At 40.7% G+C, this 144,179-nt stretch overlaps 3 protein-coding genes and 1 long non-coding RNA gene across 8 annotated transcripts in view; 1 reads left to right on the top strand and 3 right to left on the bottom strand.

The window, feature by feature from the left end:
- Positions 1 to 28,486: 28,486 nt before the first annotated feature.
- Positions 28,487 to 29,638, bottom strand: LOC125291788. Its single transcript, XR_007193068.1, has 3 exons — positions 29,446 to 29,638; positions 28,926 to 29,038; positions 28,487 to 28,762 (listed from the first exon to the last, which is right to left on the bottom strand). It is a non-coding gene; the product is annotated as an uncharacterized LOC125291788 (long non-coding RNA).
- Positions 29,639 to 37,564: 7,926 nt separating this feature from the next.
- Positions 37,565 to 50,000, bottom strand: LOC125291783 (MFS-type transporter clz9-like). The gene is made up of 3 exons (XM_048238634.1): positions 49,883 to 50,000; positions 37,945 to 38,610; positions 37,565 to 37,850 (listed from the first exon to the last, which is right to left on the bottom strand). Exons 2-3 carry the CDS (start codon positions 38,266 to 38,268, stop codon positions 37,611 to 37,613), a joined length of 564 nt encoding a protein of 187 aa, XP_048094591.1. The 5' UTR covers positions 38,269 to 38,610; positions 49,883 to 50,000; the 3' UTR covers positions 37,565 to 37,610.
- Positions 48,637 to 89,681, top strand: mzt2b (mitotic spindle organizing protein 2B). 3 transcript variants are annotated; one of them, XM_048238636.1, is made up of 4 exons: positions 48,645 to 48,804; positions 63,736 to 63,928; positions 75,319 to 75,467; positions 89,362 to 89,681. In XM_048238636.1, the coding sequence occupies exons 2-4, from the start codon at positions 63,744 to 63,746 to the stop codon at positions 89,493 to 89,495; spliced, it is 468 nt and encodes a 155-aa protein (XP_048094593.1). In that variant the 5' UTR covers positions 48,645 to 48,804; positions 63,736 to 63,743; the 3' UTR covers positions 89,496 to 89,681. The 3 variants fall into 3 exon arrangements, with proteins under 3 accessions (XP_048094594.1, XP_048094593.1, XP_048094592.1); XM_048238635.1 differs by having other exon boundaries at positions 48,646 to 48,798; XM_048238637.1 differs by lacking the exon at positions 63,736 to 63,928 and having other exon boundaries at positions 48,637 to 48,798.
- Positions 89,682 to 132,820: 43,139 nt separating this feature from the next.
- Positions 132,821 to 144,179, bottom strand: part of tnfrsfa (tumor necrosis factor receptor superfamily, member a) — a 71,917-nt gene continuing 60,558 nt past the window's right edge. For 2 of the 3 annotated variants that reach the window (XM_048238627.1, XM_048238625.1), the window contains exon 10: positions 132,821 to 133,357. In XM_048238627.1, the coding sequence (XP_048094584.1) occupies positions 133,065 to 133,357 (293 nt within the window). In that variant the 3' untranslated portion in view covers positions 132,821 to 133,064. The remainder of the gene's footprint in view (positions 133,358 to 144,179) is intronic. The other variant, XM_048238628.1, reaches the window with a different exon arrangement.

The following is a 144,179-nucleotide window of genomic DNA, read 5'->3' as shown; positions in this document are numbered from 1 at the left end:
ATCTCTCAGCACCTTTTCTGTAGGTAGGGAGGCCCAGAGATGACAAAGCGTTTTCTGTGCCCATCAGAGTGGTGATGAGAGTTTTGTAGTTTTCCTGCAGTGCTACTGACTGCTTATCTCTGATGTCGTTCGTGCTCCACGGTAACGATGATGTTGTTGACCTTGGTGTGGCGGGCCAGGATGCTTGGGAGTTTCTGCTGGATGTCAAGGACCTTGGCACCAGGGAAGCAGTAGACCTTGGAGGGACCGCTACATGATGGGGGAATGCAGAGGTCTCTAACCATGGAACTGCCGATGACCAGGGTGGAGGTTGATGAGGTCCGAGGAGGAGGGGGTCGGGGGGGCGCCGACTTTGAGGAGGGACCAGGATGGTCGTCTCGGGGCTGGAGGGGCTCCTCATCCTCGGTCAGAATGGCATAGCGATTTTCCAGTCGTATAGGTTGGGCTGGGCCTGAGTGCCGTCCAGACCGTCTGCGTGCTTGTGATGCTTGCTTCACGCCATGGCTCAGGCTGGTGTGGAGTGGAGCTGGCCAGCAGAGCAGGCTTGGTTCTCAGCAGAGGCCGGGGAGAGGCAACAGGGACAGAAGTTGCATTAGTGCATGGCATGGTTAAAGTATTGGAGGACAGAGTGAAATCAGGGCATCTGGCATTTGTGTGTGTAAGAGAGGTGCGTTACTTCACGGAGAGAATGGTGTCGAGGAACTGTTCATCCTTCTCAATCTGATGGAGGGTCGCTATTCTGGCTTCGAGTTCCACTATCTTTTCGCTGAGAAGGACGCATGAGTCGCAGCCTGGTGCACAGCTGAGGGGAGGCATCGTGTCGCGGCGAGGGCTCGCCGGTGTCAACTGTTTTTTAAACGTTTGTTTGCTAGTTGGCTAGCAACAGCGATATCGTGCAGTTCCTTGATAACTCGAACACAGGTAGCGGGTAAGTAATCTGAGAAGATCTCACTTTTATATTGAGTCACTAGTTTTGAGAGACGTTAGAAGGAATTTGATGCTTTCTTCTTCCAGATATCGTTTCCTTGGCCCGGTATTATTTGCAGCCCTTGATACTGGCTTAACGTTTAACGTTAACGTTTGACAGAAAAGTTTGGCGATCAAGGTTATAGAGTCCGATAATCCAAAGCCTCGAGCAACAACAGTTTATGCAAGAGTTTGTTCACGAGATATAATCGGTAGCCAGTAAATCCCAAATAGAACGTTCAAGCATTGTTTTTGTTTTTATTGTTGAAAGGGTCTATAAGAGACCGGGTTATTCTGCTTCTTACTCTGTTTTACTCTGACTTACTGAGTGTGTCACTAAACCACGTACTCGGAATACCACCCTGGGCAGGATTTGTTTTTGTGGATATTGCCGTTGTAAGGGTCTTGCCTCAGTGGGGTATACTACGAAGCACGTTAGACATATCTAGGCTATGTAGACATATCAAGGCTTGACAAAGCCTTGACTCAGGGGTATACGTTAAGTGATAATACGATTGCAGTTATGTGATATATTTGTCAAACTAGGCCAGTAGGCATCATTTGCTTTTATACAAATAAATGGTTTATTCTTATAGACCAAATAAATCTAAACCATTGTGTGAGCTGCAGCACAGCACTCTTTGTGGGTATATCTCCAGACCAGACTTCATTATTAGTTTTTATGCATACGTTTATGTTGTTGGTGAGAAAGAGAATGTGAATTCTGTCAACATTCTAAATCCTGTTTCCTTTTTTACACTTTTTTACACTGATCACTAAATGTATCAAACCTTTTGAAAGATATTCCAATTCAGTTGTTTTGTTAAATAACCCACAACTTGCTGAACATGTCATACACTCTATTTTCTTTTCTTGTAGAGAAATATGATGAAAATTCATATTGTGAAAATTCATAAAATTCATTATGTGAAGGAAATTAAATTTTGAGAAATGTTGGATACATTTGGACAGGATTTTCAAAGACTGTTCATTACTATATCAACATTACCATATTTATTTTACATAATTTCATAGAACAAATCCTTCGGATTACAATGGTATGTATATCCCATTGATGCTATGTAATATAATAATGAAAAAAGTTTTTTTGGGTGAGGACGTCATCCAGCACCAAAAATTGAATGTTCGGCACGGGCACGAAAGGGTTAAGGGGAAAGGGTTGCAGGCCAAAATGTATCAGCTGTTCACTTGATTTGCCTACAGTATACAGAATAGAGGAGTATTATGTATGGTATGGATGAATATGGGACATAAGTTGATTGATTATATTAGCTATATGTCATGTACAGGGTATGCTTCTATAATATGTATAGTTTTGGCTGTTCTATGATTTTGGTAAAACCATGACCCATACATAGGCATCCATAGTTAATTATTAATCTTTATATATTTATCAGTATAGCATGCACCTTTGAGCCAGATGTCACAACAATAGAGTCATCTCTTTGGAGGCTAGCTGCATTTATGCATTTACCCTTTCGAATTTGGACATTATCATGTCCATCAATCTTCGACTTTGCCCTGAAAGAGATTTTCACTAAAGGACACATTCATTCTTGAATGAGCTCTTTCAATTGGGAAGGTGTGGGAAAGAATGGACTTACTGTATAGAGTGAAAATTAGAAGAATGAAAATATCTCTCTCTCCTTTGAGTAGAATAGCTGATTGAAAACGCAGCATGGTTTGATATTTAATGGAAATAATGGAGTGATAACAATTCAACAGAAAGTATATTATCAGAGAATGAGAAAGAGAATGAGATGTTAGACATCTTCCAGTCTGGATTCCGACCTAAACACAGCACGGAATCTGCTTTAATTAAAGTCACTAACGACTTTTACTATCTGTGGATGCAAAGAACTGTGCATTACTTATGCTGCTAGATCTTAGCGCCGCCTTTGACACTGTAGATCACTGCATTCTTTTAGAGCGCCTTGAGCACTGGGTTGGAATTTCAGGTACTGCACTGAAATGGTTTGCCTCCTTCTTAGAGGGAAGAACCTTTTCAGTTTCTTTCAATGATTTATCTGCCCCCTTATCTTATGGTGTTCCACAGGGATCAGTGCTTAGTTGTATTCTATTCTCACTGTACATGTTGCCACTCAGTCAAATTATGAAAAAGCATGGTATATCCTATCATTGCTATGCGGATGATACACAACTGTATCTCCCGTTTAAATGTGGTTCCTCTGGTGCTATAACCCCATTGCTTGATTGCCTAAAAGAGATTAAACAATGGATGTCGACCAATTTTTTAAAACTGAATGAAAAAATTCTTATTTTTGTCTTTAAAGCTTTAAATGGACAAGCTCCCCAATACCTAAGTTAGCTTGTACACTTTCACTGCCCTCCCAGAACTCTGAGGTCATCAGATAAACTACTGCTCTCAGTACCTCAGAGTCGTCTAAAAAATAAAGGTGACCGTGCTTTTTCAGTAGCTGGGCCCAAGTTGTGGAACAACCTGCCTTTTCACATTAGATCTACACCAACTATTGGTGCTTTTAAAGCCAAGTTAAAGAACATATACTATTAATGGCTTTTAAATTAATTGTGGAATGTAATTATATAGGCTATATATATGAACATATTATTTTAGTTTTATTTTCCTGTTGTGCTTTTTTTTGTGTTTTTATTCATTTTGTATTCTATTATCTATTTTTTTTCAGCACTTTGGTCAACCACAGGTTGTTTCAAATTGTGCGATATAAATAAACTTGACTATGACTATGACTATATTTGATTTCATGATCTCTGAATAAGGTCAATCACCCACACCATCTTTTTAGGATGAAAATTTGTAAAATGTCTTTCCCTATGCTGTCAGTTCAGTTGCATACTGTACTTGAATCACAGTTAGAAAGTTGTGAAGGAAAAAGGATAGGTTGAAAACTAGTAGAATGAAATTATGTCCATTACACTCCATATGCTTTGAGTAGACTGAATTGGCAGCATGGTCGGGAAGTTGTGGAAAAGGATGACCTAATTACAATTCCAACAGATTATAAATAATTTCATGACCTCCTGTTACGCCAAAACCGTCTTTTTAGGGTGGTATTATTTAAAGAATGATGTACTTCATTCAAGATTGAAAATCCCAGTTTGTCAGAAATTAGCTAGCAAGCTAACTATCTTGCGTACAAGAATATATTTGTAATATCAGATATAGCCCACATTGCCTTCACAATTTTCCTGCATTCACTTACATTAACATATTGTGCTGTCTGATTACTGTTTTAACCATAATTGTGCAAAATAAAGGGGCATCATACGGGCCCCTCTGACTGGACAGACAGGCTATCAGTCAGATTCAGTGAGCTCTAAATCAGATTAAACACCAAAAACACTTTCCAAGGCTAAATAATGATAAAAAATTAGCTTCTGGTGGCCATCTTGAAAATGACCCCTTTACTGAGGTCAGATTTTACTTGATTTTTAATATGTTGTATCTAAATGTATCATAATCAGTTGAAAAAAACCAGTTGAGGTAAGTTATTTTTTTTCAAACATTAACCCGCCTACTAGGCAGTTCCAAACAAGTTTGGTCTAAAACAATGACGGTGCATTCAAATTCAGCAAACAGTGGCAAACATATTTTCTCTGAACAGTTAAATTTGAACAATTCGGTGTAAACATTCCATTGTAACGTAACACTTTGTCCAACTCCACTGTATGTTCACGGAGAACCTCCCCAGACTGTTTGCGAGTGTTTGCCAAAAACTCAAGACAAACAGAAACTGTTTGCAAACGTATTGCACTTTAGGCCAAGCCAGGGTTGTGTTCAACAAATTCCTCCTTGGATTAATGTGAGAGAATCGGATAAATTAACGTACGTTATCAACACATTAGTCATAAAATCACGGAAAACATTACTTCACTAAGGGAATGTATCAATCAAGTCAAGTCAATTTTTATTTCTATAGCACATTTACAGATGGCTGAGCTGCACCAAAGTGCTTCACAATAAAGTGCTTAAGCGCAATATCAATGCACTATATATCAATGACAGCTGACATTATTCTACTGCTATCCAAGGCTTCTTAATATATACAGTAAATGTTCTTGCCTTGTCTTCTGGCTGCTGAATATTTTTTCTTGTCGTACAATGTCACTTTCTCCACCACATAATTAATGTGCGCTGTGACACACTCTAGAATCCTTGCATAGTTCTTAGTTAGTTAGTTAGTTAGTTTATTTGTCCTTACATAGGAAATTTGTTTTCACATACCATACAATACAAGCCTCACAGACATTAAATACATAGATACACACAGTTACGGTTCTTCACCCACCACCCTGTTACCACATACCCCACCCACATAGATGTTAACTGCACATATACAGCACATATATCACAACAGCACATATACAGCACAAATACATCACATTACACCGATACAAACAGGAAAACCATCACCAGTTGGCATTACAGAGGAATGAGGGCGGCACAGTGATCCATCACCGCTGTGTGTTGTTCAGTGCTGCTATTGCAGAGGGCACAAAGCTTTTCCCAAAGCGTACTCGCTTCCACCCCATAGCCCTGTATCTGCGTCTTGATGGAAGCAGAATGAAGAAGGGATTGAGGGGGTGGGTGGGGTCATGAGCGATGGTCTGTGCTCTGTTCTTGGTGAATTTACTGTTGAGATCTGATAGATTAGGGGTGGGGAGGCCTATTGCTTTGGCTGCGGTATGAGTGATGTGTGTGAGTCTGTTTCTGTTGGCAGCAGTTAGCATGTTGAAAAAGCAGGGAAGGCAGTAGAGGAGGATGGGCTGGACTATGCTTTTGTACAGAAGAAGCAGGTGACAGGGGGCAACAGAAAGTGATCTGAGCTTACGGAGGGCACAGAGTCTCTGTTGACTGCGTTTTTGTATGTCAGTGGTGTGTTGATCAAAGCTGAGTTTATTGTCCAGGGTGAGTCCAAGGTATTTGAAACAGTCCACTATTTCTACGGTGTCGTTGTTGATAGGTGGGGTTGTGGATTGTGTCAGATGGTGTTCTGGTGTTGGTGATTACAAGTTCCTTGGTTTTACTGATGTTAAGCTGAAGGTAGTCAGTGCACCATTGTGTTCTGATGATTATTTGAATAGGACATACAGTAGGCTACAAATTAAAATGGCTGCATCTGTCAGATACTAAGCAGAATATGGAAATAAGTGGGAAGCAGTCAGGGCAAACTCCTTTTAGGCAAGTCCTTCCACTCACGGCCATATTGCAATGCTTTTTGGGCACTTATCGGGCATCTATTTCGTCAGAAATGCGCGTGCGCAAGGTTTCACGACACCAAACTTGCTCCAGCGGCGAGATCACAACACATGATTGGCACGATGTCTTCACAACACACCACATGATTGGCACAATGTATTCACATGTCGACTTTTTTTGCAACGGAAGGGTTGGGATATGTGTAGACAACTGCCATATTGGCACTACAAACTAACCCCATGCATTTCTATGGAGGATTTTTTGAGTGCTGTGTCTCCTCATTAGAAAGTCTCTGGTCAGTGCACCAAGGCCACAGTGGCCTGTGAACTTCCTATTTTTAAAAGGGCATCAAGGCCAATGCCAGGGGAAATGCCCGCAGTGAAATTCCAGCCCTGGCAGACACCACTGAAATTATATATATATATATATATATATATATATATTTCCCTTTTTAGGAGTTCTTAAAAAAGTATTAGAAGTAATTAAAATTATACTTGCACTCATAGGGCCTCTCACGCACTACACTCTGCTGCTTCAGCAGTCTCTCTTGAAACTGTATGACTTGATGGCATGCGGCTGACTTCATCCTCTGGCTTAGCTAAACAAAGCAAACAACGCATTTCAAAGAAATTTCAAAGTTATTAATAAATCAAATCAGATTATTCTCTGTTTTGTCCTTTATTAAGATTTGATGTTCATGTCCTTCGGGTTCAGTGGTTGGTTAGATTGGTTTGAATAAACTAGAGAAGGACACACTGCCCTTGGGAGCTTTTTCTTGTTTCTTTGTTTCTAGAAGCCTTTTTGTCCTTCTCTCTTCTCCTCTTCCTGCACTCTGCCTTACATTCATGTGATCTGAAAAGTTTAAACTGGTTGCATGTCACCCAGCACCTCTCTGCTGCACCACAGACTTTACAGAAAAGCCTGTCATCCTTGGAAACTAAACCTCTTCCAAAGCACTGGCATTTCAAACCTGCATGTGAGCAGGCACATACATATTGGCCATCATTCTCATATATGTCAGGGCTGTGAGGCACTGAGTTTGATGCCTCTGGAGACCCACATGGTTTTTGGTAGTCTGACATGTATGGCTCAATCTCATCAGGAGAGTGTTTCATAGCTGGAGAAGTCTTCACTGATTCTGACAGAAGCTCTGTCATAGGATGGGAAGTCTGTTCATTTGAAGTTCTCTTTGTAAAGGTCTTCATCTGCATCACCACCCCTCTCTGTTTTTCATTGCTATTTGTTTGTTGTCTTTTATCTGTTTGGACTGATGGTGGATTCTTCCTTGAATTGGCATTAATTAAAGCTCTAGCCATTCTGCATCTCGAGGGGACCTCTTCATATAGTTCTGTCATAAGGTCATGCCTTCTCTTGAGATGTGCTTGTCTTTCTGCATCCATACGCTTTGCCTTTCTCATTTGGCGCACCCGGAATCGCACCAACTTTCTAGCACTGCCCTGGGATATTCCTGACAGCTGCACCAGCTGCCGCATTGTGCACCGGTTCAGGTCAAATGCTCCCCTCTTCTTGTGAACCATACCTCCACAAAGTAGAGGGAAGCTGGTGAACCAGCAAGACTAGGAAAACAATTCTCAAAGCTACCAGAAAGCTAATAGTGGCAGCCAGACAACAGAGCATTGTGACGTCATTGCCTATATCTTATAAATGTTCCATTTTGCATCATAAAATTTTACACAACAATTGGGTTCTATGGAACTAATTATTTGTTTCTGATTGGCCGAGAGACGTTCCATGAGTTGGAATATCCCTGGACATTATTTTCAACTCAGACTTTGCACAGCTTATAATAGGCCTAAATCACTCTGCGATACAATGCTAAGATTCAATGTAGCAATAACCGTTAAATTAAAATGAAATTAAAGTTCTCATAATTTTAAAAAGCAAGTAGCCCTGGCAATTGCAATTGGAGAAAAAAATGGAGATCGATTTTCCTGAGATAACTTTTGAGTTAATATAATATATGTGACCCTGCAAGGCGAAACCAGTCGCTTTGCGTACGGTGCTATTCTGAGAAAATCCACGATAAACAAACGTACGGGTTAAAATGTTGAATTTCACGTTTTCGCATAATTCGACAGTATACAGCCTACACTTTCATATTGTGAACAAATTTCACGGAAAAACATACGTTTTGACTGTTAAACCCTGACTTTATTTAGGTGAAGATTCAACACATTAGCGTGACAATTTATTTAAAAAGATGATTTTCTCCTCTTCTGGCGTATCGTGACGGAAGAACCATGCCAACTTTGGATGCGGTTATCTTAGCAATACTTTTTGCTATAGCCTCGATATAGATACTGTTGGAAAGCTTAGTTTATGACCATTCATGTGAGTACAATATCTTAATTTGGTAAATTTTACCAAAGCGACATGAAATGATGAAATATGAAATGTTGGATGACGAGGAGGAACAGATAGTCAAGCGGGAGGAGAGCACATATCCATCCAGTAACTGGACTGTATCGAAAAGAAGAAGAGCAAAAAAAGCAAAGCACAAAAGCAACACCATTAAGCAAACGTCATGGGCCGTTAACTGTTTTAACACCTGGCTATCTGAAACCAAGAGAGACATTACGGTAATTTGAAAACCATTGCCAAATCCGTATCCAGTAACCAGGATTATTTTATAGGGGTGGTCAGCTGGGTCCAGACTTTTTATTGGGGTGGCACCAAAACTACTGTATGAAAACCACTTAATGGGCCCTACCGTGCACTCAAGTGCAATTGACTTTATACACTGGCGCTTGTATCATTCCTATTTTGCATTGAACGCACAGCGGAATTTTCCCTCCACAAACTCAGGTCGTTAAATTAGGAAATTAACTTGCGCTCCTGGGGGCAGTTCAGTGAAAAGAAGAGGCGTGTTCCGGTGCAAATGTTCCCTGGTGCTATTTTGCAAATTCAGAAAACAATTCCGCCACTGACCAGGAAAAACCTAGTCTAAAGTCAGTGGTGGTTATTCAGATGCTATTTTAAGGGCGCATGCATGGCCACAGGGGCGCTTGCAGGAATGAATGACACCACTGTGCACGCACTGAAACATTCAAAGCATTGATAATATTTGTCCGTTTCCCGGTTTCGTTTGTGTGTTGGTCACCTAAAAAGTAGCCTATATACAACATCCACATGCAATATCTTTACAACAACGCCTTATAACTACCTATTCATTTTGACAACTCTGCTTGTTAGAAGCGGTTATGTTGACAAGTTTAATGAGTATGATTTAGCAAATACACACGGGTGAAAATGAATAAGTATACACACTGGTTTTAAAAACTATTAATTTGCCAACTTTAATGAGAATGAATAAGTACACACTGGTTTTAGAAACGGTTATTTTGCCAACTTGAACAAGTATGAATTAGTCCACACACACAGGGTTTACAAATGGTTTTGTAAATGGTCATTGCTGTTTAGTTTAAGTGATTTAAAGTGATTCTTATGTCTTGTAGCCTTTGTCAGTAATCAAATGCAGTTTAAATGTTTTAGTCCAGTATTCGCTAGGCAGCTATATGCAGCTACAACTTTAATTACAATGTAGCCATGTTAAAGTACTCTATGAAGTCACAGTGGCCTTGGATAACTGATATGTTGGAATGTGAATATAGAGTATATTATGATATGTGATATTCTGTAATTTTGGGAGATGGCAATGTTTTGTATGAATTGTTAATGTATGCATTGGGGATAAGATTGCTATCTACTATTATGTATTTATATTATATGCTTTATGTATTGTACACCACACTGGAACTTGAACAAAACAATTAATGCACAGATATTTTGTTTATTTCACCTGTCTTTCAGGATATCTTTATCTTTGTTACTACAGTCCCATATTTGGGACCTGTAACAAATTTTGGGGGCTCGAGTCCGGGATTGGCGCCACCGCTGACAGCTGTTGGAGGACGCCAGTCCAGTGATCCATGAACCTCTGGACCAGACGGTGATGTGTCATCAGAGTGAAGAGGGTCTGTCCGAATCCAGGGCGTCCTGCTGCCAAAGCGAGGGAGTTCGAGGACCACAGGCATCTGACAACTGTCCACCATGAGCCACGAGAGAAAGAAGCTGGTGTGGTCCATCAAGAAGGGACTGTTCCATATTTCTGTTGATGAACTGTTCCAGCTTGCAACTGACACCACTCCGATACCCGACCAGGACCCAGCTAAGTTGCACCAACATGATGACGAGAGTGGTATTGAGTATTTGTGCTCATACATGGACAGTGTAACTTTACTGGAATTGGAGCATGAGGGCATGTCACAGTTACTTCTGCTAAAAGACAAGGTTGATGAAATGATTAACAGCCATAATCAGAGTGTGGGTCATACAGGGGGTAGTGGAGATTCTACTGTGTCTGATATGAAGGTGGTATCTGATGTGAAAGTGTCACCGGTGACATCTGAGGTTGCACACATGAACACCCAGGGTACCAGTACACACGCTGAGACAACAGATTTAGCTTCTCAGACCAAAGATCTTGAAACACAGATTAGTAAATTGTTGAGGTCTACAATGAACTCAAGCTAAAACAGAGTAGTGCTCCATCCACCACGCACATGGTTGACAATCTACCCACTGCTCGGGACTGTAGCCAGTCTCGCAGTCCACATGACACACTGCAACTGCACTCAACACCTCACACACCACCCATAGCACAGATAGCATGATGATTGCCCTTAAAGACCTTCCCCTCCTACAAAGGAAAGAGTTCAAGATACATGGTGGGCAAATTGGCGATAACACTTCAGAGATCAGTTACAACATCACTAGGCAGATTGATGAAGGCCTCAGAGAAAATCACACTAAAGGTGAGATCACCCGCGTCGTGCTACGTGTCATAAAGCCTGGCAACTTCAAAGACATGCTTGCTAGTAAAGAGGACATGACGGTAGGTGAACTCAAGAGAGAAAAGCAGCACTGAGCTCTTCCAGGAACTCATGATGGCCAAACAGCACGAGCATGAAACACCGCAGCAGTTCCTGTACAGATTGATGGGGCTGAAACAGAGAGTGATATTCACATCCAAGTAGGCGGGTGCAGACATCAAGTATGAGGCACTAACAGCACAGAATGTGTTCCTCCACACCATCTATCAGGGCTTAAGCGAAAAGCATGACGACGTCCGTCGTGAGTTAAAACTCCTCCTCTCCGACCTTGCAGTCACTGATGAGGCACTCTTGAGGCAGGTCACTAAAACAACAAGTGAGGAGAGTGAGAGAAAGCGACGCTTGGGGCGCAGCACCCGTCCAAGAACCGCTCATGCTCAAAGTACTGAAGCCAGCAGCAGGGGCGAGAGTGCAGGGAAGTGTACCGCTGACCCCAAGGACGAGCAGATTCATGAGTTGAGTGCTCAAGTACAGGCCCTGACCCAGGTACTGAACACCCTTCGGTCCAGTGCCTCAGCAGCGAAGCCAGCAACCCCCGAGCTTCAGCCACAGTGTAACACCCAGGACCAAGCACTGGTGAGAGTTGGCCGGTGGGATTTTGTCATCCACCCTGGCTGAGCTGCTCGCATCAGATGCAAGGTGCCTGTTGAGTTCATCTCACCAGTGGCGCTGTTTGAGGTCAGCCAGGCAGACCCAAGACTGGAACAGCTAGACCTGGGCGATGGCCTGGTTGAGGTCCACCACACCAGACGGCCTTTTGTCGAGATCCCTATATTCAACCATACTCAGCACAGCATTTCGCTCAACCACTTTACAGTACTAGGCTAGGGATGTTCCGATTCAGCTTTTTGCACTTCTGATCCGATACCGATATTGTAGCTTTTAGCATCGGCCGATACCAAATACCGGCCGATCCAAGCATGTATTAAAGATTAAAGATATTCACTTATTTTGTTGTTATACTCATGTTGAAAAGGGTTTTACTCTTAAGAACAACTAGCCAACTTAATTAGGGTAGTTTGAATAATCCACAATGGTTGGTAATGAGAAGCTGACCTGTTTATTCTTAACAGGGTTAAATAAACACAAAATATACAAAATAATAAATAGTTAATTATCCACACAAACTGAATTGGCATCAGTGCTCTGCTCTTGAATAACAAGAGTGTAAACCAAGGCTTAAAAAGCCATCAGTGCAAACAATATTGTAAACTGTATGCAAAACACACAGAAAAGCTGAGTAGAAAATAGTCAATTAACCACACAAACTGAATTGGCATCAGTGCTCTGCTCAAGAGTGTAAACCAAGGCTTAAAAACGCCATCAGTGTAAACAATATAAAAATATATATAAAAGCAACACACACAAAACCTGAGTAGAAAATAGCCACAACTGGTCTGGGTTTGCTGAAGTAACCTATGCTACAGGCTGCATTTATAACAGAAAATCAAGCAACATAGCAAGTAGGCCTATCTACACTATTTAGAGACAGGAGCTTACGTTTACCGCGACAACAGCTGTCACTAATTCGCATCGTCGTAGGCTGCGCTGATGCACAGACTAAACAGTAAAAAAAGTTAAGATAGCCTACTGGAAGCTTTGTTGGATTCTCTGGTTGTTGCGTTGTGTATTAGTTCTAATGTCTGTATTGAAGATGGTCAATAAAGCTTGACAGCGGGATCAGGATCGGCGATTAGATGATGATTTATTGTAGATGGTACAACAATGAATAACAGAACACAGGCTAAGTCTCACAGTACAGTAAAACTGTGCAGAGTCTAACAGTTGTGGTTGTTATTAGAAGCGGCTGCTGAGCCTTCCGACAGAAGACGCTCCTTGGGTTGCTTCCTCGATCCGTCTCCAAGTCAAAACCTAAGACAAAGCCTGTTATACTAAAACATACAAACGTCAATTATGCCAACGTGGCAGGTGACAACCAGTGTACAAAACCCGGCCCTGGCCAGATGGAGATACTAGCCCGAATAGACAGACATGCTGTCTCCCTCGGCCCATGTTATCACTGATGTTCCTCGGATGTTCCTAAACATCGGGCTGTATGACCTTCCTGCTGGTACACAGGCCTAAGGCACAGTTTTGTACAATAATATGAACCTCTCCCCGTTGTATACTACACACAGATGTAACATATGAACACATCAGAATACAATGAGAATACCCCAGAATTCTACAGCTTCTACCCTTTTGGATGTGTAGAGTTGTAGGCCTAGGTGCACTTAGTTGTTGACCAGGTTGCTTTGTAAAATGAAATGCTTTTGTTAGGCTAGCCGATTGTAAAAATAGGGACATTAAAGTGTGTGCTGTGCCTATACATTACACAAACAATCTTAAATCACAAAGATAACATTCGTTAGACAAGCAAAGCTGTCAGCAGCAACATGTATAAGAGCCTTAATAATGTAAAAGGGTCTCGCGGAAACTCGCGGTTAACATTAGGCTATATTAATTCAACTGACATGAAGTGTTTGCTCGATAACTTTAAATTCTTAGTGGGACATGCACAGACAAGTGGGATGCTGGACAGGTCGCTAGGTGTGCTGAAAAACGCGGTCCGGATTTGGGGGGAAAAGCTGAAAAAAAACTGGAATGGATTACTTACATCGGTACGCTGGAAAACACGGACCGGAGTTTTTAAAAACAAACTGGATCGGGAGTCCGGATCGGGATTTTCCCGTGCAGGCCGATCCATATTGATATGCATTTTTTTGCTAATATCGGCGGCCGATCCGGACATCCCTATACTAGGCAGTATCCAGTCAATTGACAAGGTTGTAGAGACAGACCAGAGGCACAGCTTCGAGGTCAACAGTATCAACTCACCTGAGCTTGTTCCTGTTGGGGAGGATGACAAAGACCGAGCAGAGCCTATGTCCCAGCTGTGGCACCCTCCTGTTGATATAAGCCGATGAACAAACAGATAACATAACAGATAAACAACAAGCAACAGTGAGAGGAATGCTGTATGAGGAGTCCAGCGCCTTTGCACGAGATGACAACAACATTGGATGTGTCCCAAGTCTCCAGATGAGCTTAACACTGAAGGATGACATCCCAGTGCAGCGATCCTATGCGGCTGTCCCCAAACCCCTCTACAAAGAAGTCAAGGAGTATATCCAGGACTTGCTGGCTAAGAAGTGGATCATAAAATCAAAATCCCCTTATGCCACTCCTGTCGTTTGTGTCTGCAAGAAGGATGGAACCTTGAGGCTTTGCATTGATTATCAGCTGCTAAACCAAAAGACCGTTCCAGACAGACAACTCTTGGCCCGTATCCAAGATCTTATCGCCACACTGGGTGGGTACAGCTGGTTCTCAATCCTGGATCAAGGAAAAGCCTACCATCAAGGTTTCATTGCAGAGGGGTCATGGCACATGACTGCATTCATCACCCCATGGGGCTTGTATGAGTGGGTACGTATCTCTTTTGGCCTTTCCAATGAATGCCCCAGCAGCATTCCAGAGGAGTATGGAGGAGAGCTCAGCTCCTTGCGGGACGAATGCTGCATCCCCTACTTAGATGATGTCCTCTTCTATGCCAAGACGTTTGAAGCTCATGTGGAGGCGCTGAGACATGTTTTGAAGGCCCTCCAGCGCCACGGTGTGAAGCTCAGACCAACAAAGTGCAAGCTCTTCAAGAAGGAAGTCCGCTATGTGGGAAGGCTGGTGTCTGCTGAGGGAGTAAGACTTGACCCCAAGGATCTGGAAGCCATCCAGGCGTTGAGAACCAAGACCCCGACCACCGTGGGAGAAGTCCTTAAGCTGCTAGGGTTCCTCAGCTATTACCGGACATATTTCCAAGACTTCTCAAGAATTGCCAAGCCAATGTATGAGCTCTTGCAAGCAAAACACCCTGCCACTGGTACGCCTCCACCCAGAACAAACAAGGGGAAAGGAGCACAGCTGTCATCCAGGACTCCTGTCCAGTGGAGGGAGGAACATCAAAGGGCCTTGGACCAGCTCATCCATTTCCTGTCAAACCCACCAGTGCTTGCCTATCCTGACTTTAACCTCCCTTTTGTCTTACACACAGATGCGTCAGAAAAAGTACTTGGTGCTGTGCTGTACCAACGGCAGGGAGGGAAACTCAGAGTAATCGCCTATGGGTCCAGAACACTCACGCCTGCTGAGCGAAATTACCACCTTCACTCAGGCAAGCTTGAATTTCTGGCACTGAAGTGGGCAATATGTGAAAAATTCAGGGACTACCTCTTCTATGCACCCCACTTCACTGTGTACACGGATAACAACCCATTGACATACGTGATGAGCACTGCTAAGCTGAATGCTGTCGGTCACCGTTGGGTGGGGGAGCTCGCTGACTTCAGATTCGAGGTGAGATATCGACCGGGAAAAGCAAATGTGGATGCAGACACACTGTCAAGGTTGCCGGTGGACATCAACAGCTATGTCGACTCCTGCACAGAAGAGCTGTCAAGAGACACCATTCTGGCAATGTGGGAGGGCAGTAGGGCTGCCAAGCAACAAGACGTTGCTTATGTGGCTGTTCTGAACCTCTCACAAAGCCCAGCATCTCAGTCACCAGAATTGCTCCCTACCATAAGCCGTGCCGAACTCATGAAGTCTCAGCAAGATGATCCTGTGATCAGTCAAATCATCAGACTGAAAGAGAACAGCAACATACTGACCAGTGACATGAGAAGAGGAGTAAGTGGCCTGGCGAGGAAACTACTGCATGAGTGGGGGAGACTGCAGCTGAAGGATGGTCTGCTGTACAGGGAAACCAGTCAGAGGAGTCAACTTGTCCTGCCTTCTCAGTACCGATCCTTGGTCCTTAAACACCTCCATGACGACATGGGTCACATGGGTATGGAAAGAGTCCTGGGCCTCGCTAGAGACCGGTTTTACTGGCCCTACATGAAACAGGATGTTGAAGCTTATGTGACGAGGAAGTGCCCCTGTATCAAGCAGAAGAAACCGGTCTCCCACATCAGAGCACCAATGGGGAGCATTACCACCAGCTCACCCCTAGATCTTGTGTCCATTGATTACCTGCATCTAGAACCTAGCAGGGGAGGCTTTGAGTATATCCTGGTTGTTGTAGACCACTTTACCAGATTTGCCCAAGCCTATGCCACCAGAAACAAGTCCGGGAAGGTAGCTGCAGAGAAACTCTTCGATGATTTCATTCCACGGTTCGGCTACCCATGGTAACTACATCATGACCAAGGGAGGGAATTTGAGAATGACCTTTTCAAGACCCTACAACAGTTGAGTGGACTGGGTCACTCAAGGACCACTCCCTACCACCCCCAAGGAAATCCTGCAGAAAGATTTAACACACATTGCTTCAGATGCTCAGGACCCTGGAGGAGAAGGAAAAGGAAAGATGGAGAGAACACCTACCCAAAATCCTTCATGCTTATAACTGTACCCGGCATGAGGCAACTGGATTTCCACCCTTTTACCTGATGTATGGTCATCACCCACGTCTGCCTGTGGATATAATCTTTGGCTTGCTGTCTGAGGAAGAAGCCACTTCTCCAAGAGGCTATGCAGAGAAATTGGCCTCTCGGATGCAGGAAGCATACAGACTCGCCTCAGAGAACAGTCAACAATCCAGCTCTCGGGGAAAGAGGTAGTATGACCAACATTTGAAGGGTGTTGTCCTTGAGCAGGGTGACCGCGTCTTGGTGCGGAACATGAAGGAAAGAGGGGGCCCTGGAAAGCTAAAGCCGTACTGGGAAGGTACAGTTCATGTTGTGAGGGAGAGGAGATGGGCCGGTGTATAAAGTGTCTCCAGAAACAGGTGGAGGTCGAGTACTAACTCTACACCGCAACCTGCTTCACTTGGTCAACGACTTACCTGTGGATTTACCCCAGTCATCACGGAGACCACCTGTTAGAGACAGAGGCTCACCAAGACGCCTACCTGCTCCATCAACAGACCAGCCCCGACAGAGAGCAAGAAACAGCTCTTCACGCCACACAGAGAGACAGAGTGAGTGGCGCCCGAGTACTGACTCCTCCGACAATGAGGATGAGCCTCGATACTCGATACTGGTTGAGGATACCATCAAGAATGGAGTATGAGAACAACCAAACCCAGCCTCTTCAAGAGTTTCAGAGGACCTACAGTCCAGTAATCTCCCCTCAGACACTCAATTTACCTGAGCAAATCCTGCCTGAAAGGGAAGACCAGTGGACTGAAAGTGTACTGAGTGGAGAGAGAGCATGCCTGTAGTGGAAAGCAGACAGAGTGAGCACAGAGCACACCAAGAGGAATACCTACTCGTCAATCCAATGCCTGCAGTATATGGACAGGAAGGTGCCATGCAGGAGAGGCCAGTAACCCCTGAAGCAGTGAGTGAACAGTCCAAAAATGAACAGTCCAGCCCACTACAGATGCGGAGGTCCACACGTGAAAGGAGGCCTGCCCAGATGCTCACATACCGCTCCTTAGGACAGCCCTCTTCCCAACCCCCAGCCAGCTGCAATACAGTAGGGGCCTATGGGCCACTGCCAATGCCACCATGGGGAGTGCATACATACCTCAGTTACTTCCAGACACCATTTCCATACCCTATTCCCGTTCATAGTATACCCTATGTGTAGGGTACTGGTGTACTGATTGACCCGCATACATACACACATGCACACACACCCACATGCACACACACACACATACTTACCTTGAGTTACACAGACATTCTCACTAGTTATTCTTAAGTTCAGTTGCTGATAGTAGCAAGTGTCGGGAGCCACTTTTGAAGTTGGGGAGCATGTGGCGCACCCAAAACAGGTGACCACATTGGTCATATGTTTATTAGTAAATAAATATGATCTCTATGTATATATATATATATTTACACTGTCGCTTTAAGGAGTGGCACAAGCAGTTGCGTTTGGGTTGCTATGGGAACGGACCTCCACTCGCTATCAGATCCAATTTGGGAGAAAACGTGGAAAGCTGCTGTGTCTAAATCTCCTTATATTTCACCTGCCTTTCAGGTCAGTAATGGGTAAACTGTACATCTTTACTTGTTGGGGTATCACCCTTTTTCTTAATGTCTGAAAGTGTAAATAGAAAGTTTGCCGTTGATCAAGGCAGCTAGCTGAGGTACGCTACTGTAAACAGTTAGCTAGCAGCTACCGTCTCGCGAACAAGCTGTGGCGGCAAACTGGAAAAACGGTACTGCAGACGGCTAGCTGCCATCTCTTGGTCCATGTTCATGTAGCATAGATCTGACACTCTGCTTGTTAGAAGCGGTTACTGTATGTTGACAAGTTTAATGAGTATGATTTAGCAAATACACACGGGTAAAAATGAATAAGTATACACACTGGTTTTAGAAACGATTATTTTGCCAACTTTAATGAGAATGAATAAGTACACACTGGTTTTAGAAACGGTTATTTTGCCAACTTGAACAAGTATGAATTAGTCCACACACACAGGGTTTACAAATGGTTTTGTAAATGGTCATTGCTGTTTAGTTTAAGCGATTTAAAGTGATTCTTATGTCTTGTAGCCTTTGTCAGTAATCAAATGCAGTTTGAATGTTTTAGTCCAGTATTCGCTAGGCAGCTATATGCAGTTGATAGATAGATAGATAGATAGATAGATACTTTATTGATCCTCAAGGGGAAATTCAAGTTACAACTTTAATTACAATGTACTGTAGCCATGTTAAAGTACTTTATGAAGCCACAGTGGCCTTGGATAACTGATATGTTGGAATGTGAATATACAGTAGAGTATATGATATGTGATATTCTGTTATTTTGGGAGATGGCAATGTTTTGTATGAATTGTTTATGTATGCATTGGGGATAAGCTATCTACTATTATATATTATATTCTTTATATATTGTACACCACACTGGAACTTGAACAAAACAATTAATGCACAGATATTTTGTGATTTATTCTGAATAAATAAATCAGATGCAATTTGGGAGAAAACATGGAAAGCTGCTGTGTCTAAATCTCCTTTTATTTCACCTGTCTTTCAGGATATTTTTTATCTTTGTTACTACAGTCCCATATTTGGGACCTGTAACACATAGATGGTAAAAGAAAGTAGCAAGCCTACAATTTCTGTAATTGCTGCGTCCGTGCATTGTTATTCTCTCTCCTGCTCAAACAAAAGTTGTGCGTGCATTAAGTTGATTTTGACAACGTGTTTACAAACTTTACTCTACAGAAAATATTGTAAATAGCCTACTGTCATGCAGTTAATGGGATACTGTGCAGAGTTGGGAAGTTATAGTAGGTCAACTTGGTGTGAAGACACATAGGAAATTGTCTATCGTTGTTGAGTTGTCTGATGGTAAGCACAGTGCGTACGGCCGTACACCTGCTTGGGCATAATGTAGCGTGTGCACAAAGCACATACACGTTGCTCCTCTCATATACACGGATGCAGCAGTTCCCATTTCTGCAAATAATACATAATTACAAGGAAAAATACGAGGGATCATTGTGGTGTCCATTAAGATGTGGGAAAATAAGCATAAATCTAGCGTACATGCCATTTCCATGAATCATGGATGTGTTGATGACATAAATGAAGAAATATTAGAGGACTTGAGGAGACGTGATGTTGAACTGCATATGCCGATGCCATTTAACCCAAATGCCCAAGCAGCAGTACGGGAGAGGAGAGCTTATCTGACAGAAGAACATTGCAAAAATATCACCATAGTCATAGTGATTCAGTTAGAGTGTGCCAAAAACATCGGAAAGTATGTCTTTGTGACATTTCTGTATTTACATTTTGTCAAAAAGAAAAATCAATAGCAAACTGTTCCTAACTGAACAGTCCTTGCTGTGAACAGCTACTGGCTGCGACAAATCCGCTATCATAATAGCAATCCGCCATGGAACAAGCGCACCTGTTGTTAAAGGGAATGTGAGATGACGCTCTGATTGGTTTATTGCACGTTACGCCCAAACCACACCCATGAGTAATGTAGCTACTTCAGACCAACCCATTTTAGATTTATCCCGCCGGTAAAATAGCAAATGCACCCAAGATCCGCCCACAAAGCTATTTGCACTTTGCGCAAGGACACTTCCGTTTCAGATCATAAAAATAGAGCCCTTTTCTTATGTTTCTTTCTTTTTTTTAACTTTTCAATGAACGAGGCTGGGGGGGCAAGCAGGGTGTTTTTACCAGTGGTGGCCCCCCGACCACCACGTAGCTCCGCCCCTGCCCGTTGGAGAGGGATCTAGAATGTTGGTTACGTGGCAACCAAGACGATGTCTATTGAAAATGGAACTATTTTTTTATGCATAAAAACAAAGATAATTTAGTTTGTGGCATTGAATCAAACGTCAAAACGTGGGGACATGAGGTGGTATAGATGTGTTAGTGGTTCAGTGGAAGGACACACGTGTAGTCTCGTGCCTGCCCAATTTCCAAAATGCTAATGCTTACACAGAGGTCAAAGTTGCATGTGTTACAAAAAATTTAAGATAGAGAGGAAAACTAAAATAGGTTGCAAGGCCCCAGAGTGTAATGGTAAAAGGTTCTGTTTTCTTAGCAAGCGGAATTGTTTTCTGGAGTATTATTCGGCTGAAGGCGACAAGTTTCAATATTAGGTCTCTTGTGTCTACTGTCATAGCACACCCAACCCCCTCTGTGTGTCTGTATATCTCTCTGTGTCTATTCAGGCTACTGGCCTGTTCCTGTTGTACATAGTTCTTTGTGATTCATTCTTTCTCCACAGCTTTGTTGTTCTCTGTTCATGGGCATATAAATATAATATAATCTTACATATTTTGTATACAAGTGTTGTCAAATGTATTCAATTACCTGTACAGTTTTAAATATTAATATATATATATATAATATAAAAATATTAACTCCGCCGTTTTGTCCACATACGCATGCAACGTTCTGACCGGATAGAGCGCATTCAGCTGCTCCTGCTCCAGGGCGGCAAAAGGTAGTGGGTTGAAAGCAAACAGTTCAATGGGATGGCAAGACAGTAATGGATTGAAAACCTTCAGAATGTGGATTTGGTGGATTGGGTTTTAATTATAACCCTTGTGTCACCCGGTAAAAATTGCATAAAGGCTGGATTCACGGATAAGACGTGAATATCGCTTATGCGTTTAGCCGTAGATAAGGCCACCAACAATGCCGTCTTAAGTGAGAGCACTTTAAGATCAAACTGCTGTAATGGCTCGAAGGGAGGGTGAGACAGAACATCCAAAACCATAGGTAGATCCTATTAAGGGGCCAGTGGTTTAGAAACCGTTGCGGCTCTTTCATAAATTGACGTATGAGAGGATGCTGGCCCACTGTTTTGTCCCCAAAGTTTGACAGTGGAGAAGGACTTGTTTTTATCCAGTAAGTCTTGCAGAAACATAAGGATAACGTCCACAGAGCACTGGAAGGCTATCATCCCTGTTTTAATACACCAATTATTTTATAAATACACGCCATTTGCCATCATACAACATTCTAGTTGATGTCCTAGCGCTCTGAATGGTCGCTATGACATTGCAGGACAGACCTGCAGCTGTCAGATTCAGCCTTTCATGGGTCAAACCCAGAGGGCCAGGCACTCTGGATGAGGGTGAAATATCTCCCTGTTTGCTTGGGACAGCTGGTCCCTGCGGAGAGCCAGCGGCCACCGTGGGGAGAGGAGCAACGGGATTCCCTAGCCAGCGCGGGGCTATGAGGATGACAGAGAGGCCCCGTTCCTGCACCCTGGCGAGTGTTGGAGTGATCAGTTCCAATGGATGGAAGGCATAGAGCAGGACGTGTGGCCACTGGTGTGCCAACGCATCTATCTCTAATGTTCCGTTCGCGTAGGGAGAAAAACATCGGACATTGCGCATTCTCCCCGGAGGCGAATAAGTCCACTTTTGCCCGACCCAGATTTTTTTTTTTTTGTCAAAAATACTACACAAAAAAGTGTCGAAACAAATTGGTACCTTCTTGCATATGAATAAAATCTAAGAATTACATCAGTCTGGTTTCAGAACTCACCACAGTACTGAATCAGCCTTAGTTAAAGTTTTTAATGACCTCCTCATCGCTGCCGATAATGGACATATATCAATATTGGTCCTCCTTAGTGCTGCCTTTGACACCATTGACCACAATATACTACTCCACAGGCTTCAACATTCGAAAGGCATTAAAGACTCAGCACTCGCTTGGTTTAGATCATACCTTTCTAACCGCAGACAATTTGTACAGGTTCACAATAAACCGTCTACCCAGACTATGGTAAAATATGGAGTGCCTCAAGGCTCAGTACTAGGGCCCCTGTTATTTTCTCTCTATATGCTTCCTCTAGGCTCAGAAATTAGGAAACATGGTATTAAATTTCATTCTTATGCAGACGATACACAACTATACCTTTCCATAAAACCTGACGAATTGACTACTTGACACATGTATAAGAGACATAAAGACATGGATGGCAAATAATTTCCTGCTTTTGAACTCCGATAAAACAGAAGTCATGGTTTTAGGTCCTAAAAAGATGAGGGATATCCTATCCTCATCACAGATCTTCAACTATCCTCATCCACAAGTGTTAAAAATCTAGGAGTTACAATTGACCAAGACCTATCACTAAGTAATCACATAAAACAGATTACCAAAACTTTATTTTATCATTTAAGGAACATTTCAAAGATAAGGAAGTCTTTATCCCTACCAGGCGCTGAGAAATTAATCCATGCTTTTGTCACCTCTGATGGCGATTTTGTCGCGCGATGGTGGTCACTGACCATACCTGCGCTGGTGCCGACTACCCCTCACCATGCCTTAGTTATGCTGCTATAGCATAGTGCTGTCATGGACTTTTCATGTGTCATGCCGTCCAACCCCTCTCCCCTTCTCTCTCTCTCCACTCTCCCTCTCTTGCCTATTCTCACTATGATATACTGTAACAATATATAGTACCACTGATTACTTATTGACATTAACCATTTTGATTTTCAGTAATACTAACCCACTCTACATCTCTCTTTCTTTCCCTTTACTGTACCTCACTTGTGAGGTATATCATCACCAGTCATCAACCATCCATGTGTTGGCCCTCCTCTCACCCATTTCACCTGAAGTCCCATCCTCGACTGCCCTATTACTGTCACCCTATCTGGATTCCTGGCCCGTACAGCCTAGTAACCCATCACCTGCCTACGACAATTCTGCCCGGATTCCTGGCCCGTCTGCCGACCCACCACATGCCCCTTGACAACTCCCTTCCCCTGGACAAATCCAATGCTGGACTATTTGAACTTTCTGTCACTAAATCAGGATTAATGAAGTATCAAACTAGATACGTAATCACCCCACCTCTTGTAACTTTCAGCTCAAGTGCTTTTTAACACCATATCTTATTCTCTACACCTGACTATCATATGCATTTGTCATGTATACAGACCTTACTGTCCTGTATTGACCCTAGGCAGATGGGTTAGGCCCTTGAGTCGTGGATCTGCTCAAGGTTTCTTCCTATATGTATCTCCAATTCTAGGGAGTTTTTCCTCGCCCCTGTTACCCATGGGTCTCTCTCTTTCTTTTCTTTTCTTCCTTTCTTTCCTTTTTCTCTGATTGCCTACATTCTGTAAAGCGCCATGATACATGTGTAATGTTTTGGCGCTCTATAAGCACAATAAATTGAAATTGAAATTGAAATTTGAGCCACCACATCGCTGTGGAGTTGCACATTTCTCTCCAACGCCAGGTCCTTGGTCAACAAAATGGATGAGATGGAACCAGTGTTGCAAACTATTTCGAATGAAAAGTAGCTAAAGCCAGCTCCAAAACTCGCTAAATGTAGCTAGATGACGTCACGCACTAATTTGCATATTAATTACGTCAGCACGTCGTACCCCCCCCCCCCAAAAAAAAAACGACAAAAAAAACGGTGATGGCCCTTTAATTCCCTTTTACTCCTGTTTGCTTTTCTCCAACTCATATAGGCAACTTTATGAGCCTAGTTTAAATATATTTGATTTAATATACTTGTATATTTATTGATAGGCTACACTTTACTTTCTGTAGCTTATCATCTAGACTACACTAGCATCAGGTGGCTGAAAAGCAGTCATTTCCAACCTATTCACTGCTGCATCTGCTTTGCACTGCTTGAAGTCTGATTATAATGTGACCATAGGGTAGGCTAGCCTACACGCAATGCCCCCTTACGGCTATATTTTGGACATATTTAGGCTACATAATATAGGCTTAAATGTCACTCGGACAGACAATTTTTTATTTTTTTTACTCAGCCGACAGTCCTGCATCAACTTGCATTGACAACATTGAAGCTAGGCCTACATAGCCTAAACGAATGCTATAGGTTTTTCTAACATGTATGTTTGATTAACTATCTGCTTTGCTTGTGAATGAAGTTGTAGCCTATTTCCTTTCTTCAATTGTTGAACGATGCTGGCAAGCGTGTCCCTGCTGTCATCATGTCATTGCTCTCGTCTCGTTGACTCTCTTGTTGTAATTTCATATTAATTTATATGTAAAAACATATTAATTTCATATTAGTTGCTGCACCTTCCAATGAGCATTGTCTGAGCTTAGATAGAACATCTACTTCCTTGTAATAAAATGGCCAGTCATTCCTTTTAAAATCATGGGGCAACGCTTTGGGCAAATTCGCGATGTAATTCACTAACGAAACAGGCATGAGAGGGGAGATTTTCTGACGTTTCAACAACGAAACAGAGTTTGCCATCTTTGCGAGAAGATCTCACTCTTTGAGCTGCTGCTGCAGTCAGCCTGGGCAAACCGAAGGATAACGCAAAGAGAAAACAAAAGTCACCAGACACACGAAAAAGTCGCCAGATTTGTTGTCACTAGATCTAGGTCACTAGAAGTCGCTAAATTGGCAACACTGGATGGAACTGCAGCTGGCGAAAAACAACTTTATGCGGGACTGCTGTATGCTAGTGATAACGGAAACCTGGCTCCACCTGGCTCTCCCCGATGCTGTGGTACAGCTAGCAAGCCGCACCACCCGACAGGACCGTAGCAAAGACTCCGGTAAGACAAGTAGGCCGTGGGCCGAGGGGCGATTTCGTGTTTCTGAACTTTTTTTCACAGTGGAGGCGCCAAGATTTTATGGATACATTCGTGTATATTCCGTTAGATAAAATTGTTGCCACTTCCAGCTAATGAACATATTTTTTTTATCGATAACTTTATTCCACATTATTTTCCAGGCAAATAGACAAGACCGCTATATTTTGGGTCCTAAATGCATGACGTTTGTTCCTTGTCATCCAATCGCGTTCTTGGAATTACGCCGGTGTGGCTTGACCCGCCCAAAACTGTAAACAAACCCCTGTGTCCAACGTGAAACGTGAAATATTTGGCCTTTTTATTTGGATAATTTTTAGGCTTTTGAACTCTTTACTCAACTTGATATAAAATGAAACGAGTATGCAACTTAAACGAAAGTATGGGTGTAGAAGTGCGTTTACAGCATAATGTATGATGGTTGTTCTGTTTCTTTGCAAACACTAATAAAAGTTTTTCATACATCTTGGAATTTGTATTTCATGCGAGTTGTATACATCTATCACGTCATGAAAAAGCCAGGAAATAGCCTCTTCGGGCACATGGTACCTGCATCACCTGCAGCCATGAACTGCTGCATGCATGTAGTGGACGTTGATGGACCAATAAGCCCATTTACAGCTATAAGTTGGGACAAATTCATTCAGTCAGTGTTTCTTTGGAAAGACCTTGCCTGTAGAGAGAGTGTTGTTGCAGAAGAGGCAGTGCAGAGGTTTAATTTGAACAGCCAGGAATCAACTGCTATACCAGACAACGGTGGCTACCACAGAGATTGCTACTGCCATTTCACAAATAAAACTAAGATACAAAGAGCACAAAAGAGGAGAGAGAAGGAAGCTTTATTGCAAGAAAATGCAACAAAAGGTTGGTATCAAAAGATGAAACATTAAAATGAATGTAGTGTTAACTTCAATGTTGAATTCAACTTGCCCTGTAAATGAGAAAATAAATGACAATTAGTGGCAAGTCTATTAGGGGACATTTTAAGGAACCAGTTTGTGTTCAATTTGAATGATAGGGAGGACTACAAATACAGTACCTACATTCACACCTGCCTGCAGCCTTTGTGTTAATATGACAGGGACGCACATTTATTCTGCAGTGGATTATGTTAAAATGAAGAGGAACACTATTTTAGTTTCCCATAAGCACTGCCCACACAATTTGATCCAACAGCTAGTATCTGTCAATTAATGCACTATTGTTGAGAGTAGGCTACACAACCTAAATCTGTTGTCTTCTGTTTAATGTGTAGGGATAGAGGTAGAGGCAGAGCTAGAGGATGGTGAGGAAGGTCCATCAAAACTTCGGGCTCTAAGGTCACACACCAGTGGTATTTCTACATCACAACGAGCACCACACCTACTACCTGTGCAGTGCATTATCTGCAGAAGTAACAAATACAAACAGGAAAAACACAGCAAGAAAAGGTTAAAGGAGAAACTTTCGTTGTGTGAAACACTGCATGCTGGGAAACTGGTTCTGCCGCTGAAGGCAGAAAAGATGAGGCTCTCCTCCTTCATATTAGAGACAGGGACTTGGTTGCCAGCGAAGCACGTTACCACTTCACTTGTTTCAGGGATTACACTAGGTACCTGTACTTAAAAACAAAGAATACAGAGAGCAGGCTCTATGAAATTGGCAACAAAACATTTTGTGAGACAGTCATTGAGGAGAGGCTTATAAAAGGCTTAGAGGTGTTTCGCTTGACAAGGCTCAATACCCTTTTCAAAGACACTGTGAAAGAAACAGAGGGAGAAGACATAGGAGCGTATAAGGATCACCTGTTGAAACAGAGGCTTCATAAGTCCCATCCTTTCTAAAATTCCACAAAGCCTCCAAAACATACCTTGTTTATGTAGACAATATATCTCCTGAGGAGATTCTCCAGGATGTCGCCATGTCCTCTTCATCCTCATCTGAGGATAGTGATGGAGATATGAACCTGGAGATGGGAGAGAGGAGCCTGACAATGCCACCACAGAGATCACAGATGATTATCGCCTTTTATATCATGCTGCACTTACCCTCAAAGAGATCCTCCAAAACGCTGCCAAATCGCCTGAAAAACTTCCATGGCCTCCCACTGCAAGTGACCTCACCCTGGAGAGGGCCTTTGAGGTAGTGCCTCACCAGCTGTTCAATTTCATTGCATGGGCATCTGGAATTACATCAGAACCAGCATCTGAGCATGTTAGGGGTCAGTTTTGAGGATAGCAGGAAAATATTGTCTTCCTGTCAGGACATCATTACCTTGGCAACAAAAGCACGCGATGGCTCATGCGAAGCAATGTGCACTTGCCATGGCAGTTAGACATATGTCTGGCTCAGCACAACTCATTGGAATGTTGAATGGTCTTGGCCACTGTTCATCCAATTCCCTGGTCCTTGAGCATGATACTGCCCTGGCTAATCTGCAAATGGAGAAAGGAGAAACTTACATCTCAGAATCCATCTGTGCTGAAGTGCCTGTGACTTTGGTCTGGGACAACAATGATTTTTGGAGAAGAGACCCTGTCTGGTAAAGGGACAACGACAACACCAATGGTATCGCAATTCAGCGAGCCACGGGTAATGATGCAGCACCTGTTCCAAACACATCCAGACAAAGAACAAGAGAGCGGTCAGTCAATCCTCCACCACTTAACCTACTATATTACAGAAGAGGAAAGCGGTCTGGTCCTCATAGTTCAGGGTTGGAGATTGATTTTCAGCAGGACCAAAACAGGGGTGCCCAAACAATTGGTCGGAGAACTGATGCAGCATACTTCTTAATGAAAGTCCCTGAGGCCCAGGGTAAAGTTCTTCCTGGGTGGACAGGTTTTAATATTATGTTGAAGGAAGATGCAGTCTTACCTCTTACAAATGTGACCTACTTACCTGTGATTGATGCCAGCCCAACTGACCTGAACACGGTTCACACGATCCTGAGCCGCTCCATTGCAATTGCTGACAGCCTAAAACAAACAGAAATTGTATTGGTTATGGACCAAGCCATCTATGCCAAGGCACAGGAAATCCGTTGGCAGACAAGCTTATAATCAGAAAGACTTGTTTTAAGGATGGGAGAATTCCATACGGCCATGGCATTTCTTTCCTGCATTGGGAAGCTCTATGCAGACGCAGGCCTTCAGGACATCTTAATTGAGTCCGAACTGGTGGCTGTAGGCTCTATTGATGGGGTGATTACAGGCCACCATTACAACAGGAGCATGCGGGCCCACAAGCTCTTCACAGAGGCATTGCAAAGACTGCGCTGGCAGGCCTACTTAGACACATTGCCATGCACAGGCAATTCTGCAGCGATGGAAATTGCAACAGACCTGCAAGACCGGTTCCCCATTGAGTTCAATGAGGCACTTAACTCTGAAACATTCCTGGATTTACTGAAAGGCTATGATGAATTTGTGGAAAGAAATCACTCAAATCTGACCTTTGCATTTTGGAGCCAGTACATTGAAATGATGGAGACCCTGCTTCTTTTCATCCGGGCTACTCGGGAGGGAAACTGGGCTCTCCATTTGTCTACTGTTCAATGCATGCTGCCCTGGTTCTTTGCTTGTGATAAAGTCAACTATTCCCGTTATCTGACAGCATATTGGGCCGAGATGAACAATCTGGAAAACACACATCCAGCAGCACACCAGCAGTTAACTTCAGGTGACTTTGTAGCACAAAGGCACCAAACACATGGCTTTGCTGGCACAGCATGCGATCAGGTAATTGAACAGACAGCCAATCGAGATTCTAAGACAAAGGGAGGCATTAGTGGGTTCTCACTGAATAAGGGTGCAGTTCACCGATGGACCTTGACCCAGCATGAAAGGGCAGCAATCACTGTGGAGTGCAAAAACATGGCAGGGCAGGGACCAGTGGCACATCTGAATTCAGAGCTAGAACAAAGCAGAATGCAGAGAGATCAGACTGATGTTGTAAACATTCTGAGCACTATTGAAAACATGGTGAATCCTTTTGACCTATCCCTGGATGGAGACACTCTCTATCAAGTCTCCTCTGGCCAGCTGGCATCAGAAAACATTGCCACAGACTTAATACAGGCTAAACAGAGAGGTGAAGTGGCACTCACAGAATTCTTTGACAGACGGATCAGCACAGGAGAAAGGTCTTACCATGACCCAATTAAAAAAATAAAACTTAAAACATTTAAAGACTCATGCCAAAGCACTACAACAAAAGTCAAAGGAAGAGAAATCACCCTGACAACTCACATAACTTGTTTGCAAGATTAATTATTGTGGGCAGTGTTAGGCAAATTAATATTGAAGAAATGCTCACTTACTGTTTGGGTCCTTTTCCACAGGCTCTCGCAAACACTGACGGCTCCCTGGCAAAAACCAATAAAGCCAAGCTGATGCATGTCTTGCAGGAGGAGATCGGCCCGCCTGCTACTGTGAAAGACAGCCCCGATGGCTCAGTCTACATTTGGGATGCTATGGCTCTTGTGCAACAGCTAAAGCCTTTGCCAACATTTGGGCAATATGCTGAGGACACTAGTTCACTCAGCAAAGAGATGAAGTCAACAGAGCTCCATTTTGTATGTGACACATATAACAACCAAAGTATCAAAAAATGCTGAGCCGAAGTAGCCGGGGCGAAAGCAGGGCTACCAAAAAAATAAAAATCTATGGTGACGAAAGCAGAGAACACCCAAGCAATGGAAAAAATTCCTGCAATGTGGGGAGAACAAAACAACTCTGTTTGAGTACTTCTTCCAACGCTGGACCACATCTGCAAAAATATAATTGAAAATGTTACCATCATCACGACACATGGCCACAAGTGTCATGCAATCAAGCTAAATGACACTGTCCTTGATGTAACTGAAATCAAAGACCTTGAGACTACTCAAGAAGAGGCAGATACACAATTCTGCTGCACGCTTATGCATCCAAGTCCTGCAGTGACCTGGTGATTAGGAGTCCAGACACAGATGTTTTTGTGCTGGCTCTAGCATTTTGCCCACAAATAGACGTCATCTGTACTTCCACACAGCCAAGGGAAGAGAAACACACATTACAGATATAAGCAAACTACACAGCCATCTTGGTGAGGACAAATGTCATGCCCTTGTAGGTCTGCATGCCTTTTCTGGATGTGATACTGTGAGTGCTCTGTATAAAGTTGGGAAAGCAAAAGCCTACAAAAATTATGCTCAAAACCAGAGTACTTGCGTCTGTTCCAAGACCTAGGAGCTAGCTTCACCCCATCTTCAGACCTTTGTGAAGCACTGGAGGTCTTCACATGTCACCTGTATGAACAAGAAAACTGTAAAGAAGTGAATGTTGCAAGGGCCAAACTTTTTAAGGCAGGAAAATGTTCAGAAAGGGACTTACCTCCAAATAAAGACTGCTTGCACAAACATATTCAGTGTGCAAGTTATCAGGCTGCAGTACACCGCCGAAGCCTTGAGTGTATGCCGGATATTCCACCTCCAGTGAACCATGGGTGGAAAATGGCTGGAGATGGCTACGAAGTGGAGTGGATGTCACTGCCACCAGCTCCAGAGGCTGTACTTGTACACTGTGGATGCCAAAAAACACAGTGTACTAAGGGCAGATGTACATGCAAACAGCATGATCTACCATGTACAGACCTATGCCAGTGCTTAATGTGTGAGAACAGGCCAAGCACTGACTAGAGTGGTATTCTCTGGATGACGTTCACCTCTTGAGCTATTAGCTCTGTTTGTTTGAATAATGTTCCCCTCTTGAGCTATTAGCTCTGTTTAGTTAGTTATCAAACATATGTTAATTAAATGTTTTAATTCAATATTTTTTGCAATGTCTTTTTTCATGCATGCAACACTGACATAAGATTTACTTAACAACTGTCACTTACGTCAACAGTTCTACCACACATACCGCACATGTGCCAATTAAATAGCTATCTTGTCAATACAGCCTGCCAATTTTAAGTAAGTTAACAGGTACTGTAGAAAAAATGATTCGTTCCGTGTTAACAACAACTGGATTTTAACTTTATCACAGCCGTTTTGTACAAGAAGTTGTTCAAATAAAATGTAGTGCTACCTAAAGACAGTTTTAGCTCGACAAAAGCTAGTGACAAGCATTAGCCTATAGCGTCTACCAAGAATATAACGGCAATTGACAATTAACTAAGATTGCTGTTACATTGACAAAACATTTGACCATCGCTGACTACGAAATCAACATGCTATATAGCAAGATACATATATAACATATTAAAGATACTTACCTCCACAAAATCAATCCTCTTCGGCGATGTCCATACTCTGGTAGCCATGTCGGTGGCTAAAAATGTTTGTGTGTTGTTGTCCAACAGCTGATTCGTATAGCCAAATCTGATTGGCTTGTAATATTCGTATGTCAGTATTGTACTATGCTATTGGTAGATTGACATTGGCGACCACAGCGTTCGCCTGTACCACCAAGAGTTATTAAAACTAATATTTCACGTTTCTGTGCCACGAACGTCAGTGGCAACAAGTGGCATATTGCTAATAACAAATGTATCCTACTGAATAGTAAAAAAACAAGTAATCCATCTCTCATTTTTCAAAATTGAACAGATACGCGGCTTCGGCCCACCGCCTAAAGGGGAGGAGAACTGTGTGTATATGTGCACAACACTTGGGGTTAGACCGTTTTGCCTACCTAGGGAAATGACTGTTGTGATTGTCACGTCTGTATACATCCCGACAAACTCGGGACGTCCCCCGGACTTTAAAGATGAACTGAACTGAAAGAATCAACATTGATAATGTGTTGATTATGACAATTAAAAATAAATGACACTAAAAAAAATAATTTAAAAAATCAATACGTAGCCTTTTTTAAGCAACACCAAAATTGCGTTTGTTAGTATTAGAACGCTGCCAGTTTCAATGACGTCACTGGCATGGTAGGACCTGAGAAGTTCTATAGACAACAGCATATTATGTATACACGAAAATTTGTAATTTTAATGGAATGGGTTACAAATTTGAGCCTGTGAGGGACAGGCCTGTAGTGTCTTGACTACCACTAGATGGGTTTCAGGCTCCAGCTCAACCTTCAGTAGGATCATTTGGGTGAAAATGACTGTGTGGGCGCTGCCGGAGCATGGACACTGGAATCTATCTGTTGCAAAGCAGTGGCGAAACGTAGGGAAAATGTTCAAGGAAGCCAAAGTGACGGGAAAAATATGTTTATTTATGTATGTGTTTATTTCGGGGGTATACATTTTGTGCAATGTACAACATAGATACATTTTGTGCGGCACAACATAGGCTACTGTAGACCTAGCCTACAGGTCATGTAGAAAACTGGACGACCCAGCTAACACACAACTAAACAGCCACGTTGCCTATAAGTTGCCAGTTGGTCACGGCCAACTAACATTCTGGCAACCTTCCTGCAACGTGGCCACAACGTTGCCACTATGAAGTGGCCATTTGGTCATTTGGTAATGTTGCCGTTTGGTGGTGTAAATAACGTGGCCATAACGTGGCCCTATGGTCATTTGGTAACGTTGCCATTTGGTGACTTGAGCAACGTGGCTATAACGTGGCCCTATGGTAATTTGGTAACATTGCCATTTGGTGGTGTAAATAACGTGGCCGCAACGTGGCGCTTTGGTCATTTGGTAACGTTGCCATTTGGTGATTTGAGCAACGTGGCCATAACGTGGCCCTACGGTCATTTGGTAACGTTGCCATTTGGTGGTGTAAATAACGTGGCCGCAACGTGGCGCTATGGTCATTTGGTAACGTTGCCATTTGGTGACTTGAGCAACGTGGCCATAACGTGGCCCTATGGTCATTTGGCAACGTTGCCATTTAGTGGTCTAAATAACGTGGCCGCAACGTGGCGCTATGGTCATTTGGTAACGTTGCCATTTGGTGACTTGAGCAACGTGGCCATAACGTGGCCCTATGGTCATTTAGCAATGTTACCGTTTCCCAACACCAATTGTTAGCTGAGGTTATATCAAATGCAATAATAATCAGAGATATTATTTATTTATTTATTTTTTAAGTCAAACTATCTTCCAGCCAGAAAAATGGACCACTGGTTTGTACTGTTTATTTACTACCTGATGACTCATCCCCACAAAAATAATGCTAAACTGAGATTAATGTTTACCATCCAGAACTACAATTTTCTAATTTCCACAAACTCTGACCCAGTTGAAAAATAGCAATCAAATATATTCAGATACTGAATTGATGAATCATTTATTTTAAATGCATGTAGGGAACACATTAATAAATCACACTGACAATACTTTCTATTAACATTTGAAGTAAAATTCATGTGTTTCATGAATTCAAGTGATGTGTACAAACAAACCACGTTGCAGGGTAGGCATTGGTCAACCAGGAGAGAGCATAAAGACCTTGGAGAGGCTGAGGTGGAGAGTAGCTAAACCACTGACTGCTAATCAGAATCCAATCCAAACTATGCTTTATATTAAGTTATAAGAAAATAACAGCAGTGCACATGACCCATAGGATAAGACTGATAACTGACAATCAACCTAAGTTTAATTTTAGTATTCAGTTACCAAGGCTGAAAAGAGGTTAAGCAATTGGAAATTGTGTGAGTAGGAGTGTTGGGTAATGATATAATCACAGGTGTTTTGTTTGGCTGTAACCTCGAGGTTCTGAGGCAGAGTGGCGAAGGTAACAACCCTGCGATCACAAATGCTGTGTTGATTCAATACATTAATTCTGCCGCCACCGCAGATTATTCTATTGACCTGGGATATTCCCACTTTTGGGAATAGCTGTCTCCTGTCCAATAAGAAAACAAATAATTCCATAGAACCCAAATGTTGTATGAAATCATAGCATGAGAAAATAATCCACAACACCAGCTTAATTATAATTAAATTATTATTGTATTCACCAAATTATTCGATCAGCAAGTAGGCTAAGTGGTGCCAATCCAACATCAGTTCATATGTCAATTAAGTGTTGCAAGTTTTCTATCAAGCTGAAGTTGTCCTTAAGCCGTAGAGATGCTGGTTCTGCTGTCGCAACTGAGTCAGGGTTATCAATGTTGCCTCCGGTTGTCTCCAAAATGGTGGATCAATCCCTCTTCAGTTCGGTCCCTGGTAAAGAAAAAAAGGTAAGAATGTCTTAATACTTTCTGTTCACACACTCACAGTTTAATAAAATATCAAGCAAAATGAAAAAGTGTGCATAGACAGCTATACAAGAACAATTGTGTCTAGCTAGCTGAGTTTGACTGCTCCAAAGTCCTTTTAGGCAAGTCCCTCCACTCGGCAGTCATATTGCAACGCTTTTTGGGTACTCATCTGGCATCCTATTCGGCAGAAATACGCGTGCACAAGGCTTCACGACACCAGTGTGCTCCAGTGGCAAGTTCACAACACATGATTGGCACGATGTCTGCACAACACAGCACATAATTGGCTCAATGTAGTCACATCACACCACATGATTGGCTCAATGTATACACATGTCGACATTTTGGCGAAGAAGGGGTGGGATATGTGTAGACAACAGTACCCCATGCATTTCTATGGAGGATTTTTTGAGTGCTGTCTCCTCATTAGAAAGTCTCTGACTGATCTTGTTTTTATGCCTGTAACTCTACTCTACACCAGATGTGAGGAGTACCACCATGCTGCCCTCTGCAGCCTGTGCATTGGCAATGAGGAGACCAAACATTGTTAATTCGAGCTTGCCTTTTAGATGTAACATTAGGTTGAGTCAATTGTCTATGCTTACCTACCTAAATCTTATTTTGCTTTGACATTTTTATGTGCATGCACAAACAAAGTCGATGGAGAGGGGTGAAGGTGTAACCCACCTAAGCATTGGTTACTAAACCCAAAATTAGTTGCCAATGTTAAATAAATAGGTACATAAATTGAATAAATAACAAAATAATTAAAAATCCAGAAGAAGGACATACGATTTTCTAGTCAACGGGAAATGCTTTTATTTTGACAAGCGTGTTGCTTGGATACCAGAATTCGTTTATGTTACGTTCTACTCGATAACGTTACACTTGAATGAATAGACTTTGAATCAAAACCTTTTACTCCTTGACACCTTTCTATCGTGAATCATTTTTAATACCTCTTAAGTCGTTTTACTATTTCTACTTTGTCCTTAATCTTCCCTCATTGTTTTCACGTCTTTATCCACTTCTTTTGAACGCCGGTGAGTAATTTATCTGCTAGCAAAGATTGTTAAGGCTAGCGAGTGATTAGCATAGCGTAGCAGCAATTGCATTAGAATGGGGCTAGCATGTAGCATGCTAGGATAACTTTGAGCTAATTGAATGATATAAAAAAACAATCGGAGATTTACGTTTACTGTACTGCTTTGTTACTGTACTTTACTGTGCTGTAATGTTAGTGTTTTAATATTAATATGATATGTGAATGTTATTGAATATGACAAGTGTAATTAGTAGATGGTGTGCAATGATTTTATATGAGATATATGCAGTAACGGACTCCTCAGAGAAGACGTTAGTTTGGCATGTTCTAAGACACAAGCTAGTAGCCTGTGTGTGTGAGATGAAAGTGGAACACTTTCTCTCATGGTTGGTGACCGAAAACGTTGCCTATGTTTTGCCTCTAAACATTCCACGCTGTTCCTTACAGTCTGCCCCCTCAGGATCGGCGCGCTATTACACTTACGCCAGGATGATGGTAACCACTACGCTTCCGGTATACATCATTGAAAAGAGGAAGGTCTTGTCAACAAAACAAGCCCTCATTGGAGTACCCAGAGCCCGTCTACGGAGAGCCTTGCCACTCCGTATTAAGTCCCATTGTACCGAATTTTGGATGCAGTTCCACTGGGGGCGATCGCCATGAGTGCAGAATGAATGGGAGTCAATGGAGCTAGACGGCTAAATTTGTCTCTTTCACCTGATTGTCGTTGACAAATCTCAGATTTGATTGTAGTTTGTATAACTTCAACATGGGTTATAGGTCAAAAGTTGAATGAACGAGTACTTATGTCCTTTTGATTTCTTACAGGTTGGGTTGTTGTTGCACATAACACGCTAGCATTGTGCTAATGAATGACGTCATTGACACATTTTAAAGGCTTTTTAGAACAATTAAGTGACTTTAAAAAATATAATACTCAACCAAGTGTATTTTCTTTGCCTCCCCTTTCGAATACAATACTCAAATTACTTGAAAAAAAATGATATCCCGAGAAAAGTGGATTTTGAGGGGTACAGCTCCATAGACCTCCATGCATTCTGCACTCGTGGACGAGCGCCCTCATGTGGAACCACAGAAGGAACTGCAACCACTTCAGAAACCGGAAGTTTTCCGAGAGTGGCAGTTCTCCCCTTATTAGACATTCTCTGGAGTACCTTTGTGAACTGTGACCAATCCTAAAAGCGATTTATTGAGCTTAGTGCCCGAAAATCCCGGATGTTGACAGCCACAGTGTTCCGTACGTTTATTCGCGGAGTCGAACAGTGTTTCGTACGTAACTTTTGGACACAAATTAAACAAACACTTTACACCGTAGACGGTGATTTTTACATCGTCATGTTGGTAGATTTGTTATTTTTAAGATTACATCGTTAATGAAGAGTTTTGTTGATTAATTACGTGGTTAGGATCATTTTTAAATTAGCCAACATGTAGCTTAGCTATACTGGCAAGTAAGTTGATACTTAGTAAGTAGTTACGTCCTTTAACTGTTAACTTTGAACTCGGTTACTTTTGAAATAATAAACGGGAACTCCTCAACTCACTCTGGGTGCAGTAGTGAAATATGTTATTTAAATTTCAAAGTGTATCAAGTGCTTGTAACAGAAATATAGGAACAAAAAACTGTGCCTCGTCTGAGAACCAACCCGGGTGTGGCATAAGACAACTCTGGTTCAATGTGAATGAAACGCATCACAGCATAGGACATTCATTGTGCCATCAAAGACAACTGCAAAGTGGATGTAGTGAATAAAGTGCAATTTCAAGTAGGCCTTGTAAGACCAGGAACACAGCAACATTTGTAGTGAATAAAGAGCAATTTCAAGTAGGCCTTGTAAGACCAGGAACAAAGCAACAGTTGAATGCAGTCCTTGTAAGACCAGAACATGTAGAATAAAATATTAACATTTCTCCCCTCTGCTGGAGAAATTGTGCATTGTGCATGGACGCTAGGCGCAGCGGGGAAAGTCACCATTTTCACCGGAACAGGTCATTATCCATCCAAATGATTTTTAAACGGGTTTATTAACGTTGAAATAGTTGCCAAGTTCCCCTTTAAAAGTTGAGTGCGGCCCTTGTAAGACCAGAACATATACTGTAGAACAAAACTGAGAACAAAATATTAGGAATAATTGAGAACAAAATTGGAGAACAATTAAGAACAAATTTATTGATGAACAATCATTAACAATCTACTATTTATCTAATCTACTAAATTATAACAAATAAACAAAATTATAACAGACTACTATTTACAAATTAGAACTATTTACAAATGTACATATTTACAATACAGCTCGAGCTGCATGGCCACCTCCCTTGCCGCCATACGGGGGTGGTGGTGGTGGCGACTTCGCGTGTGGTTGCTATGGTGGTGGAGAGGGGTATCGCGTTGGCAGCGGCGCCATCGACGGTGCAGGGAGGGGTGGACATGTCCTCGTCAGTGTCCTCCGGGGCGTCAAAACACTCCCCACCCGCTGAACGGTCCCGGAGGCCTTTGACAAACTGCAAAAAAAAGCACAAAATGAAGACACAATGCTGTAAAATTGATCTTGATGAACTTTTCATGATTGTAGACTGTCTTTTTTCCCTAACTCACCTTTGACTCGTCCACCTCCATCCTGTTCAGCGGGAAGAGGCCTGTCCGTCTGAACCCACTGATGATGTTATGGGGGGTACAGGCCTCCTCCAGAGCGTACTTTAGCACCGCTGTGAATTGCCGCTTTCCGATGACGAGGTCGCCTCTCACCAGCCCCATGTTGCCCGCCAGCCTGGAGAACGCCGCCTTTAGGGAGCCGTACACCGCCACATCCAGTGGCTGGAGCACATGGGTGGTGTGCGCTGGCAGGCACACCACCTCGATCCTGTTGGCCCGACAGAAGTCGACCACCCCCGTCCCAACATGGGCCTCATGTTGATCCATGAAAAGGAGGAGGGGCCGCTCCTGCCGGGCGTACTTGACAAAGGGAAGCTGTGCTGGGGAAGCTCCCCCGGAAGATGACAAAAGGGGGTATGCTTTCCCCAGCAGCGTTCGCGCAGCAGTGAACGGTGATGTGTTCTCTTGTGGTCCCTGCTGCGCGTAAACGCACCTCTGCCCCTTGTGGCAGAGGATACGTTGCCTGGTATCTCCCCTTCCTCCGGTCCTGGAAGGTGGTGTGGGGGATGTGAAATTGGGCAGCCACCCTCCGGAGGCTGCCCCCCTCCTCCAAAGCCCTTAAGGCCCTCCATGTCCTCCTCTGTGTAAGTTTTTTGACGTGGCATTTTTCTGTAAAAAGTACATAAAGGCACAAACAAAATAATTTATTATTTTTTATTAATTTTACTATATTATTATATTGATTTTGTTTTTATATTGATATTATATTGATATTGATTGATTATTATATTGATATTGTAACAATTATAGTAATTATTATTAGATTACATCTTGTATCTTACACCTTGCTGGAGCATAACAAATACTTGCTTTCTCTGTTTTTGCACTAAAACAAGAGATTTAGATGTGTTTTTGTAGTTTTGCTGTTAGTGCCTGGAAAAACCACCGAAAAGCACCACACGATGGCAGCATTGACCGCAGTCGGTTTACCTTTATCCTCCATACAAACCTGACACTCGCCAGATGAATTTCAAGCTAGGTGGTTATACAAATGTATGACCCATGAAAACATTTTAAAAATTGTCCGTTAAAATTGTCCGTTAGGAAACTAGATACGAACTTTTACTATGTGTGATTACAGCATAGTCTTATCTGGCTGTCAAACAACGCTAGCTACTTAATATCAACAACATCCCTGTCTCATCGTGCAAGACTTGTCTTATAAATAACCGGCGCACACCTGATATAAAGTCGATTTTCTCCAGACTGGAATGCTCAAAAATGCTAAAAATGTACCTGAAATGTTCAGAAGGGTTTGAGGATCATGAAAACATGCCCGAAATTCACATTCCTAACTCTATAGAACCAAGACCTTAACATATGTGTTAAAATTCTGAGCTATGCCCATAGACTTCAATAGAGCAGTCGCTGCCTTTGCTCTGCATAAAGGGGGATTATGACCCCCCCTCGTGTGATCTGGGTTCCCGGAAGTGGCTCCTGATGAAATATCTTGCTCCGCCTTAACAATCTTTGGTGTGGGTGTAGACCAGGGGCGGTTCTAGGGGCGGTGCCACAGGGGCCCGGGCCCCATCTGAAATCTCATTGGCCCCTGACTGGCCCCTGTACCGTCAATCATCAATAAGTGTCAAACTTGTTGAGAACGACGATCAGAGATGCAATTCCATACCCAAACAACTGGTGGCAGTAATGCACCTATGAAGCTTGAAAGCTAAAGCACACAGTGAACTGTAAAGGAAAGAATACATTTGGCTAACCAGAAATGTCTCTGCTAATGTGAAGAAACGATACATTTGGCTAACGGAAGTATAACGTGAAGAACTGATACATTTGGCTAACGAAAGTATCAGCTAGAATTCTAACGTGAAGAACCGATGGCAGCGTTTCTTGGTGAGTCACAAATCTCTATGTTGGTTATCCTCATTATGTGAAAGGGACATTTATTTAATATGTTAAGTTTGTCAATTAAATTACGAAGCAGCAGCAAGCTTGCAGTGAACTGTTAACTGACTTAGTCAGTGAACTGTTAACATTAACTTAACGTTAGGTTACTTGAGTTGAGGTTTGATTGTTATTCATTGTTAGCATGCTGATAGATTTTATGTATGGAAAGGTAATGTATGAAGTGTTTGAAACGGTGTTATATGAAATGCAGAGAAATGGACATCCTGTTTGTTTGGGATCCGAAATTAATAATATTACATGCGCAAGTGCGCCTTACCAAATGTAAATAGCCTAGGCCTAAAGTTCGATTTTTTTGATTGCTTGGGGAAAAAGTTTGGCAGCTGCTAACTGAACATGAGAATACATGCCTAATAGCTAACGCTACGTTTTTGTAGTTAATGTGAGCCATCATTGCATTATTAACCACTATTCTGAGTTTATTTGATTCATGGGCTTCGCATGAATTCTGTCTCAAAGTGTTAGGACAAGGAGAGTTTCATTGAGATAAAGTGGTTACATTTTCTACGCTATTCACTCAAGCTTTATATGATTTAAAAAAAATAACTGGTTTTACAGTTGCCAGACGACATGCTGAATACAAGCATGGATTTTGTGACAAGCATTTGTGTTTCACCTACAGACTGGGATGGCGCAGGAGCTGGTGAGTGGTGACTTCAACCCACAGTCTTCAGAACCACCAGTCACCAAGCATAGCTGCTCCTAATGGTATGATGCTATTTCCTATTGCCACTACAGTGAGCATATTTTGTCATTCATTTTAGAAACGCCAGGTTGACAGTGGGTTATGAAGGTTAATAACAATTAAGTTACTCAAACACGAAAAATGTGTGTATGATGATGTATGATTTCTGTCTAAAATATCAATGTATTTCCACTGACGTGTCTATTATATTTTAGTTTTATATTGTGTTTTCAATGCACATTATAAATAAATGGGAAAATTGTTAAGAATTGTATTGGCTTTTTTGTTTTTTAGCATTTAGCATTTAAGTATTTGGACAAGGTAAGACTGGTGAAATGTATGCACCTTACTGCTGTGGTGTAGTCTAGTTAGCTGTAGTGGGTATACTGTGATCAACCCCAAATATTAATACCTATCCTTGTCTGTTTTAAGTGGGTATACTGAGATGGTGATGCTTTTTAAGTGGGTATACCAGACTTTCTAATGAGGAGACACAGCACTCAAAAAAACATCCATAGAAATGCATGGGGCTAGTTTGTAACGCGTTGTCTACACATATCCCGCCCCTTCCTCGGCAAAACGTCGACATGTGAATACATTGAGCCAATCATGTGGTGTGATGTGAATACATTGAGCCAATCATATGGTGTGTTGTGAAGACATCGTGCCAATCATGTGTTGTGAACTCGCCACTGGAGCAAGATTGGTGTTGTGAAGCCTTGCGCGCACACATTTCTGCCGAATAGGATGCCCGATGAGTGCTCAAAAAGCGTTGCAATATGGCCGTCGAGTGGAGGGACTTGCCTAAAAGGACTTTGGGTATACTCGCGATAGTCCTGCATATCACGAGACTCACGCCTCTGCCTTACTGAACAAGGGATTTTCTGTGTATGGATGTTGACCGGTTCTTGGCCCCTCAGTGTATGATGTGGCCCCTGTCTCAGAAAAATCCTAGAATTAGAAGAAGCTAAGAGGCTAGCTAGCATGCTAACAACCGGACAGTAACTGGCAGCAGCATGGTCTGATATTAAGTTATTTTATGACAAATCAGAACACTAAAAAATTACACTTTTAGGCTTGAAATGATCCCAAACACTTACAGATTATGACACAATTTTCCAAAAAAACCCTCAACAAATCCAGAAAGACATAATGACCAATTTATTGGTAAAATTCCACAAGTCTCCATTGACATTAGTGCAGCGAGGGTTTACCAAAGTTTGTTAAGGCGGAGCAAGATACTTCGTCGTAGTTCATGTCTATGGGCGCGAAATGGGAATCGAATCCTGTCTGCATAAAGAGGCGTGTCGATGACGTATTGACGAGCGTAAGTTGCAACAGCAGCTGCATAAATAACCGGCGCACACCTGATATAAGGTTGATTTTCTCCAGACTGCTTTGGATTGCTCAAAAATGCAAAAAATGTACCTGAAATGTTCAGAAGGGTTTGAGGATCATGAAAATGTGCCCGAAATTCACATTCCTAACTCTATAGAACCAAGACCTTAGCATATGTGGTGAAATTCTGAGCTATGCCCATAGACTTCAATGGAGCAGTAGCTGCCTCTGCTCTGCACAAAGGGGGATTTTGACCCCCCCTCGTGCGATCCGGGTTCCCGGAAGTGGCTCCTGATGAAATATCTTGCTCCGCCTTAACAATCTTTGGGTTTACTCTGGTCTGCATAAAGGGGGATTTTCCCCCCTCCCCCTTGCAATAATCGAACGCGGAAATTGTCGAACGTTTGCGCCTCTCGCTCCGCTTTAACCCTCTCTGGTAAAACACTGTACGGAACCAGAGCCCGTCTACGGAGAGCCTGGCCACTCCGTATTAAGTCCCATTGTACCGAATTTAGGTTGCAGTTCCACCAGATTTCCACTGGGGGCGATTGCCATGAGTGCAGAATGAATGGGAGTCAATGGAGCTAGACGGCTAAATTTGTGTCTTTCACCTGATTGTCGTTGACAAATCTCAGATTTGATTGTAGTTTGTATAACTTCAACATGGGTTATAGGTCAAAAGTTGAATGAACGAGTACTTATGTCCTTTTGATTTCTTACAGTTTGGGTCATTGTTGCACATAACACGCTAGCATTGTGCTAATGAGTGACATCATTGACACGTTTGAAAGGCTTTTTAGAACAATTAAGTGACTTTAAAAATGGAATACTCCACTAAGTGTATTTTCTTTGCCTCCCCTTTCGAATACAATATTCAAATTACTTGAAAAAAAATGATATCCCGAGAAAAGTGGATTTTGAGGGGTACAGCTCCATAGACCTCCATGCATTCTGCACTCGTGGACGAGCGCCCTCATGTGGAACCACAAAAGGAACTGCAACCAGTTCAGAAACCGGAAGTTTTCCGAGAGTGGCAGTTCTCCCCTTATTAGACATTCTCTGACGGAACACTGAGGACAACTTCTAGCCGGCCCTTTATCGTTGTGGGAGGAAAGTAAACGTATTGGAAGGACGGCTCTGGAGTGGTCTTGGGAGGCGGTGGATTTTCCGGTTCCGGGTTGCTGTTGGTGAAAGACACGTTCGTATCGTACGGAGTTGGTAAATTAAAAGCTTTACTGTACAGTGAATGTAGAGTGACTGATGGCAGCAAAATCAGATGGTTATTTGAAGGATCTCAAAGATTTAGATCCATTGACTATGGATAAAGATAATGAGATGTTCTGGGAAGAAGTTAGGAGAAAGCAGGTTAGACTGAGGTCGGATTCCAATAGTAGCGTGGAGTCGCTAGACACTGTTAAACGGAGTAAGATTGAAGAAAGCAGAGCTAAGAAGAGTGCTAATAAACAATTAAGTGAAACATTTAAAGTTGTAGTATGTTTGATCAACATGGAGGTCCTGATTTACACCCAATACATGTAACGAAAGCAATTGAGAAAGAGATAGGCAAAATCAATCATGCCAGATTCATGGGAAATGGTAGATTGCTTATATTTGCAGCATCTGAAGAACAAAAAAAAAAAGTACTAAGAAAAGAAAACTAAATGGGGTCAAGATCACATCACACATACCAGGTGCAACATCAAAATCAAGAGGAGTGATTACAGGAATACCGATATCTGTTTCCATTGAAGAAATCAAAAATAGTCTAAAAGGAGGTGAGCTTATGGATGCAAAAAGGCTGACTAAAGGAAAAGAGAAAGTTGAAAGTTTGTCGATTTTGCTAAACTTTAAGGTGGAAATGCCTATTAAAGTTCAAATGGGATATATGAGTTATCCAGTGAGGGAATACATCCCACCCCCATTAAGATGCTTTAAATGTCAAAGGTTTGGACATGTAGCAGCACAATGCAGAGGTAAGATCAGATGTGCTAAATGTGGAGGGGAACATGAATATGGTAACTGTGGGGAAATAACTGAATTAAAATGCTGTAATTGTGGAGGCCAGCATAGTGCAGCTTATGGGGGATGTGAAAAGCAAAAAGAGGCAAGAGAAATTCAGAAATATAAGGTTTCACATCAAGTATCATATGCAGAAGCACTTAAGAAAGTGAATGATAATGATAGAATCAATCAGAGGCCTGCCTATACACCAGAACAGAGCAGAAGAAGGGACAGAAGAAGGGACTGCTGAAACTTCAGACAGAGGTAGAGAGAATAACAGAGGTCATGACAGGGAAAGAACTCAGCAGGAAATAATACACACTGCGATCTCAGAAATTAATGAATATAAGGCTAAAATATCAGAAGATACAACGTTGGTAAACAAGAACAATTTTGTTGCATTTATTTGTTCAATAGTCAATATCACTATACAGCATGCTAAGAAAAATGATAGAATAAAATCAGTAGTGGAAGCAGCTAATAATTACTTGGGGATCATAGCAAAGCCTGATGAAGTACATGAAATGTTAAATATTAATCATGAATACATACTAGTTAAATGGATTATGTTTTTTTCTATTCTTCAGTGGAATGCACAAAGTTTAATTGCAAATGGACAGGAGTTCAAAAGTTATGTAAATGATTTACCAATTAAACCTGATATTATATGCATCCAAGAAACATGGTTAAAGCCACAACTAGACTTTGTTTTAAAAGGATACAATAGTATAAGAAATGATAGAGAGCTAGATAGAGGAGGGGGGTGTTTGACATTTGTTAAAGAAGGAATATCATACAGCCCAATAAAGGTATCTGAAGGATACGAATGTATTGTAACTGAAATAGTTAATAAAGAGGATAGAGGTAATTTGATCATTATCAACTATTATAATCCATGTAAAGAACTATCAAATGACTTAATGAAGAGTATTTATAAGGGAAAAGGTCATAGAGAAATATGGTGTGGGGATTTCAATGCCCATAATACATTATGGGGAAGCAAAATAACAGATGCAAATGGAGAAATTATAGAAGAAATGATCAATGATAGAATGTTGGTGTGTTTAAACAATGGCACTGGTACACGTATAAATATATATAAAAATGAGACATCATGTATAGACTTAACTTTAGTGGATAGGAAAATAGCTAATAGATGTGAATGGGAAGTGGATCAAAATACAAGTATTGGCAGTGATCACTTTCCAATTCTATGCAAGATAGAAACAAATGTGTATATATACAACAAAATTATATAAACCACAAATGGTGCTTTCAGAAAGCCAACTGGGTTAAGTATGTGGAATGTTGTAATGATCAAATAAATAATTCATCTTTAGACCTGGAAGAGTCGATAGATAGAATGAATGATTCTGTAAGTAACATTATTTTAAGTGCAGCAAGTCAGAGTATTCCAATTAGTAAAAGCCAAAACAAAAGAAGAAATATACCATGGTGGAATGATGAATGTACAGATGCAGTAGCAGATCGAAATAAAGCATTTAAGAAACTACGTAACACTTTAACAATGGATAATCTTGTAGATTATCAAAGGAAAAAACAAGGAAGGTAATTAAAGAAACCAAGAAAGAAGCATGGAGACAATTTTGTTCAACAATTGGAAGAGAAACAACTTTGAATAAGATGTGGATGATGGTGAAGAAAATGACAGGTAAGTATTTTATTATTGCCTTTCCCCTTTTTTACATTGCTTTTTATTAGGCTATTGCTTGAATTGATATTATTGTGTACTACAACTATTCTCCTTACTATATTTGACCTACATTTTAATCTGTTCCCTGTTCAATTTTAAATATTATTATGTTGTTTTGTATTTATGTGTCGCTTTGGACAAAGGCGTCTGCTAAATCCATAACCATAACCAAGTATAAACCATCGCAAATGCCAGTGTTAAATGATGGAAGAAATAAAGCTATTTCAGATGCTGATAAAGCAAATATGTTGGGGGGAAAGTTTGCTGACATTCATAAAGGAAATCACCTAGATGAAATGTTCAAAAAGAGAAAAGAGGAAATTTTGAAGGAAAATAAAAATATATTAAATGCTAAACAAGAGTCAAATCATATACTAGATGCAGAATTTACTATGTCAGAACTTAAAATGGCCTTAAATACTACTGGATACTCCTCACCAGGACCTGATAATTTATGTTACGCTATGTTTAGGAAACTACCTGATGGATTATTGGTTAAGGTATTAGAATTGTTCAATAACATATGGAATAAGGGCAAATTACCAAAGATATGGAAAAAAAAGCAATTATTCTTCCTTTCCCTAAGCCAGGAAAAGCCAAGCAATCCAGGGAACTACAGGCCTATAGCACTGACGTCACATTTAGGAAAGTTAATGGAGAAACTGATAGTGGCAAGATTAAATTATTTTCTGGAAAAGAAAAGTATTCTTAAAGATTATCAAACTGGATTTAGAAAGGGTAGATCTACGGCAGATGTTTTGGTGAAGCTGTGTAATGAAGTGCAAAAAACACTGATTATGAAGGAGGTAATGGTGGCTGTGTTTTTAGACATAGAAAAGGCATATGATACTATGTGGAGAGAAGGGCTATTGATCAAACTGGATAGAATGGGAATTGGAGGGAAGATGTATAATTTAATACTGGACTTCCTTTCCCAACATACTTTTAGAGTCAAAGTAGGCTCTATGAATTTACAGTGGAGAATGGAATTCCTCAAGGAAGTGTAATCAGTCCCATCTTATTTAATTTAATGATTAATGATATATTTATCAAACTAGGAAAAGGAAGTGATGGATTACTGTATGCAGATGATGCGGTAATATGGAAAAGAGGCAGAAATATTCCATATATAACAACAATTATGCAAAAGAAAATTCAAATATTAGAGCAATGGGGAGTGGATTGGGGATTCAAATAAATTTTCTATTGAAAAATCAAATGTTATGTACTTTACAAGAAAGAAAATGGCTGAGGACCACCATTTATTTATGTATAATCAAATTTTGAAAAGAGTTGTGAAATTTAAATACTTAGGAGTTTGGGTGGATGAAAAACTTACATGGAAATATCATTTCCATGTGCATTATGTCGAAACTAAATCCTGAACTTGATGAGGATGATTACTGGACATAACTGGGGAGCAGATAAGCAATCTTTAATGAATATTTATATAGCATTAATAACGTCAATTATAGATTATGGAAGTCTAGTATATAGCACAGCATGTAAAACTAAGTTGGACAGAATTCAGTTTAGAGCATTAAGAATGGCCTTAGGCGCTATTAAAACAACTCCAACAAGTGCTATTCTGGTAGAGACAGAGGAAGCTCCACTTACTTTAAGATACACTAAACTGGCTTTGACATATAGAGTACGACTGATGGGGGATAGTAATAATCCAGCAGCATCAGTACTGAATGATTGTTGGGAGTATCAAACGAAGGCTAAAGGGTTTGGATGGAACATAAATAAATTAGCAGAGCAGTATGACATTAAAGATTTAGAATATAGTCCTGCAATAGCTCTGAGTGCAATCCCTCCCTGGATGCTACCAATTCCAGAAGTTAATACAGAAATACTGAAAGAAAAGAGGGAATACCCTGATGATCAGAGTTTTGCAAATTATAGTGAAAGATATCTATCCTCTTCATTTTATGGTTTTATTAAAACGTTCACTGATGGATCAAAAGACCAAAATGGTCATTGTGGAATAGGAATTTACATTCCTGAATTTAAAAAAGGACTGAAGTACAGATTGAATAATTACCTCTCAGTATACACAATAGAAATGACTGGCATAATAACAGCTCTAAGGTGGATAGAGGAGATAAAACCATTAACATCTCTAATATGCTCTGATTCAATGGCTGTACTGCAGAGCTTTGAAAGTGGTGATTCAGTCAGAGAAGACCTATGGATGGAAGTTAGAAATATATTGTTAAATATTAGAAGCCTAGGATTAATGGTTCAGTTTTGTTGGGTTCCAGCACATATTGGAATTAGAGGAAATGAAAAGGCAGATGGATTAGCCAAAAAGGCACTAAAAAATAAAGAAATAGAAATTAATGTGCCAGTAGGGAAAGGAGAAGCAAAAACTAAAATTAAATCTGAAATAATGAAGAGATGGCAATAGAAATGGGACGCTGAACCTAAGGCTAGACACTATTACAACAATCATAAAAACATTGGAGGAAAAAGAATGAATATGCAAAATAGAAAAGAAGAAATAGTGTACACAAGATTAAGAATGGGATACACAGGACTAAATGCAACACTAAAACTGATTGGAAAAGGTGATGGATTATGCAGATTATGCAGTGCCAAACACTGGAAGATGTGGGGCATGTTTTGTTTAGATGTGGAAGATACAGAGAACAGAGACAAACATGGCAAGAATTGGATGAGAACATATGGGATATTCTTGGGGAACAAGGAATGCAAGTAGATAGAATTAGAGCCTTATTTGTTTTCCTGAAAAGCAGAGTTAATGAAAAGAATTAAATTTTTGGTTTTGTTTTGATTGGTTGTTTATTTGTTGGTTTCTGTTTTGTTATTATTTATTATATCTAGATTTATTTTTACACATTTCTGATTGAATAGCCAAAACCTCCAATAGCATCACTCTACACACTCCTGTACAGTAGGTGGCGGTATACATCAATTAAACGATGTAATCTGCCATTAAAGGAAAGAAGAAGAAGAACTTCTAGCCGTGGACTTCTATTTTGAAAAAGTAACGAATGGTGGCCATAATTGTTGATATTATTGTCGCTGGCTCTATGTCTACACAGCAGATTCTTCTGATAACGTTAAACCAGGGAAAAGGAACCGTGCTGCTAGTTTCAAAGAACAACATTTGGTAACGGTAACGTTAACGTTATAGCGTACTAAATGCAAAGTATGTTAGTCGTTGTGTTTTTTGCTTGAGATAAGATGAGGTTAATGTGTAGCCTATTGCAGTGTTTCTTAACTGGTGGGTCGGGACCCAAAAGTGGGTCGCGGAACCATTCTGGGTGGGTCGTACGTGGAGCTTGTGGGTAAAAAAATAAATAAATAATCACCCATTTTAAGTGCTACTTTGTCAGATCTACAGTACTATCTTAATATCCTGAAGACTTCACAAATGTAATGCCAAACATCAGCATGTTCTAAACAAGTAGGCCTACAGATAGATAGATAGATAGATAGATACTTTATTGATCCCCAGGGGAAATTCAAGAAAGGCACTTTGCGTGTCTTACCATGTACAGTAGCTCACCTTATCTGTTGGCTTGAACACTAAAAAAAAAATGGGTCGCGACTAAATTAACATGGGAAATTGTGGGTCCCAAAGCCAGACCAGTTAAGAACCACTGGGCTATTCACCCCTTGCAGACACGTGACGGCTCCATGCTGGACGGCAAAAAGATAGGAGATGGACGGCAAATTACATTGTCATAATGATTATGATGAACTGAACACCATTACTATAACATCTTTGTAGTTCAATGTATTGCTGTTTGAGGTCTGATAGTCAAAGAAAGATGCCAGTGGTGTTGTTAGATGAAATGGGTCATGATCGCAAATGTAAAGTTATTAAAACTGGTGGTAACAGCAAGGGGAGATAACGTTAGGTCGTATAACGTTAGGCTACTGTAATTAACATAATGGGAAATTAACACCCATAAGTATTTCTGGACTAAAATATTGAAAGCGATTTGGTTACTTTATTTGTCTTGCTTTTATCAGTTGAAACACAGTCAAAACGTTAAGAATGTCATATCAGAACATGAAATAATAACTTAGCTGCCACACTTATAAGCTAGCTATTCTAGCTAACGTTTATCATAGCTCATAGTGCTAGGGCTAATGTAACTCGTCAGTTTGTACGTTGCCCAGCGAATAAACTTACTTCTTACATGTTTTAAGTTAAATAATGAAAAGAAATGGGAAATAAAAACAACCTTGAATGGTATTATCTGTTTACATTCAGATCTTGCCATAATCTTTGCCTAAGTGCTTGTAGTCTGCCATCCTGTTCAGAGTCTATGGTTGCTATAGCAACCGCTGCTGTGCTTCATCAGAGCCCGTCTACGGAGAGCCTTGCCACTCCGTATTAAGTCCCATTGTACCGAATTGTGGATGCAGTTCCACCAGAGTTCCACTGGGGGCGATCGCCATGAGTGCAGAATGAATGGGAGTCAATGGAGCTAGACGGCTAAAATTGTCTCTTTCACCTGATTGTCGTTGACAAATCTCAGATTTGATTGTAGTTTGTATAACTTCAACATGGGTTATAGGTCAAAAGTTGAATGAACGAGTACTTATGTCCTATTGATTTCTTACAGGTTGGGTCGTTGTTGCACATAACACGCTAGCATTGTGTTAATGAATGACGTCATTGACACATTTGAAAGGCTTTTAAGAACAATTAAGTGACTTTAAAAAATATAATACTCAACCAAGTGTATTTTCTTTGCCTCCCCTTTCGAATACAATACTCAAATTACTTGAAAAAAAATTATATCCCGAATAAAGTGGATTTTGAGGGGTACAGCTCCATAGACCTCCATGCATTCTGCACTCGTGGACGAGCGCCCTCATGTGGAACCACAGAAGGAACTGCAACCAGTTCAGAAACCGGAAGTTTTCCGAGAGTGGCAGTTCTCCCCTTATTAGACATTCTCTGGCTTCATACACTGACCATGCAATTGTGGTTGAAAAACTCCCGAAACACAAAGAAAACAAACCAAAATATATCTATGCAAGAACATGGGATGTTGTTGTATTCCAAACAATAAGCCAACAGTCGTGGAAGGGCAAATTACTACGGTTAAATCTCACTATAATCTCCTAGCTGTGCGATATGTCCCATTACAACCCATTGATTTGATTCGTGTTCTTGCCGTCCACTAGGCTATTTTGCTGTGGCACGAACAAAACGTGACGTCACATGCAAGGGGTGAATTGTATGGCGGTTAACAGTTTTTGCTAATAGGCTAACACCGATTTTCTTGGTGTTTCTTCGTGAAAACATTCCAACTAGCAATTTACCTAGTTCAGTTAACGTCAACTTAAGGTTACACGATTAAACAAACATTCGATAGGGTTGCAACAGTCGAAAAACTGACATTTAGAAGTTGACGTGTTTTAGAAAACTGCTCCGAAGTGTGGTTCAAAATGCCAGTGCCACGTGACCAGTTAATCTTCGGTGCATTTCACCAGTTTCGACAGCAAACTTAAATGTGCCGGTGACATTGTACGCCTCATAGCATAGTACCAGAGAATGTCTTATAGGAAGAGGCGCTGTCTGGTTACTTCCGGTTTCTGGACTGGTTGCAGTTCCTCCTCAGATTCCACTTGAGGGCGCTCGGGCGAGCTCAGAATGCATGGAGGTCAAAAGAGCAAACTTTTTCTTCCGAGGGCCAGCTCACTAAGCCTGGCTCTAAGAGAGAGCCAGAGGTACCTAAGTTGAATATTCCATTCCATTTAATCATAGGCTATTGTAATTTAATACCATTGTTAGCTGTTTTTATATTGCCATCATGCCATATCAGTGTAAAATGTACTGTAGCTCACATTAAATAATACTAATTTAAATACTTTTGCATTCAAAAAAGTATTAGCAGGGAGTCCCAAAAGTATATTTTATTAAAAATGTGTGAACTCTGAACTCTGTCTTTGCATACACAGCTCAAGTTGTGCATATCCTACAAATAATTTAAAGTTCTCAAACTATGAACATTTTATGAAGTGCTGAAGTGGTCTGAAATGACCACCATTCTAACTTTCACTCACCTGATGAGAACTTTGTGAACTCTTTGTATGAACATTTGAACAAGTGAATAAAAAATAGAAATAATTATCCCAGAAAGTCCCAGAAATATGACTTGAATAGAAGTTAGTTAGTTATTAACAATTAATTGATAAACTTTTAGAATATTTTGAGCACTGATGCAGTCAGCATAGGCTTCTTACATTGTTTGCAGGTAGGCCCACATTTTATTCCGTTTTCGATGGCAAACGCAAAACAACACCAAAACAACCACCAGTGGACAAAAAGAGTATTGCACGTGTACTGTTAAGACTCGCCATAGAGAATGAATGGGGAAATTGCGGAGGTTATAGTTTGACGATGTCGTACTCCTGTGCGGGCCGGATGCTATATACCACGACATGTTTTGGAGGGCCACCCAAAATGAGGTGGCGGGCCGTATCCGGCCCACGGGCCGTAGTTTGGGGACCACTGCTATAGAGCTTTACCCCTCAATATCCACCTGTACTACCAAGGGAGCTTAACCTACCCAGATGTAACCCACGGTTACTTTGTTAAACCGGGGTTGACAAAACCTGGTTATCTTAAGGGGTGTTAATTGGAACTACGACGCTGATTAAGAAGTTGATTTGTTGAACCATAACCTAATTGGAGTTGTGCGCGTTCACATAAAAGGGGCGGGTTGCAGCGCAAGTCACCACTATTAATGATGACGCGATCACCTTATTTTACGGATGAGGAATGCACAATTATTATGACAAGTTACAAGGAATTAAAACCCACTCTGTGACAAAAATCAAATACGTCCACAGCAAACAAAGCAAGGCAAGGCTGTTGGCAACGTATTGCAGATCGGGTAGCCTAAATGCCTAAAAGTAAAGTTTTATTTCCACATGTTCCTCAAATATGTGTTACGGAGGATTAATAGCTTGCGTAATTTCTGAAATGAGTTGAAATAATTAAATTGCCTATTTTGAGTTCATAAAAAGGCCTACAGATGCAACACAATTCAGAAGTGTACATATAGATTAATAAGGATAATTGAATGTTTAAGTAGCCCCTATTTACTGATTTAATGTAGGCCTATGCCTAATCCTGTGAACATTTCAGATGCAAATGAAACACAAATTATTATAAATTACATTATTCAGAATGGTAGGTTTATATTAGGGCTGCACGATATATCTAAAATCTATCGTTATCGCGATATCAACGCTTGCGATGGACATACCGCAAAGATTACTTAATTTTCAATAAGTTTTGATACATTTTCTGTGCCGTGCCATATAGTGTATGGTGTATTCACATTCTGAATGTCAACATACCAAGCCGATGCTGTCATGCTGCCCTAGAAGCCCGTCCCCTACCAGTTTAGGTGTGTGTTGTTTTAGGTGTTGAGGTGGGAGCTAAGTCGTGATGGCTGAAGATAGTGAGTCGAGCGAGGTAGGCTACACTTAATTGGTGACTAAAAGGAAAAGCATTTTCCCCCAAAAAACATGGGCCAAGTCTCGCGATCCCCTTCTCTGTAATCGGCGGAATTTGGTTTCAAAATGTTCCGAGATGGGCATTGTAAACAAATGCAGAAAATGTCTTCTCTCATAGGTAGGTTGTGTAAACACCAAAGGCATTATGTCAATGGCAGCCTTTGACTAAAAACCTTTAGAAAAATGACTTTAATCCAGACTGCAAATATTTTCGCGACCCCCTCTAAAACTTGGAGACCCCCAGTTTAAGAACCACTGGCCTAGTCAGTAGTAGGTCTCTTAGCTGTCCACTTTCATCAGGCCATATGATAGCCTAGGCTACATAATATTTTATATTGTTTATGTTGAAAATTATACAATTATTTCTGTTATTATATAATTATACATTTACCCCCAACCCTACAGTCTATGCTAGCAGCAAGTAGAATGGAGAAAAACATTAAATATTTAAATATCGCAAGTTATATCAAGTTATATTGTATACTTATAGCCTTCACTTGGCCTCTGTTTTACAGCTAACAAGTGTCTTTGAACACTACTGTAGGTGGAAAGGCACCAGAGTGTTTTACAGTAGCAGAGGAGTTGGCCATCACAAATAATAGTGGAAGGTCGATTATGGTGGCAATTCCATGATAATTAATGGATTTCTGTATATTCAGATATAGCCTGTAATTGTCCAGGAGCTGTGGGGATCGAACCTGGTTTTGACAGTTACATTTTTTTTTTTTGCCCTATGGGCCCTAATCAAGAAAAAAGTCAAACAGGGAAATTTACAAAGTACTTTATGTATATCAGTGTTTCCCATACATTGACTAATCTCTGGCGGGGCGCCACAAAATCAAAACTGGCCGCCACACATTAATGTTCTATGTTGTACTATTTAAATTAAAGATAAGATAAAATCCTTTCATTGAGCTGCGCTTTTTACGCACGCAGCCTTTCCTTGCCCCGCCCTACTCTCTCGTAACAAGCCTGCTGCTCCTCCTCTGCATGTGCATTTAACAAAACATTGTTATAGTTTTCTTGTTGAACGATTGTTGAAGGACTGTTGTTGCCACATATAAGCATTGCGTAGAAGACGGCAGGCTAAATTGCTATTAACCCTTTAGGCGCCAGAGGTTCGATTTTGACATCTTCATTTCAAAAGGCTATATCTTAAAAGTGAAAAGAGATAGAGACTTTCTGTAAATTAGAGAAATATTAAGGATGACCCAAAGTTTATGTAGGGATTAAATGTTTATATCTAATTTGCATATTATGACGTCATATGGTGGCGGCCATCTTGGATTATAGAATTTTCATGAAAAGTCGCATGTTTGAATGATAAAATGCACCACTTCTTTCTCCCCAAAATGTCCCTCACCTTCTGTATGCTATATTGCACAATACTGAATGCTCAGGTAAATACTAAGTAGTAAACAAACTATGTAAATCATTACTAATAAATGGCAGAAACAAACCAAATGCATGTAGCGGTAGGCACCTTTTGCTACAAGACCTGTTTAGTTCAAAAGCTCACTTGCCACGGCAAGGCACAGATCAGGAGTGAGATGATGAGACAAGACGAGACAATGTTAGTATTTGTTTTCTTTTTGTTGTTTTTGTTGATGTTTTTTGTAGTTTTTTTCTTAGCTGACAAAGACACACACATCACAAGCACATGAACACACAAAAAAGAACACATATATGTCCTAAATGGTCAGGGAAATAGATAATCAACAGTGTAAATCATTACTAATAAATGGCTGACAATTTTTTTTTTATGTAGCAGGCCTTTTGCTGTAGAGATAACGACTATCCATATCCATATCCTATCCATACAGGGCCGGCATTCCCATCATCTTGTGATAGACTATGCATGGCCTAATGGCTCTCCTGCCCCGTGTCACCACCTCTGCTCCTGTTGCGAGCAGCATGGCCAGATCTGCCTTGCACTCGCGACGAGTGGAGAGAATTTGCGCAGCTCGGACTAGGCCTACTGTCATTCTCATTGCGACTCCCCACACTGTCCTATGAGCCCTATAACCTCCGCAATTTCCCCCATTAATTCTCAATGGCGAGTCTTAACAGTACACATGTAATACTCTTTTTGTCCACTGGTGGTTATTTTGGCGCTGTTTCACGTTTGCCATCAAAAACTGAATGAAATGTAGGCCTACCTGCAAACAACGTAAGAGGCCTATGCTGACTGCATCAGTGCTCAAAGTATTGTAAAAGTTTATCAATTAATTGTTAATAACTAACTAACTTCTATTCAAGTCATATTTCTGGGACTTTCTGGGATAATTATTTCTATTTTGTATTCACTCGTTCGAATGTTCATAGGCCTACAAAGAGGTCACAAGTTCAGGTGAGTGAAAGTTAGAATGGTGGTCATTTCAGACCACTTCAGCGCTTTATAAAATTCTCATAGTTTGAGAACTTTACATTTTCAGAGTTCAGAGTTCACCCATTTTTAATAAAATATACTTTTGGGAATGCAAAAGTCTTTTTATTAGTATTATTTAATTTGAGTTACGTTTTACACTGATATGGCATGATGGCAATATAAACACAGCTAACAATGGTATTAAATTGCAATAGCCTATAGATTAAATGTAATGGAATATTCGACTAAGGTAGACTGCTGTTGTTCACAGCACTAAGCTATTTATGGTTACTGATATACTCCGAGTCTCTGGCCCTCTCTTAGAGCCAGGCATAGTAAGCTGGCCCTCGGAAGTAAAAGTTTGGGGACCACTGCAATGAATAGAATGCTAACGTTAATGATCTGCTTTACTTGCATCTCTCAACCTGGTGTTGCTAACCTGCCTAGGCTATGAAAGACAAAGGAAGTTAATTAAGGCCTACTTGGTTTACTGACATTTTTGAGTAGGCTACAATATGCATGTATTGAAACATATGACATGATTAGGGGGCTGTCTTTTTTGGACAGTTCTACGAAAGGTTATACTGTTTTGGGAATTACCCCAGTCAAAGTAGGCCTACTTTGATTTTCTGTAACCCTTGCTATTTACCTTTACTTATCCTTTTTAATAAGCATCAAGATGGTCAGTGTAAGTTTGGTCTTACTAACCTTAATTACCCTTAATTAAATCGCAACTATTTTTGCAATTTTCACTTCCTCTCGCAATTTAAAAAAAAAACAAACAGCTAAAAACACCGCAACTTCCATTGCAATTTTTTTACAAAAGTTGTCGCGAAATCAGGCATTTTAGATCACAACAATCTCAAAAAATCCTCGCGAAATCCTGGAGGGACTGTTGAAGGTGCATTTCTCACAGTTAAATCAAGCTAAAAGCTCCTCTGATGTTCACTTCATTGGTTTCTTGTTTTAATTTTGGAAATTTGCCTGCCTCTCGTAGGCTAGGCCTACTCGTTCATGACTACAACTGACAGCTGTTGACAGTTGGCCTTCGCTGGCAACCCAAATAGGAGAACACGTCAGCCCATTATTAATACGCTATTCTAGAATTAAATGGTTCAAAACATAAACGAAAATTCCAAGAGATTCCGCCCCGTAGCTCATTTTTTTTCACAGGTTTTACAGGGTTTTACGGGTTATAGTAATGTTGTCAAATAAGCCATTACTTCAATTCATCGTGTTTCCTTACTCTCTGACAACATATGGTGATAATTTTTGGAATGGTTACAATTTATTTTCCATTATTTCATACATACTGGTCCTTTAACAAATATGCTTGTAAGTAACTTAAAAGGCTGCTTAATAACACTTACAAGCTGCATGTTAACAGTTAGTTAATGTTATTAAAGGATAACAACAGTTAATGAATTGTTAACTGCTTCTTATGCACTGTTAATACCTAATAAGCACATGTTATTCTAAAGCATTATCAATTCAACACAAAAACATTGGATTTGACACCATAGTCTAAAACATTTTTTGTCCAAACAGTCCCCATATGTCTTATGACTATAATAGGTAACTCTCAGCCTGACATCTTATTTTGTTACTGTGGAACTGTTCAACTATGGATTGACATGGCATAGACAACTGCACCAAATTCCAGTGTAAATGTGTACCATTTTATTTGAATATTCCTCTCAACGAAACCATATTTTTTGGCAAAAAATGACACTCTGGAGTAGTAACTTGTAAATTTCTAAAATGTACTTTTTGCTACAATAGTATGCTACATTGCATGTAGCCAACTTAAAAGTATCAGATCCAACTTTTGTCTTTTTCCTCAAGAGAAAGTAACTAATGCAGGCGCTTAAATGGTCAAGTAGGTCATAAAGCTGTCCCTAACGATTAATTTTTCGATTACTCGACTAATCTAACGAATTTTTTTTTTCGATTAATCTAACAATTACTTTGTCCATTAGCGATTTATTTTTCCATTCCCAAATATCAGAGTTTCTCATTAACATTGCATTCATTTTTCTGCATTAACCTTTTTATGTTTCATGTGTGAGGTGATGAGGGCTAGTTATTTTAGAGTGTAGCATCAGCATGGCTTATCAGACAGAATAGCCTGACATGAGATATGTTGCAATAAAAAATCTCTAAAAACAATCACAAGTAGGGCAGTTAATCACAGCTCATCAATTGCAACTGGACTTATAAAAGGTCATGCACACCTGTAGGCTACATTGTATTTGGGAAAGACAGTATCAGCATGATGTATTATTATTATTATTATTATTATTATTATTATTATTGTTGTTGTTGGCCCCTGGCCTAATAGATCAAAACAGTTTATTTTGCCATATAGACAGGAGTAAGCCTATTCTGTTTTAATTTCTTAGTATTTGTTGTGATTATATAATCAAATGACACTCAAGTTAACTTGAAACAGGGACAGAAGATAGGAATGACGTGATTAATGTCCACAAGCCCAAATTTTACGAGAAAAAAAAAAAAAACTGTTCCGGTAAAAATATATTCTTGCCATGCTTAAATGTTGCACTTTTTCCTTAATAGCCTATCTCTGGTAATTCGTATTGGATGACTGTAGATATTTGTATAATAAGTATTTAGCCTACATTTCCATAGATAGTAGGCTACACCATAGGCTGTCTTCAGAATAAAACACTTCACAGGTGCTAACCATCACCATCCGTGTCGAGATCTTGGACCAGTAGCAAAAAGTGGGTGAACGGGAATAATAATAACTAGAATGCCATCTCCGAGGAACTGCAAGAGTGGGTTTGATCAGGTGCAGTTCGCCAAAAGGATTGCAACAGTACCTCATTTTTGAAAATCGTTCACACGGGTCAAAAGTTATCTGCATTAACGGAACATCCAATAAGACAAAACGCATAAATAACGCGGTTGCTATGCTGGTTGCTAGGGTAATCATGCTGGTTGCTGTGGTGTTAGGGTCACATTATAGTGGTGGTTGCTAGGTTCATTAGCATGGTTGCTATGGTGTTGCTAGGGCAATTAGTCAAGTCAAGTCAAGTCGGCTTTTATTGTCAATTTCTTTACATGCACTGGTCATACAAATAATTGAAATTTCGTTTCTTACTTTCCCATGCAGACATAGACATACTTTAAATACAGACATAGACATACTATAGACATAGCCATAGACAATAAACATTAAATTAAAGTGCGAGACTGAAATATAGAACATGTATGTATCAAAAATAGAAATATAGGACATATATAAAAAAAAAAATAGAGGTAGTTGTGTTGTATATTTATATAGTCTTAACAGTTACATGAAGTTTAAACTTGTGCTTGTGTGACCTGTATATTTACATAGATATGCAGTATGTAGTAATTTCAAGTATATCAGGCTTGATGTGAAGCAGCAACACGTTAGGGGCTGCGCAGTCACAGTGCAGTTCCACAGGGGGGGGTGTTGGGGGTTTAGGGTAGACAGGATCCTAGTTTCCTAGGTTCCTGGCTGGCTGGTGGGTGGGGGGCTGTCAGTGATGGGAGAGTGGGTAGAGTGTTCAGCATCCTGATTGCTTGGTGGATGAAGCTACTTGCCAGTCTGGTGGTGGGAGAGGAGGCTCCTGTACCTCTTTCCAGAGGGCAGGAGGCTGAACAGTTCGTGTGCAGGGTGGGTTGTATCCTTGACAATCATTAGTGCTTGGGTGAGGCGGTGGTGTAAATGTCCTGCAGGGAGGGGAGTGGTGCTCCAATGATCCTCTTAGCTGTGTTAACAGTGCGCTGGAGGGTCTTCCTGTTCTGATCTGTGCAGCTTCCGCCCCACACTGTGATGCTGCTGGAGACGATGCTCTCGATGGTCCCTCTGTAGAATGTAGTCATGGACGGGAGGTGTGGCACTTGCCTTCTTCAATTTGCGCAAAGAAGTAGAGGCGCTGCTGGGTTTTCTTAGCCAGTGATGCTGTGTTGGTGGTCCAGGAGAGGTCGTCAGCTGATGTGCACCCCAGAAATGTTGTGCTGCTCACTCTCTCCACAGCATCTCCGGCCGATGGACAGTGGTGGCAGTTGTTTGTGGCCTCTCTGAAAGTTGACAACAATCTCCTTGGTCTTGCTGACATTTAGCAGGAGGTTGTTTAGCCAGCAGGTCTACTTCTCTGTAGTGAGCCTCATCGCCCTTAGTGATGAGGCCCACCAGTGTTGTGTCGTCCGCAAACTTCACCAGATGGTTGGAGCTGTGAGTGGTTGTACAGTCATGTGTTAGCAGTGTGAAGAGCAGGGGGGCTGAGCACACACCCTTGAGGGGGGCCCCCGTGCTCAGGGTCAGAGTGCTTGAGGTGTTGTCCCCGACGCATTACTGCTTGTGGTCTCTGCAACAGGAAGTCCAGCAGCCAGTTGCAGAGGGAGGTACTGAATCCTAGCTTGTCCAGTTTGCTGATGAGTTGTTGTGGTATTATGGTATTGAATGCTGAACTAAAGTCTATGAACAGCATTCTCACATATGAGTCTTTATTGTCTAAGTGGGTGAGGGCTGGATGGAGGGCAGAGCAGATTGCATCCTCCGTGGATCGTTTGGCTCGGTATGCAAACTGGAAGGGGTCCAGGGTGGGGGTAGGGTGGCTTTGATGTGTGACATGACTAGCCGTTGAAGCACTTCATGATTATGGGCGTGAGTGCTACGGGACGGTAGTCATTGAAGCATGATGGTGATGATTTCTTTGGCACGGGTATGATGGTGGCAGTTTTGAAAAGTGATGGGATGACTGCTTGCTCCAGAGAGGTGTTGAAAATGTCTGTAAAAACATCCTTCAGCTCTTCTGCACAGTCCTTTTTCTGTGGTTGAGTGTCATTTTGTGCTTCAAAACGGGCGAAAAAACTGTTCAGGTCATTTAGCAGAGAGGTGTTGTTCTCACAGCTCCGTGGCGCAGGCTTGTAGTCAGTGATGGCCTGTATGCCCTGCCATAGGCTCTGTGCATCTCTGTCTTTGAAGTGTGTAGTTATTTTGTCTGTGTAATCCTTTTTTGCCTTCCTGATGCCCTGGGACAGGTTAGCCCTCGCTGTTCTTAGGCCAGCTACATCTCCAGCTCTGAAGGCTTTGTCTCTGGCCCTCAGCAGTCTGTGGACGTCTCCTGTCAGCCATGGCTTCTGGTTGGCCCGAGTGGTGATGTGTTTTATTTCTGTAACATCATCGATGCATTTGGTGATGTAGGAGGTCACAGTGTCTGTGTATTCCTCAATGTCAATGTGGTTGTTGTGGGTGGCAGCTGTTTTGAAGATATCCCAGTCTGTTGTTTCAAAGCAGTCCTGAAGTTGTGAGACGGCCCCCTCCGGCCACATTCTCACCTCCTTCAGAACCGGTTTGGTGACTTTTGCTCTTTGTCTGTATCGGGGCAGCAGCAGGATGCTAATGTGGTCTGATTGCCCGATGTGGGGGAGGGGTTTGGCTTTGTAGGCTTCTTTCTGTGTGGTGTAAACAAGGTCCAGGGTGTTTTGTCCTCTTGTTGGGAAGTTTACATGTTGGTGAAATTTTGGTAGTACAGTTTTGAGATTGGCGTGATTGAAGTCTCCAGCGATGATTGTGAAGGCATCCGGTGTTCACTTTGTTGTTCACTGACGGCCCGATACAGCTCATTCAGTGCCATGCTCCTGTCACTGTTTTTGTTGCTGGGGGGGATGTACACCGCGACCAGCAGAATCGCTGGTGAATTCCTGGGGAGGTAGAAGGGTCGGCACTTAATTATCATAAACTCCGCCAGTGGAGAGCAGTGTCTGTGTACTACCGAAGCGCCGGCACCAAGCATCGTGGTGTAAAACATAAACTCCTCCACCACGTTTTTTTGTCTGCTAGGGCTCGGTCAGCTCGATAGCACGTTAGCTGCTCCAGGTGTATAGCAGAGTCGGGATGTTATCGTTGAGCCATGATTCAGTGATAACAGTCACGCGAAAGCAGTTACTCACTTGTCTTGTTTGCTGATCTTAGCAATCGATCGTCGCCCATCTTATTGTCCAGTGATCTTACGTTTGCCAGGAATATGGATGGTATTGCTGGGCGAGTTGGGTTGGCTGCTAGCCTTGTTCGACGCCAGCTCGCTTTGCCTCTCTTCCTTGTCCTGGCACACCGCTTTATGGACGGGTCCGATGTTGTGGTAGGCAGGCTTAAGCATTCCCAGTTCAGCCAGCCGCCTCTGTTTTATGTCCAAAACATCGATAATGCTGTTTTCCTTCCAGATTCGCAACAGTTGCTGTCGGCTGTACATGCTCCGGACGAGTTTCATGCGATAAACATTCCGAAAAACACATTTTAACAACAAAAAAACACTGCACGTTCAGGAGAAGCAAGGAGTCGCTGCATCTACATGCGCCACTCATGGTGTGTTAGGGTGGTTGCTAGGGTGTTTTTTAGGGTACATATGGTGGTTGCTATGCAAAATAACACAGTGGCTATGGTGGTTGCTAGGGTGATCATATTGGTTGCTATGGTGGTTGCTAGGTTGACATTCTAGAGGTGTTTGCTAGGTTGTTGCTAGGGTAATTAAGATGGTTGAAAAATGTCAATTGGGCTCGTTTGTCTAGGGTGATTTATTAAACAAATTTAAATTACAAAAACAGAAAATGGGAGATGAGCTACAACAGAATGGGAGGACAGCAGGAAGACCAATAACAGGTCTCCATTGACTGCACGGGGTGCCTAGGGTTTTAAAGGGTATGGCTCCGCCCAGTCGTTACAGGTCACACCTGCACACAATCAGAAATCAAAACATACTGTCGAGCAGCCAAACATTGAAAGAGGAAACAGCACCACCACAGGTAGTGGAGGGACGTAACATGTACATATTGTGGTTGCTATGCAAAACAATGTGTTGCCATGGTGGTTGCTAGGGTAATCATGTTGGTGCTATGGTGGCTGCTAGGGTTACATTATAGTGGTGGTTGGTAATGGTTGCTGCTAGGGCATTGCTAGGTTATATATGATGGTTGCTATGCAAAATAACATGGTTGCTATGGTGGTTGCTAGGGTAATTATGTTGGTTGCTATGGTGGTTGCTAGGGTCACATTTTAGTGGTGGTTGCTAGGGAAATGTAGATGGTTGCTAGAGTGTTGTTATGATACTGGTGGTTGCTATGCTAAATAGCACAGTTGCCATGGTGGTTGCTAGGGTAATCATGTTGGTTACTATGGTGGTTACTAGGGTCACATTTTAGTGGTGGTTGCTAGGTTGTTGCTAAGGTTCTTAAGATGGTTCCAAGGGCGTTGCTAAGGTACATATTGTGGTTTCTATGCTAAATAACGTGGTTGCTAGTGTAATAATGTTGGGCGAATATAGGGCGAACAGAACCCCAACATGCAGCAGAGTACATAATCCCTTAAATAAACTTAATGAAGAACAATAGTGGGCTTGCTTGATCAAGTCCACTAATACACCAACTAAGTCTAATGTTTAGGAGAGAGATTAATTTAACTAAAAAAAAAATTAGCAAGATAAACCATCCTCACTCCCTAACTAACCAAAAACAGAAGAGAACAATAAGGTTAAAATAAAACAGCACCCAGCCTCCCTACAAAGCTTCTAACAAAAAGATACAAGGCTATAAACCAATAACAGAAAAGTTATTATAAAGGTAATGGTAAAGTAAACCAAGCACAACAAAACAAGTAACAACAACAGTTAACCACTTCTGAAGCAGGAGAGGGAAAAGTCTCTAGCGAAGAGGGCAGCTAGGCTCTTATCCACAGCCTTATTGTTATTGACTTCCAGCCAATGGGAGCACACTCCACCAATGAGTCCCCATGTTAATGCCCCCACGGTGTAGCGCTTTATTCTGCCTGGCTCCTTTAACTATTGGCTGCAGCAACTCGAGCTAGGTAAAAACGTAATTATTTTTTTAATTATTTAAATATTTATTTTTCGTACCGAAACATTCTCGAGAAACGGAGATCTAATTAAAAAATCACCAAAATTCTCCTTTAATTGCCTGCTGACAGGAAAGAGCAGAGACAGAGAACACACCACAAGACCGCATGCAACATAGCAGAACAACACAACCACAGACAATATTAAATTATCAAAGTGTAACAACCCTTAATAAACAAACAAATAAGGAAATAAATGAATATGTCTTAGGACGTTAAAAACACTAGTTAAAAGTGTTTTTTTACCTGCAAGTTGCTCTTTTTTAACCTTTTTCTTCTCTTTTCAGATTGTGACATGTCATTCTCAATGCAGCCTACCACAGTGCTAATGACCTCGGATTCCTCTGCTTTGGGTGTCACAGTTTCTGGGAATGTGCAGAAATATAGCAACAAAAAGAAGAAGATCCTCAGTGCAGAAGAGTTTGAAGTCTTTGAGCTGACTCAGGCTGCTGGAATTATTTTAGACCAGGAAGTCTTTAAGTAAGTAAAATTTGAGTCACTAGATTAGCCTCATTGGCATAAAATGCAAAGTAACAGTGCAATACAGATTACATGTTGTTGAAAACATGCAGTTAATTATCTACGAAGCAAATGTTTTCTCTCAAAATGACATTACTATTAACAGTAAAATAAAGCCAAGTTTATTTATATAGGACATTTCAAACTCATTCAGGGCCCTGTCATGACGCAAGAAGGTGGGCCTAGGTTTCTTAATCAGTCATGGGTGTGTTTTGGGCGTAACATAATTTAAACCAATGAGAATGACATCTGTCATTCCCTTTAACAGCACGCAGCGCAACTTCAAACAGTGCATCGGTATTTTGATAGTCAGCGGCGCATTTGAAGAAATCTGCTTGCACGCGAGACCATATGGAACAGGTATTCCACTAAACCATGCTTTACTAAAACCTAACTAAAACAGAGTATAGCCTACATGCATTTGAACTCGTCTATTATTTGAACTCATTGACAAAATGAAACTTCACCGTGGTCTCATAGTCAACGACAAAACAGTTATACACAGTTACTTTCACTATTGACTGAAAATAGGTTACCATCGAAAGCATAGCCTGAAAAAAGCAACACTTACCCCAATAATGTTCGAAAGACTGAATAAAAAATGTTTATCCTGCAGAGGAGTTGCCTCTCTCTCTCGCCTAATCACTTTAAAAATAGACGTGCAAGATAAGAATAAACTTTGCGCTGGGATAATAATCCGTTTTCCGCCATGTGCCAGGTCGGAAAATAGGGCCCTCAATGCAAGTCATTCAATATGATTTAACAAAAGCAAAGAGTGATCGTAAATAAAAGCATCAAAGGGCAATAGTTTAAAATGAGTTTAAGAACTAAAGTACATAATACTTAAAAAAGAAAACATAAGTGACACAAGGTAGAATAGTTAAAAGACCGATTCAGCATTTGTTACTCGGATAATAGGGAATGCATTTGATCAATTAGCAGAGGAGAACTGTTAAGGGAACTGTCACAAAGAGGATGCCATCGTGTGTGTGAGTGCGCGAGGTGCATGTGGTTGAATAGTTTAACAAAACAGTTTTAAAATAGTTCATGCTTAAATCTTAACCTTGACTGTCCCGGAATATTAAAAATATTTAATTAGGATGATCATGCAGCAGCATCTAGAATGTTACTTACTTTAATTATTTGGGAAAGGCATCTTGAGTGCGCACCAGAGAGAGATAGACTGGCAGGTTCATTGTTGATATCCCCTTTTAATATATGAAACTTATAACTGCTTGTAACAACTTAATATTATGCATAGTATTGTTAATATTGTGTTATCAATGTGGCACAAACAAACAAGGCTAGAGTTTATGGATTAGCCTTATATCTTAGGCTACAAGAGCTGGTGAAAGGGTTTTATGAAAAAGCTTAGACTGAGCGACCATGCACCATATAGCCTTAACAGTTCAACAGCATACAATTAGCAGCATTTCTTAATATTTCTAACTTTATAATTTAATTTGATTTTCACAAATCAGCCGTTTATCATTATTCCAGCTGTAACGCTGTTTTGACAAGCACCACAGTTTTGCCTACCTTGCCCATCTGAAATAACTCCTAGCTTTGCTGCCTCCATCCTTTGCTCCATCCATCCTTTCATTGTTTTCAAAAACGTTTTATATCCATGATGGCCTTGAAGTCTTGAGTTAGTGAATTAGGCTAAATCAGTTTATTGTGCGCTGATAACCAGCAACCATAGATGGTAAAAGAAAGTAGCAAGCCTACAATTTATGTAATTGCTGCGTCTGTGCCTTGTTATTCTTTCTCCTGCTCAAACAAAAGTTGTGCGTGCATTAAGTTGATTTTGATAACGTGTTTACAAACTTTACTTTACAGAAAATATTGTAAATAGCCTACTGTCATGCAGTTAATGGGATACTGTGCAGAGTTGGGAAGTTATAGTAGGTCGACTTGGTGTGAAGACACATATAGAGGAAATTATCTATTTGCGTTGTGACCCGCGGATCTCACGGGACTCCTGCAAGAGTGTACCCTGGAAATCCAGAGTTCTCGCAAGAGCACATTGGAATTGTCTCTGCGAGACACTCTGGCAATGAGCAATGATGCACGTTACTTCTACCCCTTGCATCCCGGGGAACCAGCTAAACTGATGAAGACTGCAACGTTGGAGGACAGTAAATATTGGTCGTAGTGTTCGTAGCATCGAAGTCCAAAATCATTCAGAGTGAACATGGTCTATTGTTATCCAATTGCGTGCAGTGAGATTTTTAAATGTATGCTTGTTGCCGCCCCTCGAGTTGGGCCATTACATTGTTCGTGGCCAGACCCTTAATCTTTCTAGATTACCAGGGTCTGGATTTTCCAGGCTAGCAAGAGTGCAGGCCTCTAATGTCAGTGATGTAATGTAACTTCTATGGCCGCTTTGATAAGGACAACAAGGAGGTGGCCATCAAGGCTGTGGTCTCTGCAGATCTCCAGCCGCTCACACTTTCCACCACCGATGTGTGTGGGGCACTGAGCAGGACTTATGCATGTAAGGCTGCTGGTTCTGATGCTATACCCGGATGCGTACTCTGGGTCTGTGCAGTGCAGCTGACTTTGTCACTAGCCCAAGCAGTTGTCCCTGCGTGCTTTAAAACCACCTCCATCGTGCTGGTGCCAAAACACTCCACTGCAACAAGCCTTAATGACTTCCGTCCAGTTGCACTCACCCCCCCATCATCATGAAGTGCTTCGAGAAGCTAGTCCTGGCCCACCTCAAGACCTGCCTACCACCCTCACTGGACCCCTTCCAATTCGCCTACCGTCAGAACAGGAGTACGGAGGATGCCTTCACGGCACTCCACTCTGCTCTGTCCCACCTTGACAACAGCAACACTTATAGAATGCTGTTCATTGACTTCAGTTCAGCATTCAACACCATCATCCCTCAAACTGATCACCAAACTCAGTGAACTGGGCATCAATACCTCCCTCTGTAACTGGATTCTGGACTTCCTAACCAACAGACCTCAGTCTGTTAGGTTAGATAATCACACCGCCTCAACCATCACCCTGAACCCCAGCGTACCACAGGGATGTGTGCTGAGCCCTCTCCTTTACTCCCTCTTCACCTATGACTGTACATCTGTTGCTACAGTGGGCGTCGCTTTCAAATGGCCACTTCAGTCACGCATTACGCGGTGTGAAGCTGCGTGAAACTTTAGTACCACTTTCAGCCACTGTACATCGCTCTGTCGGTAGCCTCACTGCCGCCCCTTCTGAAAAAGCAGGAGGCTACCTTTAAACATAATTGTTGCCGAGAGGAATCCCAGCCTACGAATTTAATAACAAAAAAAAGCATGCATAATTAAACATTACCTCGATTTAGGCTACTTGGGTATGGCATATAATGGGTATAATTGAGCCAGTAGAGAAATAACTGTTCAGAATTAATCTGTAGCATTGGGTAGGCTTCTGCAGAAAACAATGTTGTTGGCGATTTAATACTATCTAGCGACGTTTTTAACAGGCTAAACAACTATGACCCACGTTAATTTGCCCTACTTCTTGACTGCGATGTAGTCAATTGACTGCTTGACATGTCATTTTTATTTTTCTGTACAATAAACAAATACATCTGCTTTATGCCGCAGAATGACATTCATATTTGGCTGACTTCTGCAGACGCGCAAAAAACACTGCCACTTCCCTCCCCATATTCCAAGATTAAGATAGTATGAAGTACTTTTTGTATAGGCTACTATCATAAAAATTCGTTAAAACGAATAGCTATTTGCAATTTGACAAAACACTGGTCCTCATTTTTAATGCGGGGCGATATGAGCCTGTTGCATTTAGTTAGATGTCCGAGTCACGCATAATGTTTGAAAACCACTGGCTCGTAATCACAATAATTTAACACACGACAGTTGGATAGCCTACAGTACTTCATCATGTTCCCATGCCTACATTTTGGTGAGTAGCATAGAGATTGTTAAAAACTACCGTCGGAGATGCTGACTTGCAAAGGCCTCAGGATAACACGTTATCTCCACTATCATCAGTCATGCCCCTTGACCAAAGTGGGGAATGAAATAAAAGTTTGAGAACCACTGGCTTAACAAGTTACCTGCAGTCCAGAACATACAGAATCTGTTGCAATATTCTGATGATATCGGCAATGATATCGGCAAATGTTTGTTTTCCAAAGTAAGAATTTCACTTCACCATGCACCTTCGACAATGAATAGCCCATTATACTTGTTACTGTTAAACATAGGCCTAACTGGTATCATTACAAACATTATTTTGTGTCGTAAAAACTGGCATATTTTATGGCATTGTGTCATGTAAGGTCGTTGCAAAATCTAGAGAAATGTGTGAGGTGGTCAGCGGGGGACAATTGAGACACACATTGGATTGTGTTATTACTTGAACATTCCTCACTATCCACAGCTGTGGTATTGGGGGCAGGAGGATTACTGTTAGCGCAGGCTTTATATAAAATTCTTCAACAGAAGGCCTGCCTCGAATGCAGGCTTGCCCAAAATAAAGGCCTTTGGTTTGCGCAGCCTACAGTAAGTAGGTTAAATAACAGACCTGCCACAATGTGCGGTATGATGCTTTTTTACGAGCAAGATGTTTTTGGTGCCCTACGCACACTGCATGTTCTTAAATAACAATGATCATCAGTAATATTCGACCATTAATTTGTGTAAATGGGCTATGCATTCATTGGGTTAGACACCAGGGGTCATATTCACAAAGCCTTTTATCTTACCACTAGGAGTAGGCTACTCCTAAATAGCAATACAATATTTTAGCTAGGAGTTTCTCGTATTAAGTTATTCACAAAGCCTTTCAGACCTACTCTTAGTAAGGAAAAATGACAACTCCTAAACTAAGAGCAAAGATTCTGGAGCAGAGCGCCAGTTTTGGTTGTTGTTGGTGGCATTATTGCATCCCTTTTATGAATGCAAAATTGTTCCCTCGCGATTGGAAGCTCCTGTTGCCGCACAGGCTACGCATTTCAAAACATCGCAACATGAAATGCAATGAAGAAAATTAGGAGTCCTAAAGTTAGGAGTGACACGCCCATTATTTTTAGGAGTTGCTCCTATATTCGCCAGTTAGGAGCTACTTTTAGCCTTAAAATTCTTTGTGAATACGGCCCCTGAATAAAAAGGCCTAGCCTAAATGAATCAAGAGTAAGGCAAAACAAATAGCCTAGTAGCCTAATGAAATATACGGATTGATGTAGTGTCTTTGAAACATTATTAAAGATGCCCTGCCAGACGTATTTCATTACTTTGTGGTAATGTCTGTAGTTCTACCATGTAACATTTTTTGTGGAAAACATGCCTTGGTTACCTTGTTTCAAGCCATTCTAGTGTGGTATTGAAAGCCTGCATGAAGACTCAGCTCGATTTGCGCCAGTTCTCATTAATATTCAACGAGCTAAGCTGCTTGACTCTGATTGGCTAACAGCTAGTAGGTTTCGTCCATAACATGACAGCCATTATCAACTAATTTTAGCTTCATGGCATGAACTTAGCTTGGCTAGCGAGTGCTAGCATTGTCCTAGCAAATGTGCATAATTAAAACCTGCTAGGCTAGCGAGTTCATCAAACCTGTATAACATAGCACTTCCTTGAGTTGACAATTACGTTTTACTTACAGGCACTGGTCGTAGACTGCGATGGTAGCCTGCTCCAGGCTTCAACAGCAACCTTTTTGCAAAGCCTGTGGCATTGTTCCAAAAAATAAACTGAAGCCATTTGAAGTCTGGGTTCTTGGGCAAAATGCATTGTTGAAGTTCTATTTGTGCATAGCGCACAAGTTCGTTGACATTCAGCCATCCTTGCATAGGCCTACGAAAACTGTCACAGAGCTAAATGAATTTTTGGTCTCAACTGAAGCTCATGAATAGTAATGAGCTAATCAATTCCACGTCAATCTGAAGAGCTTTTGCAATTGGCCTAATTTCTCTGCTTATTTCTTTTCAGTGGCTAGAGCTGACAGAGGAGTTAGCTATTTATTTTCACATTCACGACATGGCACAAACACATATGGACCTAACATGTTTAAAAAAATACAAGTAAAAACGGTTTTATGTGGCAGGGCACCTTTAAATTAATCTGTTACTATGCCTACATTTGCAAAAGAGAACATTTTAATTTGATTTACATTTCATTTACATGTTGACAATGAGTAGCCTAGTTTTGGTTGTTGTTGGTGGCGTTATTGCATGTTAGTTATGCCTACAATGCAAAATTGCTTCCTCACGATTGTAAGCTCCTGTAGCTGCATAGGATTTCAAAACACGGCGAAATGCCACAAAAACAGGTTTGTGAATAGGTCTGTGAGTTAGGAGTCCTCTCGACTTCTTTTAAGCTGTCACAGAGGTGGGAAGGTGTGATTTGTTGGGGGCAGGGCCGGATTAACTGGGCACAAATGTCTGATGGCCCCCCCTGCCCCCCAGCCAATGTGAATCGGGTGGTCAGTTAATAGGCCTATATCGTGAAGATTTTTCTAAGGCACGAGCGCATCTGTGAGGCCAAGCCTCACCAAGAAGCCTGTTTGTTTACAACTAACATTACATTTAATTAAACTGCTTATAGGCTATGCCGAAATAGTTTTCAACATTTTGAATACTAGTGTCAGGTGAATTAGGAAATGTTCTCAAAGTAGCCTTATGGCTGAAAGCTGGTTGGGATCCCCCCCGTCAAGCAATATAACCATACAAACGCGCGGCCTGCACTCATTGTTTCAAAAGGAGTAATTTTGGCTTTGTCGGAACGGAAGAGCTGTGGACGGCACGGCAGGGCATGCCCAATGAAAATAAATGAACGCAACACAACACAGACCCCGCTTCTCTCGCGGCAGTCACTGACAGTAGCCTAAAATAAATGCATGGGGAAAAACACTTCCCCATGACAAAGACATCGTAAAACACTGAGGGTCAGATGTACGTACATTTGCAAACGTAGCGGTATCAGCGTCATGGACACACCGCAGATTGCGAACGCTGTCAGACCCAAGTTTCCGTCGTGTTTATTAATCGTTCAATCCTTAGTGTAAACTGCGCCTTTCTCTGCCTTTCTCCGCCCATAAACGCAATTTACGAACGTCCACAACTGAATGGCAGCGGCTACATACAAGCGCAGCTGAATGAAGTTAACTGATGACAACATTAAAAAGAATCAAATGTTTAGCGATCATTAAATAATACCATACATGATAAGATGTAAACAAGCAGGGAGATAATGAAGATCAGTAGTTCTACTCAAATTACAGTACTTGTGCATATGGAAGATTGGTCAAATCTAGCAAGTAGGAAAGTTTAAGTGAATGACGTGAAAGTGAAAGTAAGACATTCGAAAGGCCAACAAAAGTTAAGGTTGCTTTTGGTAGTACAAATACTTTCACCACAAAAACTGGTGCTCTAAATAGAGATACTGTTGTCTTTGAAAGGTTCTCTTATTGATGCATTGAACTGCAATTTGGATTAACACCTTTTTTTTCAAGGCGGAAGTATTTAGGCGCAGAATAGACGTGCGCTTTCAGGAGCAGTTTTTGTACATACTGTACCGTGGAATACATAATTAGGCGCTCTTTACTCTTCCCCTCCCATCTTTTTACGCTAAACTCCCACTTTCCCCTTGATCCTCCCATGAATGCATATGCATGACATGACAAATGCAATCTGCCACTTTCAGCTCCCGCGACAGGCAGTTTGCGCTTTTACATCATTGCGGCCTGTTTGTACATACCTCACAATGATTTTACACGCACATTGCGAAACAATTACGCCTGAAGTGGGGGTAAAAGCGCACATCTGGCCCTGAAAGTTAATATTTTGTCACTAGCAACATACATCTGTCCTTTGTCAAATGTGTTACGTTCCAAGTAGCCTAGTGCATAATTCTGCTTCATGAAGTTGAACAAATACATTTGCTTATTTCACAGAAAAATATAAATAGCCAGTTTAGGGTCTACAGTGCAGAGTTGGTAAGTTATGGTAGGCCAACTTGGAGTGAACATACAAACGGGAAATTCTTTCTCTAGTAGCTGAGTAGCCTGATAGGCAGGTGCACACGTAGACATAAGGCTGAACATGCAAGTGCCAATGAATCGTGCTCACGACAATCACGCCGTTAAACTTAAATAGATTAACATCACTCTGAGTTCTCCTTCAAGCAAGGAAAACGATGATTTGAAGACATCTGTTTCGTTGGAAGGGCAAGGGGGTAGCAACAGGGCAACACAGAGACAGGCCCGATGGCAGGGCTGTTATGAGAGTATTAAAATATGGGATATTCTACGGGAAAACATTAAAACGGCAAGACAGCGGTTAAAATACGTGATAAACACGGAAAAAGTTGGCATGCATTGTTTTAGTCCCCGTGCATAGGGATTATTTGTCATATTATTAATCACATATGATTATTTGTGAAATTGTGCAACACATTTGAAAAGGAAGGACTGGTAGCATGCAAGCTCACGGGAAAGATTGATTTAAGAACGTTATCACAGTGTGTGGCTGTGGCGCAAAGCAGCGTGGGCGGAAGACCGCGACAATTGGCAGGGGAGGGTCATGTCTTTTTTAACAATTCTGTCGGAAGGTCATTGAACAATTTCTAGCAGGCAAGGGAGGGTCATGCAACTTTTGACTGAAGCACTCAAAATTCCTCCGGTGGCCCCTTCAATAAATAACGAACAGTTCCTAGATTGCTGCTGGGCTATGTCTTGGTTCATGTCTGTTACGCGTATCTCGCGGTTGCATCCATTACAAACAAACATGCATGTGACATGTGAACATGTGAACGTCTGGGATTGGGGAGAGCACTAAATGCTCTACTGAATAAGCACGAAGTCAAACCTTTAAATGAAAAACACTATTATTCAAAAAAATAAACCGCTAATGAAGTAAACTTGTGACCATCAAAAATCGTTTATCGCCTGTAACTCCGTGATAACAGGACGTAACAGGAAGGCATTTGGCTGAGCAACGGAGGTTAATATGCTGTATATTTTGTCCAAATGATGTCTGTCTATCATCGTTGCATTCGGAGAAAACCAGAATGTTTAATTTGTCCCTGCGTTTCTTCTCTGACTGCAAAGCGGGATTCACTCGCAGTTAACCAAATATTTCTTTATTAGGGCAGGGCAGGCATATTTCTGGCTATTAAATTATTTCTAAACCAGTCTGCTAAAGTCTGTAGTGAAGTCTGTGAAGGGTTTTCCAGGCTCCATTTCTTTTTACGAGACACCCTGCTCACTTGAGACATCTGCCGGTTGTTTGGGCTGTTGCAGCGTCACTGGAAAAATACAAATTAAAGTCGCGTGATCCCACGCGCGGACCGCGAGGGAAGCTGGCCAAATCGACGCACTGCCCACATTGGCGAGACACGCCGCTCCGTCTGGCATCATGTTTTTGTTTGTTTTTATGTAATGTTTGTAATTTTATGTAATGTTCTGTAATTTTTTTGTATTTATTTGTCAAGTTAAATGTTTTCACCCTTTATTTACGTTATTTTCGATAGTTTTGTGTTATTCTTGGTCCTTTTTTCTGGCTGATAGCTAACGGTAACGTTAGTTTCTATTCGACTGGGCTGATGAGCTTGCCTTGACTAGCCGTCCCTCTTCCATCTGACGCTGCACATCCTCTGTCTGGACTCGTCTGGACGGAAAGATTGCTCAGGGCAATGGGCCTACTCTGCGAGAGATCTGAGCTGCCATAACGTTAACGTATAGCCTCTGACGCTGGGTGCCTGCAGTCTGGATTGAGTGCTGACGTGGGGAGCTCTGATGGCGATGTCGGGAGCCATGAAGCAACAAACGGTCCTTGCTAAAGCCACCGAGTTGCTGATCAGCAGGAAGATCGCCCATCATGACTTCAGACTGTTGTTCTTCCGGTGCTCTGCTCTCCAGACTGCCAGTAAATTCTCTGAGTTGGTCAGTGAAAGAACTTTGTTGGTCTTGCATTGGCAGTTTCACGCGGGTCATCATTGCCCTTGGACTTTTTCAGCCGGTTGGAAATTGGACTAATTTTAACATAATTATTATTATTTTATTTATTTATTTTCAATTTGCTGTGTTGTCTGTCTTGTATGTCTTAGTGTCACAGGAACGCTGGCGACTATGCCGCTCCGTCCGGCATTTTTTGTCTTATTGTCTTTTGTTTTTTGTCAATGTTTTGTATGTAGAGCGCTTTGGGTTGCACTCTGTGCATGTTAAATGCGCTATACTAAATAAAACTGACTTGACTTGACTTGACCTGTACATGGCTCTAACACCATTGTCAAGTTTGCAGACGACACTATGGTGATTGGTCTCATCAGCAGCAACGAGGTCCAGCACCTAACATCGTGGTGCACGGTTGGTGCAACAACCTGGCTCTCAACACCAAAAAGACCAAAGAGCTCATTGTGGACTTCAGGAAGTCTAAAGCTGGCACACACACCCCCATTCTCATCAACGGGACTGAGATGGAGCGTGTCACCAGCTTCAAGTTTCTGGGTCTCCATATCTCTGAGGACCTCTCTTGGACCCTCAACACCTCTACCCTGTTTAAGAAGGCTCACCAGCGTCTCTTCTTCCTGAGAAGCCTAAAGAAGGTCCACCTGTCTCCTCAGATCCTGGTGAACTTCTACCGCTGCATCATCGAGAGCCTCCCAGTGTTTCCCATACATTGACTTATTTGTGGCGGCCCGCCACAATATCAACATTGACCACCACACGATGATTTTCCAGGTTGTACTAAATTGTGCTTAAATCTGGTTAGCATCATAACCACGCTGTGCCAATTTGTTAAACTGTTGCATTCAAGGTAATTCTACAAACCAACCACCACAAATGGAATTCAATTCTCTGGAAAACACTGCATCCTCAACAACTGTGTCACAGTATGGTATGGCAACTGCTCTGCCTCCAACCTGAAAGTACTGCAGAGGGTGGTGAAAACTTCCCAACACATCACCGGTTCCTCTTTCCCCTCCATCGAGGCCATCCAGGCCAAGCGATGCTTGCGTAAGGCGCACAGCATCATCAAAGACTGTTCTCACCCCAACCACAGACTGTTCACCCCACTCCCCTCCGTGAGGCGTTACAGGTCTCTTCACACCCGAACCAGCAGGTTCAGAGGAAGCTTCTTCCCTATGGCTGTCCCCCTACTGAACTCTAGCTCTACATCCTGGTGACAACCAACAAACAACTAACAACTTTGTATATCACATTGCACTTTTCTGCATTTCTGGTTAGATGCAAACTGCATTTCGTTGTCTTTGTACTTGTACTCTGCACAATGACCATAAAGTTGAATCTAATCTAATGTAATCTAAAAGATTTTTTCAGTACCTCCCTCCACCTTTTCTCCTGATGTAGTTCTGCTCTCTTGTCCTCAGGATCATTTTGGACCTGCTGAAGATGAATGTGGCTCCTCTGGCTGTCTTCCAAACGTTAAAAGCCATGTGTGTAGGCCAACGACTCATTGATACTTCAGCTGGAGACAGCTCTTCAGCTTCAGTGTCCACCACCCACCCAGAGACCAGAGGTCAGCTCTTAATCTTTACACTTACACCCCTCCCCCCTATTTTGAGTTTTTGCTCGAAATTGCACACCGCCTACTAATGATGGCCCTGTTTCCACATACTTTGACTTATATTCAAGTGCTTGACCTCTTTTGAAAGCAGAGGCCTAGTAGATTATTTTAGTACCAATAGATTGACTGTGTGATGAACTGTCAGAGTGGCAAAGGGTAGTTTTGTACATCTCTGGAAATGACCACATTCTGCCCACTTGGTCATTTATTTTGTCTTTGAAAAACAACTGAGGCCCACTACCAAGTCTTGTGAATCTGTTTCTCAAGTAGATCAATAAAGAATGAAATATGAGTACTTTAGACCATTATTTGCCAAGATATGCTCATGCGTTTTGTAAAATGCCTTATGGAAACCCTAGGACTTTTAGCTACCCAAAATGCATACTGACAATAAAATGCTTACTGTGTGGCAACCTCTTGGTGTAGAAGCATAATCCTGGTCGCAAATGAAAGGTAACACTTTGGGGTTTCTTGTAGACTATTTGGAATGTATGTCAGGGGTTCTGATATATAATGACTACACAAAATATGGAATGATTACACAAATGTCTCTATTTTTGCATTTTCTTTGTTGCTTCAATGAATATATTTAATGCGTATAATAATAATGCGTAGAAATTTAATTGAGAAATAGTAAGATTAATCTGAAAATGTAAAGCACTATACAGATTGTACATGAAAAATGTTGTCATATGGATTCCCAAGAATTCAAGCTTTTAAATGGTGTATAATATTACTATGCTACACTATGATACAATTGATTTAGGAGGTGGGGGGCACTGCAATTGTCCCGCCTGCGGGACTCCCGCAGTGTATACAGTACATTCATCAAAGCTTGTATAATCAACCATGTATGATGCTGGATGATCCCTCAGGGTTAATATTATTTTAGCACATGAGTTGATAATTTTCTATGCCAAAATTAAATATTGTTAATAGAAAAAACATGCATTGTGAGTATGGCAATTTGCTGCACTGTGGTCAAAACAGTCTGAGTAAAACCTTACATAATTATTGCAAAACTCTTCAAACTCTGAGTTTTTGTGTCATACACTGCACACAACCAATCATTTGTATAAACACATAATGCACTAATAGAGCTCAACAGTGACCTCCCTCTTTGATTCCGGAAGTAAGAATCAATTCATTCATTTATTCATTCATTCAACCTTTATTTATTCTCGGTGGGTCATTGAGGGAAGCCCTCATTTTCAATGAAGCCGAGATTACAGAAACAATGAAGTAACAAGATGTAAAAAGAGAGAGAGAAAAAAGTATAGGTCTAGGCCTATAAATAAAATAAAACAAAGTACTCACATGTGCCATCAAACAAAAGACAATAAGACAAAAAAATGCCAGACGGAGCGGTGTAGTCGCCAGCATTGACACCACATGACAAAAACATTTAAAAAATAACCAACACAAAAGATGCCGGTGTTCCAGTTTAGATGGTGAGCAGTTTAACTGGTGATATTCGCATAAAATCAGTGAATATTCAACAAGACCCTGCCTACTTCTTAATCTGCTCTGCCTCCGATAGTGCAGGTTTAGGCTACATTTTCACGAAGTGTTTGCGTTATATTGTCTCACGAAGTGAGACAATATAACGGATATCGCTGCAAACATCACCAGTGTATGTCTAATACATGTCCGTTTAAGCATTATCCACAAATATGACACATACTGAATGAATGAAAAAAAAAATAAAACTAGCGATCTAGCTGGGATTCGAACCACGCATGGACAAGAAAGAGGATCGGATTAGCTTCTATATCGTCTATACCACTACACTACGAGCCGTTGAAATCAATGCAGGATTTGTATGTATATATTGCACTTTTAGTCAAAGTTAACACAGGTTAACATATGTGAGAAATATGCGCCCATGTTAACTGGTGCTATCACAATTTAACATGGGCATATGCAAGCCTCAAAACAACAAAGTAGGTTCATCTTTGCCTCACATACCAAAACCTAACTGATATACAACAAACTGACATGTCCCCACTAACACTTTATTCCGTTTTGGGGGTTAATACTATAAAACACAGTCATGTGCAAAAGTTATCAGAACTTGATTTGAAGTGATCATATGAATTTTTTTTTCTGAGTTAGACTTATATTATTTAATTTGTTGGTCCTAATTTGACGACAGAAAATGGTCATCATGGTAGCATATTTATGGATTACAAAACTTTGATGTAGCTACCGAGAGAGTTTGATGACAGATGATGCTGTTTCAGATTCCCACATAGCCTCAATTAGAAAATAGTTTAACCTACTGCTCGTTCAGCAGCCTGTTGCGAAACATTCACGTAGCCTACATGTGTTTGCTACAATAAATAAATCTTGATCGATTTAAACTGTCACAAGACAACATAGGCGTACCCATTCATTTAATGGGAACACCATGCTATCATAGAGATGCAAAATAACCAGTGGTGCAACTGGTTAGCAGGGTGGCCTACTGCTAGCTTGCCATTTTAGTGAGCAGTTCGAGGCCTACACGTGATCATTATTTTTGTGCATTATAATCACGATGTATGATCTGACCACAAAAAAAAACGTCTGAAGTGGGGTCATGCATGCAGTTTGTTGTAACTGTTTTGGTATGTGAGGCAAAATTAATCTGCATTATTCAAGGCTTGCATTCGGTGTCATGTCACCAGTTAACATGGACAGGATATCAGTAGCTACAGTAGGTAGCTAGCTAGTAGACTAGCACTATAGATTAATGATGGTTGATGATGGCATTGAAATGACTGCTCGTCTTTCTGTGGTGTAGTGATAGTGCTGATGCAATGTACATTTTGCCTCCGCGAGACTCATGTTCGAAACCCAACAAAACCTTCGTTAACTTTGACACTTTGCAGTTTGCAGAGCATTTTGTGTGGATAATGCTTAAGCGGACATGCATTATACATGAACCAGTGATTTCCGCGTGTTTTCGGCAAGATCTTTCTTTGTATTCTGTCTCACTGTGGGTTTGTGAAAATGTGAATCTCCCGGCACTCGAGGGGTGGAGGCAGCGCAAAGCTGTTAACAAGTAGGCAGAGTGTTGTTGAATATTCACAGATTTTATGCAAATATCACAAGTTAAACTGCTCACCATCTAAACTGGAACACCGGACAGAGCGGCGTAGTTGCCAGCGTTCCCGTGACACTAAGACATACAAGACAGACAACACAGCAAATTGAAAATAAATAAATAAATTAATAATAATAATCATGTTAAAATTAGTCCAATTTCCAACCGGCTGAAAAAGTTCAAGGGCAATGATGACCCGCGTGAAACTGCCAATGCAAGACCAACAAAGTTCTTTCACTGACCAACTCAGATAATTTACTGGCAGTCTGGAGAGCAGAGCACCGGAAGAACATAAGTCTGAAGTCATGATGGGCGATCTTCCTGCTGATCAGCAGCTCGGTGGCTTTAGCAAGGACCGTTTGTTGCTTCATGGCTCCCGACGTCGCCATCAGAGCTCCCCACGTCAGCACTCAATCCAGACTGCAGGCACCCAGCGTCAGAGGCTAGCAGTGCTATACGTTAACATTATGGCAGCTCGCAGGTCAGCCGCAGCTCGGTGGTCGTGGCAGCTGCAGATCTCTCGCAGAGTAAGCCCATTGTCCTGAGCAATCTTTCCTTCCAGACGAGTCCAGACAGAAGATGTGCAGCATCAGATGGAAGATGGACGGCTAGTCAAGGCAAGCTCATCAGCCCAGTCGAATAGAAACTAACGTTACCGTTAGTTATCAGACAGAAAAAAGGACCAAGAATTATCAAACTATCGAAAATAACGTAAATAAAGGGTGAAAACATTTAACTTGACAAATAAATACAAAAAAATAACAGAACATTACATAAAATTACGAACATTACATAAAAACAAACAAAAACATGATGCCAGACGGAGCGGCGTGTCTCGCAGCGTCCCCGTAACCTAGCCACCATTAATTTTCTCCCCGATTATACCGTAAGCCATGAAATTGCAACAGTCCAATATAGACTTAAAACCAACTATGGGGCTACGAAACGATTGTACATGCTTGTGTTGTTCAAGTTTATATATAAACCTTGAAAAATGTATTTTATTCATATTCATTTATATTATTTCACAGAAATGCACTACACTACCCAAAATCCTAAAGTGTAAGAGCCTTAGCATTTGATTTGTTGAGATCACTGTTACCATGGAAATGTTTGACTTAATTCCCGCCTCAACCAGTGTTTGTCTGCGGCAATGAAGAGCAATGAGTGGCCATCCGATGAAAAACGCACCTTGAAAGTTGAATTTGCTCAATGTAAACGGTAGAAAGTTAGTCATCCTGTTGTCTTACATTCAAAAGGAAGCATGTTAAACTTTTGGTTGGAAAATGTTGTATCATTCGCAATGGCTGATGGGATGAGTAGTCCCTTCGCTCGTAAATTAAAATATGTACACAGCAGGCTTGGAATTTCACCATTTTAGGGGGAAGGCCACTTGGCCTTCAGTTGGGCATATTTGGTGGGGGGCACAAAGGCCACATGTCAGGGCACCAAAGCCATAAGTTAACTATACAGTAGTAGGTTATAAAAATGATCAAAGTTGTATTTAGCCTATTCACAGCAGTAGTCCTGCATCACTGTATGAAACATTACAAAAACATGAAACATGACATATTACATAGAACTGTAAAACATCTGATTATCTAATATGTATAGATATCTAGGCTAACATTTATTTTATATTTGGCCTGGTATGCAATCATGTATTGAACAATTTACAGTAAGCACAGCTCAGATTTAAGAAACTCAAATAGCCTACAGTAGATGCATGCTTAGCATTTTGTGATCATTAAGGCTCCTTTCACAAACTCTTAGTTAGCTGTATAGCCTCTGATTTTAATATTTACCGATATCTAGGCAATATTTGTAACATTTATTTTGTATTTGGCCTGTTATGAAATCATGTTATTTTGTGATCATTAGGCTCCTTTCACAAACTCTTAGTTAGCTGTATGGCCTCTGATTTTAATATTTACCTGATATCTAGGCAATATTTGTAACATTTATTTTGTATTTGGCCTGTTGTAAATCATGTATTGAACAATTTACAATCAAGCACAGCTCAGATTTAAGAAACTCAAATAGCCTACAGTAGATGCATGCTTAGCATTTTGTGATCATTAAGGCTCCTTTCACAAACTCTAGTTAGCTGTATAGCCTCTGATTTTACTATTTTACCCATATCTAGGCAATATTTGTACATTTATTTTGTATTTGGCCTGTTATGAAATCATGTAGAACAATTTACAGTAAGCACAGCTCAGATTTAAGAAACTCAAATAGCCTACAGTAGATGCATGCTTAGCATTTTGTGATCATTAAGGCTCCTTTCACAAACTCTTAGTTAGCTGTATAGCCTCTGATTTTAATATTTACCGATATCTAGGCAATATTTGTAACATTTATTTTATATTTGGCCTGGTATGCAATCATGTATTGAACAATTTACAGTAAGCACAGCTCAGATTTAAGAAACTCAAATAGCCTACAGTAGATGCATGCTTAGCATTTTGTGATCATTAAGGCTCCTTTCACAAACTCTTAGTTAGCTGTATAGCCTCTGATTTTAATATTTACCGATATCTAGGCAATATTTGTAACATTTATTTTATATTTGGCCTGGTATGCAATCATGTATTGAACAATTTACAGTAAGCACAGCTCAGATTTAAGAAACTCAAATAGCCTACAGTAGATGCATGCTTAGCATTTTGTGATCATTAAGGCTCCTTTCACAAACTCTTAGTTAGCTGTATAGCCTCTGATTTTAATATTTACCGATATCTAGGCAATATTTGTAACATTTATTTTATATTTGGCCTGGTATGCAATCATGTATTGAACAATTTACAGTAAGCACAGCTCAGATTTAAGAAACTCAAATAGCCTACAGTAGATGCATGCTTAGCATTTTGTGATCATTAAGGCTCCTTTCACAAACTCTTAGTTAGCTGTATAGCCTCTGATTTTAATATTTACCGATATCTAGGCAATATTTGTAACATTTATTTTATATTTGGCCTGGTATGCAATCATGTATTGAACAATTTACAGTAAGCACAGCTCAGATTTAAGAAACTCAAATAGCCTACAGTAGATGCATGCTTAGCATTTTGTGATCATTAAGGCTCCTTTCACAAACTCTTAGTTAGCTGTATAGCCTCTGATTTTAATATTTACCGATATCTAGGCAATATTTGTAACATTTATTTTATATTTGGCCTGGTATGCAATCATGTATTGAACAATTTACAGTAAGCACAGCTCAGATTTAAGAAACTCAAATAGCCTACAGTAGATGCATGCTTAGCATTTTGTGATCATTAAGGCTCCTTTCACAAACTCTTAGTTAGCTGTATAGCCTCTGATTTTAATATTTACCGATATCTAGGCAATATTTGTAACATTTATTTTATATTTGGCCTGGTATGCAATCATGTATTGAACAATTTACAGTAAGCACAGCTCAGATTTAAGAAACTCAAATAGCCTACAGTAGATGCATGCTTAGCATTTTGTGATCATTAAGGCTCCTTTCACAAACTCTTAGTTAGCTGTATAGCCTCTGATTTTAATATTTACCGATATCTAGGCAATATTTGTAACATTTATTTTATATTTGGCCTGGTATGCAATCATGTATTGAACAATTTACAGTAAGCACAGCTCAGATTTAAGAAACTCAAATAGCCTACAGTAGATGCATGCTTAGCATTTTGTGATCATTAAGGCTCCTTTCACAAACTCTTAGTTAGCTGTATAGCCTCTGATTTTAATATTTACCGATATCTAGGCAATATTTGTAACATTTATTTTGTATTTGGCCTGTTATGAAATCATGTAGAACAATTTAAACACATTTTGAAACCTAAAGACCAAAGTTGGAGACATGAATGTAGACCTTTTATTACAGTGCATGAAAATGCACTGTACTGTTCTTCCTAGGCTTCTTCTTCTTATTACAGTGCATGAAAATGCACTGTACTGTTCTTCCTAGGCATTTTATTACAGTGCATGAAAATGCACTGTACTGTTCTTCCTAGGCTTCTTATTACAGTGCATGAAAATGCACTGTACTGTTCTTCCTAGGATTCTTATTCTTATTCTTCCGCTAACGCATTTAATGCAGCTTCAACCGTTTAACGTAGAAACTTCATTCAAACTATGTTACGTAGGTCTTACTTGGGACATGGGTGCTATGTATTTTTCAGCTTTGTAACTTTTATACTTTTTAAACTATTAATTAAAAACTAATCAAAATTTCCCCATTGACTTAACATTATGATTATGACATCACAATACGGCCGTTAAGCAATTAGAATCCTATGGCAGGTGTTCAGGCCACCTGGATCAACTGCCAGTCTCAGGCTTTAAGCATACAAACTGGCCCTATTAAGACTACACATCCTGTTCAACTGCTTCCTCTGCCAAAAACTGTTTCAAAATAAAAGTCCTCACTACAATATTTTACTGTTAAACAATTTAACCCTTTAAACTACTGAACTTTTTAACTGTTCAGCCATTGTAACTGTTACTTGTCATCAACTATGACTCTTACCCACTTTAGCTAGTTAGCATGGTTAACATAGTTAGCATGTTAACATTGCTAGCATTGTTAGCATTTTTAGCAAAGTAGCTCAAAATAATTAGCTAAGTTAGCTAAGTAACATGGTTAGCATAGTTAGCATGTTATCATACTAGTTAGCATTTGTAGCATAACTTTTAAAAATGATTAGCTATGTTAGCTAAGTAACTTGGTTAACATAGTTAGCATGTTAGCATGCTAGTTAGAATAGTTAGCATACCTACTAAAAATGATTAGCTAAGTTATCTAAGTCACATGGTAAGTATACTTAACATGTTAGCATGTTAGTTAGCATAGTTAGCAAACCTACTAAAAATGATTAGCTAGGTTAGCTAAGTCACATGGTTAACATAGGGCTAGTTAGCATAACTACTAAAAATGAAAACATTAGCTAAGTTAACTAAGTTAAGTAACTTGGTTAACATTATTATCTTTGATAACATAGTTAGCATAACTGCTAGCAAACATTAGAGCCATTCCAACTGTCAGTTATCGTCAATTATCCACCTAAATAATTTAACCATTTAAATTATCCACCTATTTAACCGTTCAATCATTCCAACTATATTAAACCTTATCTACCAAGCAAATCATTTAACTATATAAACTATCCACCTATTTAACTGTTCAGTCATTCCAACTATATTAAACCTCATCTACCTAGCAACCAATATAGTTTGTTTTTACTCTGTATGATATTTTACATCATATTTTTTGCATTTTCATGCACTGTATTTCCTTCAGGAAATGCTTTTCTAGTTATTATTATTATTCCGCTTACCACTTTTTCCGTTTCTCTTGAACAGTTTAACTTAGAAACTTCATTCAAACTTTGTAACGTAGGTATTCAAACGGACTAAGCTGCTATGTCTTTTCAACTTTGAAACTTTTATACTTTTTAAACTATTAAAGAAAAACTTTTTAAAAATCCCCATAGACTTAACATTGCCGACAGACATCATAACGGCCGTTAAGCAATTAGAATCCTATGGCAGGTGTTAAGGCCACCTGGATCAACTGCCAGTCTCAGGCTTTAAGCATACAAACTGGCCCTATTAAGACTACACATCCTGTTCAACTGCTTCCTCTGCCAAAAACTGTTTCAAAATAAAAGTCCTCACTACAATATTTCACTGTTAAACAATTTAACCCTTTAAACTACTGAACTTTTTAACTGTTCAGCCATTGGAGCTGTTACTTGTCATCAACTATGACTCCTACCCACTATAGCTAGTTAGCATGGTTAGCATAGTTAGCATGTTAACATTGCTAACATTGTTAGCATTTTTAACAAAACTGCTAAAAATGATTAGCTAAGTTAGCTAAGTAACATGGTTAGCATAGTTAGCATGCTAGCATGTTAATTAGCATAGTTAGCATGCTAGTTAGCATAACTACTAAAAATGATTAGCTAGGTTAGCTAAGTCACATGGTTAATATAGTTAGCATAACTACTAAAAATGATTAGCTAGGTTAGTTAAGTCACATAATTAGCATAGTTAACATGTTTATCAAAACTGCTAGAAAACGTTAGCTAAGTTAGCTAAGTAACATGGTTAGCATGTTAGCATTGCTAGCACTGCTATAAAACTTTAGCTAAGTAGCATGGTTAGCATAGTTAAAAATCTTAGCATAACTGCTAGCAAACATTAGAGCCATTCCAACTTTCAGTTATCGTCAAATATCTACCTATACACAGCCATTAAACTATTTGAATATCAACATTCATTAAACTTCCAGTCTGTCAACAACTTTTAAACAATTTACCTTCAACTTTTAAATGGTCTACTTTTAAACTATCTATTAAACTAGCTGTCTATCAACAACTTTTAAACTATCTACATTCAGCTTTTAAACAGTTTACTTTTAAATTATCAACTTTTATTAAGCTATGCAACCACCATGTCTATCATAGCATCACCGTAGTAACCATCTCTGTATTATCTGTTTTAACTATACATGATATTTTACATCACAACTTTAGCATTTTCATGCACTGGTAATTCCTTGGAATTCCATTTCTAGTTATTATTATTATTCCGCTTACCACTTTTTCCGTACGCAATTTCTCTTGAACAGTTTAACTTAGAAACTTTCAAACGTTGTAACGTAGGTCTTCAAATGGACCAAGCTGCTATGTCTTTTTAACTATTTCCTTCAGGAAATGCTTTTCTAGTTCTTCTTCTTCTAACACACTTAATGCAGCTTCAACCGTTTAACGTAGAAACTTCATTCAAACTGCGTTGCATAGGTCTTACTTAGGACATGGGTTATGTGCATGATGTTGCAATTATAGAATCCGTTTACTAATACCGGGAAAAAACGGTGGCTTTACTGGAAAATTTCCAACATTGTGCTTTTCTTCCACAGGTTAGCGAATGTGACCTCGCCCTCCTATGTTAAGTCAATGTGGGCTCATAAATTTCGCGCATGCTAACTAGAAGAAATCCAGAAAGTGAACTTTTTATAGATGAAATTAAACAAAAAATAAATGACATAATCTTTGGCATGTGTACTGCTCAGAACTTTAAGAGTTTTTTTAAAAAAAAATCATATTTAGTATTTTTTTAAAGCTTTGAAAATAAGTTGATGTAAAACCAGTAACTGCCACCAGGTGGCATCATTGCATGTCAAATTCCTGGAAGTTGATGTTTCCTTTGTTGGAAATTTGTGGTGGATCTGTCGGGATCTAAGTCAACAAGTTGGAATATGGAAGTGCACATCCAGAATATCAACTCCCCGACTATGAGTGCTCATTCCCCGCAGACATGCAGTGGAGAGAGTGCCTGTCTGGAACTAAGTCAATAAGTTGGAATGTGGAAGTGCACATACCTGGATGTCAACTCCCCCACTTTAGGTGCTCGATTCCCCGCAGACATGTGGTAGAGAGAGTGCCTGCCTGGAACTAAGTCAGAAAGATGGAAGATGGAAGTGCACATCCAGGATGTCAACTCCCCGACTTTAGGTGCTCATGTCCCCGCAGACATGTGGTAGAGAGAGTGCCTGTCTGGAACTAAGTGAAGAAGTTGGAATATGGAGGTGCACATTCCTGGATGTCAACTCCCCCACTTTAGGTGCTCGATTCCCCGCAGACATGTGGTAGAGATAGTGCCTGCCTGGAACTAAGTCAATAAGTTGGAAGTTGCATGTGCACATTCCGGAATGTCAACTCCCCAAATTTAGGTGCTCGATTCCCCGCAGACATGTAGTAGAGAGTGCCTACCTGGATCCAAGTTCTGGTAAATCACCTACCCGACTTTGAGTGCTCGATTCCCCGCAGACATGCAGTGGAGAGAGTGCCTGTCTGGAACTAAGTCAATAAGTTGGAATGTGGAAGTGCACATTCCTGGATGTCAACTCCCCGACATCGAGTGTTCATTCCCTGCAGACATGTGGTAGAGAGAGTGCCTGTCTGGAACTAAGTGAAGAAGTTGGAACATGGAGGTGCACATTCCTGGATGTCAACTCCCCCACTTTAGGTGCTCGATTCCCCGCAGACATGTGGTAGAGAGAGTGTCTGTCTGGAACTAAGTGAAGAAGTTGGAACATGGAGGTGCACATTCCTGGATGTCAACTCCCCCACTTTAGGTGCTCAATTCCCCGCAGACATGTGGTAGAGAGAGTGCCTGTCTGGAACTAAGTCAGAAAGATGGAAGATGAAAGTGCACATCCAGGATATCAACTCCCCCACTTTAGGTGCTCGATTCCCCGCAGACATGTGGTAGAGAGAGTGCCTGCCTGGAACTAAGTCAATAAGTTGGATGTCTATATTCCGGAATAACAACTCCCCGACTTTGAGTGCTCATTTCCCGCAGACATGAGGTAGAGAGAGTGCCTGTCTGGAACTAAGTCAGAAAGATGGAATGTGGAAGTGCACATTCCGGAATATCAACTCCCCGACTTTAGGTGCTCATGTCCCGTAGACATGTGGTAGAGAGTGCCTACCCTACATCCATGTCACTACCGGTACATCAGCTGGCTGCCTGACTGACTTTAGGTGCTCATTTCCCGCAGACATGAGGTAGAAAGTGCCTGTCTGGAACTAAGTAAAAAAGATGGAAGTTGGATGTGCACATTCCGGAATGTCAACTCCCCGACTTTGAGTGCTCATTTCCCCGCAGACATGAGTTAGAAAGTGCCTGTCTGGAACTAAGTCAAAAAGATGGAAGTTGGATGTCCATATTCCGGAATAACAACTCCCCGACATTAGGTGCTCATTTCCCGCAGACATGTGGCAGGGTGGATAAGGGAAAAATTCAATTTCATGTATACATTGATCTCGCACTGCCACCTAGTGGAAAAAAAATGGAAAGGCAAAATCACTGTTTGGAAAAAGAGTTTATTTTGTTAATAAAGTGCAAATATCACCCAATAAAACATATTTTTTAATATGTGGTATAATTTAAAGAAATTTCCAGCCTTTTTGGACTTTAAATGAGGAAGATGGAGCCGAATTAGTAAAATTCCATAAAAGCTACTCTACAATGTGGAATAGTTCCATATATGCCACTGTTGCGAGTCCGGACCCTCGAGCTAACGGCTTATAATTAGGGTGCTATGTATTTTTCAGCTTTGTAACTTTTATACTTTTTAAAGTAATAATTAAAAACTATCAATTTAAATTTCCCCACTGACTTAACATTGTGATTATGACATCACAATATGGCCATTAAGCAATTAGAATCCTATGGCAGGTGTTCAGGCCACCTGGATCAACTGCCAGTCTCAGGCTTTAAGCATACAAACTGGCTCTATTAAGACTACACATCCTGTTCAACTGCTTCCTCTCCCAAAAACTGTTTCAAAATAAAAGTCCTCACTGTTAAAAAATTTAACCCTTTAAACTACTGAACTTTTTAACTGTTCAGCCATTGTAACTGTTACTTGTCATCAACTATGACTCCTACCCACTGTAGCTAGTTAGCATGGTTAACATAGTTAGCATGTTAGCATAGTTAGCAAAACTGTTGATTAGCTAAGTTAGCTAAGTAACATGGTTAGCATACTAGTTAGCATAGTTAGCATAACTGCTAAAATGATTAGGTAGGTTAGCTAAGTCACATGGTTAACATAGTTAACATGTTAGCATTATTAGCATGCTAGTTAGCATAACTACTACAAATGATTAGCTAAGTCACATGGTTAGCATAGTTATCATTTTAGCATTGTTAGCATGCTAGTTAGCATAACTACTAAAAATGATAAGCTAAGTTAGCTAAGTCACGTGGTTAATATAGTTAGCATTGATAGCATGCTAGTTAGCATTGCTAGCATAGTTATCATTTTGACAAAACTATTAGCAAACATTAGCTAAGTAACATGGTTAACATAGTTAGCATAACTGCTAAAAATGAATAGCTAAGTTAGCTAAGTCACATGGTTAGCATGTTAACATTCTTAATATTTTAGCATAACTGCTATAAATTATTAGCGAAGTTGTTAACATAGTTAACAGCATTAGCATTATTAACATTTTTTAAAAAACTGCTAGAAAACATTAGCTAAATTAACTAAGTTAAGTAACTTGGTTACCATTATTATCTTTGTTAACATAGTTAGCATAACATTATAGCCATTCCAACTGTCAGTTATCGTCAACTATCTACCTAAATAATTTAACCATTTAAACGATCCACCTATTTAACTGTTCAGTCATTCCAACTATATTAAACCTCATCTACCTAGCAACCAATATAGTTTGTTTTTACTCTGTATGATATTTTACATCATATTTTTGCATTTTCATGCACTGTATTTCCTTCAGGAAAGGCTTTTCTAGTTGTTATTATTTTCTTTTCCTTAAACAGTCAGTTACCACCAGAGCAAGACATACCACTAATGTCTCTACATTTGGAATATCTTCAAGCGTCTATAATTATTGATGTGCCTTGTTCTGTTTTGTGTCTTTGTATTGTAATTGAAAAAGACAATTAAAACATTTGTCAAGGCATGTGGAATCCTGGGGGGTCTAGATAGATAGATAGATAGATAGATAGATAGATAGATAGATAGATAGATTTATTCATCTGGAAGAAATGACTATCTCTGGACACGTCTGGAAAACGGTGTCAGGAAGGGAAATCAGTGCTAAAGTTAGACTGATAAAACTGATACATGCTTAACATCAATTTCAAGACTCTTGCTTTACACTATAGATTGCCCATGTGCATGTTGCAATCCATGTGGTAGCATAATTTTGTGTTTCTGTGTTGCAGTGCGGACCAAAATGGCACAGACACACACGGAAAAGGGAGGGAGAGATGGCTCCAGTCAGCGGGTGCCTCGTCAGTCCAGCACTAGTAGGGGGCTAAAAAATAGCAAGAGCCCTGGAAGCAGCAGTTCCTCTTAATACACTGTAAATGTGACAATTCTTTCTCACTAAGAAGACACATTAGTTTCTATGTGGATCTGAATCGTTGTTTACTGTTAACATATATTTATGACCAGATTTCTGTAATGCGAGAGGTTTTTGGTTTCTGTATTCAGTTATTGTCAATAAAAAAAGTGCGTTCTGACTGCATTTGTGGTAATGAGATATACATTCAGGTTTCAGATTATTTGTTAAAGCTACCTTGTGTAAGATCCCATCTAGCGGTGAAATTCTATATGACAACCAACTGAATATTACTTTCTAGCCCCTCCCATTCCGAGCGCATTTTAACTCCTACGGTGGCCGTTTCATGCCAAGGTTAACATGGCTTCCAGTACTACGACTTTGTCCAGTGTTCCTTCCAGTGATGAGGTTACTTTAGAAAACAATTACACATTGCATTTAGTTATATAGCCAGTAAACATGTTGGGTATGACCTCTATGTAAAGTGAATAGCCTAATAGTTTTACGTTTTTGTTATTTTGGTAGGCTACTATTTCATTGCTAGCATCAGCCATCAGGTTCCCAAACTAATGCATGCTAATGTTAGTACAGTATCAGTGCTATCGTTATTCTGTATGTGCGAGATTAATAGTGTAAAGGCAATGTTTACAGCGTAGCCTACTATTTTTCTCAGTGAGCAGAGTCAGAGATCAGTCGATGCAACGGAGATGCAAGGGAAAGGTAAAGGAAGAGGGAAAGGTAAAGAAAAGCCAAGAGCCGGTGGCAGAGGATCGGTGAGACCTCCTAGGCAAACAAAAAGTAAGACTCCAAAGATGACGAGGAGAGAGTGGAAGAACTTCAAAGACAAAGGAGAGAAGCAGCGGAGATTTGTGTTTTTAATATATTTCTCTGAACAGTATCAATGTCAATGACACCGAAATTAGCTCGGAAGCTGCACCAGGCACGTTTGTTTGCGTTGCGTCTGCTGCTACTACACCAGGAAAAAAAATTGACCATTCTTCTAAAATTGATTTTACGCGTTGTGAACGGAACGCTTCAGTTACGCGCTTGGTGTAGCTTCCCTGCCTGTTTGTATCGCCATTGTTTATATGTGGGCAGTTCCAGCGTTATGGATGTGACAATTGGTAAACAAAATGCCTTAGAGTGGGGGCAAAATTAGTATCAGTGAATTCATTTGCATAACTTTTAATGTAACCTCTGTCCTCTGAATACTGAGAAATCCTCAAATTTCATATAATCAATTTCATCCTAAGAATACAAGGCATTTTATCAGCGTTATGGATGTGACATGAAATGGACACACTTTTGTGAGAGATTACAGGTTTTCTACAAACTCTGTGAATTTTGAAGGAAACTGCTGAAACTATGATATATGTAGCATGAAGGAGACTTGAATGACCACAAAAAGTGTGTTTTTGAAACTATGCGTAATTTTCGTACCGCATTATGTAGAAAAAACTGGCGTTATGGATGTGACGGTTTCACGTTATGGATGTGACGTGTCTGAACCAGTCCTCGACAAACTACATTAAACACATAATTAAGTAGTGAATTTTGATATGAAACAATTGAAATGGTAATCATGAAAAACTAGTGATGAAATTATTGCTTCCTCAGTGCCCACTAAGATCCACAGGAAGAATCAGTACAACAAGTCATTTAAAATATAAAAAAGAAATTTATTTTTTTCTTTTACCGTCATCAATTTTGGTCAGTGATTCCCGGGTTACTGAAACACCAGGGAACATGAAACTTGGTGGCCACTCCCCTAAATAACTAGCCCTACCTGAACCGTTGCACCCAAGATGAGTCTTACGGTATGTTAGTCTCAAGAGCCCGCATCAACCTAACCCATACCCACTAATTTGTGATTTGCACACATTAAGTACATGCACGTGCACACACACACGAGCAAGCACACACACACATAAACACATACAGACAGGCAAGCACACACACACACACATGCACAAACACCCACCCACATGAATGCAGACACATAAACACACACACACAGGCATGCCACGCATACGCATGTGCGCATGCAAACACACACACATAAACACACAAACACAGGCATGCATACGCACATGCACACACACACACACATACTTTTATAAACAAAAGCAAACTCACATATGCACACACTCATTTACATGCACATGAGTTGTAGGAGTAGGAGATGGAGACAAATTGACAAGCGTGATTTATTTTTGAGAAGAGAATATGCAGGACTGAGAGACAGTCATATTTTGTACCGCTATGCGGTACATCTAGTTTATTGCGGCCCTTACTCATGTTACTCTGTGAGTATTAGCTACAGAGGACCTGACACTTCAAATGATGGCATATCGAGTCACATTTAAAATTAAACTGTGTTAAGCAGACGTGAACGGCAGGCTGAACATATCTGCAACAGAAGGAGGTTGCTATGTTAACTCCAGCTGCAAAGTCAGCCATATTCACCAGCTAACACGATAATCCAGTTACTGTACAACAACAGTATGACAGTTACAGGAAGATAATCGCTCAGATTTTCGTTATTAGGCCACTTGAAAATAGGCTATGGCTAGGCTAATCACTGGAGGTATTTTAATATTATGTTTGTTTTGCTAATGGTTAGGCAAGGCCTCCCTATGGTTTTGATCAACCTAATAATCTTTGAAATGTCAATTGTAAACACTAAGGTGAAATGCGTTGAAACTGACATGCCACCAGAGCAGACGTTTTATCGGCTTTGAGGTATAATAAAGACACCAGTCTTGTAAATTCACATTATATAACATCCATAACGTCACATCCATAACGCACCATTAAAGGTTTTAAAAGTAAGAAAGGGGCACAATTTGGTCATCACACTTTACATTGATATAAATCAGCTTTGCACAGACACTATGGACATTGTCGCATCAACACTGTATGTGTAGCATAAACTTTTCCTATAAAACGTTATTACATTACATTACATTACATTTGGCTGACGCTTTTTAACCAAAGCGACTAACAACATGGTGTGACATGGCCATGGAACTTGCTGACTTAAAAACAAAAGCCTTACAAATGTAAGGAGTTGTGCTCTTAAAGGCAAGCTGAGCATAGACATTGCTCTACTATTCCCTTGTCAATCTGGAATTTGTCAAATGACACAATTTGTTTGAACCTTGGGTCCATTTATCCACTTTTTAAATATGTAAATATTACCATGTGAAAAATGTTGTTTCTGTATGGTTGCACACCATATCTATGATGTAAAAAGAGTGTCATCTCCATCAAATTCAATCAGATCAGTTACAAACAATAAAATATAGACCTAAATGAAGATTTTAACAACAGTTCTATTTGCGTATGCACAACTCTTTTTTTTCCATGGTAAGGATGACCTTTGCATGGAATTGCCCATGTAGCAATTTCTAGCTGTTGCCAGTCAACTGCGTGATGCGAGTTGTCTGCCAGTGAAATCACGACACATAATTACGTTATGGTCTAGAGAAAATGTTACACAACATTTTCACCTTTTCATTGTCCATACACATAGTATTCATCATTTTGTGTAAACACTTGAAAAATGACAGAGTGCTATTACTACTACTCTGCTAACAATCTAACTTTGCTACCTAAACAAGCCTATCTGATCTTATTTCTTGTGTCTTATTTCTTCAGAGACTTGTGGATGGAATGAGCCTGCAAGAGCACAGGAACCACACAGTTGCTAGTGAGGCAGCCAGGTCTGGTGTTTGATGCATCAGTGCAGACATGTCGTCCCCCCACCTGTGCCAGGTATGCCTTGGTGTACTTGTACACACTGCAGAGACATGCCAACCGATCAGGAGAGAAAATGCTGTGGACAAAACCCTGCCACCTGTGTGAGCCTTCTGCCTCACTACACACAGCACTGCCTAGATCAGGGGTGGGCAACTAATTTCCCCAAGGGGCCACATGACAAACTGGGACTGTTGAGGAGGGCCGGACCCAAACTACCGAACTCAAGTCTGAACTCAATTCTGTCCAATTCTATTCTGTTCTTGTATAACATTAAGTAAATCATTTGGTTTTGTTTAGTACTCGTAAGAACAGATGAAAATGTGAGGGAGACCAAGGAAAAACAGCAATAGGCTATTTAATCTATGTCCAGTATTTAATCCTCATTCTCGAAAATGATTTTTTGACATTGACATTTTTTTTTTTCAGTTTTCAAAGGCTGATATAAAAAAGTACTACAATATCTATATAATTAGGCTAGGCCATGAAAATGTGAAGGAATCAGTACAACCATAGGCCTGTGCCACCATTTCATCAATACTTAGCAATATTTCATCATTAAATCATTAAATTAACTCTATGCAGAATTAGACTATGAAAATGTGAAGCAGACAATAGTAGGCTGTCATTAGTTAATCAACATGCACAAAGAAAACTATTTTAAAAATGTAGGCTGATTTTGCTTTAACTTTATGCACAAAACTGTGATTGGTCAACTCGCCCTGTGTGTTGAGCCGGCTGCTTCAAGCAACCTGTGGTTAGTAGCATCATACTAGTTCGCTAACATAAGCTTTGCAAATAAACTCAGACATATTTTGGTTACAGTGACGGGGTTATCCGAATGTAAACTGTCTATCTGCCAGTAACGTTTTGAAATTAACACTTCGTATCTCCAACAAACAGCAGGAGTTCGTTCTGACAACCTTTGCGGTGGTGAGCGACGCAGACATAAGAGACACAAAACTTTGAAAGGTTTACGCCGACTTAAAGGCAACTGCATTGTGTCGACGCAGAAGCATAAATTCTATTCACCAGCACATCAGTGAGGGTGTTTAGATCGTATACATCCACGCACAAATGTATGGGCGTACAAATAGCAGTCGCTTTCAAAATAAAAGCAACGATATTGATTTGCGTGCATTATCTCTATGCTAGGCTCTTGACTATTGTTCTTTCACGGACCTTACGCGGGCCGGTCAGGGAAAGCCCACGGGCCGGATGTGGCCCGCAGGCCGTATGTTGCCCATGTATGGCCTAGATGAAGGTTTTCTCCAGATTCACAGGCAGTACATCACAGACATCACAGCATTAGGCCATGTAAGAGAGCCAGGTGATGACAATAGAGTTCAGATATGCTACCTACAGACATTTCATTTTCTGGCAGCATGGGTCTCTAGGACAGGGTAATAGAAGAGTGATCCCAAGCTGTGTGTGTAGGATAAGGGATAAATTCCCTGACCCTCAGGGACATCTCTGGAATTTATATCACCTTCCTATAATGTTGTAATGTTGTGTTATTGTAAATAGTTTTGTATTAGTGTTCTTGTACTGCCTGTTCCTTTTAAAACTGTATTTCATTTATTTTACACCGGTACATCGCTATATTTTGCTTTCATTAAAATAAAAACTTTCAGAATTGATAAGAGACTGTTCATGCTGTACCTCTTATACATTACATCCACAAACTTATAATTAAAAAAGGAGTTGTGGTAATTTACCATTTTGAAACGCCAAATGACAGTAACATGGTCAACAATGTTATTTGCAATATATTTATTTACAGAAATTAACAAATTATGGTATTTACACATGAACCCTTCCTGTTTGTATGGTGCCTTTGAAGCAACATGGGCCATCATTCTAAATTTGCAGTCTCCTGGAAAGCTGATCCTGTGGAAAACATGCAGTGTCGTTAGACATACACGCCATTTTATATAGTTCAACATATTGTTACTAATCTGTATAGAGCTATTTTGCCTAGACTGAGTTACAGGCAAGGTTACAATGAAGGCATGCACGTGCATCACATAACAAGACCATTGAATTTCGTCCACATCCTCCTCCACGATGCTCATGTCATGTAGGCTTTGTAAAAAATATATATAAATGCTTATATAATGAAAATATACAATAGAGAATGTCATGTAGGGTTAGGGTATAGACATTATGAGCATTGATGGGTTACCTCTCAATTTCAGGGGCTTCTGCAATTGCGCCACGATGCTCATCTGAAATGAATAAGCAGAGCGTTTCACAACATATAACAGTACATAAAATGGTAAATACCAAGATATTAAAAATATACTTTTAGTTATTATCAAACAACGATCACATAGAATCAACAATTGTTTTCATGCAGTGACTGACCTGTCTGTCCCACTAGAAATGCTGGAGTAGTTAATACTAGAGGGCTTTCCCTTCATTGGTGTTGATGTGACTGCTCTCAGTTCTCTCTCATAGCTGGACAAAAAGAATGTCTCACTTTAGCCACAAACAAGTACATTCATTTTTATGACCGTTAGGAAAGATGTATTTTGGTAGATGTATTGACTAAAGTTCAATCAAAGCAGTTCTGTCCGTATTTTATTGTTCTGCATGATAATGACTTACACCCTCAATGATCAGTCTCAATGGGCTGGTTGTCTACCTTGCTCCATTCACAAGTGTAATGGCCTAGGCTAGTCTACCCTTGCCCCATTCTGAGGTGTAGGCTACACTCATATGGTGAAAACTTTCAGACAATTTAGTAATTAGTAGGCTACGTCTACAATTAATAAGACTACAGGACAGGCCTCAGGATGTGAACGTCACCCTTGGAATTGTCTACCCTAGCATTATCAGATTAGTATACATTTAGCCTACAAAGCAAAATCAATGACAAATAACTACAATTTACAGTGCCCTTTGCCTATGATCCGTCATAGCAGATTTATGTTACAACGTAGAATAGACAATCCTTTTTCATCGACGGGAGTATCCCAGACGTCATTCTAGCGTTATGGACAACCATGCTATAGTAAGCCAAGCAACTATAAAACTTCGAATTTACAATATAGACTGTATATGTTTACACGAATAGGCCGAATTACCTGTCGAGGAGAAAGCAGGCAACTTTGGCGTCCCTTTTAAAATCCTTGCTCCTCACAAGCTCTTTCCATCTTAGAAAAGCCACTCCAATATTGACTTTGGTCCAGACCCGGCGGCAGACACAAATTCACGGACGGGCATTACACCTTTCCAGGGGGGGCACGGGAACTTAAATTGATCACGATAGTTTAAGCTTAAACTGAAAATGTAGATGCAATTGTTGTAAAATGGTGCAGCTCCATTAAGAGAGCCCCGTGCGCAGGGATGGAGAGAGAGAAAGCGAGAGGGGATGTGTGTTAGAACTGGAAACAGTAGAAAAAGTAGACGTGCTGTTGAGACTGGAGCGAGTCATATTCAAAGTAATGCAAAAATAAATCCGCAGATAAAACCAAAATCCTCGTTTATTTGCTAATCACTTTCAGATAGAGGGTTAGGGGTTTAGCCCCACCATAATGGATAACTTCGCCCGGAGCGGTAACAAGCTCCCCTATGTTCTCCGACTAGGTCAGAAGAAAAAACAGTAAAGGTTAACGCTATCAAACAAACCCAGAAACTAGGCCTACTTCTACTAATTACGATATGAGACTACCTGCGAGCCGATAAGCCATATTTGTCATCGGATGACAGGGGTTAGTGCAGAAGTGAAGTAGGCTAAACTGCGCCACTAAAACGTCCTTTCCATTAAGGTGATAGCTGGGCTTACCTTATGTTAATAAGCTACAGAATAATACAGATTTTACAAGTTTTATTTGCTACTTGCTATATTGACAAACCTATAATATAGGCCTACATTTAATTAAAATTTGTTCAAAATCAATCTATGGGATTGGGGAAGTGGGGTTGGTTGGTGCAGCCAAGCTCATCCAGGGCGGGCCCGGCCCCCCAAAGCCCCCCTATGACGCCGGGACTGCTTTGGTCTGTTGTTTTTCCGGTCGCGTTGGCGTTTTAATTCTCTTTTTCGCTTCCTTGGCGACTCCTTTTCATGTCCTCGAGAATAGGTGTAATCCTCCATCTTCAACAGACTTTCAAATCTGCCGGCAGTCGCGAGTAGACTAATCATGCAATGAGTGTTGCCTACAAGCGCGAAAGGCGGAGCTGAATTTCCAGGAATGTCCCTCGTTGGCGAATGTATTTCAAAGATGGAGGCGCAACATGGATTCAGCCAGAGCCCGTCTACGGAGAGCCTTGGCACTTCCTATTAAGCCTCATTGTATCGACATTGGTTGCAGTTCCATTAGAATTCCACTGGGGGTGTTCGCGGGCGAGTGCAGGTTGAATGGGGGTCTATGGAGCTAGATGGCTAAATGTATCTCTTTCACCTGCTTGTCGTGGAAGAATCGTAGATTTTATTGTAGTTTATGCAAGTTCAATATAGATTTTAGATCTAAAGTTGAATGAACAAGTACTTATGTCCTTTTCATTTCTCACAGGTAGGTTGACCACATGAGATTGGCTGAAATTCGGGACGCTTTTTTTTCCCCGGGGTTGGTTAGGCCTACAGCTAATTTTCAAACCTGTACCAAAACACATTTTTATTCAAACATCAAGTCTGCCTCAAAATACAACAGAGAAATCATGAACTCAAAATGTCATTGTGGGAAAAAAAACAAAAAAAAAAGCAATGACTGCGTAACAGTGCAAATCAGACCTTTCAGAATAAGGATAATAGCCTAACGCTAATAACAAGCCTTGCCAAAATTATGGGTCATTAAGTAAGAATACAAAATAATTGTTAGATAATTAGATTATGTTAAAACGACATGGACATTAGGCCGAACTTCCGACGTATTTTTTTTTGCACACACGCTGGCTCTGCCTGCTGCGCTGCCTGCACATTCAATGTCCTCGGCTTCGCGAAATCAGTGCATATTTGCGCCTAATTATAGAACGTCAAAAAGAAACAAAGTAGCCGGGCTGCATCCAGACACGTAGCTGCCGTCGGAGGCAGCATGCAGTCGACTTAACCTCTCTACGGACAGTTTTTAATGTTTATCAGAAAATAACTACTCAGTATTCTGATTGAGTATAATTTTCGGGACAATTAGGGCAGGATTCGGGATTCGGGACAACTGCTTGGATATCGGGACTGTCCCGAATTTTTCGGGACGTCTGGTCACCCTACTTACAGGTTGGGTCGTTGTTGCCCATATCATGCTAGCATTGTGCTAATGAATGACGTCATTGACATATTTGAAAGGCTTTTTAGAAGACTTACGTGACTTCAAAAAATCAATCAACAGTGTGTATTTTCTTTGCCTCTCCTAGCGAATGCAACATTCAAATTACTACTCAAAAAATTATATCCAGAGAAAAGTGGATATTGAGGGGTAAAGCTCCATAGACCTCAATGCATTCTGCACTCGCCTGCGAGCGCCCTCAAGTGGAATCTGAGGAGGAACTGCAACCAGTCCAGAAACTGGAAGTAACCAGACAGTGCCCGAGTGCTCTTCCTATTAGACATTCTCTGATTCAGCCCAAGGGGGCAGGCGAATTCCCGGAAGTAGAAGAATCGACATAGGCTGGAGGGACCACCTCTCTGCTAACTCCCATAGAAGCCCATTCATTCTAGGATTTTTTTGAAATACCATAACTTCATATAACATATATCCTGCGCCGATATTGTAGCTTCTGTGTAATCTACATAAACACTACAAAGGCAAAACAGACTCCACTACCTCGTCAGTAACGTTGGTTACCCGTAAGAAGAATGGTTAGCTTGTTCGGTTGGAGGGAAGCTAGCTTTGACGTAATCTCTCTTTCGCGCCGTAGGGAGATAACCGTATTGTTTGGATAAGAAGCTCAGTCCACCTTACTGTATATGACGGTAACTCATAAGCAAAACCTAGCATACACGACCGTATGTTAAGGTAAGCATTACACAGAGGCAACCTAATAATAATAAAAAAAAAGTAAACCTAATTTTTTTAAAAACGGCACTAATCATTTCAGAGGTTTTCGATGGATTGACCGTAGGTCAGAAAAGTGGAAAGAAGATCAGCTTCAAGGCTATAACTTTTTTGTTTTGTTTTAGCATTACTGTTTTTGAAGATGATCATGTGTGGTAGCTTCAACATTAACACGACTTGGTGAGGATGATATTAATAATAATACACAAATAAATGTTTAACTTTGATGACTTTGAAGGCGAAGGAAGTGTGAGAAGAATTTCTGTGTATCTATCATATGAGTTACAAGATTCAGTTCGATGGCTAACGTCACAAAGTTAAGTGTGAGTCTGCGCAGTACTGGGGGGACCAACTGAAAAATCGTTCTATTTGACTCAGTGCCCTCCCATTGAAAACGACGAAGTCTGTTCGTCCATTTCTTTTACTGTCTATGATTCAGCTATTCGCGCGACTCGCGCGTATCTATTTGGAATAGCAGATTCTACACTTAGCCTACGAGAATACTTTGATTAGTAGGTGGAAATAATTACACATGAATGAGCACATATTTTTGAAAGAACAAATGGGTTTTTGCTAAGAATTAACTCAAAAAAGTACACAATGTAGCTTTAACAAATGATTAACCTGAAAAGGAATTATTCTGTTCATTCAAGGGTTGCAAGATCTAGGTATTAATAAATTCTTTTTTTTTTAAAAAAACAAACATGAAACTATTCGCATGCACAAGCTTGTTTTCAGTGACCGCCATGGTTGGATGATGTGTGACAGGGCTGTTTGGTGAGAAGCCATGCATTTCATAGTCTGTAACAAAGAACGATAGCTGCAACCAGCAATGAAGGGGCCAAGTGAAAAGGATCCAAAAGGACCAATAAGTATGCCAAATTTCACAACTTGTCACTGGAGGGTTCTACGGCTGCCATAGACTTCCATGGCAGAAGAAAGAAGATAAATGATAATAAATTTAGCCACAAGCAGCAACAATTGGTGTCCAAGGACATTGAGACCATGGGGGCCCTTGTTGCTTTATGAAGAATTTGTGAATTGTTGTGAAATTTGCATTATTTGTTGCTGTACGCCACAGTGGAAACTACAGATCCCAGCTCTAGACCTTTGGGCACTGAGAGTGTAGAATTGTGAGAACTGAGGAGGATTCAGATCATCACCATGTAACAGATCTTGGCAACATTGGCAGCACCCAAGAATCAAAGGTCTTCAGCGTTAAAGGCAATGACGGTAACCACTGCACCACCATGCCTACACAGTTAAAGATTGAAGGGTATATACAGTGCTGTGCATAAATTAAGAGACCCATGCTAAAGTTGACTAAAAAGAGGAATAAAAAATCATCTTTTGGAAATTGATCTCAATGCCTTAATTAAAAAATGAGGGAAAATCCAACCTTTAAGGACACCAATTTTCTTTGTGAATGAATAATGTATAGTAAATAAATAAATGGGTAACGCTTTAGAATAACATGTGCGTATTATTATAACAGTGCATAATAAGCAGTTAACAATTCATTACTAACAGTTAACTGTTGTTATCCTTTAAAGCAGGGCTTTTGCATGGGGGGATAAAGGAAATTAAAATATACTATCCACGCATCCACGCCACTCGTAGAGAGGCAATGAAAGCTCTCTCTTGTTTGGTACAAAACCCACCAATTGCACGATTTTGCTCAAAAGAAGTTACCAGTCTGTCTATTCTACGTGATTTCTCCACTGAGCCCTCTTCGTATTGCGCAGAAAAAGACGAATGTTTTGTAGTAAAATGTCTCTTCACATTATATTCTTTGGCCACAGCCAATGATTCGTTGCACAGTAAATACACAGGTCTATCGGTCCCTCGCTTGCTTGCCGTAGTTGGCACAGTAAATAAGTACTTCTCGGCAGGGGCGCCTTAATACCACATGAGGCCCCTGGGCTATATGTTTTTAAGCCCCCCCCCCAAACCACAAAAATTAATTATGATTAAATGATACCCGTGTAGTGAATGTGACCGGCATAATTCACCTTTGTTATTAAGTGTGGTTCTACACACCGTTCATATTAAACACAGCACTTTGTTCTGTCTGTAGTTACTTCATGTAAGTATAATTGTTCAGGGATCATGGCCCCTTTAAATGTTATGAATGTGTGATGACGTGTAGCCCCATGCCTGTTTTGTTGCTGGACAGCGCCATTTACAACAAAGTACTACTACGTTGTGTCGGCTCTCGGAAATTCAACAGCATCCAGAGTAGTGAGTCTTCTTAAAAACCCTCCGGCAACTGAGAAGTATATAGCACTCAAAGCCCACCTTTTGAACTGTCAGACGCTGAGAGAGCCAGCAGGCTTTTCTCCCTTCAAGGACTGGGTGACAGCAAACCATCTGAGCTCATGGACCGTATGCTGGATCACTTGGGTGAGCACAGACCCGATTTTCTTTTTATCTAACTTTTTATCTAACTTTTTCTGCGTCAGCTGCTTTCCCAAGTCAGGGCTGCACTAGCTATGTTTTCATAGGTCAATGAAGGACAGCAACTGGGTCGACAAACTCCCGTGGGTGATGCTGGGCATCAGGACCGCGCCAAAGGAGGACTTACAGTCCTCATCTGCCGAACTTGTTTATGGACAGCCGCTGCGGGTCCCAGGGGATTTTGTCCCTAGCACACGGTTCCTTGGTCTGCTACTCTCCAGCGGTCAACTCTATTGGACAATGCGAGGCTTTTCGCACCTGTCCCTACTTCCCGTCACGGCCTCCCTCAGTCGCACATTCCCACTGGGCTTCAGGCGGCTGATTATGTTTTCATTAAGCCCACGATGCCCACAGAGGACCTCTTCGCCAGCCCTACGAGGGCCCATTCCGTGTTTTGGAGGCAGGAGACAAACATTTTGTGGTGGACATGGGCGGCAAACCGGAGCGACTCTCCATTGACCGCCTCAAACCGGCTCTCTTGGATGTGGCCAGGCCCGTTGACCTGGCCCAGCCCCCCCGGACAGCGGACGGCCTCCAGCTCTGCCCCCACCCCTACTCCCCTCTCTCCCAAGCCTCCCACACGCCATGCCCCACACCCATGTCATGGTGGGACACCTGCGCAGTTGGGTCTCATCGACCTCCGGTACAGCACAGCCGTTGTGGGACGGGTTATCAATGCCCACCTCCCGTTGACTGTTGATTTTACTTCTGATATGGTGAATTCTGGGGCGACGTGTGTAGTGAATGTGACCGGCATAATTCACCTTTGTTATTAAGTGTGGTTCTACACACCGTTCATATTAAACACAGCACTTTGTTCTGTCTGTAGTAAGTATAACTGTTCAGGGATCGTGGTCCCTTTAAATGTTATGAATGTGTGATGACGTGTAGCCCCATGCCTGTTTTGTTGCTGGACAGCACCATTTTAGTTTTTTCAGTGTTTTTCCTATCAAAATAAATGACACGCATTTGTGTGCTCAACGTGAGAAATAGTCTCTTGCGATTTACCACAACCCGGCCCGCGATCTGACCCGCCTATTTACATAACGTGCGCTTTTGGTTAATATAGCCTATAACAGTGTTTCTCAAAGTGTGGTCCGGGGACCACTGGTGGTCCGCAAGCTATCCCACGTGGTCCGCGAGCAGACGTTGTAAAAAATAATATAGAGGAGTTGTTTGCAATATTGAACCAACTTATATGTAAATCCAAACAGTTCTGCAACACTGCCTATGTAAGCTATGCCAATTTAAATCATATGAATCCTCTGACACATTAAGCAAGGTGCAAAGACAATAAGCAAGGTGGTTCAGTGAGTAGGCCTATTGTGTCTATTAGATAGGTGGTCCTTGAGGTTTTTTCTAATGGTTAAGTGGTCCTTGGTCTGTAAAAGTTTGAGAAACACTGGCCTATAACATGCAGTGTAGCCTATCATTATTGAGCCTATGTAAAACCTTTACATAAACAGGAACAGAAAGCCCTCCTTAATCACGTCAGCCTACCCCTGACATCACTTATCAAAAAGGCTAGCCTACTGCACGAAAACAAGCGTTGAACTCTTACAACACTGGCTGGCTAACTTAAAAGATGCGTTAGGCTACACATATGGACGTTTCAAGCTTTTCAAAAGTGCATGTATTTGTCGTGTCGGGGTGTTCCCCAGGAGGTTTTTTGAAATTCTGTCCACTTAACACACCATTTTAACGCAGCTTGGGAGGGACATAAATACTTTTAGCCTACAGAACAAGCAGCTGGCTCATGTGACGTGAACATTGGCTACCTCATGCATTATCACTATACTACCCTACATGGAGACATATCTCACGTTAACAATGGAGAAAACATAGGCTATTATTTGTGCGAATGGGTTAGCACAAATTTAGCTTTTGGTGAAAGGAGATGCTGATCACTAATTAATTTCTTTGCGCAACAGCCCATGATCTGCGTTCACTCCAGTGAGACAAGTGAAATACATGTTTTTAAAGCCCTTTCATTGCCAGGCTATTTGCTACGATATACCTGCTATGCCTTCTGTTTTCATGGACAGTTACAGGAATCCACGTCATTTGTTTATCGTTGCTTCAATCCTACCCACGTATCTCCAGAGTTTGTAAGTTTGTCATTCAGTTTCAGCCTCTCCTCTAGCTCATCTACACACCCATTGGAATTTATCAAGTTTTGTTACATTTTGTTACACTTTAGAAGAGAAGACAAAGGGGGCCTCTGCATGGATGTCATTGTAGAGCAGTGCGATGTGCTCAATTAGGCTAGCTCCAGAGTAGGCTATGACTGACGCCGCGAATACGGACACGGCCGTTTAATATTATTGATTATCATTATTATTATTAGGAGGCCCCTCATTGGTCGAGGCCCCTGGCCCCTTAAGGCTCCAGTGCTTCTCGGTCTTACTTCTCGGTCTTACTCTGAAACTTACGATTTTCTCTGTCAACTTTGCGGTTTGGCCTGGACAACGGCATGTGTCATAGGCAGCCTGAGAACATCGAATCAGCGAGAATAAGTGTGTCACCATGGAGACGACCTGCTCCGCTCTAGAATCTTTGCCTACACTCTTGTCAGTGCGCCACGGCAGATTCATAGATTTTTTTTTAGACTTTTAAAAAAAAAAGAGACCATTCTGTCTATTCTGTGAATAGGGTTGCCAACCGTCCCGAATTGTCTGGGACATCCCGTATTTTGGGTGAATTTTAATCACAGACTCATCGGCCTTGTCTAATTTTCAGTGCCCAATAGTAGGCTAGCCTACTGTAACGCACCTGGAACAAGTGTCCAGTGCCGCTGCTACCAGCACGCGCATCTCGCACTGTGAGGTCACCAAGGGACAGATCCGCTCAGGGAGCACCACAATTTAGCCAGAGCAGCTTTACTGCAAACTTCTTTTCTTCTTAGTGAATGTTTACAATGTCAAAACACACCAACAGCATCTTACATAAGGATGATACTTTTTGGGTACTCTCTCAGTCTCCATTATGCATCAGATCTTAACTTGAACTTAATATGATAAACTTTTAAAAGGAAATCATGAGGACAACAAAAACAACACTAGACGAGATTGCGGAGTTATCCGGTTCCCACTACTGACCATTTATAAAATGTGAGAGGGCACTCTGACAGGCTGCATGCACTGTGATTTGGACTGTGATAGAAAGAGTGGTCTTTGCATTTGTGTAATGGAAATGGTGAGTCTTGAAGTCTTCAATAATTCGTTTCCCTTTAACTAAGCATTTATGTGAAGCACATGATATGCCAATTGAAATACATTCCACTCAGATAGCTAGGTGGCTACCAGGTTCATAATTGCAAACAGAAAATATCTAGCTAGCATCATCTCATTACATGCTTCTATTTCCAAAGGAATGAAGGTTGTTTATACCAACTTAATAGTATACTTCAGCATAATTATCATTGTTAATATTGTGCTATACATGTGGCACAAACAAAGAGTTTGTGAACTAGCCATAAATGGAGCTGGCAAAATCTTATGAATGTGTAGTAGACAATATTTTTAAAGTGACAGTGCACCATTTATAAATAATCAAATAGATATATTTCTTAAGAAAATTATATTTACAAAAATGAAATAATGACAAAATGTACTTTGTCATTATTATCATCTGAAAAAAAAGTGATCTTTTGTTGTTGTTGTTGTTGTTGTTGTTGGGGTATTTGGGGCTGAGTGTCCCTCATTTGGGGTTGAGAAAGTTGGCAACCCTATCTGTGAAGAATGACAGTGACTACTTTCAGGCTTGTGCAAAATTCAGAATTGAATTGAGAATGACTCCTAAATTCCAATTCAATTCTTGAATTTGAATTGAGGTCAAAAACAGGATCTAGAAATACAATTCGAATTTGAATTAAAGGAAGTAGAATTGAAATTCAATGAAATTCAAAGAAATTCATATACATATTTTATATGAATATATACATTTCCAAAGTAACCTTCCAAACACTGAATGTATGTGAGATTCAACACATTTTTTCTGTTGTGTGACTGTAGAATTGCTTTGAATTGCCATGAATTTAATTCCACTTCATTAGCCTGGCGGGCCATCCTATATCATTGAAATGTATAGTCTGGAATCGAGCCATTCACCTCGCTTAATCCAAGGGGCGGGCAGAGAATTGTCTTTCAAACTGCCTATGCATGCAATAGGCCAGCGCTACAACCATATCCGTATCCGGTCGGCAAAACGGCAAATACATCCTTCTTCGAAAGGAATGACTTAAGTGCATTGTGTTGCTCAACTTTCAAAGAAAAGCACAAGTCCAACTCCTCCAAAGTTGACGCCAACGCCGATTCAAACAACTGCTCTTCGTTCGCCATAGCCACCTTCCTTGTTGTTCACCGTCGCAGGACTGTCGTTATCCTGTTAAGCCCGCCTTAAGATTCTAACAAAATAGAGCGCTGTGATTGGATAACATCCACGGTGTTAGCCAATACAAATTCCTATGGTTTGCTACTAGACGTACAGGCTGAGCAAATTAATTTGCCGCCTTTAGGGTGCGTCTAGATTTCTAGGCTACCACTTCATGTCATTCCAATTCAAATTCAATTCAAATTCCAATTTCAATTGAATGGAGGCCAATTCTAAAATTCTGAATTTTGCACAAGCCTGACTATTTCACAGAGTCCCCCTTTATCCAGGTAAGGACAGCACCAGTACTACAAGGAACAATAGTACTTACCCCAGAGAGTGCTCTGTGAACTGGGTAATAATGAGAATCTTATCACAAACTGCAGACTTGAATTTTGGACAATGCCAAATAGTTCAGTATGCCAAATGCCAAGTAGTTCAGGCAGGGACTCAGACATGATTGCCTTTAACAATCACAAAGCAGCACAAAATCCCACCCAGGATGTGACATGTTTGCTAGGTAATTTGGTCCATTTGATTCCATTTAATGATTTATGAACAAGCAAAAGCGCTTTAAAGTAAATTCTGTGACTTACTGGAAGCCAATGCAGGGACTTCAGTACTGGAATAATGTTGTCAGTTCTTTTAGTTTTCGTGAGAACCCTAGCCGCTGCATTTTGTATAATCTGAAGCTGTTTGATAGTCTTTTTAGCAAGACCTGTGAAAAGCCCATTGCAGTAATCAACCCACTGGAAATGAATGCATGAAGTTAATGAATGCATTAAGTTTTTCTTAATCATGTTTTAGCGATCTAAAATGCATGGTCACTAGCGAATAGCTTAATTAAATTTAGGGGGTTGCCCAGTCCACATTGGGAGTGGTTGTCAGGCGGATGGCGCAACAAGGAGTTCCTATGTTTCTTAACCAGTCATGGGTGTGTTTTGGGCATAACAATTTAAACCAATGAGAATGACATCTGTAATTCCCTTTAACAGCAGGCAGCGCAACTTCAAACAGCGCATTTGAAGGAATCTGCTTGCACGTGAGACCCTGAACAAGTATTCCACTAAACCATGCTTTACTAAAACCTAGCAGAGTATAGCCTAGACACATCTGCACTCGTCTATTATTTGAACTCATTGGCAAAGTGAGACTAACTTCACCGTGGGATCATAATCAATGACAAAAACAGTAATACATCGATAATTTTATTTGTTTTTCATACTTAGTTCATTAACAAAGTTCAATAGTTATATATAGCTACACATTTTATCATCTCTCCGCTGTACTTGTTTATACACAGAGTTGAAGTCTGACATGCCTGACCTGCGTCTTTGACTGGAGGATGCAAGTAACGTTAAACTTCATCGCAGTAGCCTAGCCTAAGCCAAGGCCCTCTAGGACTAGACCTACTTACCCACAACAAATTCCTGCATCGGCTACATCTGCTGGAGTAAGGATGAGGAAATATTTAAGTGAACTTTAACGGCTATGGGGAAACTATGCACCTTCTGCAGAGCTTTTGTGTCAACGCGACATTCTCCGACGTCCAAAGTATGTCCACAGAGGATCTCGTCGCAACAAAATCTGCATGGCTCGCAAGGATGGCAAAATAATCCCCTGTCTCTGGACTGTTGATCGCAGTCATTTGAAGCCTGATCGACAAGTTGACCATACTGTGCTTGCCCGTCTGCCCAGATCGGATGTGCACAGTCAGTCAAACCGACTGAAAGCTGGATTGTTCAACATAAGATCCCTCACCAACAAAGCTTCTCTCGTCAGCGACTTCATTTTGGACCATAAACTGGACTTTCCATGCCTCATTTTTTTACATTTAATTTATATAGTATATTTAGTATTTAGTTTTTCTTATCTCCTTGTAGCAGGGCGAGGTTTTGGAAGAGGACGGACAGCGGCACTAACAGCCAATCACTGTAGCCAGACTACGCCACCCTAGGCCTAGCACCCAGAGAATGAGTTAAGAGAACACACAATTGCACACAGGTTTGTATACACGAGGCAGAGACGTGAATTCCAGGGAAAACATGACCAGATTTATTGAACTGAAGCCAGGGAAAAGGAAGGGGGGGGGATAGCTGCAAAAAGACAAAGACTAATATGAGTTAGGAAAGTACAAAAATATTTATTATGTTATGCTTTAAAATTGATCATAACCAACACAGGTTCAAGTCAAGTCAAGTTGGCTTTATTGTCAATTTCTTTACATGCACTGGTCATACAAAGAATTGAAATTTCGTTTCTTACTTTCCCATGCAGACATAGACATACTTTATACAGACATCCTGTAGCCATAGACAATAAAAAATAAAAATATACAGACATACCACATACAGACATTAAAGTGCGAGACTGAAATATAGAACATATATCAAAATATAGAAATATAGAACATATATAACCTTCTGACAGTAGTAGTAGCAGCAGCAGCAGCAGCATTGTGGCAGAGTGATAAATAACATTGATAACATTTACATGAAGTTTAAACTTGTGCTTGTATGTACTGTATATTTACATTGATATGCATAGGGGTTGCATTGGTTCCATAGGGGAGGTACGATGGAGCAGGATGAGAAAGGCAGGGGCTTACCTGGGGGAGGCAGACTACTGATAATGTGCCCTAGAGCCCACACACATGCACAGCAAGAAAGCTCAAATAGTAACACCGCAGACCACAGCAAACATTCTGATAATTCACACCAAAATGTGCATCTTTACTGCACCCCCACTAAGTGACTGACTAGCCTCCCACCAGCGAGAATCCTGCCTGCCAAATTAACAAACAATTGAAAGTTGTTGCTCCCAGACTCTATGGATAGACAGACACTTGATAACTAAGATAAAAGTAAAGTAAAACAAAAGGGTACAAGTACAATGCAGGCAGTTGCCAAGTGCAAGCAAAGCTAAACAGAAACCAAACAAAACTAAGACAAGACAAGACTAAGTTAAGTTTGGATGGGTTCCTTCATGAATCACGCACCCCATTTTCTCAGCAGAAATGGCACAAACTGCAATTGACACAAAAAACCACAAGGTGTCACTTGGAAGTTCTGCCACTACTATTTTTGATGAGACTTGACTGCTTCCATGACGCAGTGAGCTTACCAAACATATATGATAATACAATAGCGTGAGTTTATATATCTTATACCCCATTTGTCACGGTTACTTATAGATGTGATCGTGTAACGATAAGCGCATGAGACTTTCAGCGGGGGCACGGGAACTTAAATTGATCACGGTAGTTTAAGCTTACACTTAAACAGACAAAACATTCTAATATGAAAATGTAGATGCAATTGTTGTAAAATGGTGCAGCTCCTTTAAGAAAGCCCGTCGCGCAGGGATGGAAAGAGAGAAAGCGAGAGGGGATCTGTGTTAGAACTTAGATGCATGTGGAAAAAGTAAACGTGCTGTTGAGACTGGAGCGTCATATTCAAAATAATGCAAAAAATAAATCCGCAGATAAAACCAATTATCCTCATTCATTGCAACCGCAGCATGCCTGCTTGCCGACGTTCAAACGAAAAAGATATCAAAGCACCTTTTGCGTTTGAATGTAGCACGATTTTTTTTTTAAACAGCTGGACAAATGATTTAGCTAATTGATTATAGCCTGCACACCAGCAATTGTTGAACATTTACCTGTACAAGACAGTAGCCCAGCCTAACAAGCATGTTGCATGTTGTTTGGCCTACTGTAGAAATTTCACTTAAATTGCAACCGCAACATGCCTGCTTGCCGACGACAACGAAAAAGATAAAGCAACAAGAGGGTTGAGTCTGAATGAGTTCAGATTCATATTGCTCCTCATAACCATAAAAAAGGTTTTTTTTTTTTTTTTTTTTTTGATCACGTCCGAATTCCAGGACATAACGCACTGGACCTTATAATAGGCTCGAGATATAATTCCAAAGGGGGCAGATAGGGGCCTACTGCACTTAAAACTTAAAAAGATTGAACGAAGCTTCCCGAAATTTGAAATTGCGATCAGTGACTGGCATCGGGTGAAGCTTTTCGAAGTTGAACAGGCTATTAAAAACTATTTGCGCACCTCAATGTCACAGGAGAGACTGGGCTCTCCCTTCTATGAATTGAAAAAGACGTTATGCTACAGTACCTGCAAACTGGACTATGATTTCATTGCTGAGTTTGCGGCAAAGCAAGACAATGTTTTTTCAGAGTCAGGATATGGCGAGTCAGTGTCATTTATTTGTCCAATGTTAGCCTACAGACCAGTTTCCATAGTGCACATCTTATCAACAGTTTGAATGTCGTGTGCGTTTCTGCTCATTGACAAATACCGTTCAGCACAATGATTCATGCCCAATTAATTTCCCCTGTTAAAGTGTTCGCCTTTGTTACACTATTTGGTTTCGTGATGTAGCCTATGATAAACACCATATGGCCAAATATGTGACTCAGCTAATGTTATAGGCTATACAATTTCCCCTCTTAAAGACAAGCTGGTGTAGCTTATTAGACTAGGCTACTAAAATGCACCAACGGTAGCCTTGACTATGTGTAAAGTAAGCCATCGCATGATTTGATGAACGTAAGTTCATGCATCTGTCAAGTTCGCACAGGGCCTCGCACCCCCTTGCGACGGCCCTGCAGCTCCTCCTAAGACAGCGAGGAAAAAGTTAAAATACGCAATAAACCCGGGAAAAGTTGACAGGTTTGTTTCGGTCCCGGTGATTATTTGTGAAATTGTGCAAACGACAGCCTTTTTAAGGCATTTCAAGGAAGGTGTTGTAGCATGCAAGCTCCCAAATTGACCCAGTAGCCTACAGTTTGGACAGAGACTGTAAACTTTCTGGCAAAAAGAAGGGAGGCGGACTGGCGCTGTACATTAACAATAGATGGTGCAATCCCGGACATGTAACAGTAAAGGAGACTGTATGCTGTAAGGATGTGGAGTTATTAGCGGTTAGTCTCCGTCCGTACTACATGCCGAGGGAGTTCTCGCACGCAATTGCTGTCTGTGTTTACGTTCTACCTCGAGCTCTTCCGGATACAGCGTGTGACGTCATCCACTCCACAATCGCAAGGCTTCAAACCCAACACACTGACGCCTTTTTTGTGATCTCTGGCGACTTCAATCACATAACACTGGACTCCACACTCACAAATTTTTACCAGTATGTTGACTGCCCTACAAGGAAAAACAGGACAATAGACCTCATGTATGCAAACGTGAGGGATGCATACAGTGCAAACCCCCTCCCCCCACTGGGAAAGTCAGACCACAACCTCATTCATCTCCAGCCAATGTACAAGCCCAAAGTACAGAGGCTACCAGTTCCCACACGCACCTTCAGGAAGTGGACACCCGAAGTGGATGAGGCTCTGAGAGACTGCTTCGAGTGTACTGACTGGAGTGTGTTACAGAATGGAGAGGACTTGGAGGAGGTCACACAGTGCACAACTGACTACCTGAACTTCTGCATGGACATTGTTGTTCCCACCAGAACTGTACGCTGCTTTCCCAACAACAAGCCTTGGATAACCAGCAATGTCAAGACCCTTCTCAACAGGAAAAAGATGGCGTTCAGAGAGGGGACATGGCAGAGCTGAGGCGGCGTGCAAAGGGAACTCAAATTCAAGCTGAAGGAAGCTAAGGAGGATTACAGAAAGAAGGTGGAACAGAAGCTGCAGGAAAACAACTTGAAGGAGACATGGGACTGCATGAAGGTTATCACTGGCCTGAAGAAGAACAGCAGCTCTGTGGAGGGGGGACCTGCACAGGGCCGAACCAGTTGAACCACTTCTACAACAGGTTTGACTCCCCCTGCTCCAGCTCAATGGCAGTGGTCTGTCCACCATCCCCAGCCCCCACCCTCACACCCCCTCAATACCAGCAACACTCACCTCCATCATCACAGGCTATCATTACCCCCACCATCACTGGATTTTGCACCCCTCCCCACATGGTGATCCACGAACAATGAGGTGACAACGACCTCAGTCAACAGCCATCAGACACACAGATCCCAGATGCACCCCCCCCCCCCTCCCCTTACACCCCTCACCATTACAAAGGATCAAGTGACAGTCCAACTTAAGAAATTGCAGCAATAAAGCAGCTGGGCCTGACAGACTGTGCCCAAGGCTACTCAAGGCCTGTGCTGCTGAACTGGGGAACCACTGAAGCACATCTTCAATTTGAGCCTACGCCTTGGACAAGTTCCAACACTGTGGAAGACATCATGTCTCACCCCTGTCCCTAAGAAGCCACACCCTAGTGCAGGGGTGGGCAAACTTTTTGGCTCAAGGGCCACACTGGGTTTTGAAAATTGGCCGGCGGGCCGCACAACAACCACCCCCCACGACACACACATAAAAAAATTAAATTTTTTATAGCCTATAATTTAGTATGACAAAATATTTCTTTTAAAATATTAATTGCTTAAAATACTGCTAATTTAATGCTGTTTAACAAATGTATAAATTGTGCACTGTCGCTTTAATTCACGTTTATTTCTCAATGATCTTCTGCCCGCTACGGTATGGCCCTCTTACACTTTTTAAATGGTCAGTAGTGGGAACTACTGCTGCCTTCATGATTTCCTTTTAAAAGTTTCTTATAAGAAGGAGATATCAATTATCAACAATGACAAGCCAGCTGGAACCCGGCTCTCTCTCCTCTCATTGAGTGCAGGCGCGTTCCCAATTAAATGGATCGCATGTTCACGTTAGATCTGCTGCAAAGGAGATAACTAAGAGTTAACTTAGTTTAACATGATGTTATCTCTATTTAACATGATGTTTTGACATTGACATTGTAAACGTTCTCTAAGGAGAGTGAAAAGCAGTTTGCAGTAAAGCTAACCAACGTCGTCTCTATCGCAGGAAAAAAATAGCGAGCAGCCTGATAACCAAATGAAATGCTCAGCGGGCCGGATGAAAGTGCTTGGCGGGCCGCAGTTTGCCCACCCCTGCCCTAGTGAGCTTAATGACTACAGACCTGTCGCTCTTACATCACATGTGATGAAGACAATGGAGCGATTGGTCTTAGGCATGCTCAGACCCCAGGTACGCCATGCACTAGACCCGTTACAGTTTGCTTACCAGGAGAAAGTGGGCATGGACGATGCCATCACTTATCTTCAACACAGGACACATTCCCACCTGGACAAGGGGAAAAGTGCTGTGAGAATCATGTTCTTTGATTTCTCAAGTGCTTTTAACACCATCCAGCCCCTCAGATTGGGAGACAAGCTCTTGCAGATGGGTGTGGGCGCTCACCTGGTAACCTGGATTACAGATTACCTGACCCGGCGACCACAGTTCGTCAGACTGAAGAACTGTCTCTCTGACACTGTGATCTGCAGCGCCGGAGCGCCACAGGGAACTGTGCTCTCTCCAGTCCTGTTCACCCTGTACACATCTGACTTCTGCTACAACACCGAGTCATGCCACATGCAGAAGTTTTCTGATGATACTGCAATTGTGGGGTGTATCAGGAACGGGCAGGAGGAGGAGTACAGGAGCCTGGCGGAGGACTTTGTGCAATGGTGCAAACTCAATCATCTTCAACTTAACACTTCAAAGACCAAGGAGATGGTGGTGGATTTCCGCAGGTCTAAGCCCACTCTGCTACCAGTTCACATTGATGGGGTCAATGTGGAGGTGGTTAGCACCTACAAGTATCTGGGTCTCCACCTGGACAATAAACTGGACTGGTCAGCCAACACTGATGCACTCTACAAGAAAGGGCAGAGCAGGCTGTACTTCCTGAGGAGGCTGCGATCCTTCAATGTGTGCAGTAAGCTCCTCAGGATGTTCTACCAGTCTGTTGTTGCCAGCGTCCTCTTCTATGCAGTAGTACGCTGGGGTGGAAGCACAAGGAAGAAGGATGTGGGGCGAATTGACAGGCTGGTAAGGAAAGCTGGCTCTGTAGTGGGAGCTGAACTGGAGTGTATCACTTCACTATCTGACAAAAGGACCCTGAACAAACTGATCAACATCTTGGACAATGAGTGTCACCCACTCCTCAGCACTATTGTTAAACAGAAGAGCCTGATCAGCTGGAGACTTCGCTCACTGCCTTGCACAACTGACAGACTGAGAAAGTCATTTGTCCCCAGGGCCATTGAACTGTTCAATGCCTCACTTAAGGGAAGAGGAGGGATAAACTTCTCTGCATAGTCTGTCTGCCTCTTCATCCCCTCCATGTTTGGTACTGTCTGTCCACTAGCCACTTGTACCACTGTCTTTATGCCTCACTGTTTGCGTGCTATATTAGCACATTAGCACATATGCATAACCCCCCCCTCCATGCCACAGACTAACTGTGGCCACACTTATACATTTTCTTAAATAGTTAAATATATATATAGATATATAGACTTTACTTTACTTTATTTCTGCATTGTTGCACTGTTGACTTACTCATTTGCACTACTTCACCATTGCACTACCACCAATCAGACTTGCAAGTAGCTTCATCCACCAAGCAATCAGGATGCTGAACACTCTATCTACCCACTCTCCCATCACTGACAGCCCATGATGATGGTGACCGTCCAGTGGAGGACTGGCCAGCCAACTTGCCCGACATGGTCTTCTACTTGCCCTGGGCCAGCGGGCCTCTGCTTATGTTCAAACCTGCCGTGTGTGTGTGTGTGTGTGTGTGTGGCCAGGCATGCTCTGCAGCAGTCTTTGCCCTCAGTCCCTGTGGCACTTTGCCAGGTCTGGCACTCCCTCTGTGTGTGTGTGTGTGTGTGTCTGTAGACAACAGTATGTTTTTTGTGTTTGGATTTGTATGGATGTGTTTGTGTGCATTCTCCCCCTGTTCGCCTTTCTTATTTCCTGACCCTGTTCAAGTACTGTGTCATCAGTATAATTACAATAATTCTCTCTCTCTTGGCCTTTCTACCCCCAACGACTAACGTTTCGATGTTCGTTAGTCAAAAACATCGACACATCGAAACGTTAGTCAAAGTTTAATAATGTTCTGCACCTTTTACTAAAGAATAAAGAAAATTTAAGAAGACATCTGAGCTGCACCGGCATCTCTCCTTCTCTCTAAAATATCTGTCCTGGCCTGGTTGCACCAGATTGTCGCAAATGACAGAAGCGCGGAGAACCCTCCTTTGTCTACCAAAAAGTGTTACTTTGTGCCCCGTGCTCCCCCACTGCTTGTAAAAGAAGGGGGTGGGGGAGGGGGGCTTAATGTGAAAAAGCTGAATGTCCCAAAACGGCAACAAGTCGTCATGGAAGGCTACAGGAAGTGGGGGGAGAGTATGGGATGACCAGAGCCGTCTTCGCTGTGCTATTCAGAAAGCATCTTGTATTGTCTTTCCAGGCGCACACAGCTCGTTACCATATAGCCTATCGAGTGCCTTAACAGATCTGCTCTTGGGTTTGGCCTCACAGCAAACTCAACCCTCTTGTTGTTTGCAGTTTGTTAAATAAAGCGATGCAGATTACATTCATACATCATACATCATTTATTTCTGATTAATTGCGTCTTCTGATGTCTTTTGCAACATCTGCTTGTTAGGCTGGGCTACTGTCAATGTCCTGTACAGGTAAATGTTCAACAATTGCTGGTGTAGGCCTACAGGCTATAATCAATTAGGGATTGTTCGTTATTTATTTAAGGGGCTACCATAGGAGTTTTGGGAGCGTTAGTCAAAAAAGACGTGACCCTCCCTGGCCCTCCAAAGTGATTGAGAAAAAACGCATGACCCTCCCCAGTCCCAACAATTTATTGATGCCTTCTGATAGATAGATAGATAGATACTTTATTGATCCCCAGGGGAAATTCAAGGTCTCAGCAGCATACATACAAGACAAACACATTCTTTAACAGCAGAAGAGTAATTAAAGTATATAATATAAAAACACAACTAAGCAGTAAGGACAGTAGAAGATAAAGAATATGCTAAATATACTAAAATACAAATTATACTAACACTTAATACAATATATAAAAATATACTAAAATACAAATAACAAAATTACAAATTATACTAACACTTAATCTAAATAAATTCTAAAAACAGTATCCACATAGTGGTGATTAATAAATCAGAGGCGCTTGCAATGACTGAGGCAGGGACTGAGCCTGTGATTCTCTGTGCATAGTAAGGTGCTCTGTGTGAATGAGGGTCGTGCGGGAGCGGAGGCTCCTGTACCTCTTTCCAGAGGGCAGGAAGCTGAACAGTTCGTGTGCAGGGTGGGTTGTGTCCTTGACAATCATTAGTGCTTTGCGGGTGGTGTAAATGTAAATGTCCTGTAAATGTTCTGCACCTTTTACTAAAGAATAAAGAAAATTAAGAAGACATCTGAGCTGCACCGCATCTCTCCTTCTCTCTAAAATATCTGTCCTGGCCTGGTTGCACCAGATTGTCGTAAATGACAGAAGCGCCGAGAACCCTCCTTTGTCTACCAAAAGTGTTACTTGTGCCTGCGGCTCCCCACTGCTTGTAAAAAAGAAGGGGGGGGAGGGGGCTTAATGTGAAAAAGCTGAATGTCCCAAACGCAACAAGTCGTCATGGAAGGCTACAGGAAGTGGGGGGAGAGTATGGGATGACCAGAGCCGCCTTCGCTGTGCTATTCAGAAAGCATCTTGTATTGTCTTTCCAGGCGACACAGCTCGTTACCATATAGCCTATCGAAAGTGCCTTAACAGATCTGCTCTTGGTTTGGCCTCACAGCAAACTCAACCCCTTGTTGTTTGCAGTTTGTTAAATAAAGCGATGCAGATTACATTCATACATCATACATCATTTATTTCTGATTAATTATGCCTTCTGATGTCTTTGCAACATCTGCTTGTTAGGCTGGGCTACTGTCAATGTCCTGTACAGGTAAATGTTCAACAATTGCTGGTGTAGGCCTACAGGCTATAATCAATTAGGGATTGTTCGTTATTTATTTAAGGGGCTACCATAGGAGTTTTGGGAGCTTAGTCAAAAAGACGGACCCTCCCCTGGCCCTCCAAAGTGATTGAGAAAAAACGCGATGACCCCTCCCCAGTCCCAACAATTTATTGATGCCTTCTGATAGATAGATAGATAGATACTTTATTGATCCCCAGGGGAAATTCAAGGTCTCAGCAGCATACATACAAGACAAACACATTCTTTAACAGCAGAAGAGTAATTAAAGTATATAATATAAAACACAACTAAGCAGTAAGGACAGTAGAAGATAAAGAATATGCTAAATATACTAAAATACAAATTATACTAACACTTAATACAATATATAAAAAATATACTAAAATACAAATAACAAAATTACAAATTATACTAACACTTAATCTAAATAAATTTAAAACAGTATCCACATAGTGGTGATTAATAAATCAGAGGGCTTTGCAATGACTGAGGCAGGGACTGAGCCTGTGATTCTCTGTGCATAGTAAGGTGCTCTGTGTGAATGAGGGTCGTGCGGGAGCGGAGGCTCCTGTACCTCTTTCCAGAGGGCAGGAAGCTGAACAGTTCGTGGGTGCAGGGTGGGTTGTGTCCTTTGACAATCATTAGTGCTTTCTGGTGGTGTAAATGTAAATGTCCTGTAAATGTTCTGCACCTTTTACTAAAGAATAAAGAAAATTAAGAAGACATCTGAGCTGCACCGGCGTCTCTCCTTCTCTCTAATACTTTTTGGCTTTGGCTAAATATTTCTAAAATCATTTGAGTTTCACTAGTCACATGTTTTAACAAGGAACACTTGTTATTGAACTAATAACAGACGGTGTCTAAAATTGACTTTATTTCCATACGGAGAAATAACATATGCAGAGTCTAACAAAGGTCAATCTTGCCAAAAAAGCCCTCAAACCTGAAAACACATGAGGCAAAAGTGCAAAACATACACAAAACTAACTAAACTAACATGCGCATATTTTTGTATTGCAATCATTGTAGCCTACAGTTGTAACAGCGCGTAACAGTCGTTTTACTCCCCGTATGTAATTCTTAACTGGGACCCACTGTACGCTGAGGGCAACGCGGATGGAAAAGCCGTGCTACCTGGAAGACAAACAAAATACATCAAACCTGATACCATTTCCCTAAACATCCATTTATTTTAGAGCTATACATACCCATATTCTTCTCTATGCCAATTTTCCCACTGACAGCAGATGAGGATAGCATATCCATCCCTCTACAGGGCTACAGAGAAATGGAGTTTAGCTAAACCAAGCACATTTTAGTCTACAGCATTAGGGCAGCAACATACCTGATGGTCAGTAGACCCCCAGTGCTCAGCCGAGGGACAAACAGTAGAACCTACCAAGCTTCTTGCTGTAGAGCTCCTAAAGTAGCACATGGTGGGCCTAATTGAATGATTGGCCCCACCCACTCATTAGCAGAGGGGCCAGGAGAGACCAGGAGGAAAGAGCAAGCAAGCAGACAAGGTCTGCCTGCTACATCCTACTGTCTCTATTGTACAGTGGAGTTTGGTTATATGTTTATACTTATACTTACCATTTCTGCTGTAAGTGCATGTTGTGTGTGATGTCTGTATGCTACTGAGACCCCCTGAATTTCCCCTTGGGGATCAATAAAGTATCTATCTATCTATCTATCTATCTCTATCTATCTCATGGAAACGTGGCAGCAGAGCAATGATTTCTTCCACCTGAACCAAGCAGTCCCACATGGATTTATTTACATCTGTAAAGCCCGCTCATCCGGGAGAGGAAGTGGTCTCGCACTGCTCTATCGCGAGAATGTGAAACTGACACCACTCTCTGTGCCTGATCACACCTCTTTTGAACTGCTGGCTGTTAAACTCAGAGGACCCATACCCACCATTATTGCAGTATTTGTAAAGACCACCTAAACCATCAAATATGTTTATTCCTGAACTTTCAACTGTTCTTACTGCTTTGAATGCAATGTCTCCTAATGTCATCCTGATGGGGGATTTTAATATACATATGGACAAATGTTGTAATGCATTCACAAACGACTTTATGGATATACTTGACTCCTTTGGGATTACACAATATGTTGACTTTCCAACCCACAGCAAAGGACATATTTTAGATCTGGTCTGTTGCTCTGGTATCAAGTCTGTCAATATCAGTACTGCTGATCACAAAGCTGTACTGTTTGACACCCATCTGCCTGTCATAAAGTCCAAGGTTCAGTGTGTGATGTCATATCGCAACATTAAAAAGGTGGACCCAGAGGAACTTGCTTCTCTAATTGCTACTTATCCCTCCCCTGCTTTTAATACTTCCTTGGGGGATTTAGTTGACCACTATAATGACTGCATGTCTACAGCACTTGACAGACTTGCTCCTATGAAGACGCAAACTGTTTCATTTGTGCGCTCCGCTCCTTGGTTTACACCTGAACTTCGGCATATGAAATCCTTGGGCCAACACCTGGAGCGGCTGTCAAAAAAGACTGGTCTTAATGTGCACAAAGACATGTAATCTGGACACCTGCATCAGTATAAAAACACACTCTGTGTTGCAAAAACACTATGCAAAGATGTTGTGAAGGACAAGGAAACACCAGGGCTCTCTTTTCTACTGTTAATGGTCTCCTTAAGCCATCTGATAACATCACCCACCAGGAACTCTCTGATGAACGCTGCTCAGCCTTCCTGAATTCTTTCAATACCAAAATTGAGGCAATCCACCAACAATTAGAATGTTCCATTACTCAGTTGAAACAACCATACTCACTGAGCACTCTGGGCTCACCTTCCATCAATGAACTCTGTGAATTCAGTCTCTCTGCTGAAAGTGCCATCTGGGGCCTCATCAAAAAGTGCAATTCCTCCACCTGTCAGCTGGACCCTCTTCCAACAAACCTGGTTAAGAGCTGCCTGCTATCTATTGCTCCGATGATTACATCAATATTTCACACCTCTCTTCTCTCTGGCACTGTACCACCATCCTTTAAAACTGCTATCGTCAGACCAACGCTGAAAAAACCTGGATTGGATTCTGACAACTTCAACAACTACAGGCCTATTTCCAACTTGCCTTTTCTCTCCAAAGTTCTTGAGAAGATAGTGGCAAATCAACTCCAGGATCACCTGAAGGACAATGACCTCTTCGAGCCATTTCAGTACTGAAACGGCCATGATTAAGATTACTAACGACCTCCTCTGTGCAGATGCTATGCTGATGACATCCAGCTGTACTTATCTACAAAACCCACTGCCACTCTTCCGCCAGCTGCAATTACTGCCTGCCTCCATGACATAAACTTGTGGATGACACAAAACTACCTGAAGCTGAATAGCAGTAAGACTGAGCTGTTATTGGTTGGCTCCAAATCAGCTCTTGCTAAGATGGAACCTTTCACCCTTTGTATAGATGGCAGCACCATCTCTTGCTCCAACCAGGTCAAGAGCCTTGGTGTCATACTGGACAATACACTTTCATTTAGTGCACACATAAACAGTATGTCTCGAAGTGCCTTTTTTCATCTAAGGAACATTGCTGGGTGAGCGCTGGGCGAAGCCGTGGAGAGTGCAGAAGTCCTTGTAAATGCGTATGTGACATCCCGCCTTGACTACTGTAATTCCATCTTGTCCGGAATCACTCCATCGGCTCCAACTAATTCAGAATTCTGCAGCAAGGATTATTATAGGCTCAAAATCCACTAGTCATGTAACACCATTACTGATGCAACTGCAGTGGCTTCCAGTTGCCTACAGAATACATTTCAAAAAGTCCTACTCCTGGCATACAAGGCCCTACACAATTATACCCCCACCTACCTCACTGACCTCCTAGAAGTCTACACTCCTGCCCGCTCACTGAGATCCTCCTCAGCAGGCCTACTGCATGTCCCTAATGTGAACCTCAGCACCCAGGGAGAGAGGGCTTTCAGCTACATCGCCCCCAAGCTGTGGAATTCACTGCCAGACTACATCAGACACTGTGACTCAATTACTGACTTTAAAAACAGACTTAAAACATATCTCTTCAAGATGGCTTATGGACTGACTGACTGACTGATTTTTACTTTTACTTTTTATTTTTTGAGATGACTAATTTTAACAAACTTTTTTTTTTTGTTTATTTGTGAAGTGACCTTGGGTGACATGAAAGGTGCTCTAAATAAAATGTATTATTATTATACACTTTTTTTATAGACCCGACAAGAAAAGCAAAAACAATGTTTAAAGGTGCGATTTGTAGGATTGATACCGAACGTTCTGTGGCCAAAATCAAAACACTGGTGAACGTTCTCAAGACTACCAGACGCGAGCCTCTTCTGGGTTGCCAGATGTAGGCCTAATGAAGACTTAGCTAACGTTAGTGGACGTAGATAGATAGATAGATAGATAGATAGATAGATAGATAGATACTTTATTGATCCCCTAGGGAAATTCAAGGTCAGGACCTGCAGCTGCTTTAACGTTTCTCCAACCATGACCCAGCTACACATTACGGAAACAGTGAAAACAAAAAATACCTCTCTAACCAACGTAACATATTTAGCTGAAGTTAGCGATGCAGATGAAGTTTAGCATAGGCTACCTGTTGTGGAGAAATATGGCCAGCTCTGCGTCAGACTTCCAGATATTCTTCGTTTCATGAAGACGTCACCATCTCAGGAAGCTCCTCCGATGTCCACTTAATTTGTTTCTTGTTTTAATTTTGAAATTTGCCTGCCTCTCGTAGACGTTCATGACTACAACTGACAGCTGGCAACCCAAATAGGAGGACGCGCTAGCCCATTATTAATACGCTATTCTAGAATTAATCGTTCAAAACATAAACGAAAATTCCAAGAAATTCGCCCGCGAACTCATTTTTTTTCATTGGTTTTACAAATAATGCCATCAAATAAGCCATTACTTCAATTTATCGTGTTTCCTTACTCTCTGACAACACATGGTGATCATTTTTGATCATTCCAGTTTCTTCCAGTAGCAGCAACTGGAATCCATGCATTTCCACTGAATTATTTTTGGAATCTGATCCCTTATCATACCTGTTCATTCTTACTCGTTGCTTTCGACTTATCGTGACTAAATTCAAGATGGCTGCAAACGCTTAAACTTCGCGGAAGATACTGTCTGTATAAATCGCCTTGTAAGTAAACTACCAGTGCTTTTTAAAGTTCTCAATGTCTCGCTTTTAAATGTCAGGGCCCTCGAAGTCTACCAATGAAGTGTGGAGATACATTGAGCCTCGTGAAATGGGTGTAAAACAGTGATTTATTTGCATGGCTAGCCCGATGCGTCAAGCACCACTATTGAAAAAGCTGTTGGTAGCATCGGCTAACTAGCTTCAGATTTTGGAGTGCAGGGGACAAGCCGAGATGGGCTATGAGACATATGTTCACACTCGGTATCATGTTTCAATACACTTTAGGTCAATATCACACCGGAATTCTCCTTTAAGTCTTTCCTCCTTTTTTCCCAAATATGATTACAGTTTTTTCTTTGTTAAGCTGAAGAACATTGAGACATCCAGTTGTTGATCTTGTCAATACACTGACAGAGATTCAAGGGGACCATAGTTTTTAGGTGACAGAGCTAAGTAAAGTTGGGTGTCATCAGCATCAGCATCAGCTGGAAACCACACAGCTGGATAAACTGAGGTAATATATGTTTTTACACCGGTTCTAGTTATGGTTTATCTTAATTTGTAGTCCTAAAATCATGTTATTTGACAGAAATTTGCTTTCTCATCAGCATCAACATCAGGGTTCTCAAGTCTCACGCAATGGGCGTGAGACGCACGCAATTCAACAAGTTCACACGCTCACACCATGCATTTCTCACGCAGAAATAATATTAATAATAATATTACTAGGAATGTCAAGGTATCTGCATAATTATTAGTGGAAGCGCAGGGATACGAGAGGATATCTCGCAGGGTTCGGAACTAGCGCACCACTCACCAGCCAAATAATAAAAAAAAAAAATAGCCACCAACATCAAAAAATAGTGTTCGTTGTATCCGGGTAAAATTCCAAAATAGGACACCACGTTATGTTTGTGCGCTTATGTGGGGTTACATGTTTAAGATGTCAAAACTGCACCAACATTATTTTTATTCAGAAATTCAACTGTGTCATTTTGGTAAACCAGCCTACTTATGGCACTTTAACAGTGTGTGTAAACATCAGGCCTTTCTACAAACACTTTGTACACGCTGTAGCTTACATTATGGCAAAATTATTTTCCTATTTATAAACTAAACTGTCGGTCATTAAGAAAACATAATGAAGTGTCGTTGTAGCTTTGTGTAACCCAGACATCAGCAACGTTCATTTTATACGACCTTTCACTCTTGTGGCTGCCTGCATTTTCCCTGTCGTCACGGCTGCAACTTTCGCACTCGTTTGTGCTTTTTAGCGGCGTGTTCATCAGGTCCCGAGACACCCGTCTGGGCCTCTATGGCTGGACCATGTCAACAATGAATGAAATTAGCTTATTATCAATGAGTGTTATAAATTTGAGCGAGTAGCCTATTCTACACATACATTGTTTTCTTAGGATACAGGACTGCTATAGACAATACAGGACTGCTACAGACAATACAGACAAAAAGCTGCCAACCACCACAATGTAGCAACCCAAAATAATTAACTTGCTGTCCTTATAAGTTGGTCTCGGCATGCCAATTCTTGATCCAATGGTTCAGTGGCTATAGACTACTCAAGTGAATAAAGCAATTAGCCTAATAAATAAAATATTTGTCTCACTCAGTAGCCTACATATATCTCGTAAATTGGTGAGCCATAGAATATCCCACCGTCAAGATTATTATATTTGAAAATTCCAATCTATCCCACCTAAATATCAAAAGTTACTTCTACTGACATGCTTCCTGGTGACATAAAAACACAAATGGGTTTCCCCTTGATATAAAGGCTGACATAAGAGACATAAGCTATGCAAGATACAAATCCCAGACTGTCCTGAAAAATAAACAAAAACAAGAGGATGTACTGTATACAATGACAAATTCAAGCTCTCAAAGTGTTAATGCTTCTTTCCAAAAATCTCACCAGAAGTTGTTATTTAAGGGGTTATTTAAAAAAAAAAAGTTACCAACCTTTTGAATTGGAGGGCCCATTTCACATCTGTGCCTGGGGGCATTTCACATCTGATAATCCGCCCATGTGTGCACACCTTTTGCTACATAGTGCGCAAATTTTACACACTTATTTTAGTAAATGGTGCACTCATCTTAGTAAATAATGCACTTACTTTATTCAATTCTACACACAAGCAAAACATTTAGTGAGTGAGTCCCCCACCCCCCAAATCTCACTCCAAGCTGAGCTCAAAACTTGAGAACCCTGATCAACATTATGGCATAGCGGGGGCTAGTGCATTTTTTAGCTAGCTGCATTACTCTGAACTGCTTGCAGTATTCTCATTTGCTTTTGATGCCAGTTATTTTCATTTGACAATTTCATTTTAAAACCTGTTAGTATATAACCTATAACTATATAACCTGTAAGTAAGTACCAATTTGCTTGTTAGGTAAGCATTATTGGCAAGTCAGTATAGCATACCAAAGCTGAATAAATCAATGGGCGCCGCGTTTCTAAGTTGCGTCGTTACGTTCTCTGACATAAAATAAGTTGAGCAATATTTTTACTCCTCTCAATATAGAAAACATGATGTGAAATCACGGATTCTGTCAGAAATGTAATTAACAACTCGAGTTGTTACCTCGCTAGGCAATTTGTAGTGAACTATTTTAGCATGCTAACTTCTAAAAGATGACATGACTTGATAGCTATTCTACTCCTCTCAATATGAAGTTATAGAAAACATGATGTGAAATCACATATTCTGTCAGAAATGTCATTATTGCATTTCAGCAGTTAGTTACTAGGTGAAATGTAATCTGTCTTTATCAAGATGCCAGCCAGGCAACCAGATTTAGGGTAGCTAACCCATGTGTAATAAAATTACTTTTCATATTTCTAAATATTTTTGAGTTACTCAGAATGCTTCAATAGTTTAGGCTACCTCTTCTTGTGTATGTATGTGCACACACTCACACATCTGTAGTTTTGTTATTTTATTTTTGGTCAAGTCATTACTGAATAATGGAAAATAATTAATAAAGGTAGTACATTTGTATGATTTTTTTGGCCTTTTAATGACAGGACAGTGGAGAATGACTGTTTAATCAAATGTATTTTATGTCTCTATTCCAAAATGATCTTTAATAAATATACAGTATACTTACTTCCTGTATTACTGGTAAGGTACATGTTTATATCATTCTTATTGACTGTAGCAACTCCCCTAGAGTTAAACTGTTGAGTTTTACCTTTCTCCAGTTCATCCAGCCGCTCTCTGCGTCTGGCGATACCACTTTTAGCTCCAGCCAGGTGCAGAGATATCACGCGACACAGTACTTTCTCACTCCCCACAGCACAGACAATCTCTGTGCCCAAGTAGCAGTGCTTGGACATCTTCGTCACTTTTAAGCGTGATGCTAGTGGGCGAGATGCTAATGGTCTAATCTGATTCAATGATCTATGCTAGGCTAAAAGTGGTATCGCCAGACTCAGAGAACGGCTGAATAAACTGGGAGAAAGGTAAAACTCAATTGTTTAACTTGAGGGGAGGTGGAAAATGAGTGTATTTCCCCAAATGGTGGCGTATCCCTTTAAGGACACCAATTTTCTTGGGCTCTTTGTTCATTGTTTTTTTCTGGGTGTGACATACACAGGAATAAAAAAACATATCAACACTTGAAGCTTTTATTAAAAATGTAAACATCCTAGATACATTTTAGCAACAAACATATATAACAATACAATCAAGCCAACAACATGGGATGTAAAATATGAGACTTGGATTTGGTGTGCAAAAACACTAGCTGTCAAATTTAGTGAGAGTATCGTCAACTTTACAACATAAGATGACAGCCATCTACTCCTTCATGAAACTACATTTTACAACATTTACATGCACACCATATTCCTGTTTTAATAGGAATAATGACAATATTCTGATTGCATATGAGTCATGTAAACACCATCACTAAATTAAGATCATATTCTGATTACCGATTGCGGCATGGAAACATATTAGTTGGAAAATGCCCCTTTCAGAATACCAGTTTATGTCTGCGAATGTTTGTACAATTTTGGCTACATGGTGAAAAAATGTGTTTTCTAAATTTTGCACTTCTGGAGTGAAGATGAGGCCAATTTATTTGTTCAAATTATGAAAGTTTGAATGTTATGGAATTTATTGATGAGCGGAAATATCACAATAGTGGCATCTTTGAAAGAATTAGTGGAAAATCCACAAAGAACATTATTGTAAGGCTAAAAAAGCAAAACAGTAGCGGCTCTTATCCAGCCAATTTCACTTATAGATGAAATTCAGGGACAAACCGCTGAGAAGTCATTTATTTACAGTGTATTCAGGACACAGGCAGCTAGCGGATGGTGAGGTGATGTGTGCTGTAAGTGACAAAAAAAGTTTTAGCCTAAAAAACGTATGACATCGCTTAGAGCACCTTTAATCAGAATATGGATTGTAATCGGAATATGCCGTGCATGTAAACAGTCCTTGGTACAACCTAACAACATGTCAGCAGTTGCTGGTCATTCTGATGTCTTAAGTATTTTCTGTGTAAAGAAGAAAATGTGTATAAGAGCTAAATTTGTAATTACTATAAACAACTAGTAATATTAAGGCAATGCATGAAATGCATGAATACATGAAGCTGTGCATGTCATGTGGATGTGGTTTTAGTGTTTGTACAGTCTTAGCTTTATGACCCTAAATGTTCAAACATAGTAATTTTCAAATTAGTTTGAAAGATTCCTACTAGTTTGGATATGGTGCGATCAACAGGACTATTACTGTAATTAATTATTCCAACAGCGTAATTATGGATGACGGTTCATTAACCATTACCACAAATAGAAAAAAAAGATAGAAACCAACTATTGATGTATAGTGCACTACTAATATACTTCTATTTGGAGGTTTCTCATTTGACTATAAAGATCAGTATAACTCACAAGTGCAGTCATCATCAGATTTCAACACAGAAACAGGTAACAACAACAAATCAATTAGGAAATATATTATGTATACCTTCTCTGCGTACCCTTCTGTCTGTATAGACTCAATTGTCAAAGGGCAATATATGAATGATTCTGTATTGTACTTTGTAGGCAAGTACTGTTGAAAGATATATATATATATATATATATACACACACATACATACATACATACATACATACATATATAACTATCTATATATATATATATATATATACATATACATACATACATACATACATACATACATATATATATATATATATATATATATATATACACACATATACAGTGGGTTGCATAAGTATTCACCCCCATGCTAAAGTTGACTAGAAAGAGGAATAAAAAAAATCCTCTTTTGGAAATTGATCTTAATGCCTTAATTAAAAAAATGAGGAACATTTTGGATGATGGACACCAATAAGGACACCAATTTTCTTTGTGAATTAATCATGTATCGTAAATAAATACATGTTATTCCTCATTTTTTAATTAAGGAATTTCCAATAAGATCAATTTCCAAAAGATGATTTTTTATTCCTCTTTTTAGTAAACTTTAGCATAGGTTTCTTAACTTATGCACAGCACTGTATATGAAGAGCTCTTTTCCAAAACACTATAAATTCATTTAGTGTATTTAATTTATTTAGTATTTCAGGTAATATCAGTAAAAGTGCAGTTGTATTGTTTTAACCCAAATGAAAATGATATATGAAAATGCATTTAAATGGTGGATATAGCGTTTTGGAAAAGAGGTCTTCATACATACACACACACACACACACACACACACACACACACACACACACCACACACACACACACACAAGTCAAAAGTTTGGACACACCTACTCATTCATGTTTTTTTTTAATTATTATTATGACTATTTTTCCACAATAACTTTTTTTAACTAAAAAAAAACATTGTTTGTATGATATTATGCAATAAGCAAAAATGTGTAACCAAACCATTTAAAAAATATATATTTTAGGTTCTTCAAAATAGACACCTTTCCACCACACTCTTAAACAAATTCTGGGAATTTGGAATGGAATGGGTGTCTTAAAAGGAATTTGCAGATATTTTTAAGGAATTGTTCGCTGCTTTTCTTTCACAAATTTTAAATGAAAAGCATGAAATTGACTTTAATAATGCCAATAGTATGCAAAGATTCATTTTTAATATAACATGTGAAACAGATCTATTTAAAGACATTTGTGTTCTGTTTAGGGCTGTCAAAAATATTAAAAATTTTGATTAATTAATTACAGAAAGAATAACGTGTTAAAAAAATTAACGCTGATTAATCACATTTCATGGTGACATTTGACCCAGTCCAGTCTGGCTACAGTAACTGAAAGAGGCAGACGAGAAAGCACTGTTTGGTTAAGTGAATGAAACATATAGCCTAGGCTACACTAAAAAAAACGCCCAGACCTCTCTACTATTTCTGTAATAGGCTAAAGAATTTCCGTTGCCTACCATAGGAGTTCGTCAAGTCTCACATCAAATTACCTCAATGCAAAGCAGTCCGGACGTACGAGTTAGCACACATCTTCATGATAATAATGCTAGACGCCAGACTTGTCAAAGCTAACTTTGGAAACGTATTGTTTACTTAGCCTAACCTATGATCGACTAACTAACCGACGAACTCCCTTACTAAATCGACTAGGCCTACATTTGTTGCATACTTGAAACAAAATGTCTTCACAAGTATGTTGAAGGTGGTTACATTTATTTCCACTCCAATAACTTCACACATTACATTTCCGTTCGCACTTGTATGCTGCTTTTATTTGTATAGTTTTTACTACTGTTTTCATCTTTTTCTACTCAACTACTTTGTCTCAGAGCCATATGTCGTATCCTGGACTGTCACCTACTGGATAGAAAAAGCAACAACATATTAATTATATGAAAAAAATATTCAACATGTTTGAATGGCCAAAAAAAAGACAAATCATGGGGGGTATACCATTTACAGTGAGAGGAAACTTCAGTCATTTGCATTTAAAATGCTAAAAATCTGACACCAGGCACTACACTGCGCCAAAAGGGAAAACTATAATAAAAGAGAGACGTTGAACTTTAAAGTTTATAATGTTGGTTTGACTCCTCATTGATTTACTCATCTGCCAAATGTTTTTTTTTAAATAAGTTCATAGCAAAAGTGGATGCATGCGATTAATTTAGATGAATCAATTAGAGTATGTAATTAATTAGATTATTATCGGTTGACAGCCCTAGTTACAGTATGTCAAACTTTTCATGTCTTCAGTAATGTTACATTTCTAATGTCCAATGTAGGAATCTATTACAGTGCCCGTTCAAAACATGCTATTAGGTAGGTAGGCCTGCTTTAAAAATAGGACTAGGGCTGGGACGATTAGTCGACGTAATCGATTACATAAATTTGTCGATGTAAATAATTTGTGTCAACTATTCGCAATGTAGATTTATTAACACACCCGTGATGATCTAACCTGGCAATAGCCAGATGAATTTCGCTCCGCCTAGCTCCACTCATCCATCTGGAACCGATCCATTGAAGTGTTGCTTCAGAAGGCTGGGCCTAATCAAAAAATGCTTGCATATGATTGAATAAGCCACTTATCCGTCATCTATTGACGTGCTACTTCAACCACTCACATCGAAGCCAACCCGTGACGCTAATAACAGACTCACAGTCGCTTCTACGCTATGTCACATCTATGAAACTCCTGCCCTGCGTCCTGATTGGCTAAACCATAAAGTTGGTTGGAGAAATTACTCTCAATGGAAGAGGTCCCAGATGGATGTGAGTGAAGCTAGGCGGAGCTAATCTTCATCTGGCTAGGGTCAGGTTAGTGATGATCTACATCCCGATTTAAACCAAAGATTCTAGAGTGCACTTTGAGAGATGCATCCAGGGCTGTAGCTAAACATATTTGTTGCGCATGCTACAAAAAACATTCTGTGTGATGGATGATTTACCAACGTAACACCGGTGCGATACAGTTTTGCCTATGGCTATACATGCGTGAGACTGAGACGCTTGTTTGTTTCTTTGAAGTGCGTGTGTAGGGTATGTGATTGGGGAATTGATGTGCTTTGATTCCAACTTGGTAGTAGTAGTCTACGCGACTAAAAAGCATGCCCACGTGTGTGTACATAGTATCCAAACAATCCTACAACATATTGCGAATTATCCTCCCGAGCCCAGCAAGTGTTTTGCCTAAAGCGAAAGTAGCCTATATTCCGACCGGGCCGAGGTGGATTCATATCTCTGTAAAAGTCTATGACAATCGCCTTGTTCCTTTGCTTTTTTTAGAACTGAACTGAAATCCCAGACACCACCATTCAGTTAAAACGTCAAAGAAAGAAGTCCGCTGAGAATGTTCACTTCTACCTGTCAAATTTGAAGTAATAGTTGTAGTAATAATAACAATACATCATGCTGATAGCTTCTGCTTTTCCCAAATACAATGTAACCTACCGGTGTGCATGACCTTTTATCAGTCCAGTTGCAATTGATGTACTGTGTATGTAACGATGCTAGAGATTTTGTGACTGGTGCTACAAATCTATTCACCAATACTCTGCGCAAAAAAAAGTTAACATACAACCCTGGTATTGCACATATCTTATGTAGGCTATTCTATCTGATACGCCATGCTGATGTTATAACCCTAAAATAACTAGCCCTCATCACCTCACACATGAAACATAAAAAGGTTAATGCAAATAAAATGAATGAAATGTTAGAGAAACTTTCTGATATTTCGGAATGGAAAATTAATAACTAATGGACAAATTAATCGTTAGATTAATCGAAAAATTAATCGTTAGATTAGTCAACTAATCGAAAAAATAATCGTTACATTAATCGACTAATCGGAAAAATAATCGTTAGATTAATCGTTTATAAAATAATCATTTGGGACAGCTCTAAATAGGTCCATAGGGATAATTCTAGCTAAATAAATAATGAATATTGAATATTATTATATCATAGGCTAATATATGAAATTGTATTATAATAAGTAAGCATAATTTAAGCATGGCTGCCTGTGAAATTTTTTACAGATCAAAATGGCATAAGCGTAACAGCTGTTTTGAGTTAAGGCTATATGTTTAGCCGAATTAATTAACTTGATGATAGGGAAGACAAACCATTTTGTGGAATGATGCATTGTCATTTGAAATTTGCAATGATGTGACTTTGGTAGCCTGTAAGTGACACATGCTCTGTCTGCCACTCCGTGTCTGTAGCTGGCCATGCTTTTCATGTGTGCCATTCTGAAACTCGGTCCTCGGACCAAACAGTTCAAATTTTCCCTTGTTTCAATTTGGGACCCTGCAATCGGAATTGTTGTTTGTTTATTCATAGTCCAAAGACAGTCCAAATTAGCCTAGGCTATTCGAAGTGTTAGTTAATGAACACTTTGTTTCATTTTCGTTGATCATTTTGAATAACCAATGCATAGCCAACCCGTGTGGGTTGGCGTGTTGTTGCAAAATCCTCTGAATCATTTTATGCAAGCACACCACATCTATAGGCAGTCTTTATATTGTTGAAGTCAGACATGATAATCATTCAAACATCTGGCATTCACTTCACTTTCTACCCGTGTGCATTGACTCAGTGCTGCCAAAGCTCTGCTTCTACCCTCTCTGGTGCTGCTGCGCTGTGCTGTGTGGGCTGTGAAAGGAGGGGTGGCTACAGTGGCTATATCGTTTTGCAGATATTTAACGCTATCTTTTGTATTTCTTATCCAAACAACATGAAACTTGGCACTCTGGTCCGCAGCAAGACACTTGCAAAGTCTGAAATCAATTGGACAAAATATAAAGGAAAAGTAATGAATGAATGCATGTGTCCAAACTTTTGACTGGCATATACATGTTGCAAGGGCGATGTGAAGGTCTCTGTAATGAATATCATGGTTACAGACTTGCCAGTTGAGTCCCAAGTACTACTGGTGAAATATCTATAAACAGTATAAATATTGACAACATATTGACAAATAAATAAATGTATCCAAAAAATAAATTAAGCAAGGAAAGCACTGGTGACTTAAGAGACAAGAAAAAAAAGCTTTCCAAAAAAAGATGTTTTACGGAAAAAAAACAAATATTGGTAGATATTGATAGACAGAAAAGGCAATCAGTGTTGATAGGTTTGAACTGTGACTATGTTAGCGTACTCCATTCCTGTGCTTCTATTCTATTAGTTTACGTGGAATACATTTACAGTGCACCTGAGCTATAGCACCACATATGAATCCTTAGAACTGCCACTGAGTGTTTTTAACATAAATCATCTTAAAGTTAAAGCTGACTGGTATTTAGCAGACACTTTTATCCAAAGCAACATAGACTCGCATCGGCAGGTCAACCAATTGTCAGGTGAACATTGTCAGGCTCCACCATGCCCACTAATCATCTTGTGGCCAGTACGTGCACTCAGAGCAGTAATGCACCATTGGTAATCTGTGGTAATAAGTGGTGGTAAAACCACTTTAGCAATACTTTCGAGAAGAGTGCTTACCAGTAAGGTAACTAAGTCCATGCATTAACTTAAACTGGCCATGGAAACACAATAAAGTAAGCCTACCATGTTTTACTTTTTTAAGCAGTGCATACCACTGACATCACAGAGTCTTCACAGAGATATTAATTCAGCTAATTATTACAGTCATAAACATGCCTGAGAGCAGTGCATAGGGCCTGTATGGATAGGGAATGTACAATCCAGAGCAGAGTTCAGTGTTGGCTTTATAAAGCTAATCATATGCTACATACAGGGCAGAGAGCTCCACTCTCAAAAATGTCTGGATCATTCCAACCAGCTAGTCCACAACTGGTGAGTAGAGACAAACCAAAGGGCTTGGTTTTGGTTCACAAACACCCCAATTATCAGGAATCTAGACCTCTAGGTTCTCCTTTCAGTCCTAATTTGACTTTTCTTCATACTCCCTTCCTGAGTTGAACCAGGCATAGGTCATGCCAACCGGTAAAATCCTCTCTCTACAGCCTTAGTGGCAATGTTTTCAGCCGAGTAGCGTTGGTCCAGCTGCAGCAGTGCCTGGATCAGATCATTGATGTTGGCACGGAGCCCTTCTCTCTGCATCCACACACAAAGTAGTTCATACACCTTGTCCGCAGCTGGACTACTCTCAGCAATCTTAATAGCATTGTCACTCACTCCAATACTGCGGAAGAACTTGTTGTGGAACCGTACATCCAGAAAGGTGTCAAACAGGTCAAAACTCTTGCTGAGGGATGTCTCCTCTCCTGGTGTGAGAAATTAAAAAAAATGATGTACATAGGTTATATATGTTATGTTACATGACAATATTACAGAGGGTTGTCAAACAAAATGTTAGTTCATGTGACATTGGTTCTGGCTCTTTAAAATGCTTAATGGTAGAGATCTGCAAGAGGATACTCTTTGTTTCTGGTTAATACAACTGGTAGCTTACATTTCATATATTAAAGATGCAGTCAGCGGGAAGTCGCATTTGTTTATGTTTATGTTTATAGTTAAATGTATAATTTAAAAGTAATCATCTCCTTACAGCTGCTAGCTGCCCATTTGGTGAGTACAGTGTAAAGAAAAAATGGTTTCCAGGCTCCGAAAAACTGGAAACAAACAAAGTGGGGGCAGCCTGTTCCCCAAACAAAAATGAAGCCCTGCGTGGAATTTCTCTGGGAATACTGATGGGAGGGGAGAACTACCTCTCTAGTGTGTTTCGTTTGGTCCTTGGTTAAATGATAATATATGCTGTTTTGGACTAAAGCATCTGCTAATCATTTTAAATATAAATTTAAACATAAACAAATGCAATCGCTGACTGCACTTTTAACGTAGACTTACCAATATATATATATATATATATATATATATATATATATATATATATATATTTTTTTTTTTTAATTTTCTTTTTAAATATCATTTTTAACTATTATAATGTTGTTCATATTCTGAAAGTCACTTTGGACAAGTGTCTGCTAAATAACCATTACTGGTAATAATAAAAATCTGGATTTGGCTTCTGATCATATGGCATTGTCAAAACTATAACATTTCAGGAACACCATGAGGAAATTTCGTGCAAAAATTCCCTTGGGCCCAATCTTAAAGGAACCGTATGTAAGAAAAATATTTCAATTAATCATAAAATGGCCCTGATATGTCACTAGACATTAAGAAATCATGTTCATTTCAAAGACTTATATCACTGACAACAGTAGTCCGGCCAGGATATTGTCATTTAAAAAGTTGCAGCCCTCAACTGATGTTGATGTTGTGTTTTGGCCTGATGCGCCACCCTCCACCTATCTACTAATCACGAAGTCAGTAGTGTTTCGCCATCAGGGTTGGCAACCTCGAGTCAGGGGGGAGGGGGAGGGGATACACCGCTCTTCAGTATTTTGAAAGTGATTGCAGTACCAGTTTTGGCCACAATCTTACATATGGTTCCTTTAATATCCAATGATTCATGGTCTTAGAGGTCCATTTCCCACTAAGTATATGGGGGCTAAGGGCTGTCCCACTGTCAAATCGTGGGCATGAGGTGTTTCCTTCAGAATTTTTGAGACCTTTATGCCTACTTTCAGTATGTTGGCCTTTCTGTAGACTTTACACAGGGGGATTACCCAAAGTTCATAGTGTTGTAACATGAAACAATATAGGGAGATAGTTCATTGTGCTCTGAATCAAAGTGTGGATTCATCTTCTGACATACACCTTCTCCATTCTGGTGGTTAATATGGAAAAGGACAGGCCTCACTCCACTTTTTTCCACATATACAATCCACCTTCCTCAACGCAATGAAAAAAGACCTTTATTAACCCAAATCAGAGGCGTCACTAGACTTAAGGCACAGGCCCCCTCCACCCGTCAGAAAATGTTGCTTATTTTAAATGTAAAATGTATCCGTCTGGTGCTTGAAGGCGGCATGACAACGTGGAATTACATCATGATTTTTTCGATGGAATGTCTTTTTTTTACATCGTTTACATCGTATCCTAACTGCTTGTCCTATCTTAATTTAAGTTACAAAAATAGGAAAAATCCTATCTTCCTATAGACCTCCAAGACCTCCTATCTTATCTTAACTCAAGAAATGCTAACTGTAACTGTCAGTTAGATTTTTAAATCAGCAATCAGCCTGTCATGCCTGTTTCTATGATTAGAATGTATGGACCCTTTCAACAATAAAAACAAAAACAATGCTTGAACGTTCTATTTGGGCCCCAATCTCAATCTTTGGGCCCCCTCTGCATTAAGATAACATATGGAATGTTAAAAAGGAAGTCTTGTGGGGCCAACTATGATGCTGATAATGGAACTCTCTTGAAAGGGTCCATACGAGACTGCCTGTATCTATGATTAGAATGTCAGGTTGCAAAGATGGTGTTCTAAAGACAGTTGGTTGCTCAAGATAAACAAACCAAAATATCAGAGAGAAGTAGTGTGGGTACCTGATCTGCACGGGTTGAACAACAAACAACCTATTTCACAGTCTTTGGTTGACAACTTCAACTATCAGTTGCGTTAAAATTGTTCAACGTCCACGACCAGAATGATGATTTGATTACTACCCATCTCCATAGAAACGGACAAGGTAGTAGCCGGCCAATCACAGGGCAGGTAGGGCGGGACTCTTCCCCTACCATCCTGGGAAAAAAAATACCGCGGAGAGCCGGATCACTCCCTATTAACTCCATTATACCTGCAATCTGCTGCAGTTCCGCTAGGGGCGATCACGAATAAGTGCAAAAACAATGGGGGACTATGGAGCTAGACGGCTAAATGTGTCTCTTTAACCTGGTTGTCCTTGAAAAATCGAAGATTGGATTGTGGTTTCTGCAAGATCAATATGGATTATAGGTCAAAAGTGGAATGAACGAGTACTTACGTCATTTCGCTTTCTTACAGGTTGGGTCGTTGTTGCCCACAACTCACTAGCTTTCTGCTAAAGCATGACGTCATTGACACATTTGAAAGGCTTCTTAGAACAAATAAGTGACTCAAAAAATATAATACTCAGCGGTGTGTATTTTCTCTGCCCTCTCTTTCGCGTGCAACATTCAAATTTCTGGCCAAAAAATTATATCCCGAGAAAAGTGGATTTGAGGGGTACAGCTCCATAGCCCTCCATTCATTCTGCACTTATTCGTGAGCGCCCTCATGTGGAACCAGAATTGGAACTGCAACCAGTTCAGAAACCGGAAGCTTCCCGAGAGTGGCGGTTCTCCCCTTATTAGACGTTAGGTGAGTTCGACTTGCGGCAGATCTGTGCAGATCTGACTTGATGTGATGCATGCTGGGTTGAACACAATGCATACTGGGATGGACGCAATGTTTGCTGGTTAGAAATTCTGTCCGACTTCTGTCAGCCGGGGAGGGACTTACCACCGTGACACCATGTCACATGGCCTTAAAATATCGCGGGAGTCTTAGCCTGCAGACAGATCTTGCAGTTGCCTTCCACGAGCTGCACGAGCTGAAACACGCCCTCATGACGTCAGTTCAAAGACGCGATAGGGCCATTTGGGAGGAATGTCCTCATGATGATTATGACGGGAGTCTCATGCTGCTTCCTTATGTTGGAATATGCGAAAATAAACAGAAATCGAAGGGATACCTTCTAATATGTGATTTCTGCAACAATGGTAGGCTAGCCTACTGAAAACGTTATTATTACGTTATTATTACGTTAGTAGATATTCTGTTATTTTCTGCTGTTGGCTAAATAGATAGGCACACATATAGGGGAAACACTTGATATTGAATTTATGTGCTACAATGCAGGCCTGTTAACTGTATGACAACAGTGGTTTATTTAAACTACATCATAATAATTTATTTCGTCAGTCATCATGCTCATTTTAATGAGTAAGAATGAAAGTTCTGCTGTGTTTATTGCAAACAACATTCCGCGATATCTCCCCATGAAGTCACGCCAGCCAGACTGTAGCCTGCCTGTCCGGGATGAGCTGCCCTCTGTTGTAGCTCCTCCCGGCTAGCCTCTGAAGATCACGTTTACGTAGAAAGCCAGACCAAGTCAGACTCAGTCGAAGTCGAACAAGCCTGTTCTCTGGCACGGGTTACCAGATCTGCATGATTACGTCATAATAGATGATGTGTCGCCACCTCATTCGTCCAAAGTCGAGAGTAGAATTCGGCTGGGTTTGAAGCGTAGCTGCTCAAGCGATGCCTGAGGTAAAAGTTTTAATATTTAAAGTGGACCCTTTCACAGCAACAGTGGTGTGATTGGCTGGTTTGTGTGACGTCACCTACGACTGGGCTCTGAACGCTGTCTGATTAACCCTGCTGTAATTGCGGGAAAATAAGCTAACTTTAGGTTATACTTTGATCTATTTTTATGTTTCTTAAGTGTAACGCTATTGCATTGCTGTTTGACAGTAGTAAAATCAACCGTAAACTAGCTCATATTTGCGAGTTATTTAGCTAATGCTATTGTATTGCTGTTTGACAGTAGTGAAATCAACCGTAAACTAGCTCATATGCTAGTGGAAACATCATATAAGTATAACTGCAGCAGAAGTTTATTCTTCCTGCCGCTCTCACCGCTCCCACACACAGCTGCGTGCATCGCGTTGCTGGAGACGCATCCCATTCACTTTAAATGGGCTCACGTGATCCGTTGCCGAACTGAATTGTGGGTCCGTCGCGTTGCGTTTCTCCCGCTGCTCGCGTTGAGGAGTTCAGCTGTTGCTGCACCGACAGCGGCACCGCCAATCAAGCCAATCTCCACGGACGGCACCAACCAATCACATTACGGTTTTACTTCAAGTCATTTGCATAGCTACCGTCGGGAACACCAACTGGAATGCGTTGACGGAACGCAGCTGTGTGTGGGAGCCGTCAGAGTAGCACTTCCATTGTCAAAAGCAATCCTCAGCCAAAAGCTATATTTTCTGAAAAACGACTCTTGGATATCACCTTGTCGTGGGAAACAGCAGATCACCACCCTCCAGCTAACAACAACTCTCCAACGATCAAGCTTGATAACATTTGTGAAGTTACACAACTATCACTTCCTCTCATGAAAACAATGTTAATCAGTCCTTTGGTCTTATAAGTAATGTTACCCTAGCATAGTTATTACGTGAGAAGAAGTGTAAGTCTAACAGTGGCTAGCTAACAGTCCAATTTGTGAATGGGTTTTCCAACTCTCGGTCAGGGTCAATCTTACAGTTGTAGACCTATGGAACCATTGTTTTTTTACGTGTATCGGTAGAGTTAATACATGTGTGTTTATTAACCTTTTCCTCAGTTTATAGCTAAGCGCCACGGTTCATTAGTAGCCTCTGGTTTGTGGTCAATCATTTGCGCGTAAAGCGACGAGCTATTAGGACTTATGAATGGGTTTTCCTGTGGCCATCACTCGATCGAGTCAATCTTACAGTTGTAGACCTATGAAATCGTTTTTTTTTTTTTTTTACGTGTATCGGGAGAGGAAATACAGATCGTATTGAAAGCATTTCCCATTTCGTAGCCTACAAGTTCGCTCGCAACAACAGCAAAAATGAAACATGGAGAGTGGATGTCTCCGCAGAGACACCACTGTTACATTAGATGCGCACTCAATCGCAATTCGACGCAGGGGAAAAAAAGCAACGACTAGTAGAAACGAAGTTAAATTGGATTAAAGCAAAACCTGGCCAAAAACATTGTGTATGCACTTGCGGTGAGCCTAGTGAATAGCGGACTATAGCCTAACCAACGAAAGTAAAGGAGATTTGCACCAAATAAAGGCAGTGTTGTGGGTTGTGTTTCTACAACATGTTGGCACCAAAGTTTATTTCTGTCATAAACGGAGTAAGCTAAGCGTTTTCTCCATTGTCCACTCGATTTTCCGTAGACCTCAGTACCAGGCAGCCACAGAACCACACTCTTGGGGGCATGCTCATGAGCCCCCATGTCCATGCCCCCAAGACTGTAGTGCTGTGGCTGTCTTGTAACCTACATATTGTTTTTATTTTTTCCCTATTATTAACACTCTATGATTTTCCAAAATAGTAAAGGGGAATTCCTGCGATTTTCGCATAGACCTCTTTACCAGGCAGCTACAGCCGTTACACTTACTGCCCATGTTCATGCCCCAAGACTGTAGCGCTGTGGCTACCTGGTAACTCGAGCTAGGTGAAACCAACTGAAACAGAGATTTATGAGAATTATGTTTTAACCAAGGACTAAAAGCGTCAGCGAATACATTTTAATCATAAACATAACACATGAAAACTTCCTGTTCTAGTTCGATGTATGTTATACACAGCAGTGGTCATGCTTTTCTATGTATGTCCTTGTGAAGTTTGTATGTCCTTGTCAATGATTGTCCTAACTTTGTTTGTCTTTTGTTGTTCTTTGTTGTCCGTCAGGCCTCAACGAAAAAGACCACCTTCAGCATTCACTCCGCATTACTCCCGGCAGAGACAGGTGTCTTGTCCTACTAACACCCCACTCGTGGCCTGCACCTTGATGTGGTGAGTGGGCTTTCAACTATACAAGTCTTACTTTCATGTTCCCATGGAGTATGGAGGTTAACTGGCACCATAATTGATGTAAAAAGTAGTGATGCTCCGATTGAAGTGGCGTGAATGCGAGGCTATTGACCAGACGGATAAGCTACCAAGTTGAATTGAACATAGCCTCACGCAGACACACACACACAGTGAACCACTACGCAACCATGGCGAACGTATACATCTGGAGAGAGCTCCTTGCTAACTACCACGCTAGCTCACGTCTGTCAGTAGGCCCTAGAGCTCACTAAAATCATTAATGAACATTGCAAGACACTTATCTCCTATGATCCCAGAAAGATTTTCTTCCGATTTGTTATCTAATGACATAGAAAACAATGAATTGCATCCACATTGCATCCTTATGCACTATTACATTACATTTGGCACTATGCGCAACTTGTATTCACTAGCGTGAGACTGATAATTACTCTCACGTATTTCTTAAAGTGACAGGCACTCAATTACACCTACACATCACCAATGTGCACTCAATTAGACCTATACACCACATTAACGATATGCCTAAGTGTAATAGTTTAAAAATCAATATGAAGTATTCAGATTACTAATTATGTTTAGCTACTAGTAATGGTGCAATCATTGGTACAATTGGTGCAAATTCTGATAGATTATAGATAAAAGATTCCCATTCCCCTGCCATTCTGTGATCGGCAATCGGCAGATCATGATTTTGGTGATCGGCCCCAAAAATGCTGATCGGAGCATCTCTAGTAAAAAGAGCAAAGAGAGGCTGAGTCTCTCAGAACTAAAGATACCGAGGTATTCATCTCTGTGAAAACTTCTTAAACTGCTTGGTTTTTACTGCAGGTACGTTAATCTTATAATATCAATAAGGACCTAGGTACAATAATGTTACCGTTAGCATTGGTTAAGTTATGGAGGCCAATTTGATTGCATTTGTAGAAAACTATAAATGCGGTTATACCAAGCAAATTGATAGCAGCACTGTAATTGTATCTTTCGACTGTCATCTCATTTTGGCCTACTAACAAGATAAGTAAGTTAGCCACAACGTTCCCTAACGCGATGGTTTTCTAATGGAAAATATACCTGAAAGATAACCTGTCTATGATGCAAACACCGGGCTGGGACATTTCTGCTTGCTAAATAGGTTATTCTGCTGTTGATTTGGTCACAGTCCTTGGTGGCCCTGTCAGTGCTTTGTAAAGTGCTGCATTAAGACCACAAAAAGTCTCAAAAAGCATCTGAGCTAACGTTCATTCCCAAACACCAACTAGGCTACTTCAATACTCTATTTTCAAAATTAACGCACCCTTGATGATCTACATCTAAACCAAATATTTTAGAGCGCACTTTGAGAGATGTATCCAAGGCTGGGGCTGTACACATAATCGTAATATTATTTGTTGCACGTGCTACAAAACTCATTCTGTGCAATGGAAGATTTACCAACGTTACACCGGTCTGATACAGTTTTGCCTATGGCTATACATGCGTGAGACTGAGACGCCTGTTTATTTGTTTTAAGTGCGTGCAGGGTGTGAGAGGGGAATCGATGTGCTTTGATTTCATCTTGGTAGTTGTAGTCTGTGAGATTAAAAAGCATGTGTGTGTGAAGTATCCAAACCGCTTGATACTGTAAGGCGTAAGCCATTGGTTTCCAAAGGAGATTTTATATGTTGCCAGCATAGCCTATTGACAATTTATGTTGTAAATAGGCCTACCTGTAGCTTAGGGAAGCTAACAGCTTTCTATTAGGATCTAGTTTGTTAACAGTTACGGTTTTGTCATAACTCCCTGATGCATTTTTGCATTTAGAATAGCCAGAGCGTGGATATTTCAATCGGAAAATTAAACAATATCAGGCGCCTACCATGGACTAGGCTGGGTGAATCCAGCCTGATCTGCCGGCGATTTATTTTTTGATTTCTTAAAAGATTGAGCTTGGTATGGTGAAAGCCAGACTAACCATGGACCTCAGTTACAACCTGAATCAGCCTATATTTGCACGAACAATAACGGACAACAGCTCTTCAACTTGGCCCGTTAAAATGTGTATGAACAGTCTAGCGACGCATTTCATGAAGGCCCATTTGGACATGTCAGTTATTTGCACCACTGGTTAGATGTAAAACTGCATTTTGTTTCAGACTACTGGTAAGCTTACTTAATTTGTGCATTGACAATAAAGTATCACATGAACTAAAGATGACTAAAATCTTATGTAGAAGAAGAAACATTCACAAAAAATCCATCCATCCAAAAATGACCTTTGTTTTTGATAGCTGTTGAAAACTGCATGGAACTGACTGAGATGTTTTTGTTTATTAATAAATAAATAAATAAATAAATACAAATATAACATTACCTTCTGCTTTTCCCAAATACAATGTAGCCTACAGGTGTAAGTGACCTTTCATCACTCCAGTGATTATATATATATATATATATATATATATATATATATATATATATATATATATATATATATATATATATAATTAGGTGGCAGTGCAGGATAAGAAATAGAAGAGCCGTATTAACAGGCTAGAAGTTTGCAATTTAGGAGCCTACTGCAACAAATGTTTTCTTTAAATTACAAACAGTAGGTAAGACTGCATGTTTTGGTGGCTAGCTGGGTAGTTCTGTATTTCAAGGTTTGACAGGCTAGAAGTTCGCAATTCAAATTTCCACTGGAGCTCCAAGCAGATTTCTACACGCAGCCTTCAACACTGTTTACAGCTCTTTTTAGATACACGTGTGGGTGCTTGTGTTTCTTTAGGAATCCGCCGTCTTGGTTTGTATAGAAATGAAGTGACACACATAAGAGGTTGGAAATACATATTTAGCCTACATCGATGTTTGATGGCTAGCTATTAAGTGACATAGTCTACACTAAGGTAGGAAAATACGTTCCTGTAAGTAAGACAGTACATCGATGTTTGGTGGCTAGCTGGTAGTTCTGTATTTCAAGGTTTGACAGGCTAGAAGTTTGCAATTTAATACTGCAACTAATGTTTTATTTGTTTATATTACAAAAACGGTAGGTAGGCCTATCGGTGTTTGGGCGGCTTGCCGGCTAGTTCAATATTTCAAAGACACTTACGTTCCTTCCTGTACGTTGGGTCCTTCCAACAGAAAACAATAAACTCAGGCGAATTATCGAACAGCAAACAACATTCTGACCAATGAAATTCTGGAAGTGCAAAGGATAATAGACCAATCAGAATGTATTTTATTTATTTTGTGACGTAATCATGCAGATCTGGTAACCCGGGCAGATTAGGTACCCACAGTAGGCCTAGGTTAGGCCTATGTAGGAAGCAAGAGTCAATATTGATTCATTTGATGAACAGGATAAAAAGATGAAAAACCCCTATTATAACATATTTATAATAATACATACCGGTAATAGTCTAATATTCTGTTATAATGATTAATATTTATTTGTTATAAATGTTTTAAAACACATAGCTTATAGGCCTAGGCTACATTTTTAAGTTTTCACTTAATTAACTTATTTAGTGAAATATGCTTTATGGTGTCCATAACAGTCATGTCCATCATCTTGTCATACTCATAGGCTAGGCAACAACTCAACAAGACTGTTGCAGTCAGTTTTGGCAGTTATTTTGAATTTAGGACAGGGTATGTGCCATCCTAAATTAGGATTCCTAAATTAGGAAATTCTTGAGTTAGGATGGTTTTGTAATGGCCAAATTCCTATCTTAAGTTAAGATAGGCCTTTTATAAATGCAGTTAGGAAACATGCTTCTGTAATACCAAAAATCCTAAATGATTAGATTAGATATTTTATTGTCATTGTACACAGAATACAACGAGACATAGTTTGGAACAATCCTGAGATGCCCACAGATAAGCTAAAAAAAAGACAAAAAAATATACATAAAATAAGTTAAATAAATAGGTAGTTACACATGATATGCCAATTGCACTAGTACCCATACAAATAGTTTGCAGTGACTAATGTGTGTACACTAGCACACAGGCTGGGGTGGTGGGGGGCAGAGGAGGTGAAGTGTGTTCATCAGTGCAACTGCTTGTGGGTAAAAATTGTTCCTTAGCCTACTGGTCCGGGCATAGAGTGCTCTGTAGCGCCTGCCCCTGCCCCTAAACTGAGATAAGATAGGAAGTTTCTGTAATGAGGCCCCTGGAGAAGAGTTTTATTCCGAGTTTTTGTTCACCAATCTTCAGATGTCACTACTGGTGGTGTTAGCAATGTCAACGGGTTGCCAGGAATTTTGATGTACGTGTCAATGGCTTTGCGGAACGGAAGGCCCATAGAGTGAACTTCTAAGGGTGAGTTAAGGGCCTATCACATTACACGCTGTATGCGCTATGAAATGCATTATTGTCAATGGCTTGCACGTGCAAGAACTAGTCTGCTGCTGCGCTGAGCAAAAGCCAGCGCAACCGGCATTTTGCCGCAGTCAAGTTTAACTTTGACCGCGGTGCGCTGTAAGTCATTGGTATTTTGTGCTGAGCCCAGCAACAAGCACAACAAAAATCTTTGGGACGTTACCTCAACCAAGAGCAACCTAGCGGCGA

The sequence above is a fragment of the Alosa alosa genome, chromosome 3 (assembly GCF_017589495.1).
Source record: "Alosa alosa isolate M-15738 ecotype Scorff River chromosome 3, AALO_Geno_1.1, whole genome shotgun sequence".
In the NCBI taxonomy this organism is placed as follows: Eukaryota; Metazoa; Chordata; class Actinopteri; order Clupeiformes; family Clupeidae; genus Alosa; species Alosa alosa.
This window is presented reverse-complemented; position numbering and strand designations above follow the sequence as displayed.

What these genes read in the sequence shown, in the direction of transcription:
- LOC125291783 (XM_048238634.1), bottom strand. Translation starts at nt 38,268, where the DNA reads ATGGATCAACATGAGGCCCATGTTGGGACGGGGGTGGTCGACTTCTGT. An exon ending in TGGAGGTGGACGAGTCAAAG is followed by an intron (nt 37,851 to 37,944) that starts GTGAGTTAGGGA and finishes TTTTTTTTGCAG; the next exon opens with TTTGTCAAAGGCCTCCGGGA.
- mzt2b (XM_048238636.1), top strand. Translation starts at nt 63,744, where the DNA reads ATGTCATTCTCAATGCAGCCTACCACAGTGCTAATGACCTCGGATTCC. An exon ending in TTAGACCAGGAAGTCTTTAA is followed by an intron (nt 63,929 to 75,318) that starts GTAAGTAAAATT and finishes TCTTGTCCTCAG; the next exon opens with GATCATTTTGGACCTGCTGA. An exon ending in CACCCACCCAGAGACCAGAG is followed by an intron (nt 75,468 to 89,361) that starts GTCAGCTCTTAA and finishes TCTGTGTTGCAG; the next exon opens with TGCGGACCAAAATGGCACAG.